This window comes from Hippoglossus stenolepis, chromosome 17, assembly GCF_022539355.2.
Source record: "Hippoglossus stenolepis isolate QCI-W04-F060 chromosome 17, HSTE1.2, whole genome shotgun sequence".
Taxonomy (NCBI): domain Eukaryota; kingdom Metazoa; phylum Chordata; class Actinopteri; order Pleuronectiformes; family Pleuronectidae; genus Hippoglossus; species Hippoglossus stenolepis.
The window spans coordinates 17,545,048-17,686,313 of record NC_061499.1 but is presented as its reverse complement, the minus strand read 5'-3'; the positions used below and the strand labels follow the sequence as shown (position 1 = coordinate 17,686,313).

Below are 141,266 nucleotides of genomic sequence, written 5' to 3'. Positions count from 1 at the left end.
AAATCTGAAGAGTCATTTTTTTTATGTCAGCACACTTGCAGCTTTAACCCTGAGCTGTTAGCAGTCATTTACCTGAGGCAGAAACCCTGCAAACGGATACTTCCACTGCCATCACCTCTGTTTACTTTAGCATCAATCAGACCATGCCAATTATTTTCTCTGTGCTGTCTCTCATTGTGAATACACTCAGCTGAGCTGACGTGGTGTTGACAGACCGGCTGAAATTAAAAAGACGCTCCAGCCAGTACGACAGGCTCTCAGTCTGCATAGACACACCCACTGTGTGAGCTGGGTGTGTCTGACTCTCCGTGGCCACATCCTAAATACTGTGCATTTCACATTTCAGTTAGTGCCTCTTCAGTTTGAGGAGCAGTGGATCTTACAAACACATGAATAAATACATTATTGATTATGTGTAAATAATTTGACACAATGTGAAAAACCCAGTGACAGACGAAGTTTTACTTCGGTAAAAGATCAAATAAATTAACAAAAATGTACTCAAGTGGAAGTAAAAGTACAACATCAACTTCCTACTTGAGTAAAAGTAAGTTTTTACTTGCTTCAAATAAACTTTAAGTATTAAAATTAAAAGCACTTGCTAAGTGTATCCTGTTCCATAATGAAACAGTCTATTACATCATTATGACTCAGTGGTGTTTCTTCACCAGTGATGCTGATGCTGCAGTCTAATACCTGTTTGCTCTGATTGGATCTGTGGACCAATTCTCCTCTCATTACTTTAAAGGGGACATTGTCTGCACAAACCGCCTTTGCTTTAAAAGGAGACATATGATGTCCAATGACATCCCAATTACCTAACTGGTCATAATGGACACCTAGCAGTGACTCTAACACACCCCTAACAAAGCCAGGTAGAGCAAGAGTGAAGGCCCACATTTCCCACACATGCTGGAAGTGGTTGACCATCACCTCATACTGGGCCAGCTCCGAGCAGACTGGGCTTTATCTGGAGGGTGGCCCGAAGCTAAAACCAAGAGTTTCAGACAGAGGCTGAAAAGAGGAGCTGCAGCAATGGCCAGTATATGAGGAGTGTGTGTTTGGAACATTAGATCAGGTAAACCTTTACGTAATAAGTAATAACACAAATTAAAAGTATGAACCTGAGAACGAGTATAATATGTCTCGTTAATGTGACAAAAATGTAGAAAACAATGTGAATACGTCACGCAATGCTTTGTCAAACTGTAGTGGAAGAGAGAGTACAGATATTTGCTGATATTTGTGGTGGAGTACAAGCGAAAAGTACCTGGAAATAAATTGTATACAAATAAGTACAGTAATAAAGAGAATAAACTGGTTACATCTCACCACATGGGAACATCAACTATGATTCTGGTTGAATGGTCACCAGCATATTAAACTGTAACTACATGAAGAACATAGATCCCAATCTATACGCGGGGAGTTGAAGCCTGTCACATAACAGTCAGATGAAATCCTGAACAAACACTCCCCCTGACGCTGTGAAATTGCACTGAAGCAGTCGTGGTTTTCCCAGATCGACGGTTTGGCGGAGCGCGGCGCAGCGCGGCGCACAGAGGAGCGCACAGTGGAGCGCAGCGCGCAGCTCCGGACGCACCTGAACAGTCAGCGCTGCGACCAGAAGTGAGCTGGAGACCGATCCGTCCACCTGCTACACACACACACACACACACCTCTGCAACATCTGCCACGTCGCCTCTGATGGAGAGAGGGAGAATGTGACGGAGTCTTCTCTGGACACGGAGGAAACATTTCCACCTCTTCTGCGTCTCCCCGTGGAGCGAGCGGTCGTGTCGGGGCGCGCCAGGCGACGAATGTCCGACTTCCCGATTGTCTCGCAACTCAACTGTGCGACACGTGAGTCGCTGCAATCGGAGGAAGTGGCTGTTGTTGTCGGCTACGACACAATGTCCCAGAACAACTGCGTGAGAAACTTGAAGGCATGGTGCGCGTTGAGCGCTGCGAACGTGCGCGCAAGCTGAGGCAGATGGACACGAGCGCGACAACTCGCAGGGTGAGTCCAGCAACAAGACATGGTCATTTTACAGGTTGGTTTTGCTTGAATAGGGACTCAAATACGGAACATATGGAAACATCAGGACAAAGGTGGATTCAACACTTTCGCCTTCTATTCTCTTTTTTCCTTTTTCATAAATGTGACAAACTTCTTCATTCTCACTGCTGCTTCTCCTACAGGGGGTAGTAATGGGGCAAACGGGGATAATGGTTCTCAATGAATGCTTTCATAATGTCCTCATGGTATTGTTTATTCATTACCATAACAATCTTGTAATGTTCCTGAGGGACTGAGTGCTGTCCTTAATGGTACCTAATGCTCCCTGCTCCATGCTATTACACTATTCTTATGATGGGCGTAGGGGGACTTCTACCGGCGGCCTCCTTTCAATCAGGGACGTTCCTCTGCTGTCATGTCATCACCTTTGGCTCTTGGCTTCCAGCAATGCTCTACTGTAAATTTAAGTGTGGCTCATCTTTTTTTTGCTCGACCCATGCGTTTCGGGAAGGTTCTTCGTGGGCAACCGGACCTGCCTGTCATTATTTCAGTAAAGGAGTTGGAGCTTAAGAAGCTGAGACACTTTAAAGCAAGCGATCATGCTGTTCAGAGGCACCCCCCCCAACACACACTCTTACTTCCCTGTATGGATTGGCCATATAAATGTCACTGCCTTCCTGTGCTGGATTCATTAACCTGTTGATGTTTGGAGATGGATGCTTCTGTTTCTTTTGTGCTGTAAATTCACATACCACACACACACGCCGGCAGTCCCTTGGAACCACAGACAAACAACCTAATGAGAACAGATTGGCAGAAACACGATGGTTCTCCTCCTGCCGTGGATCAGGCCGGCAGTGCTCATTTCACTCATTAGTCCTCCTCCTCCTCTGCAGCTTAAGGTGAGCGAATGGGAGGAAGGTGTCAGGAGCATGAGAAATCTGCACGCTCTCGGGCCACGCCGACACGGGACTTACAGCCACTTCTCTGCTTCTTCATTTTTCAAAGATATAGGAGAACATGAAATAGAGAGAAGAGAGAGGAGAGAGGAGATGTGCCACGTTCTTCATATGTTTGTGTGTAGGAAGCTGTTTTTTTGGGGGGATTCCGCTGTGATCTCTTAGCTCTGTCTCCGTCCTAATAACTGCACTTCCACACAGAGCATCAAATTCTCAGCTTTCAGGCTCACCATCAAATAGATCCTTTCCCCCTCAGCGATTTATTCGGCCCCATTATCTCCTTCGCTCTGCTTCACACTTTGTTAAATCCGGCCCTTTGAATCGGCTGATTGACACTGACTGTCAGGCTCGAAGCGCAGGTTTAATTTTCTATTAGAGATTGTCATGGTACTTATGAAACTTCTGAACAGCAGCGTGGATGTCTCCAGCAGCGACGCAGACAACTGTAGTTTTTTGGTCGGGCCTTTATAAACAGTGAGTGGGCCAGCTTTTCCCAGAAGAGAAAAAAGAAATCCCTGATGAAAACCTGATGGTGCATTCGCTGAATAGAAATTAACAAACAAAAGAAACAATTGCGCTGTGCAACATTTTGCATCTCAAAGGCAATAGACAACGGAATAACACTGCCTGTACTGTGTGTCCAAAAAGCTGTTAGGTGTCTTTTATAGTCCATCCAACCTCGATATTCTAAACCATTTACTTACAACAATAGCAGGCGAGATTGTTGTGGAGAATGCATTTGAAAAACTAAATTTGTGACTGAGGGCACATTCGCTTGACCAATAATGTAGATGTAGATGTACAAGCAGGCAAAATGGAACATCCTGGGAACACTCACACTTTTTTGAGGCACTAGCTGCTGCATGGCCCTGCTGAGGCCGAAAAACTTCTTCCACTGGGACAAATTTCTGCAAACTAAACAGGAATCTGCATCCTTCGTAGAAAAACTGTCCAAACTACTTTGATGACCCTGGCTTTCTACTTTTTTACTCTTCTTTCGAGCCTGGCTTTGAGCTGGCTCATTCTAGTTTCATTCAAAGACTGTATATAAAGATGGACGAGGCCTCTCCACTTCCTTTCACTATCCAGAAAATAAAGCAGAAAAAAAATCAGGATGTGCACGCTGCCGTCTCGTGGCGATGACGTGATGTGGAGCCAGAGTCTGAGCAGTAGTGATCGGGGGATGGAGCCGTGGTATAAATACACTCACTCAACCAATTGAGGGTCAGTCTCAGCCGTCATTCATGACGTTTTATCCCATTTTTAGCATCAAATAACTAATTAAAACCCAACTTATTTGGAAATGAGCAGTCGGACAAACATCATTTTGATAAGAACTAGTTGAAATGACAGGAACCATCTTTGAGAATTTTTTTACTTTGTAGTTTGGTCCACGTGCCATCTACTAACATGAGCTATACAGCAGCCAGCCACCAGGGGGCAATCAGATTTGGCTTCACTTCAGGGAGCTGTCATGTCTCTCATCTTTATACAATCTATGGATTAGCTCCAGAGGCTAAAATGTTCAAGTGAACTTTAAGAGGAAGATGTAGATGGTTGACATTAGCTTGGTTTTAGAGCAGAGAAAACAGAAGCTGATAATGTTATGTCAGCTGATGTTACATCAACATTTTCAATTAAAAGACAACACCAGCACAAAGAGTTATCAATAAATCTGGTTTATATAACAGTCTTTCTTCATTAGGTAATATGTTGTAACTTTCCATACAACTTGACTGCGTGGTTCACTGCTGCCCAGCGTATTCTGCAACAGCAAATCTAATTCCAAGTCTATTTTTCAAGCTTTTTATGGCTTTTCATTAAGTACATAATGGGACTTAGGGTAAAGAAAGAATAAGCTTCTCGGAGCAAACCATTTATCCCATTTATAATTCAGACTGCAGAAAACCAGACTGCTGTTTTGCTTATTTTTGATTACAGACTTTGTGAACTGAATCAGTAATAAACCATCTCTTTAGTGAGTCAAAGCCCGGCTGGTGAACAAAGTCATCAGCTCCTGTGACTCATGATCTGAAGGGTGCTCTGCAGCTCGGCCCTTCAGACTCCTGGTTATGTTGTGATAAGCGCTCTTTCCCCGGTCATTGCAGTTCAAGATAGACGTTTTGCATCATTCTAGATTATGGAATGGTTCTCTCTCCGCTGATTGCTGCGCTGCCTCGTCAGGCAAGAAGCTTAATTGTGCTCATGTCGTTGAGTACAGGCCGTCACTGACAGACAGTCGCTGTGAGGACATCAATCAGTCTCATTTAGGGGCCACTCAGGTGATAGTTCAGTGTCATTCAAGATCTGTGCGTCTCAAAATAGCATCTGCTCCAGGCCCCTTTACCGAGATGAAGACTGAGTGGCCGCAGGAAGGCGGATGTTCAGTGATGCATGGGTTGCAGATTTATGCAAAGAGTCATGTAAATGATATTTGCATGAGCAACTGGTGGTAAAAGAATAATGCAGGGGCTGATAGGTGATGCATCTTCTTTCAGGTGCTATCTCTGGCCAGAGAAAAGGAGCAAAGTGTGTCTCCAGACCACTTTTTGAGTATTTCTTAAAGAAAACCTTTTTGAACTGCAGGTTTGTAAAAGAAACGTTAGCTGAGCAAATGTTTCTTTGAATCACTATATTCTCACAGTGTCATATTCAGCATCTGAAGCACAAGTCCAGAGGGTCACTGAGGGTCTGTGGGAAAAGCAACTAGGCGCTGAAAAGTAACAGACATGACTTGATAAGCTGCACAAAGCTCGGCTATTAAAATCACATAGTAAGAGGTAAATTGTTTCATTACTGGCCTGTGTTATTTAATGAGAAAACTTGTTTTTGTGTGTCAAAGCCTTACTGGTAGTTGGGTATTTTGGGTTTAAATTGCTTTCATATGAAGGATGTGTAAATTCTGCTGCAGAAAAGTCTTTATTGACATCTTTGTCTGCATCTTCTATGTGTGTCGTACATTTTTTTCCGTTTTGTGTCCCTTGCATCATCAATGTGTTCCACTCGCTTGCTGGGGATTTTCTGCACATTTTCCTGCTCTATTTTCACATGGGCTCACTTGGACATTTTGTGGACATTTTCCTCGGGGGCTGGCAGGAAAAGTTCAGAAAAAGGTCACAAGCACATTACTCGGACATTTGCATTCTCACACAAATCCTCTCTTCAGGAAAATGTCCGGAGTTCAGTGCAACTCTGTTTGACCAAGAAATAGACCACTTGGCAAAGAGTTATTAATATGATTGTTATACTTAATTTAATCAGGAGTGAATAAACTTGTGTGTAAAATGTATTTGCACTTCACAACAAGCCTTCTCTGACTCCGCTGTGGTTAGAGCTCCTCCCGTGGAGCCTAAATCCTTTTTCTCTGTGTTCCTGAAGCCACCCCTGGGTGCAGTGTCATGCTCAATAAACCGCTCCTGTCAGAAGCACTTTGCTGAGTCGCTGTAGAGGTGCCGCTCTCTGACCCTCCTCCCTCGGAGAAAGCGGCCTGTTTCAAAATGACTGGCCTCACAATAGAAGAGGGAAGTCCGAGCGTAGCCGGAGGGGTCCTGCTCTGCATTTGTTGTGATGATGTGCCCAGCCTCCCCACATCAGCAGCACACCCCCCAGACCCCCTACACTCATCCTCAGCGAGTATACAGGATCATTGATGCTGTTGCTACAGCCTGATCTGTGTACCCAGATGTCCATGTTGAATTAAACAATGAATGTCTCAGCTTGTTAAGACCGAATCGCTTCAGAAATGTGTAATTGGATCTTAAAAGCTTGTATTTGAGGAAGGGAAAATAATGGATGCGCAGAGGCTGACACATTGTACTGTTTGATCATGGAACCGTGAAACTGCTCTGATTCAGACGTCACAGTTTTGTTGGATTCAAAACTCAAAACCTGTGAAATTAGAGGGCTTTTTGCTTCAACATCCCAAATACTTTCATTTATCTGGAGCTTTTAAAACTTCCTTTTTTTACAAAGTTCTATCAGTAACAAGTAGTGTTTGTAGAAGCGTTTTGTTATGCATGAATGAAATGACGAGCATGTACGGTACAGCGGGATTACTCATTCTATCACATCCCTTCTTTGATATGAGTTTAAAGTGCATCTAAAGGGGAAATCATTTTCATTCTCGTAAAGTTTTTCATTCCCTCTTTGATACTTTGCCAGTTTGTGCTACTCATTTTTTCTTTCCAGAAACTGTTGCGATTTAAATTGTCTTTTTATGAACAGTTAACAACAACAGCTAGTGTTTCAAATGTAAGAGATGTGTGTTTTATTAAGTAGTTGTGCTTTTATTTTGGAATTTGGTCTTGGAAAGGAAATTATTAAACTGTATTTCATGTTGACAAGTGCCTTTTGAGAGTACAATGATTGAGCAGCTGTTCGTTCATATGAAATGAAGAATGAATAAACCATTACCACACATATTCAATATTCAACATATGTTCAAGTCACATGTGCTTCCTTTATTTCATATTCGACTCAGTGTGTTGTAATTAGTCTGTTACTGAGTTTGTGATTTCCTACTGTTTGTTGAACAGCACTTTAAATTGTCTCATTCCACAGCCTGGTGATGCAGTAAATAGAAAAACATTATTAATTTCCCTGCATTGGGTTCAGACCGCAACTTGACTTTGAGTTGCTTTTCTTGGTGCTTCCGTTGCAATTAGACTGTAGACTCTCGCTGTTTTAGACATTTCTCTAGAAATACAAACTGTTTTGACATGTGGGTCTTATTCTCAGACTGTTTATTTACTGTGTTCTGCTTTCAGTCCGACAAGAGCAGTTATTCAAAAGACTACGATTCAGTGGATCACATGGAAGATGTTTTCCTTTGTCGGGACTACAGTTTGTACCGTGTGAATTTGACCATTAATAAAACCAAAATGGAATGTGAATTTAAAACCAGCCAACACAAAGGAAATATAAAGATGTCTAGGAATTAAGAAAAAAAAAAACATTCTCAAACTCTCTGGACTCTTTATGGCATTTATGGTGAATGCACCATAGATTGTATATAAATATGGATGACATGAGAGCTCCCCAAAAGTGAAGCAAAATCATCTTGATTGCCCCCTGGTGGCTGGCTGCAATATAGGTCATAAACCCTGGCTTCTCAATGTTAGCAGATGGGACAGGAGATTACCTAAAAAGTTAGATACGTTTTTCTCAAATATATACAGAAGTATGTGCAAATTTTTCTTATAAGTGTATTTTCGATTATTTATTCGATGCTATAAAAACGAGGTGAAATAGCTGAGATTGACTTCAGTCAGATTTTGTTGAGCTTATGTATCCACAGGACCTCGATACCATGGCTCCATCCCCAGAACCCTGCTGAGCTGACTCTGGCTCCAAATGTGGCAGCGTTCATATCTGGGTTAATTTGGCTTCATTTGTGTTCCAGTGGGGGGAAGTGGAAACACATCATCCATCTTTATAAACAGTCTATGGTACACGCTGATTTAAAATCATTGAATTGGTTCACCCCAATTCCAATAGCTAGAAGGTGTGGAGGGAGCTGGTTTAAGACATTGCTCACTCATCCAACACGACATTTGAGACACACTATAGCCTTAAGATGGACTTTGGAATGTTACCTTGAATAGAGATAGACACATTGATGTTTGATCAAAAATAGCGGCAGACACTAACATATTTCATCACCGATCTGTTTTTTCTATCCTGCAGAGACGTGCAGTGCTGCTGAATGGATGACAAGCTCCCAGTCACCTTGCCTACCCACTGAAGCCGCCCTCCCATCGCAACTTACAGGACAGGTTCCCCCATCAGAGTAGCAGGGATGTACCAGGAGGTGGCCTTCCTGGCAGGCAGCACTGAGCACCAGTTCACCAGCTTCAGCTTTAAACATGTAGAGAACCCACAGGAGGTCACCGCCAACAAGGGTGTGTTCTACAAGCGAGCCCAGCTCCTGCTCCACCCTCAGCCCCACCAACAGGGTGGAGATGATGGGGCAGCCATTATCAATGTAGGGGGTATCAAATACCGCATCCCCTGGTCAACGCTGGAAGAGTTTCCCTTATCACGGCTGGGAAAGCTGCGCAGCTGCAGCAACGAGGCCGAGATCATGGACGTGTGTGACGACTACGACTGTAGCCGCAATGAGTATTTCTTTGACCGAAGCCCGTCGGCCTTCCGCACCATCGTCAGTTTCTTGGCGGCAGGAAAGCTGCGGCTCCTGAGGGAGATGTGCGCCATGTCCTTCCAGGAGGAACTGCTGTACTGGGGGGTGGAGGAGAAAGACCTGGACTGGTGCTGTCTCAGGAAGCTGCGGCTCAGGCAGGAGGAGTTCAAGGAGCAGCAGAGGCTAGAGGAGGAGGACACCGAGCTCACATCGCCGCAGTCCTGTGAGGAGAGCCAGCAGCCTCCCGGAGCATGGCCTCAGGAAGAGACTCGTACGGGGGGCTGCATGCACAGACTGAGGGACATGGTGGAGAACCCCCAATCTGGCATCCCAGGGAAGATCTTCGCCTGTCTGTCAGTGATATTTGTAGCCATCACTGCTGTGACGCTTTGTGTCAGCACCATGCCTGACCTCAGGGAGGAGGAGGAGAGGGTGAGTTCTCTCTGGCACTCTTGTGACAGTTACAATGTATTTCTCGACCTTTCTCATTAGCAGAATTTCAACTATCAAAAATGTCCAGATTCATTTCTGGTTCCCCCATATTTAGTTTCTGGGATGTCTTTTGAATGACTGGATTTTCATTCAGCAATGGAAGAGGTAAATTCATTTAGAAACCATGATTGAACAAAAGGTGTGTAGAAGGAAGAATAAGACAGGATACAATTACAAAAAACAATTAAGCAGAGAGTTAGTGCAGTCATACTTCTAGTGCAGTAGAAGTATGACTCCCAAGAAATAGAATAATTAAAATACAAATCAAAGGCAATTCATACTGTAACTTTTTTCTTTAAGAAATACAACATTTCAGAAATAAAAAATCTCAGTGGTGTCCAACTGCAGAACAAAAGCTCAAACCATCAAGCTGTAAACAGATTTTCAGAAGGAACACCGCGGTTACACAAAACACATGATTATGAAGAGAAGGAGCCGAGGTCTTTCACAACAGCCCAAGGGATGTGTGTGCTTTACAGCTGCTACAGTGGATTCAGATTATGTTGATGCAGCAGCCCACATACTGAGTCTTCCTGCGCTGTGTTGTAAATCATTGTGACAGAGACGAAGGCTCGGGAACAACCAGGATTCCTCTCCGTTCACTTGAATGCCACATTATTGTGTAACTCCGCTCACTGTTGCAGCAGCACATTCCTTCTTAGCAAAATCAGATCATTATTCTCCCATGTATGTGATAATTGGCAGTGCACACACGACACAAAGATGGAAAAAAAAGGGATCACGCATTTACACACATTTAAATGAATGGTGTGTATTTGCAAAATCCCACAGATACTTTCCCCATGCAGTAATTTGTTTCTGTGACCTGCTTTGAAAAATTATGAAAAAAAGCCAAAATGAATATGAAATAAGCTCATCGTTGTTATGTAACATGATGATTATGCAAATGTCACCACGAAATCTTAATCTGTACAGTTAAAGGTTTGTTTACCCAAACCTGATCAAGACAAGCTGACCAGTAAACAAAAGTTGTTCAGGGATAGTTTTGCAGTGTTTTGTGTTGCCTTTGATGCTTAATTTAAACAAATGGATTTTAAATGCTGTGTATTTCATGGCTTTGATATTACAGTTCAAAGACTGTTTTTAACAAGGCAAAACCTCAGTAGGGAATGTGGGAAAACATTTAGGGAAATACACATCTCTGCTTTTATTCTGGAAGTTAGATGAAGAGATTAACATAAACTTCAACTTTCAACTTTATAAAGCTCTGAGTGGAGCTGGTACATGGTTAGCCTAGCTGAGTGTTGCAGGTGGATACAGCTAGCCCGAATGTGTCCAAAGTGAAAAACGGGAGGAAGCGGGAGCTGTCGCCACTTCACCAAGCTACGAGGAGCTCAATCGTAGGAGCCAAATGTAAAACCCCCCCAAAAAACACCTCCTAGCTGTATTTGCTTTTGATAAATATATCAGTATTAGGGTTTGTTTTATTGAAGACAGCTTCATTCAAAGTGAGTCTCATCATGAGCAAGAAGAGAAGGAGAGGCAGTCACAGAAAAAGGCCCAAAGTCATGTAAAATGTTGATAATCTCGCAGCCTATTCTACTAATGACGGATTATCCTCTGGGGGCAACAGCCAGTATTTTCGGGCTTGGTGCGGACAGCAGATATCAGGGCCAAGACTCCACCTTCTGTTCATTGTAAACATAGACCCGAGACATGCTGGGATTCGAACCAAGAACCTTTTTGCTGTGAGGCGATAATGCTAACCACTAAGAACAGAGACAGTGATGTCTTACATTCACATAAAACAGCAAAAAAAGCTAAGTAATACATTACATTATTGGGGAAAAATATAATATTAAATATCAATTATATTGGCTATGACCTTAAGTGTTTGTATGAAGTGTGTGAGCTTCAAATGGGTCATAAATAACAAAAGCAAAGTGACTAAAAGCATATTCAGGACCAGCTTAAAGATTAGTCTCATCTTATGTCATCTTCCATTTCACGCCTGTATGAATCTGTAACTTTAATTATCTGAATCAGAGCAGCAACAGGTTTGAATAAGGAGACACTATGACTCAAACTCTGGACAGCTGGAAGCAGTCATTGTGGCACCAATTAACCACCCAGAGACGGCTGAAACAGAGAGAGCATTAGGTGGGGGTGGTTCATTAGGAGTGAGAACCAGCTAGTCCGAAACAAGCATGGGAGGAAACCCCAAAACGCAAGGGTTTATGGGTATAATGAGGCGCCTGTGTCATCCTTGAAAAAAAACGTAGCGTAACAAAATGAAGGGAGGCAAACCGCAACCTGCCACTGGAGATGGTAAATTAAAACAAAGTGGCATCCCTAAATCCCAAAGTCCCTTAATGGACACTTTACGAAAACTTTGTCCTGGAAGTATTGTGACTGGACTTTTGTTTACATTGATGGTAATTGGGCCGTGGGCACATAAAAGAATCAAACACAGAAAAAGACAAAGTAAACTTTCTCACAATAGTTTAAAAGGAAAATGTCCAATGATTTCCTACTGTTATGTTCCCAGCAGTCATGCTGTGTACCGAGGTGTCAGACAGAGTTGGCTGTGGAGCATCTCCTCTCCTCGTTACCATGTTAGGAGAGGAGTTTGGCCTGGCCCTGCAAACTTATATATGGACACTACTTCCTGCACTGTCTTCATTTCTGCTAATGTCAAGGAAGGCATTGAAGTAGCTGTAGCTGTAGTAACTGAGAGAATCCAGCTCAACCTGGTGAATTGCATTTGCTAAGTACACCCACTCATCCTCCTCTATTACAAAGCATCCTAATATCCATTAGCTTTGATAGCCCTCCATTTACAACTGCACAGATCCTCCCTATACTAGTGAAATTAATGAAACGATCATTTCCTCAGGTGCCCATTTCCTGACTGTAATATATTGTGTACTTTTGTGAGACTTATGGCTCCAGCGTTGGCAGTACGAGAGAAGAGAAGCACACCATAATAGATGCTGCTTTATAATACTGACTTGCTAGCTATTATACTACATTTATACATTTACATTTACTACATATACAAACACTGACGGATTCATTTTAATTTGGCAGTTGCTTAAATTCAACAGATAAGCGTTGTTTTGGTCTCCACCAACTCTTAAAAAAATATAGATTTTTCATATCTAAATACTTTATATTTATGTGTCTGCGACCACCACAGTGAACGTGTGGCAAACAGTTGGCAACCTTGTTACTCATTTAGGGTCGTTCAGACGTAGTGCCTTTCCATTCATTCATCAGAGTTTCCCATAGAATTAATTAAATCTTTTGGGCAATGGGGTGCACGTTCCCAAACGTCATTCTCATGGGCAACGTATTCAGAGTGACTTAAGTTCTCACGTAAGAAAAACAAATGCATTGAATGCCACAACTGCAGCTGAAACCATGAGGTCTGCATGGAGCGGCTGTGGCTGAGGGGTAGAGTGGTCGTCCTCCAACCTGAAGGTCGGAAGTTCAATCCCCAGTCTTCCCCATCTGCATTCCCCATCTGCATTGGGCAAGATGCTGAACCCCGAATTGCCCCTCATAGAACAACAAAGTGCTGCTAATAGATGCACTGTGTGTGTGTGTGTGTGAATGGGTGAATGTAAAACTCTACTGTAAAGAGCTTTGAGTGGTCATCAAGACTAGAAAAGCACTATATAAATACAAAACAATTTTACAGTAAAAACATTATGGACCATAGTGCAATGCAAGCATGCGGGAAATAGTGCTGCACACACCAAGTTAGAGATCTTTATCTACGATCTGTGTGCATTTATTTGAGTTAATTTTGAAACTGTGGCAGGCCACATTAGAATATGGCTGACTGCCACAGTCTAGATAGTTAATGGGAAACATTGATTTGTTATTTCTAATGTTGATGCACTTATACTCCAACTGGAAGCCACATCGACCTTGTTCAAATCTATCTGTCTTGAGAGATCCGATACATAAGAGGACAGCGTTAAGTTCATGGGTTCACATCTTAGCATTAGAATGTGTCCTGAACGTGTCTCCTGAGACCACTTGTGATAGAGGATTTTTGGGCACATCTGTAACGCACAGAGATGGGAAAATATTAGCTTATGCTGTTCTTTATCCACTAGAAATAAGATTTGAACCTCCCATCATCCAGACAAAGCTCCTGGATCAGTTTGATGGAGATAATCCAGCGAGATGAGAGTAGGTTCTATTTTATTTTCCACAGACATGTTGGGCAGTAAAGCTGGAAATTCCATTCCGTCTTTGTTGTTAAGGTAAAGTTTTTTCAGTCAGTGAGACTTACTACTAATTGGACAAGTGGTTTTGGCTGCTTAATAACAGCAACAGTAGCCCAATCTCCCAAGTGTGTTGGATAAAAGGATGAAAGTGGCACTGCCAGTGTTTTCCAAGCATTTTTAGATGCTACATCTGAACTGCCCCATATACATACAATAAACAACAAAAAGAAACTTGAACTTTTTCTGCGTTGGTCTTTACCAACTCTCGAGGGAAACAGCCGAACTGATTAACTGTAAAATGCTAGAATACATTCACCAGCTCGACGTTGACCTTGTCTGCTGTGGGTGCTGGGTCGGTAGCACACACTAGATCTACATCCATACTGCTCTGTTTTTATTTGAAAACAGCGTTTTCAATATAAAACCATCTCTCTCCACATGAGCATTTGGGCTCAGTATCTGTTTAAATCCCTGTTCCTACTAACATGCCTAAAAGCATATCACGTGACCACCTACGTACACTGGGCATGCACGTGACAGTGTACACAGGAAGCATTTGGTTGATAGTTGCAAAGAGAGCTGGGCTACAAACGAGAAGCAGCAATGGCGGAAATTAAAATGCAGTGTTAAACAGCTGTCAGCAAAGACAACAGGATCAGCTACGCTTGTAATCGATTATCCATGTTGCGTTCATTTTTGGTAGCCAATTGTTTTCTATCAAAAGAGGGTCTTGTTATAGGAGCCTGACAAATCAGCAAAGGCTACGTTGTGACTGAAGAGACCCAATCAGCAAGCGGTTGTGAGTTTCTATGTCATGGTCTCTAAACATCTCAGTTTCTGCCCGTCCTGACCATAACGCATCACCAGAGTTTTCAAACAGAAAACTGGGCCAGCAGTATTTACAAACTTCTCTGTTTAAGCGCCTTACATGTAGAAGAGTTGATGCATTCTACCCGCTGTGCCTGAAAACTTAATCTTAGCGGTTGTAACAACCTGCCCAACTGGGATCACTTGACAAAGATTAGTCCCAGCCCAGAAGCATCTTAACATTTTTTATTTGCCTATAAATTAAGCCGTGATATGAAGCCGTCAGACATGTACCAGGAAGCATGAGGTCAACGCACTTTTAAATGCAGGAAGTGGCCACTTATTTGGTCACATGAGCCGGAGGAAAGTTCAGGCAGAAACCAGCAGTGTTCGCGGAGCTGCCTGCAATGAAGGCACTTAGTCCGCCTTTCTAATCTAATGTGGCTCTTAGAGAAGCACTCATTGGCCGAGAGACCTTTCTCTCCTGTTTTCTTTCTCTCACAGATAAGCAAAAAATAAAATGAAGCTGCTGCATATTGCATTTCACTTTTTATGGCCCCCCATTCGAACTCTCTGGATGAATAGGGGATTAAACATTTCAAGTGTTTTGTCGATGTCTTCCCTCAGGATTGCTTACTCTGTTCACATAAGCATCTTTGGAAACAGTGTTCTTGTCCCATTTATCTCCCGCTACAGCCCCGGCCATGGATCTAACCTTTCAGTGACTCTCCTCATGCCCCAAACAATCCATTCTGACGTAAATCCCGGCCACTTTAAAGTACACCGCTACCGTAGCCATATATCATCGCAGGGGAAGGGAGAGGATGTGGACAGACGGAAGACAAATGTGTGCAAATGCTGTGAGAAATGAGAGAGAATCTTGTCTTCATCTAGGCTGAAAATAGGAGGTGCACTCATCTCTCCTGATTGTGAGTTGACATACTGCTGTTCATGCTCAGAGAAACGTGCAATCCATCACTGTGGTGATAATTTGTGTTTCTCATCCAGTGTCTGGTGAATGATTCCCAGTGAGTCGTGGAGTGATTTCTCTCCTGTACAAACCGCAAAACCCCTGTGGGAATATTGTTTCATACTAGAACTCCAGCAAACCTTCTCTGCTGTCAGCTTCAAAATGTGATAGATGATGTACAGAGATGGAGTGATGAGTAAATGTGACACACTACAACATGGTTTAAGCTATTGCTAAAAATATTGGTATAGCATTCCACAAAAACAGGAAAAAGTGGACAAGCTAATACATGTCAATCAAAATAAACTAAAGGTTGCTTAACTACACAGTATCAGCAATATTTTCATATTTACTATTGAATAAAAAAAACACATTAGGTTACTGTACTGAGCTGTCCGATAGTACTTTGAGAACAACCGATCTAACATGGACGGTATTTCTGTGGGTGCTTTAAACCTGGATTTAGCCCAATCAATATGTGTTTGAATCAACACTGAATAATTTATTTCAATATAATGTGAATGGGATCCAAATAGTCATCCTAACTCCAGTACATGGTTGGCTTTTTTCTCTCTCCATTGTTTCTAGTGGTTACTCATAATTGATCACAATTATTCATTACCGTTTGCTGCGTATTGTGCATGAAAGTTAAATATTGTACATAAGTTACATATTGTTTGTTTAAATCCAATTCCAACGGCGGCGGCTAACTTGGAGCTTTTATTGCCTCCGTTCTCTCTCTTTCTTCCTTAAGATTTAACAGACGGATGTGTTGCAATTTGGATTCAAGTTTAATTAAGAAAACTACAAAAACTGAGACGAAAAGAGGGGAAATAATGTTTCTCTGCCGTCCTTTGGTTACTGCAAACAGAAAAGTGCTCCAGTTGTGCCTGCTCTAATTGCTCCTCCCTGCAGAGCTGCAAGCACACCCAGCTGAACGGCCTCTCGACACATGAAGAGGCATTGACTGAGATTCTCGAAAATGCTTCTCCTGTTCCCATCGAAGGGTTTGCATTAGTAAACATTTTCAGCTGGAGTAGTCCGCCATTAACTCAAACAATTTCCAGCAAAATTCAATATTTTGAAATATATTTTTCCCCAATGCAACCGCAAAGGAAGCACTTTGCTGTGTGGGAAAGATGAAGGATATTGAACGATGATTCTCCGGGGATGTGGGGGTACAGCTGTGCCAAAATCCAATCAAAAACATGTAAAGGAGTTTGCGCGCCGGGAGACTGAGCTTTCAACTGAAGTCCAAATGTTCTCGCTTTGGTGGGATATTATTCAAAATGTTCTTTTTTTACATGAATCATTCTCAGGCCAATTGAGATCCAGTGGCCTTGCTCATAAATGTTGATGGCTCTGTACTGTAACAGTGAGAGTTGTTTGGAACAAATCAGCTGCTTAATCACTTTGAAATAAAAACAGCCAGTACAGACTTATAAATATATAGTTATAGTTAAAACTTCCCAAACTGCATCCATGCTTTTAGTTTGAAAATACCTCCAATGGATAAGCCTGGTGTCCAAAGTACTCGGACGTTTTAGAGCCGCTAAAGACTGAGAAGTATGGAAACGCTGCTGGCCCCGTTTTGCTTTAAAAACTTTAGTCTGGACTGGCAGGAATTGAGCTGTTTGGGAACAATAGCGTAGACACAACTGTTTGCTGATTGGGACTTTTCTGTCACTACGTAACCTTTGCTGATTCGTCGGGCTCCTATCACATGACCCTCTTCAGGAAGAGAACAACCAGCATTAGCCTCGACTACCAATGTAGAACACAACATAAACAACAAAACAAAAAAAAAAATCTAGAAATGAGTACATAAAGCTTGAAGTACTCAAAAGGCACTTCTGGCAAGAATGAGTGTTATAATATGGGAAATATATTTAAGTGTATTTACAGATGTCAGTATTCATGATTGAAAATCAACAATGACTATTATTATTATTGTTATTGCAGTTTGTGAAGTGAATAACAAGCGTTGCTGATCCTGTTGTCTTTGCTAATAGCTGTTGTGCATTTAAATTCTGCATTTACAATAATACTACTGTTAACATGGGTAGGAGATGAGCTATTATTTGATCAATCTGTGTACACCAGCACGCGTATGCCCAATGTATGAGTGGTCACGTGATATGAAATTTCAGGCATGTTAGTACGGACGGGGATTAAAACTGATACGGAGCCAAAATGCTTGTGTGGTAAGAGATGGTTGTCGTTTGAAAACGCCACAAAAACCCAGTATGGATGTAGCTTAAATCACCTTGAAATAAAAACACCCTGTGCAAACTTATAAAGACATAAAGAACCAAAACTAGGTGTTGAAACCAGATTACCGTTACTTAATGGATGTGTTGACTTAATTTCCATTGCCTTTTACAGAGGTGAACCATGAGGGTGAGAGCACACACTACTCAGTCAACAGCCATCAATATTGATGGTACTTTAGATTAGGATAGATTCGATTGAACTTTAATGGCTCCCATGGGGGATTTGGGTTGTCACGGCAGCAGAGAACAGGATAAATAACCATGTTTGTGTTTACAGTGTAACAGACTCTGTTGTGTAGTTTGGAATGGATGACCTACCATTCAGCTATAACCATTATCAGGCATACACACAGAACAATGCATTACGTTTGTCCAGACGCGCAGATACACATCACAAGCTTTTAGCAGAGCACAAGTTACAGGTAACATTGGTGCATTAAGGAGCTAAATGTGTATTATTTTTCAGAGGGAACAGAATTCTGAAAGGTGCTAAAACTTGTGGAAAGAACATTTAACAGCTCAGAACAGAAAACAGTGGCTGTGAAGCTCTCCTGCCCCCCCCCCAATGCACTGTCTGTAATAAATACACATTGACAAGCAGCAAAACTGTTGGGTCGAGGCCAAAGCTCCAACAGTGATTTATAGCAGTGTTTCCTGACTATTGAAAAATAAATAAATTTACAAAATGATTAAATTGAATTTCAGCGGCTCTGGTGGAATAGACCTCTTATTATTGGCAAGTGCTAAGTTTATTAAAATCGTTAAAAAGTTCTAGACAAAGAAATCATGTTTATGTGATTATTAACCTGCTTATCTAATTAAGATTCAGCATCATGGTCATACAAGCAAAGACAAACTGAGATTACTATTGATGTTGTTTGTCAGAATTTGTGTAAAATTGCTTCTGTCTGGCCTCATTTCTCCCTCAGGCAGGTTTCTCTGAACTAACAGATGTGCTGCCTCCACATCCTCAGACACCCTGGTTACTTGTAATAATCTCAAACCCAACTGTCAGACTCACAGATTTTTGAATTTTTAAAGATGTGGGAGAAATTTTCCCATCATGCACTGGGTAAGTGGCAGGATATACCATTGGCAGGTCATCAGTCTGTCATAGGGTTGAAAATAGACAGTCAATCCTATTGGCGACTGTGCCCTGTCCCAATTCCTCTCTCTTGGCCCTTCCCCTAGATATGAAGAGCCCTTCGCTGGGAGGGTCCCATTCCAAACGGAGCCAAAAGGGAGTTATTCCCTAGGAATTGGGACACCACTCACTACGTCATCAGCAGCCAACCAACGTTATTGCAGTGACAAACAATAGCAACTAACATTATTATATTAATAACAACATTTTCAGCTGTGCACAATTATTGCAGGTAACTAGAATGGCGCCCTGAGAGGAAATACCTCCACCAAGGCTCAAAGTAGTGTTTTCCATCAATTATCTAGGTTTTTAGTGTAGCGAATTATTAGTATCGTACTAAGTTAGCTGAAGTAGCTATGTCCCAGCCGGCGAGTGGGACCAACGGTAGCAGCACATTATTAGCTATTAGATAATGTGGTCAAGCTGAAGGCACCTGTAATCTATTACTATAACTTACTTACTTATTACTACATAAAATATGATTTTCTTGTCATCAGATTCAGCTTCCGTTGTGCACATGTGCAGCATGCATGAATTACTCCTTTTTTACCACTAGTTTTGTAATGTGCCGTAGCTATGACGGAGTACAGGGCTATTTTAAAGAAACAAAAGTTCTTGAGATTTCGAGAATACGAATATTTGTTTTCTCTTTAAATGGCCCTAATTCTCGGTCACACACTAGCAAAGCAGAAAGCAAGCGTAGGTTTGTATGTGTTTGATGAGCAGAGTTGCAGCTGCAGGCGTGTGGCTGAGGGGTGGGTGGAGATGGAGGTGTCTGATTTGCATATTCATAGATCTGCGAATACTAAATGAGGCAAAGGTGTAGAGTTACATCTAAGCCATTTTAAGGCTGTGAAAGCGTTTTTATTCAGGGGGAAAAAAACACGTATAAATATGAAATTCAGGGTTTAGTCGATGCCAGGAGCAGAACTTCATTTTTTCAGTGCAGGACTCTCTCTCTCATGCAGCGGATGAGGAGAACTGAACCAGGACCAGCGTGTCTGCAGACGCTCCCACTGCCAGTGTGCTCCCTCAGAAGTGCTTGTCGGACAGTCAAATAGCTTCGGGGGCTGTTCCTGTTCATTTCTCGAATTTAACGAAACTGACAATCATTTGACATTTGCACTCATTTCACACCATGATTTACCAGCAGAGAGTCAGCGGGGCTTCAGCTCCTCTCTCAGGGTCTCCCGTTTTTTGTTCTCTACCCCTCTCTCTGTACTGGCCGGAGTTTTATGCTGCTCCCTGTGTGGCCACTCAGAGCAACAACAAACACAGTCAGATAACACAAAGTACTTCTCTTTAAGTGCCACTCAGCTGCCAGTTTGTGAAGTGTTATAAATTTCCATTTGACATATGGGTAATAAGCCTGTGCCAGACCATAAAGTATTCTGAAGCATCAGAGCCAATGAGTCAGATATCTATACATGAAAGAAGCAGGAATAGAATGACTTTACTTCAACGGTGACATCATCTGCTCTGTAATAGAGCCCATTCCATCCTTTATCCAACTGGTATCAGTCTATTTAAATATTTATGACTGAACACATCTTGCCCAGCAGCTTATCACTTCACATGCAAGAACCTCCAATCATAACAACAGCAAATGCATGTATTTTTAAAACAAGTGCAGCTCTTTCCTCGTCTTTGTATTAGCATGTATTTATAACATAAAAGTCACAACCAAGTGCTAAATCTTTGTTTTCATATTTTATCTTGTGAATGGAAATACTCTTTTCCAGGCTTGACCTTAAAATTTTTATTGTGCAGTCATCAGAGTTTTGTATTTTAAAAAGATGGTGTATGTTGAGCCGGGCGGCAGAACAAGTACACAGACCGCATGTACACACAGTAGAGCCCTGTGATGTGAACAAATGAGTGGTAAATAAATCTATTAAAAGCCTGGGCGTGTCGAAGGCCGCTCAAAATCAGACCCGGCGCTGTATCTGAAATCCGCCTGTATATTGAATTACTCCCACACCAACGTATCAGCAGGGATCAGAGGTGAGCTGTCGCTTCCTGCGCTGTTTGCTTTGCATGCTTGTCTTCAGCTGTGACAGGGTCAGAGTCCCCCTGATCGCTGAGACGGATAATTGCGTGCTTTTTAATTTGATCCTCCGTGGTTCTGTGCACATCAGAGGCTGTGCCGGGCGGAGAGGGAGCAGGGAGGGAGTGGAAAATGCACTCAGCCAGAAAGCCTCTGACAGAGAACAATAAAAATACGCTCAGATTCAAGGAAAGGGACGGTATCAGTTGCAAAATGTTTCACAAGCAGACAGACTCCCTCGTGGAGCAGAGTGACAGGAGACGTGTGACACATACTGGTCAGCATGTGGAAATTAGTGAGCTCCGTCAGGACTTGGACAGTAGCAAATGTATGTGTTTTGGCTTTCACATCTTCTTTCTGAGATGACAGCATGTGGTTAGAAGATTTCACCTCACATTCGGAGCGTCGTGCTGCAACAGCACAGGAAGCTTCAACAGCGCCATGAGCTGTGGTGCGAGAAGGAAAAAGGATAAGTGGAAAAATACTTCTGCACATCCCAAAAAGGTTGGCAACAGGAGAGTGATGATTCAGTGATCGACTGACACCACAGATCAAGAGCAATCTAGAGTCGCACAAAGTTGCAGTTGTATCACATCAGTTGGGCAAAAAAAGAGTAGGAAAACAGACAACATACTTCTATAGGTGATGTGACATCTACATTCCTTGGGATAATAAGTATATTGTATAAACTATAAATATATTTTTGGCATTCCTAGAAGAGAAAATATGAGCAGAACAAAATCTTTTTTTTTAAACTTCTGGTACAAATTGGCTGAAGGTTATCTCAAACTGAAGCTTTACAATCTGTAATCGTGTTACCTGCTTGTCAGAGGAGCGTTTTTTGACATTTTCATTGATTTCCCAGGGAATAATGAATAGCTCTTGATGAAAAAGGTTTGGTGCAGGTTGTTTCAATTGAAAGGGACTGTTGGGCCTTGTCAAAGGTTTGCGCTCTACTGAGTGCCATTGTAGTTACTGAATTATTTCACATGCCAAAATAAGAGTATGGGCCCAAAGTTAAGGCTTAGTTACGTAGGTTAGCAACTGGCCAGGGGCCTGTGGAGTTCCCTATTACTTATGTAAATGAATCTGTGTGATTCAGTAAATCACATCTTTATCATCATATCATGGTATTTTAGCCAAAATATAAGGGCAAGAAAATGACACAGTTTAGGAATGTACATAACATAACAACTAGTGAAAATGTTGTACAACATAGGTGGGGTTGGGTGTGGTCAGAGAACTACACTGTAATGTTCAGCCTGGTGTTAAGTCACAATGTGTTTATAAAGAAAGTTTTTCGGTTGCTTTTCAGCCCAGTCATCCGTCTCACTGGATCACAACTTATATAAATGTAAATGATTTTCACCTTTTATTTCCATGGGTTACCCGTGTGTGTAACTACAGTGATTGTGTGTTGAGTTCTGTGCATTTCCAAATGCAGGTGCACGTATAAATTCATGAAAGGTATTGTGCAATTTATGACTAAAGCATGAAACTTCGATTGTTCCTATAAACCATGAGATCTAGATGTGGAGGCATTTCAAATTTGGCCCCTGGGACAAGGCCAGGCTGTCAATTTTCTTTTCTTTGCTTTTTCGCAGGTAGAACAGCAGCAAACAGCACATCAGTTATATTTTATTTTCTACTTTCTTATTACACATTGATTGCTTGGAACTGCTATAAACTTTAATAAAGTAAAACGCAGTATTGTGAGGCTGCTGAGAGCGTCAGCTCTGTGAGGCTTCTGGAGGGCTGGTCCACGGTGGCAGCTTTGCTCCAGACATTGGTATGACAGGTTTAATATCAATTCAGTAAAGGTATCCATCAGTGTATTGGGTTTGCACATTGTGACAACGTTAGAAGCAGACATGAAGTATGCAGAGGGATGTTTTTTTTAAATAAATGTATATGCACCAATCATATTCCAACATGTTTAGTTTGAGAAATGCTATTAAACAGGAGTTGAAGGTTTAAAAAAAATAATACAAAAAAGCTATTGTGCCACTGATTAGCATTTTCACATCATGTTCAAATCTCAATCGGAAGCTTGCCAAATGTTATGACTGTAATTCTGTCTTTGATAATCAGGTGGTCTGAATAGTAGCACTTACTTGATTTTACAAATTAGGTTAAACAAACGACAAGTCATGTAATTCTATATCAGCATACAGCACTTTACACCTGGAAATAAACTTGGTGGACAGAACTTTTTGCTGATTGTTGAAAACCAAATTTAAACATTTTTTATTCTCGAGAGGCCAAATCCTCCCGGGTGAGCCCCATATGGACACATACAGTGTAGGTGGAGCACTGCAGTGCTGACCAACTCTTACAAAGACATTTCTAATGATAAAGTTAGAAAAAGATCGTAATCTAAACTTTTTGCACTTTACACTTTCAATTGTGTCCAATTGTGTTTTTATGGGTAGTCAACTTTTTTACCTTCTATTCTCCAAAAACACAGTTAATGGACTTTGCTGTTATATACTAGCCCAAAGCAACAGTCCAACAAATCCACAAGCCCCTGCTCCATTGAATCAATTTTACTTTCCGTCACAGCTAGAGACAAAGGTCAGTGTTGGGTCATTAAGCACTGTTGCCCTGCAGGTCTCTGGCTAACTGCTGCTAGTAGTCTCTGGACATGTCTGCTGCTCAAGACTCCACTTTAAATTTTGTTTGCTTTAGATTTTTATGAAATTGTTATGTGCAAAAATATTGGGCCCCACAAGTTTGAAGGTTTATAAGCTAAAAAGTAAGGCTGCTCTGAGGTGACGATACAGCACTTTGACATCCAGCGTCAGAACACACTTCAAAGTTTTGAAGTCATGTTTACTGAAGGCTGGGTATGAAAGGAATACCAAAATCTGTCAGAGCTTGTGATTTTCAACCCATACGTCTGTTCTTTCACTGTCAGATAAAATGAGTAATGGTGGCATTACACCGTACAAAAAGTGATTGGCAGATTGAAGTCCCTTTACTGAATATTATTACCAATTTCTATCATTTTAGTTGCGAGCTTACAGTTTGTATCCGCAGCCGCGTGAAAGACTGCAACTCCAGCTTTGCCGATCAGTGATTTTCATGGTCCCTAATGGGTTTAGCAAGTTTGATGTCTCAAGGGCAAAAACTGTGCAATGTGCAAAGCTAAGTGAGTGTATACCCTTAAAAATGCATGAGACTGACTCCAAGAGGATTTCTTTCCTGTGCAGGCAGCCTGTTGGAATGATGTCTCTGGGGATCAGAGCCGTTGACTGAGCAAATAACTAAGGGGAATGGTTTGCTTAAATATTCACGGTTGTGCACTTTCACACCTGCAGAGAAGCTTTACAACCATGGTGCTTTGAGAGGTAATCCCCATCTCTCTAACACCATCATGTTGTTCTATAACCTCAGGATTTGTTGCATGAGAGCCACGTAATGCAGCAGGGAACTAAGTCTGAAAGTATTCTGGCTGTGGCTGAGGGGTTAGAGTGGTTGTCCTCCAACCAGAAGGTCGGCGGTTTAATCCTCAGTCTTCTCCATCTGCATGCCGAAGTGTCCTTGGGCAAGATACTGAACCCCTAAATGGCCCCTCATAGATGTTGAATACACTGATTGTAAGTCGCTTTGGATAAAAGTGTCTGTACATGTAATGTAATGTATTGAGGTGGTTAAGTAATAGATATTTCACATGACATTCCAATAAGGAAAGATGTAAATGTTTCCAGTTTGTCCGTCCTTCAAATTTTTGTGAATAAGAAACCTCAAGAATACCTTGAGGGAATTTCTTCAAATTTAGTGCAAACGTTCACTTGGACTCAAGGTTGAACTGATACGATTATGGTGTTCAAAGGTCAAGAGCACTGTGACCTCAAAAATATTTTTTTTGCCTTGTGAATGTGTTATTGTAACAAAGCCGACAAAGAATCCTTACAAATTTGGCAAAAATGACATTCAAAAATGTTCACATAGACTCACGGATTACATGATTAGATTTGGGTGGTCAAATGTCAATGGTGGCCTAACAAAACATATTTTTGGCCTCTATGACATGAATTTCTTAAAATTATGACCAGTTGTCACTTGGACTTGGAAAGTGATTTGATTGGTCAAAGGTGAAAGGTCATGGTGACCTCATATGAGTCTGAAGAAAAAGTATGTAGCCTGAATATCTACTGTTTGAAGGCATACAAGGCATACAACCACAGAGGGCTTTCACAATTTCCCCATTTTTTTTATAAATCTACACCTAATTATCCTGCAAATAAACGAGAGACAATTCTTTGGTCATGTATGTTTGTATGTATCATTACAGTCGTCTTTGGTGGCAATAAGCCCAATTTGCAACGGAGGAGGTGATCATTGTCAATAAAATGGCTAATTCCCTGCAAAAGAAAAGGCCACAAAAGACACTAAAAGACTTTTACAGATTAAGAATCATTCATTTGGTGATTGTGCCCCAGGAGATAAAACCACAGGTAATTCGGTAGCGGCATGTTGCTCTTGCAGTAATTTAACAACCCAATATCACAGAATCTGCACATGCTGTTGTTTCCCGTAGTGAAGGGGAGTTCGACGACGGTAACCTGCTGATGGAGGAAGACGAGGAGAATTCCATGTTAATTACGCGGCCAGTGGCAGACTAGTCATTAATTACCCTGAAGTAGATGCAGAGAAAAAGAAAAAGAAATTCTTATACTTTTTTTCTCCTCCAGGGGAGACTTTTTCTTAATAACCATGTAATCTCTTATAATCATATTTTCAAATATTTATGAATCCTATTACAGCAGTCTTAATAAAAGAAACATCATAATTAAAAGAGTAAAGGAGAGAATATTTCCGCTGTGGCTTTAAGAATCCACAGTACAGCTCATGTTGGGCTCACACGGCGTTCACCTCTTGATCGCTCCGGTTTGATGTGTGAGACGTTTACTAGATGAGATAATCAAAGCCTTTGCTTTATGCTCCGTGAACCTTCAGCACCTTCTCTGTTGTGTTTTGTTCTGTGAGAGAATAAACTCACCTTTTTTCGCTTTGAGATCAAACGCACCAAACCTGTGCTGTCAATGCCGAGCCCACCAATCAAATAAAAACTTTGAATTTGAAACAGACTCTTAATTACTGACTTCACTCTGCATCTCTGTGTCCTATTTATCTGAAGTGCTTTCGGAGTTGTCATCGCTGCAGCATAATGTAATACAGCCCCAATGATGTATGTCTTGATGCGCTTCTTTTTTCTCTCCGCAGGGTGAGTGCTCCCAGAGGTGCTATAACATCTTCGTGCTGGAGACGGTTTGCGTGGCCTGGTTCTCCCTGGAGTTCCTGCTGAGATTCATTCAGGCGCCGAGCAAGTGTGGGTTCCTGCGCACGCCTCTAAATGTCATCGACGTGGTGGCCATCCTCCCCTACTACGTCACCCTCATCGTGGACTCTCTGTCGGTGGGAGGCAAACCTGTGGGGTCAGGGAACAACTACCTGGAGAAGGTGGGCCTCGTCCTCAGAGTCCTGCGAGCTCTGCGGATCTTTTACGTGATGAGGTTGGCCCGACACTCCTTGGGTTTGCAGACCCTTGGTCTGACAGTGAGGAGGTGTACACGCGAGTTTGGCCTGTTACTGCTGTTCCTGTGCGTGGCCATGGCCCTTTTCTCCCCACTGGTGTTCCTAGCCGAAAGCGAATTGGGCGCCAAGCAGGAGTTCACCAGCATCCCTGGGAGCTACTGGTGGGCCGTCATCTCCATGACCACGGTGGGCTACGGAGACATGGTGCCCAGAAGCATCCCTGGCCAGGTGGTAGCACTCAGCAGCATCCTGAGTGGCATTCTCCTCATGGCCTTCCCCGTCACGTCCATCTTTCACACCTTTTCTCGCTCCTACGTGGAGCTGAAGGAGGAGCAGAGCCGGGCATCGAGGCAGAAGCCAGACTCGCAGGACAGCACCAAGTCCCAGAACAGCGAGGACTCTCAGGAGACGGACAGCTACCACGGCATCGCGGAGGCCACCGCCTCATCCATGCAGCGGAGAAAGTCCTTGGCTGCTCACAGGGCTGCTGAGATTAGAGCGCCTGTGAAAACTTAGCTTCTCTGACTGTCTGCCTATATGTTCAAGCAGCAGCCTGGGAGGATGTGACACCCTGCGCTGGGACTTCAAAGATGACAGCAGCAGGATTTTTTCCCTCTGGAGCTTCAGGTCTCTGCTTTGATCAGTGTATCTGAGTTTCCTGAATTTTACAGAGCTGCAGAGGTCTGACTTTAAAAGATGGAAGATGATACAATATTCATGATTAAACAACTCAATTCTTATGATATTGACAAACTGATAGAGACAGTTTCTGACTGCGATTCAGGCCAAGTCTGGGCAAAAGGGAAAACTAATACCAAAACATCACTTTCAGATGTTATTCACACCTCAGACGAATAGTTTATGTTTCTCATGTAGCTGCATTTGAGAGGATTGACTTAAATAAAGGTGTTTGCTGTGATTTCAGACAGGCAGGTATTTATCATCTCCACTCCCTCTGTATTGTATTTGGTAAAAGACTCATAACTCATACAAGTGTGACATGTACACAAGGATGTCAGCATATTTATTTGCAATTAAGCAGAACAAATGAACCAAATGAACCAATAACACAAAACTAATGTATCTGCCCAAGGGCTCTGCAGTGTGCTGGGAAGTTCTGTTGATTTTGGATGGTTGATACCACTCTCATCTCTACATGAAAGCTCACATGCTGATGCTTTAAAATAATTGTTTGTTATTCTACTTGTTGCAAAGAATGAAGCTACTGCTAAGATTAGCTTAGCTTATCTTAACATAGTTTTGGCGCATGGTGAGGTCAGGTGCTCAGGAAGTTGCTTACACCAAGAAATAATCTAACAAATAAAACCACACATAGTCAATTTTACAATTACAGATTTCTGTACAGGTTTAACTAATATATACTGTAACTGGATAAAACGTACCTTTAGAAATGTTTAGCTGGAGTGAGCCAAGCTAACTTTTGCTTTGGGGTTTCATGCTAAACTAAAAGCAGCAGCTGTTGCAACAAATTTAAATGAAAGAACCCTTGAGAACGGTTTTGAATTTTCTAACTAAGAAAAAAATATCCTATTTCACAAAATGTGAGCCTACAACATATGACATATGGCCATATACAACTAGCATTATTCACAGTGTGACGTTAATGTGTTCAGGTTTTGGTTTTGAGTGACAGTTATACTCAAAACATTCAACCATACCTCACAGTCTTCAACAGCTAATGTACTTTACTCAGTTGTCTTTGATGTGGCTTAGCTGTGACTTAATTTAATATTTCTCCAAAGAGGAAACCTAGAATAGTATTTGACATTGCAACTGCAGGGAATTCTGATGAAAGCCATGAGATGCAGATTAGATTTCCAGAAAAAACCATTGAGTCAACCTTGACTTGAGATTTCTTTGTCAACAGACTAGGGTTTGGTTATTACCTTGCTAAAGATACAATCCCTGTTGGGAAATCTGGTATTGTTATTGATATATAATTGGGTATGTTGGAATCTATAGAAGATGAATGGTAAGGATTCTGGTTACCCCTCACATTTCTACAGTGTATCCATCCATTCATTATTGGTCTTTGTGGGCCACGTACACCACAAAGGCCGAACCAAAATTAGACAGTCTGATCTACTTTTCGTGATTGTCGTCACCAGCTCGTCTGTCCCTTATTGCTGTTGAAGTTACGTACCGTTAGCTGTTTGATGAAGTGTGATACCTAAGCACTGGAAATCTCTTGCCAGCGCCATTACCTCTGAAAAATTATATGTCACCAAAGCGCAATGAATCCTAGGATAGGGTCGAGAATGATCCACCTGTGGATGAGAGGATGCATTTGTTGGCAGCATTTGAAGGAGCCTTTGAACTGGGACAGCCTAGTCGGGCCACTGTTCAGAATCGGTCTTCAAATGCTACCTCCAAAGCATGTAGCCCTTGAATTGAGATGCAAATTATACCGCTTATCCTTTAAGGGTCGTGGGGAGGTCAAAGTCAATCCCAGCTGGCATTGTGTGAGAGGGGAGGAACACCGTGGACAGGTCACCAGTGTATCGCAGGGCCAACATACAGAGACAAACAACCATTCACACTCACATTCGCACCTATAGTTTACAACTATATGATATTATCAGTTGTAAAAAAGTTAGCATTTTCTAAATTTCGGGATATGAAATCCCAAAAATCAATCAATGTGAGAATTGGAGATGACAGTATGTTGGTGCCTCTCCTTTTGTTGCATTATGGCTAAATTCAGAGTAGCCTATTTCTTTATTTTGTATTTAACAAGTCAGAGAAATTAACACTTACCAAAAGGTTGATTATCTTCAAAGAGGCTGACTGGTTGGAAATATTATACATGCTCCCTAGGGCAATAAAAATAACAGACATGAAAGGCTAAAGTCTAAACCCATTTCAGGTGTTGCAAATAACTTTTACATTATTTCCTCATACAATTGCAAATACAGCACTTCATTTTCCTTGACTTGAGGGCTCTGCACTTAGAAGTGACACATTAAAAAGCCATTTCCTTAAATTGTTGTCAAGTTGGAACCAATCAAAAGACGTGCGAGTGCCGGAGAGTGCAAATTAGGTTCAGTTATTTTTAATATGCCACACAGATTGTGAGGACCTGTATTTCGTGCCAACTCTGAATCGCAGTCACTGGATTAACTGAATGATTTAAAAGCATGAAAATATTGGAACACTCCACTATCTAACTATTATATTTAGGTTTTAATGAATTATTGTTTTGATGAGGAGTGGATGGTGCGGAGAGACATAATTTGAATAGAAATCCAATTGAAATGGATTTGTGCTTTGCGTCATGAGTCCGTAGCCTGAGGAAGGGCTTCTTTTGAAAAATGTAATAAAGATTATAATGAACACAGTCCCATGTGGAGATGCTTTGATTTAACAATTTAATACACACAAGGACACTTGCAAATTTGCAAGATAGTGCATGCTGTACCTCTGCACTTAGAATATCTTAAACTGTTTTTTCTGAGGCTTCGTTCATGCTTTCCCCCCCCGTAATGAATAATAAATTAGTGATGTTGTCTCAGTGCACTTAATGAAGTGTTGAACTTAGACTAATTCTGTTCAGAGGGTCCTCCTCTTCACCCTCAGGCTCTGTGAGGTGAAGCTTAAGATCGGACTAAGGAAGAAAATACCCTGAACTGAATTTGCCTCATTGTTGTGATCTTCAGACTCAGTTTGTTTCCGAGGCCACAACCATGAATAACAAGTCACTGAGAGAATATTTAAGACATTGCATTCGGTCAGAGTGACAGTCCAAGGACTGTCACTCATGTATATATATATATATAAATCAAATATATATATATATTGTTAGCATTGTACTAGCTAACAGTTATCATTGAAGTAGACACAGAACAATGTTAGTTTGTAGTCATATATCTTGCCACCTCATGGATGAAATGTCAATATTTATTCTTGTTTTATCTCTGTTTGTCTGAAAAAAAACATTTGGCTCTTTAACTTGTAAATGCTGCACAATGTTCACCAGCTCGTTGCTGACTGAGTTCACTTTTGCTTTGGACTTCAAGTGGTGTTCATGGCCAGGCGTACACTTTTTAGTACAGGGGAGCCATCAGATGCTCCCGACCGCACTCCAGGCTCTCACACAGTTGAACCAGAGTGACAAGTTTCTGCATTATTTCTTGAGAAATCCACAAAGATGTTGAAAAATGAACACAATGTTAAAGAAAGTGATAACAATATTCTGGATCCACCCTCTTAAATGAATCCACCACAAAAGTCAATGGCCCGATCGTCCAGTCGGACAAACAGACAGCAATCAAAAGATAACCTCCTTGGTGGAGGAAATAAACCTGCAACTTGCAATGTTGTGTAGCATCACTCCTCTGTGAATAAGCCTACAACTAATATCAGAGTTTTGTCCTCTCATTATTGGATTGGGGAACTAAAACAGTAGAAGTTATGGCTTTAAGCCCCATAAAGCTGAGCGCAGCTGCAAATTCCCTGTGGATTCACTATTAAATGACCCCACTTTCACATTATACTGCCATTTAACCAATAATATACAAAAGATATAAATGAGCTATTTTAAGAGGCGCAGCTCTCTAGGTAGCAGTATACGAGATACTGAGTTTAAAAAGAGTTCCTGCCGTTACATCTGGTGTGATGCAGCGATGCACTTTTGAAGAGAGCAAGTACGTACTCAGCACAAGGCACTGGAGGATTTTCAAAAGATAGTACCAGACAGTATTTATCACACAGGGAAGCTCTTTCCCACCCACACACAGTCCTGAGGCATCGAGCACAACTCAGACTCTTGCATTGTGATGCTGACTTTACGTTAGAGATTAAAGTTTCAACACACTTCTGTCAGCGAGGGCCCATGAGAATCATGTACAGCAAATGTATGTATTATAGATAAGACATTTATAGGATTTTCTTTGTGTCATGATTTTTTTGCTGAGCTGATTAAAACGGTAAAAGCGACTTACGTCAACAAAAAAGAAAAACAATGCACAAAGGTTCTTCAAGTCTAATCCATAAGAGGCAGACGCGTCTTGCTTAATGGCACATTGAAGAACTCTCGAAAAAGATTCATGAATCTGTATCAGCAGTTAGAAAATGGCTTTTCATATCCATCTTTTTGCCCCCGTCTGGCTGGGACATCTATTATCAGCGGAGAGCCCAGCACATTACAATTTATGTGCTTCAGACGGCATATGCCCAAAGCAGGGCCTCGGCTGGTGGTCTTATTCTTCTTTTGACAATTGATGTCTGCCAGAGCTGCACCGCTGACTGGAGCAACGGTGCTTGTCTGCACACGACAAACAACACAAACATTTTTCATAACACGACGCATGAGTCTCTCCTCGTCCTCTTTAATAGGCTGACAATGCCAGGTTAGATTCCAGACAATACATAGTGTTTAAACAGCCTGAAGTGTTGGTAGATGTTGTTACTGACAGGTGGGCTGCTGCTGGCATTTTAATAGGAAACTGAAATACATACAAACAGATGTAACATAGTAAAAACTGCATATATGAAATATATTTGAGAACATGAACAAACTAAGTGTGGGGTTCACAGGTATAGGACAATATGCAAACCTTGGTGGTTCCTATGGGAAAACACATTAAACAAATTATACAAAGCAGGTAACAAATAAAAGTAAACTCATGTACATAGAATGAAACTGTGAAATTTCGATCACAACAACAACATACCAGCTATCTCACATTTTCCATAAAACAGTCACCCTGACCGCATTCTGAATAAAGAACATGAGAACCATCCCTTATATTGACATTTTAAGATTATAAAAAAAAGTAATGAAAAAGAAATGGGCTGGCAAAATAGGGTAAAAGCAAACACTGCACCTCCACTACTAACATACCAAGGAGTCATCCATCATGTCCTTTTTTTAACTATTCATAGAAAACTCCTGTGTTGTCCCAGTGGAACAAAAAGGGAAGTTTTCTTTTCTTGAGGCTTTGAAGACGAGGGCAGAATCGGATCTGCTCTGGTCCTCAGTTCACTGAAGGACTGACGGATGTACATCTCCTGGTTTGGCATTTCCTCCACAACCCAGACAAACATTACAAAGCAACAACAACAGCATCAAAAATCTTCACTGCAGTTGCGTCTGAACAGGAAATTAATATCTCATGACAAAATGTTGATGAGAACACCCTGCCAAAGAAGCACAGAAGCTCAGTCATGAGGATGGGCCTCAGGGGATGTTATTGAATTTGCAATATAAATTATAATAAAATGGACAGTCTGTGTTATCCATTGGCAATATGACGATGTAAAAGATAGGGGCATAGTCAAGTATTAGTCTGTAAAGGGAACCTCTCCTAGACTGGAGTTCAAAATGGACAAAATTGCAAAAATAATTCCATTTCTTCCTCATATTGTTCAGACTTTAAATCAGAGTAAATGGGGTCAAAATGTGTCCCTTCAGTCACCTAGTTGTAATTCGGCACAAGCTACGACATCTCCCACTCCCACTTGGCAGAAAGAACTACACTAGCAGTTACTTCCAAACTTAATCATACATACGATTCAACTCATAGTTGATAAAAAGGAGTTTCAGTTTTTCTGCATCTGATTTTACATTAGTTAACCAGCCACTACAAATCTGCATCACATAGGCTTTATATAAAGATCGATCAATCAATCAATCTAATTTAAATGTATAGCCCATATTCACAAATCACAATAGGGCTTTGACACATCTTCATGTCCTACCACTGTCCATAATTGAGGACAAAATATCCGCTATGATGCCATTTAGAGGTACCACCCTCATGAGCACTCGACCAATGGCGAGTCGGTCTAAGCTGTCAATCATGACGCTTCACCCTGTTTTTATAGCATCAAGTTTAAAACACAACTGATCAGTTGGAAACACAGTGCTAAGAACTACCTAAAATTACAGAATCAATGTGTATTTGGACTTTTTAGTTTGGTCCATGTCCAATCTACTAACATGGAGAATACAGCCAGTCACCAGGGGGCAATTAAGATACTTTGGCTTCACTTTTGGGGAGCTGTCACATCATCCATATTTACATACAGTCTATGGTGCAACAGCAAAATAGTCTATAAACTAAAGAGCGTGACTGCTGAATGCAGCACACGACCAAAGTTGAGTTATTTTTTAAAGAGGTTAGAACTTAATCAAGATCAATTCTATGATGATCCTCTGGTGGAAATGCTGTTTTCATTCTAAAGGGAGAGTAAGAGAAAGAGTTCAGACTGAATGAGGAGCTACTGGGTTATTTGAGCACCAGAGTGCTTCTGCAGACCCCCTTGATTCGCCTCAGAGACCTTAAGAAATTGACAGTAGAGTCAGACATCTGTTGGAAGAAGCCAGCAGCCGACAGTGAGTGTCTCTGTGTTGTTTGTGTGACAGCTGTCATCTCAGAACTCAGCAGGAACTCCAGTTTTCCTTGTTTGTCACTCCAGTGTCTCCCATTCTCTTTCTATTCTTCATCTACCTGTATGGCATAGATTCATAAAAACAAAGTTTGGATTCAGTCGGCTTAAATGAACACATTTTCAACTTGTGACGACTCGTCCTTGTCCCAGACTACATTTGCATTTCCATGCTTCAAAAGACAGTGTGTGCTGCTGAGCTTTGTTTAAAGTTTACTTTAGTGTTCAGTCTGGATGTGCTTTAAAAACTCCGGGATCCAGGAACTAAACGGATTCCTTTGTTTTGTATTTTTAAAGATTCATGGTGTGAGAATGATGAAAATGATAAACAAAAAACAACTTCAGTACAAAAACGTCGGCATCAGCTCCTGAAAAACCCATGCAGGTCAAAAACTGGTCGATGGGGTTTCATCCCGTTTCCTTCATCTCGACACCTTTGCTTCAGGCAGAAGACTGATCTGACGTTGTTTACATCTCTCTGTCAGTCTGAAGGCCACTGATGTTCAAGACTACTTGTCTTAGAAGCCAGTGCATTGCATCTCCAAACCCGTGGGGGTTTTCTTCTTTTGGAAAAAATTGATTGCCTCTTGTTTCGTCCCACATAGGTATGTATTTCATAGGTGGTAGTCTGAGCAGCATTTCTCCACCGTGCTGAGGAAAACCACTAAATAACAAAGTACTTTTTGCACATTCCGTAATCATGATTTGTTTTAATTTATTCAAACCAAAGACTGTATAAAATATGGACAGCGCCTCTCCTCTTCATCCTAGTATACTGAAATGATGCCCAAATATCCCAGGTACTAATGCAGCCATCTTGCACATTTTGAGCCAGAGTCTGAGCAGCAGCGATGGAGCCGTGGTAAGACGGTCTCACTTATACACGCGCTTGACCAATCGTGAGTCAGTCACAGCAGGTAATCATGATGTTCTACCACGTTTCAATATCATCAAATAATAACTTTAATTAAAAAAAAAATTTTTTTAAAAATAACTTCCTGGAAAATTGTGCTCCTAAACAAACAAACAAAAGAAGAAAAAAATCATTTGACATATACTTTGACTTTTTAGTTTGGTCCATGTCCTATCCACAAACATAGAGGTCGCAGGATGTATGAACGATACCACCGGCAGCCACCAGAGTGACATTGAAACGCTTTGGCTTCACATTTTGGGAGCAGTCATGTGGTCCGTCTTCATATACAGTCTAAAGATTCATACATTTATATTGCTGGTAATGCAGCAAGCCATGTTTGAATGTGTGTGTGTGTGTGTTTTAAGGCAGAGGGTCCATGCAACAATCATCAGTGTATAGGGACAAAAAAATAAGCTGGTCCGCCTTTTCCTTGAGCCTGATATTTCAGTGCATACATCTGCAGTTCGTATATACTCTATATTCATGTGCATAATATTTTCCACATGCACAGATTGATTCAAGGATATATTCTTTGAGATGTCTGCATTCCAAGACACAAGCATACCATCCCATTGAGAGGAAGTCAGCAAGATAATGAATAAAACAAAAAGGTCAAGTTTGGGTGTAACATGTCCTTCAGGTCTCACTGCAGACACCACCACCACCAGGTGTCTGTGTATCTTCATGACTTATTTATGGGTGTGTTTGTGTCTTAATGTATACTCAGAGGGGACAGTGAGCAGCCCACATCATCTCAAGGTGCTTTGGTACTCATGTATGTTTATACATGTCCACAGTTCCTCAGCAAGGCCTTCTCACTGCTGTTTTGAAGTGACCTCGGAGGGCTTGCAGGGGGGGGGGGGCTCTCAGAGGGCTTTGGCACTGGTGGTGTGGGAGACGGTGTGGGAGACAGGTTTCTGTGGGTAGCGGCTGTAGTAGTAAACCTGGAACAGAATTGCTATGTCGACCATGACCTGCAGCAGGCCGCATGTCCAGAACTGCACGGGAGCCTGGGTGATCAGGAAGTAGCCCGTTTTAAAGGTGTCGCCACTGGTCCACATCAGCACCATCTTGATACTAGGGAGAAAGAATAAAGGAGACTCATTAAAAACAGGAATTAATAAAAATCAATAGCAAATAACATGTCATCATTCCAATCTTCATGGTTACTAGTGTTTATTTTTGGAGGAATATATACGTTTAATTCCAAAATGCGCATCTTTATGTCTGTTTTTATGTTGAAATATGGCATTGTCCTGAATTATTAGTTTCAATGACGTCACTTTTTATTTCACTATAGCTGTTTTCAGACATGAACTCCGGAGAATGTCTGCACAATCCTGACATTCTCCGGAGTTTGTCTTTCACACATGAACAATGGAGCAGGAGATTCTCCGTTCAGACGCGTTCAAAACAGCACAGAAATCTCCGGAGTGTTGCAGTGGGGGGGGGCTGCAGCAGGCAGAGGCAGGACGCAACGTATAAATTCATATTTATTTTATATTTTACAGGACTTTGTTATTATTAATGTCAAAATTACTTATTTACTTATTTCATATACATTTTTCATGGGCCATAGCATCTTCTTCTGTTACTTTATCTTGCTTCAACAGACCTTTACTGCATCTTGGAATCATTTCCTCTTGATTTATATTAACTCTATATAAATTGAATTTGTCACCAAGTGTGGATGTTAATGACAGTAAGAAATTGGGTCAGGGAATTGCAATATCAGTCCAGGCAAGTAGGGAATAGGAAATTTGCCACAATAACAACCATGGGAAATTGAAATAATGAATCTTCTCAGGGAGCAGACTTCTCATCAAATCGACATCCTGTGGCACATTTCCAACTGCAAAACTCATGAGTGTTTCTGACACATACTGAGTCGGATGTTCGTAGGGTTCGTGGATCATGAGAAACATCCAGAGGACGAGTTTTACAATAACCTAAAAGTTATTATTTTAGCCCATATGATTTTAAAAGGCAAAGCACTTTATAGGCATAATCTTTGTCCCCTCGATGGCACTGAGAAGCATGTGAACCCAACTAATGAGATGGAAAAGGAAGTCTAATGAGAGAAGAAGACACAGGAAAGGAACTAAGCCCTGGGGTCCAAACACAAAACTTTATATACACGTAATACCTTCCTAAAATAGAAAAATACACAGTATACCACTGCACGCAAGAAATATGGGGACATCACCTCTAAACATCCTGTAAAGTTCCATTAAAAGTGTTCCCGCTTGAGGTCATGATTATTTTCGTTACCAGCGTCTCACAGCAGCAACACATCTATTTTCTTTTTCTTCCCATAAAACTTTTATGTTTTGCTTGAGATAGAGGATACAATGTGGGCAATGTTGACAATGAAAGGACTGAGCCAGCGCTGTGTCTACAATGCACCACTGTGCACACAAACACACACAGGACTCTTTTCTAAAGCAACCTGCCTACAACAATATGAACACATGCTGAGACATTTGAAATCCTTTCGCTCAAGCGTGTCTGTTTGGTTGGTCAGCACTATTTGGTTAAGCTTTGCAGGAGATTCTTTGTCCCTGAGCTGAGTGCTACACTGAATTTGAAGGTTTACACTGTGTTATCTTAGCATGCAAGGTGGCTCTGGTTGTATTTATCCAGGTGTTTGTGGTACCTGTCTGAGATTTCAACATCCAACCCAATACAGGGTTTCTCCCTTTCCTCCCCTCACTTGAGTGTGTTACTGCGACAACATGGCAAACTGACGTCACCAGCCTAGCTGCAGAATATGTGTGGATAATGTAGCGACTGAGGCATTGATTTTCTAGTGACTACTTTCGTATGTTGAAAAGGGAATATGAAATACTGTTGATTTTAACTAAGCCTTTATCCAAGAAAATATACAGCTAAAAAAAGATTGTGACAATATTGAACCATCATCAAGGTACACGAGCGGTTATTACTGCTTTAACCATATAGAAAAATGATTAATCACTTTTCATAGTGTTCCTGATATCATTATCAACAACATGCTACCAAACAACAATAATAATAATCAGCGTTTCCCCTTTATTAGTACAGCTACATTTTTCTCCAGGGGGAATGCTCGTGGACACCCATAGCTGCCTACCCTTTTTCCACTGGCTTGCTATTCTATATCCTTGTCGAAATCCCTGAAAAATATGCACCTAATAATGCAACTACACACCTACAGTCAATTTATACCTGTGTTACACCGAAAATTAGCGGATATACATGAATTTTTATAAACACAGATAAACCCACTCAAAAAGGCGATTGTCTCCTTTCACATTGCCAGAAGAGGAGCGTCACGACTGTTGGTATGTTATAACAGTCCGGGGCCAGTAGAGGGCTCTAGCACTATTTGCATAGTGGGTATTTAAAGAATCGTTTAGTCCTGCATCTTTCAAAATGCGAAGATGTGAAGAGTTCCGCCGTGCACATGTTTCACAAGATGTAAAAACAGTACAGAAACTTTCATGACTGTTAACACACATATGCCTAGAAGTTCAATGCACGTTGTAACGCCATGAAGAAAAAGTGCAGCGTCAGATCCTAGACTGCCAAAATAAAGAGTATGAATAAATTAGTGCGTTTACCCAGGTGTCATGTTTCCATCCAATAAAAACCCTGGTATACTGCAATCTGAATGTCTTTGGACTGTGGTGAGAAGAACATGCAAACTCTGCATATCATGAAGTTTTTCTCCAAACCAAGGAAGATAAAGTGAATCACGCGCAACCTGTTCATGATAGGCCATTTTTGCAAAAAGGTCATTGGTTATGCAGCCTTTAACTGTTTTAAATGAAAGTGAAGCTTTTTGCTTCTAATGCATAGTGATAAAACATCCTTGGAGAAACGGTGTTAATTATAATAATAATGAAATCTATTCGGATCCCTCTCGCTTTTTACTTTTCATACATTTTATTGTACTGTAGAATTCATTTCAAAGGGATAAAATTCAAATTTTTTCAATCTACACTCAATAAACCATATTGACAAGTGAAAATGTGCTTCTATAAAGTTTTTAAAAACTGAAATATCTCATTTCATCTCAATTCAATACTTTGTACAGTTACTGTTGAGTCTTCTTGCACAGCTCTGCCTTTCTGTGACCTTAAGTGTAAATCTTTATAGTTGTGTGAAAAGGTAATTGAGAAACTCATCTAGTCTGTCTCACTCCCTTTATTCTCCACATCCCGTGCTCAACATTTGACCTCAGGTTGATGTTCACGATATATTCCACTGCTTTCAATTTAATTTCCCTCTGATGTAAGACAGATCAATCAGAGCGGTAATCTCATAATAGGGTCATAACCATTAATCCACAGCGGGGTCAACTATTACCCATAAATTCACAACTGAATATTGTCACAGGTTCCGATCCCTGTGGAGCCTCTGATGTAACCTACAGAAATAAACGTGTCACAGAGTGAAACATGGTGGTGTGTCAATGAGTCTTGGTGGATTTTTTTCAGATTCCCTGCCTTTCTGTAAGCCGCTTAACAGATGTAAAGAATGGATGAGAGGTAATCTAGTGCCGGCCCCCCACCTCACCCCGTTGGGTTTAGTGTAACCCCAACTGCCTGTCTGTATTTTAGCCTCTTCGGGGCAAAGCTTTACAGCCAAATATCCTTTTGCAATATTCATGCTTCCAGTTTCAGCTCAGGCTTTTTCATTTGTACAGCCAATTTGTGCAAAACCTGCTATTTTCCCTTCTTTTTTTAAATACATTTTTCGTTTTTTCCCATTTTCACTTCTTACTTTCCCCGCAGCCTCTCCGAATGTTCCCTCTGGCTTCCATTTTCACACACTTTCTTTTTCATAAGCCCACACTCCACTACACTGCTCCTTCCTCCCCATTCATTCATCTTCTCACCACCACCTTCCAGCGTCTCCTCGTCTCTACACCTCCTTGCTTTCGCCTCCCCCCTGCCTGCCGTCCTCACACTCCTCTCTCTGTCTCTCAGTTAAGAACTTGTTAGGTCTGTGCGAAGTAAAGGCAAAACTTTTAAGATAAGATTAATTTATTGGTAAAGAGCTATAGTCATTTGGGACTGCTTCAAGGGGAAAATTTATTTTGAAAGTATAAAATTGACAAGGGAGATGAAGTGGAGCTGTAGTGGGTCGTACATTTTTACAGTGCAAGTTCTTTACATGACTGGGTTGTAGTGGCTGTAAATCCATCACTAGAGCTGCTTTCAGACACGCACTGAGCTCCGGAGAATCTCCTGACATTCTCCGGAGTATGTGAGAAGGTGAGAACGCAAATGTCTGAGTGAGAGGCTGAGAGTGAGAGATTCTCCTCCCTGCCCCCTATAGTGAAAACTCCAGAGGCAAACTCAAGAGAAAGTCCAGACACAGTTGTGTGGATATTCTCAGGGGAAAAGTACATACATTGAAAAAAAAGATAAATTCTATTTGATTCAGTTGTGCCGCATTACTGGACCATAGAACATCTAGCTGGTGTGCACATTCAAACACAAGGATCCAAGAGCCATTTAACCATTTATTAGTGGTGAAGTTGATGAAGGGATGGAGGAAGCGGAGGAAAGATGGTGTAATGGATGATTTATATTAATGCATCCTCTAGGTTAAGCAGTTATACTTCAGGCCTTCCTTTGGTCAGGTTCTCTTTTATGGTTCTGTCTGCTTGGTAATGGTGTGGCAGCATGGTCTCAAACGAAAGGATTTGAAGAGGACACACCCAGCCCTTATATAGCCGCCCCTTCTCTAGTCTCCTCCCCTGTGACAGGTAATTCTCTCCGCCCACTCCCAGTCTCATAGAATAGACATTTGGGCTTGAGATTCTTGAACATAAATTTTTTTAAATAGCTAGTTTCAGATTTGTGACTTCATAAACTGTGTTGCACCAGACATTCTAGCTAATTAAAACAGTTTGCTACCATGAGCTATCGCAACAGTTTCAAGATGTATTTAACAATAAAATAAACTTAACTGCCTTTGTAAATATGGGTGTTAGTTTATTTTGCTTAGAATAAATGTGTTCTTTTAAAGTTAGTTAACCTAGGAAAAATCTTTTGCCTATGTAGTCTAAAATTATTGGCTTGTGTTGAGATATGTTGTTTTTCTAAAATGTAAGATACATTGTTTCCAGTTTACAGCATGAAACATATCACGAGTTTAATGTTCAAGTAATCTAATATTTGTTGTTAGTTGGCTCTAGCATTTATTGGCTGTAATAGTAATGTAATGTAATAGTGCATTCATGTGTGGTGCTGGAATAATCAGAATAAGTTGGCGAGTTATTGACGTAATATACAAATTACTGTTCGGTACGTACCTCTGTATTGAGGTCACGGTTCGGTACGCATGTCTGCTGCTATAAAAACACACGTCGCTCATTATTGCTTTGACACGGTCTGAATTATTTGCCGCAGGGAGCTGGGTTTACATTGAACTCGTTTTTTCCTTGTCCCACTAATGTAAGTGTTATTCCCAATGTTAGTACGTATCACTCCAATAGCCACTGCGCAATGTCTGCTTGTGTACGATCCACTCGTATTTGTCCTTCGTCTTTATAGTGACTTCGACCCTGAAGTTTTCCCACATAGACTTAACACTTAAACTGTTTATCTGTGGTCGCTATGACCACAAGCCTACAACACATCCGGTCCTTTGCTAAGGTTGTCCCTCGGGAATTTGAGACACACACAAATAAGTTCCGCACGTGGACTCGTGAAGGCCCGTACCAGAAATCTTCGGTTCGGATACGTGTACATTGTTTTGCCAACATTTATTTTATAAATATCTGTATGTGTATGTGCATTAAGTTAGTTACATATAACTAATATATGGGTCACCTCGTTGAATGCTGAACATTTGCAGAGGTCTGAAACTCTCACTTTGCCTTTGCTGAAACTCATCACTTAACTTTTAAATACAGTGTCTGAGCTGGAAGTGCATTGTTATTTAGTGGATGAGGCACTTAACTAAGTTGCACTTACTTTTAGAATTATAAAGAAACCCAGTTGTTCTGCACAAACTGTTCTGAAAGAGGCTGTGCCACTTTCTGAAAATGTATATTGCAGTTCTTTTTAGGTCCTTACCGTCTGTTGGCTTTTCAATATGTTTAATTTGTTCTATGGGGGAAATACAAAGCACACACAAAGCAAAGACATTCCCTCACAAAATAACACTTCCCTTCCATCCCTAAACGGCAACAAAATGTTCACCCTGGAGAAACAGAAACCGACAGATTCATTTCCATCTATTGCAAGGAAGAGAAAGCGTGCCCCTGGTGACGTTGGCAGATGGCGGGTGGATGGGTTGGACAGATGGTCTGAAGGTTCTCCAGCTGCAGTGATCCACTGCAGGGAGCTGCGGCTGTTCAGTTCTACCGCCCAGCTACACACAGCAGCACCATGCACCCAGCCACAGGGGTGATGGCCCAGTACCATGACATGTCAATACACATCTATACCAGCACTTGGCTCTGTGAGAGTGTGTGTGTGTGCAACTGTGTGTGCATGTGACAGCAGCCTACAGGCTAAATAAGGTTCTGGCACTCTTATCTAGCATACTGGGACACAGCTCTGGGCCACAAGCCTTATAAGGCTGTAGTTGGCTGTCTGGATGTCCCATCTCCCGGTTTTTGTTTGTCTGTGTGTGTGTGCACGTGTGTGTTTTCTGTCTGTGTTGTTGTATTTTATTTGTTTTATGGCAGGCTGGTCAGTATCAGTATGTACCTCTGGCTCTGAAGGCCTAGGACAATCTAATAATAGTAGCAGCCTGAAAACTATTACCACAAAACCTTCAACACACTCTCATCCCCCTCGCACTGTACAAACACAAACACATGCCTCTTATCCAGCCTAATGTCCCCCATACAGTATCTGTGTTCACGTGTTTCTACAGTAGCTAGAGCTGGTTTCTCTTGGTTACAAATCCAGTTTCAATTAGTTCAGGGATTCAAGAAAATGCTTTCAGTTTATTAATTATGTCAAATTAAACTGAAACAAAACGTAAAAACAAAAAATTGTAGGAATGATAAATTAAGCCATTATTACACGCATTTGTTTTGTTTCGCTTTTTTCTTTAAATGATGGAGGACTTGCTAAATGAATGTCTGTGGCAACAAATTAAAGTAAGTAAACAAGCCTATTGCCAACAACACTGGCAGCCTCTCTGTGCTGCATTTTATATCATTACATAGCTTAGGTTTGATATCTCTGTTTTCAGTTCACTGAGTCATGGCTGCTATCCTTATTATTCTGTTCTCTAGGGGGGATGAGGTGTAAAATGACAGGCCTGTGCTTTCACTGACTGTATATGAGCTGTATGGGCTTGATACATCAGAAAGGGTGGAGCCTGATTAAGGCCTCAAGGACACTGCAAACCCAACTACACCTGCGACCTGCACCCTTTAGACAGTACCCAGTGTCAATCACACGGTATCCATGCTCAGATGCGTACTATACTTTATTGTCCATTTCCCTCTTAATGAGAGCATGATTTACAAAATGAAAAACATGCTGTATTGAAGAAAACTTGAAACTTGCGATTGAAACCATTAACTCCTCAGGAAAATGTTTATCGTCATTTTCTCATAGACTTCTACAGAAATTGACTTCTTTTATACTTTCAAACTGGTCAAATCGAGAGAATATAGCTTTCAGGCACTTTCGCTTTGGCTTCACTTTCCAGATCTGCAGTCTCTCCGATTGGTCCAAAGTAAGACCCTGCATGTTAACACAACTCGTGGAGCTAATGTAATTAGCTGGCTAACTGTAGGTAGCTAAAGCAGATGAAAGTAGTAGTAAAATTGTTGTTATTTCATTATTAAAACTGCTGCTGCCTTGTCTGACAGTGTGTTCTGTTGTGCAAACACACTGAGGACATCCAAGATGATTCATTCTACTGGCTACTTTTAATCTGCTCTGACTCCATCTCCCACGTTTATAAGGTGCTGAAGCTTTGTACTTCCAGCCTGAATATGCTAATGCTGGGAAGGTAGTCTAACACTTAATATGTGACTATTTGGAGTGAGGACCACACTGGCTGGGTCATTAAGTTGGAGGAAATCAGTGTGATGCTTTTCTCCATAGATGTTGGTGCATGAGATCTGATGGCTCTTACAGGAAAGGGCACTCTGCTTTTCCCCTCCTGTCTGTTTGTTTTTGTCTCTGCAAAATGCATGTGCGTGCTTATTGCACTAACACTGACACTCGCACATTCATTCTTTCACCCTTATATCTCACTTCTGCAGAACTCAAAATAACCTCAGCTCAAAAACGACCCGATCACAACCCTGCAGCCGAGCTCTAACCTTGAAAAATACACTTTAAAAGCAAAATAACCCTCCCTTTATAGGATTCAGCTTCCTATCCCTGCACAGATGCATACACACACGCACCCACACACACACACACACACACACACACACACACACACACACACACACACACAAACAGATACCTTGAATGAAGTGCTGAGGTAATGTAACCTAGCAACAGCTTGCCAGACTCAACAGGTTGTACACAGAAGGACGACACACAAACAATCAACAACCTTCTATAGCAGCGTTTATCTGCAGGCTAAGAGAGACAAAGCTTCCTGTCTCATACTGACTGGGTATTACAGTATATTTTACACTTTGAACTACAGTAATTCCTATTTTAATAAAAGGTAAAATGATGATTGTGACTGTACTTCACTGCATGCTCAGCACCAGAACCATGGATAAAAAAATTTTTTTTAACAAACACAGGAATGCTAGAAACAGAGTATAGCAATAAACCACAACTGTAATAGACACTCCGTATATTTCAGTATATTTCAAAGTGAAAGAAGTTTCCTTTCTTTTTCACATTTTATGGCAACATATTAGAACAAAATGGCAGTGATGATGAAGTTGTTTGCAAATGCTCCTCACTGAGGTGACGTTGATGAACTCAGACAAAATCCCTGCAAGCACATAAATGGTCTGTACGCTCGGTAACAATGAACTGATATGAACCTGCATTCTGAGAACACACGATTCAGTGTTTTGCACGTGCATGGAGCCAGATCTTGTGTTTGAACTTCATGGTTTGTATTTCAAGGGAGAATCTTTTTCATTAAATCAGTTTCTGATCATCTGCATTTGATCTGTTGTATCCATTACAGCCATTACCACTGTGAATTAAATCTCTTGTTTCTGCTGTATCACATTCAACATCATGATCTTGCTGGGAAACAGGGTAAGCATCATGGAGGCCAGAGACTTACATCAGTTACTTCCTTTATATTTTTGACTTCAGTCTATTCAAATTCAACACTGACTGAACGATGGTGGAGCACCGCTGGAACAGAGAAATTTGTGGCTGAGATGGCACAGAGTCAAAGAAGTTACTGAGGGAGGCATCTGAGTGATGCACGTCATAGCACTGCTGCCATTACAGGGGTTAAGAAATAACTTGTCCACCTGCCGATCGGAGCTGGAGGTGATAAGTACCCATGACTACTGCAGAGGCATTTGATTGTACCCTTTCCCACTGAAGACAAAATCCAGTTGTTAGTGGGCGTTAGTGGTTTTTTTGTCCACTGTGAAAGAGGCTTTACTGAAATAATGTGTCTTTGTTCGTCACTTCTATATCAATTACATCGTTTAGACATGCATCTTATTTCTATGGGTTTTATTGTGGGTGGGTAGGAGATGAAATAAATACCGCCCTCCCCCAAATTATTAGATTAATAATAAATTCCAAAATAAATGGGACAGATAGGGTAGGGGAAGGCCCAGTGCGGGAGCTGTCAAGGCCGGTTAGGTGGACAGACAGCCATGCTGGAGCCGTTATCTGTCTGCTGCAGTAACCAACAGAGAGAGAGAGAGAAGGGGGGCAGTGCTCTGAGGCAGCACACACACGGCGAGGAAGCTTTTTCATCAGTCTGTGTGTTCTCTGGACAATCTCAACCTCACACATCTTTGAATAAATACATTGTCACTTCAATATCTTCCCTTACATTTCTCTTAATCACATTTCCTTCATGCTGTATCTTATTTGAATCTTATTAATGTGTTGTCGGGTTCTATTTGAAATCTAATTTACGTCTCATTGTTTTTCATTGACAGTAGTACTATACAAGTAGTTGTGTACGCTATTTGGAAAAGCTACCATCATAGATTCTGAAACTGTGCATGCTTTCAAAAATCTATTTTACATTAAAGCCTCTAATTACAGCCTGACACTAGATGCAAATCAACAATCAGCCAAAATGATACATTAGCAATAGATACTGCACAGAGACACTTCAGAGGGCCAGTTGTCATGTTAGCATAATAAATGGTTGTCAGGAGCTCCGTCCTTACTTCCTGCTCGGCAGGTGCCAGAAATACTTAATAACCACATGTCAGTGTTAATGATCAGAGGTGAGACAATATAATCTGGAGCTATTATTCACAAGTGTGTGCTACAGTACAACACGCCCCCAGAGCTGCCTCTGATGGAAGCTGCGCTCATAAATAATACAGCACTCATCAGGATAAAGGCGTTACGATAAATCCCAGATAAAACAGGCTTGGCTTTGATTTTTCTGATTTCTCTTGGTAAAAAATCCTTAAGTCCCAAATAGTTGAGAAAACTAGGGACAGAAGATAAAAAAACGCATTAGCCTCGGCTACCAGTGTAGAACGCAACATGGATCATCAATTACATAAGCGTTACTGACCCTGTTGTCTTTGCTAACAGTTGTGCAGATTAAATTCTGCTAAATAATTTTTGCATGCAGACGGGTGTCTGCATTCAAAGTGTGTTTACACTGAGATTTTCAGGCTGTCGGAGACTTGGAAAGAAAACAGATTCCCACACACTGTCCATCACTTGTACTTTAAGTACAGTCACTAACAAACTTTTTGGAAATTGTGACCTGACTGTGAGAAAAATAAGTCGTGAGAGAAATGTGGTAATAATATCTGCTTGTCAATCCAAAATGTAGGTCCTGGATTTCACTGGGGCACATGTCTGCTGATGGCTGATTTAGAAAGAGGAGGGGGTCTTTGCAGCACATATTACCTCTGAAATATATATATTTTTTAAGTGAAACGGTTTAGAGATTTCTGAATGCGTATATGTCTGCAAGTATACTACACGCACTTGAAAAAGAAATCGAAATATTACCTCTGCACTGTTTGAGCAGATGACGAAAACTAAAAGCAAAAGGGAATATATTTCAATGACTTGTAACTTGTTAAAGGCCCCATATTTGACACCTTTCTGGGATTTAATTTGAGGTATTGGTACCCCTAAGATGATATATTAGTGGTTTAAAGTCGAAAAAACTGCTGCAATGTGTATTTCCATGTCCTCTCTCTGGAGCTGCAGACAAAACAGCCTTCCTCTTGAGGCCCTCCTCTGATTGCCTGACTGCACTTTGAGTGACATGCGACCAGGCCTATCACCGGTCTCATTCTGGCGGTTTTGACGATCTCTCTGGTAAACACAGCTGAAAGTCACATTTTGTTTGGATACCGCTATAGAAGACCAGCCACATATTTACAGTCGGTAATAACAGGATGTTTCTGAACGGTAAGTTACACGGTCCTCATGTTTGTTAAAGTTTTAGCAGGACAGTCGGCCAATGTAGGAGTATCGTCCCAAGTTACAGTTCCGAGTTTCACAACGGAGTTTCAATACGGAGTAACGTAGACTTTATTCCGTACTGAGCACAGCGACACGGCACGTCAGAAGAAATTAAGAGTAACCCCTGGTCTCGAACAGTAACGTTCTCAGGAGGAAAGTGCACGGACACACTCTCTTCCTTGCATCCCTCCACGCTGCAGTGTTTCTTCAGTGTTGTTTGTTGTGGTTAGCCTGTGGTAGCTAACAAGCTGCTAGCTCAGCAACAAGTCTCTGGGGCTGAGAGACGAGTGCGAACCCATATGACTCATACAGGGGAGGAAGTACGAAATGAGGCATTTCTATAACATATTTCTTAGAATGGACTGAGTGAAAAAGTCCGTGGAGTGACTGTTTTCATACTTTGAGGGTCCCTACTGACCCCCTTCAAGTCGTTACGGATAGTAAAAGCCCAGAAAATGTATTTTACACCATATGGGCCCTTTAATATTTGATGTCTGAAATACAACAAACGCTATCGGACATATTTCTCACAAGAGGATTCATTCTTACATTGACTCAAGAAAGTTTTTTTTAAACACATTTCTTGCGGACAATGCAGTGTGCGTGATGTCACCGCTTCAAAAGCCTTACACCAGGGGTGTCCAAACTACGGCCCGCGGGCCAACTGCGGCCCGCCATCCATTTTTAATTGGCCCGTATCAAAGTCTAAAAATATAATGGACTATGGCCCACTGTATTGCACTTCATAGTTTAAACACTAGGTGGCGCTATTGTCTTGAACAAGGCAGCGCCACAAAGCAAGCAATCGAAAAAATTTGCTCAGGTCACCAGAAATGCGGAACCGAAGAGACGCAAGATTGCAGCGAGTGCAGAAAATGTCGACTCGGTGGAAAAATGAATATTGTGTGTTTGTTTGATTTGCAATGAGAGTGTTGCCGTGATGAAAGAGTACAATGTACGACGGCATTATGAAACGAAACATCAGACCTTCACGTCCTACACTGGCGCCGAGGAAAGAGAAGGTAAAGCAAATGGCAGCTAGCCTGCTAACGCAGCAACAGTTTTCCGTCTAACAAAGCTCAAGAAAATGCAACAATAGCCAGTTATGAAGTATATCCGCAAGGGTTCGAAGGTCCGTCTCTTGAGTCACAACTGCGCAACTTCAATGTAGCGCACTTCCCACACTGACCAATCAAATGCGCATTTCCAAATGCCAAGCTCTCTGCAAAAATGGGAGAAGAACAGAATAGCTCTCTGAAATGACACAGGCTCATATGATCCCATGAAGGTCAGATATACAGTTTAGCTGTGATCACATCTCTCATGACAGAATTCAGTCAGCGTTTCCAAGATTTTCTGTCATTGAGAAGGAAATCACACTGTTTGCGGCCGTTTCAATGGATGCAGAAGAAGTGGAGGAGAGTCTGCAATTAGAACTGATCGAAGTTCAGTGTGATGATTCTCTGAAGAATCAGCATCAGCTTCTCCCTACCTGACTTCTACCGAGCTTGAAAAGGCCAAGTTTCCTCTGATGAGATGCCACGCAAACGAATGATGAGTCTGTTGGGCTCAACATACATCTGTGAGCAGACACTCTCTGTTAACGCTGAACAAAAGCAGACTGAGAACCAGAACGACCGACAGCCATCTCCGTGACGTCCGCATCTCAACCACCAAACTTACTCCTGACCTGCCAGCTATCCTTCAGACCAAAGCGCAGCATCACTGCTCCCACTGAGCGCAACATTCTTCCCATTACAGGTGAGTTAAAAATATACACAGTTTCATTTGTTAATAAGCCCAATTACTTAATAAATTCAGTCAATTAAAGTTGATGACAATCTTTTAACAAACGTTAGTTGATGTTTAACAAGCCCAATCATTTATTTGTGTAATAAGCTTGAAATATCCACATCCCCTATTTCTCTTCTTGTCTCTCCCTTCATACAGGACAATGAAGGGGGATCAGCACCCTAAGAACCAATCTGAGGCTGTCACTGAGAGAATGACCTGCCAACCTTTTTGTAAAAAATAAAATTTAAATCTACTAATGGAGAGCTTTGATGGATGTTCAATTATCAAATGTAATTTACCTGCATTTGATTGATTTTGCCAATATTAGTGCATGAGAGGTGAGGCAGTATACCTCACGTCTAGTGAGTGGCCCAGTCCTTAGTATATTTTTCTGTATGTGGCCCTCGGGAAAAAAAGTTTGGACACCCCTGCCTTACACAGACACCAGTTTTAAATCCCAAAATAGGGAAAAGGCTGAATATTTCAAAAAAGTATGAAGAATTGGAAAAAGAAAACTGGAAACAACGATGTCCTGAGTTTATACCATGCAACTGCAAAATGCAACTGCAAAATGAATATCACTCATATGACAATATGACAAACAGCCCTTATACATCTATTTTATGTTTCTGTTGTGGCTCATAAAGGCTATAGTTCATAATGAAGGAAATTCTATGAGAATATGAAGGTAACCAGCCATTGCAGTTTAGTATTAAATCCATACCTCATGCCCTCAGTGGACTTGTTCTGATAATTGCAGTAGAGCTGCGGCGTGCCCAGCATTGCTTCGGCGAACACGGCCAGGAAGCCCAGAGACTCCACGAACAGCGTCGAGTCCAGGAGGACGTAGGTGATGTAGGCCGCCATGAGCGTGAAGGCCAGCACGCACTGCACATAGTCCACGAAGCGGCTCCACGACCAGAAGTAGCTCCAGTCAAAGTCTAAATGGTGCAAAACACAAGGGAACCAGAGATGAGTATATTGTGTTTTTTTACAAATAGCCACTCAAGAAGTTTACAGACAAGATTTCTGTTGAATCTCTGAATGATGACGCTTATTGTTTAAAGTAGAATTTGTGGCTTATAAGCAGGACAAAACTCTAAATGAGTTTTATACTTACAGAAACTCCTACTTTCATAACATGTAATACATGGTGGTTGCGATTTCAGGTCACCTTGTCCTTAACTGTGAGACATGTCTTTATTATTCATATGTCCCTTTGTACTTGCATGAAATCAAATTCCCTCCTTCTCCTCAGTTCTCATTTTCTAGCACAGGAGGAAATAATTATCTTCTAATCCCGACAGTATCTAGTTAATAAAAGGAAGCATAAAGTCTATTGCTGTGAACATTTCTAACTTCACACATGAGTTGCGAATTTTCACACAACTCCCACAATCTCCATCTTGTATTCAGGAAAGAAAAAAAATATATGTCACAGCTACAAATAGGCCGTTCAAACTGTGCACGACTTGGACCTGTTCTCATTCAGATTCTTGCAGAAGAAGGAGCAGCTTGTAAATCCAGGGTCTCGAGGGAGAAGGCTTGAGTTAAGGTAGTGAAAACCCCTAAGAGGCAGGGGGGGGGGACAGTCAGATTAAGTTACAGTATTTTCCACACAGTATTAATGGGCTGGATGGGAATCTGGACACTGATGAATGATTTGGAGCCCATTTAATGCCTTAACACCTCATGTGCCCTTTTCTCTAAGGAAATGATCAGATAAAGATACCAAGCACAACATCAACTGCTTCCTGTAATAAGCAATAGAGCCAGTACTAATCACATTGTGATAATACTGTATCTCCGCGCTTCAAAGCATTGACTGCCTCAGGTACTACCCTACTGTAGGGACTAGACACAATGAGCAACAGTAAAAAATCTGAACATATCTTTATGGTACGGGTGCTGTGAAAACAGTTTACTTGTAGCTGCTGGTTTAATGTGAGAGCAGAGGAGATTGAAAAAGTTAATCATGGAAATCTAATCATGAGAGAAAGATGTTGCTGCCTGTCTCTTAAATAGGGTTTCTACAAGCCTCAAATGCAATAAAGCCGATTCAGTTATGTTTAAATGAGGATCTGATTATCTGAGAGGCACATGTAGGCATTGAGGCCGACTGAGGCCTGTCTAGGCCTCCTGGAAAGGGCCTGACAGAGATTAAAGCAAAAAGAAAAGACAAATCATTGTTTAACAGTATTAATAAAGACATTAAATTGGCTAAATTAAACTAAATGGTTGCTTTCCAAAGCTTCATTAAGTTGGGAGTGAAATAAAAGCATTTATGACATTTCAGTTTATGATTGAAGGAAGTATTGTTGAGAAAATTAACAGTGAGTGATTTTGACATTTGGATGGCATTTCTAAACGAATACGCATGGGTGTATGCGTGCAAAGTAACCTGGCAGTGCAATATTCAGCCAATCCAATTGTTGAATGTAACCGAGTAAATCTTAAAGAGCAGTTGAAACCAGGTCACAGCCGTCTGTCAAACTGTAAATGCACCGTGATTTACCATGGCAAAATCTTACAGTCATGTGGGATGGCGACACAATGCAGCATGCTAAACAAAAGGCGAGCAAACCGTTCAGAGTACAATCAACACTAAGACTATCCTTTGAGAGCGGTTATGTGTGCTGCTGTATAGCAGTGTTTACTCTGTAGGTATTTTGGCTGTAGATGCCTGGTGTAGCTGTGGCACCTTGCTGGCAACAGAGCCAGCGGACTGTGGATCTGGGCCAGCTCGCACCAGGCTGGCGCTGTGTGATAACAGCCAAACACTGGGGGAAGCAATCAAGGGCAACAAAGCAGATTTCAGCGCCAACTTGGCTGCTGAAAGCATGAGGAGCTTCGCACTGAACATATGATACATGTAATGCATGGCTCCGAGTGATGATACAACCTTAGGCTGGGACTTCACGCAGTAGTAAAACCTGGCAGCAGCATTAACCTTTACATTGTGTTGTTTCGCTAATCTGCTGGCTAGGTAGCTAGTTTACAGTATGTTCCACCAAACTAAGCTGATCTTTGGAGTAGAGACCATGAGCTTTAACATAATTAGTATGTATTGCACAAAACAGAGCACTGTAAAGAAAAATGCTAATGCTACTCTGTGCCTGCACTGTAAATAAGCCTCTGTTAGCAAACCCCTTTGTAATCTCCCCAAACAGTTTCTACATGCGAATCAGCAGAATCTGTAGGCGAGGGGCAAGAATTTGGGTCCAGAAGTCTTCTTGTTTCCGTACCTACTTCGACTGATCACATTTGAGTGTTTTTGTGGAGAAACGTTCGACTTGTGTGAAGAAACTAGTCAGGCTATTGACAGTGTACATCGAATGGAAGACCTGGATCTTGGCCTGGATACCTGTTGTCTACACCTGAACCCCCATTCGCAATAGCAAGTCCACTGTATGTCTGTTAGCTTGTTTCTAGATTTCTTGTTTCTTCTGCCCCCGACTGGCTTAATGAAACTAACTATTCAGATAATAGTATAAGCTGTAACTGTAAAATGCAGCTACACTTTTAACGGTACTCCAATATTGACTTGTTCATACAAAAATGCTGCGGATATTTTAGCTTCATGTCTGAATGGGAGGAGGTGGAGAAGCAGAATAATAAATCATTTATTTACAGCAAATGGTAAACAGTGGTAATCCTACAATATTTTACCTTGAATTTCTAATGGTAAGGCTAAGGTATGAGTTTTGTCTCCCCACAGTCACCAAAGTGCTTGCTCACTGTGGTAACTGTTGGGTTTCTCTGCGATGTTTACGGTCTCGACCTTAATATGGAAAGTGCCTTGAGGTAATGTTTATTGAGATTTGTTGCTATACAAATAAAATTGAATTGAATGGTTTGGGTTGTAGACCTAACGACCTAATCTCATTGATTCGGGACATAATTGGAAAGACAAAATATGCACGAGCACAGCTTTTCTTTCCCATGATTTCTTTTTCCGTTCTTCAAATAAAAAGGAAAAAGTCTTTCTTAACTTTTGCCATTTCCAGGACTGGAATTGGGGTTGAAGGACAGTTAATACATGAAATTGCGACTTAATGTGGAGGGCAGGGACTCTGCAAAACAGGACACGTTTCCTCAAAAAAAGCTAGATTGTAATTATGACATCCTGTACAAGTCCTTGTCTCAGCCTCATGTTTTAGTAATTGCATTCCTTCATGTCACAATGTTCTGTCACTATATCTCAATCTTTAATGTGCAGACTTTCAGGATAAATCCGCCTCTAATTCTGAGCAGTTATTTGTGCATGGAAACAGCATCTTGTGGGCAGAGCTACATGTGACCTCATTCCACATTGACCGAAATGGGATGTTTATCACTGCACTGCACCGCAGATATATCCTGCCACACGCCATCTCTTGCTGAGCCACTTGTGTACCCTGGAGCATTTTCCTCTTCCCCTTTCATCCCTGCACGGTGTAGCTGCAGCGGTGGCTCTGTGTGGGCACAAACTGGAGCTGCACACAACAGACTCCCTGTGGTGGCTAAACATCTTGCACGCAGCTCGGTATGAAGTCCCACAGAGTCGTGGTACGTGTGTAGGAAGACTCAGGTCAGAGAGTTGGAGATTTCAATTGCTTGTTTACCTAGAGTTCCCAGTCAGCTTCGGTTAGGCCCCGGAAAGTCTACGGGGGCAAAGTGAAATTATGGCTTGCCGTCACTCAAAAGCACCCGTGGGAGAAGCAAGAAAATTATTATGAAAGACAGTTATAACTGCACTGCACGGAAAATTGAACTCAGAATTCAACAAGCTTCATTTTCAGACATTTGGACAGGGAACTTTGTCACAATGACTAATGGCCTTTCACGGCAAAAATCAAAGTACTGCAAAGTTTCTGCACTGCCACCTGACTTAATGCCATGTCTTTTCTTTAAAATGGACTCAGGCTAAACGTTAGGACTCTAAGGGAGGGAATAACTGCACCCACAGGATAAAGTGATTTATTCAAACGTGCCACTCTCAATGAAGGTACAGGCCGAAACCCCTGAGGGACAAAAATGAGAAATGAGTCATTACCAGACAGAAGGACGTGTACTGCCATGTAGCTGAGTAACATCATTACACCAACTTGTCTGTGGTACAGGACAGGCATTGTGACAATCTACATAACTGAGGTTATGAATTTCTACCTGATTCGTTTTTGGGCAAGTCATTGACAGTGCTCTACACTTTTTGTAAGTTAGGTAACGAAATGTGTTATTTTTCAATTTAAAACTTATAAATTCCGTTGTTTAAATCTGTTTTTTTATAACTTCAGGGTGGAACAAATGATTCAGATGTACTGAGATAGAGAAATCACAATTTGGTGTTTTACCACAAATGTGTTAATGCGATGTTCTGTAGGTTGTTTCATTTTACACTCAACTTTCCTGGATGCAAGACCATTTTGGAAACAACCATAGAGCAGAAACATCTATAAGAGCGGTTCAGTTTTACCATTAGGTAATATTCTCAATGTAATTTGTACATAAATTTGGTGCAAATGTTCCAATGTTATCATTTCCTAGTGACCACATGAGTTTTGTGTTCGCTTTATCATCGTAAGCACCATGTTTAATGAAAAGTATGATGCTAATATCCGAGTCGAAAGAGAAATGCCATGCAGATGGATCTGCAGATGATCTGCCAAAAGACAAATTGAGCTCAATCTACTACGTTTCACATTGATCGGTTCTCTCAAGATGGATATTAATACCAGGTTTGAACAGAGCCTGACTGGGATAAATGTTGAGAATGACAGTGAATGAGGATGTGTTGTTAAAAGCTTCTGCTCTTTGGAACAAACAGGGGAGCTACTCCACCGCCTGAAACCAGAGGCCCTTTTGCCTTTTGCATAGAGAAAATTGAATCTTTAAGCAGAACCTTATTTGAAGGTTTGCTTGCTGAAGTAAATTCATTTTTCTGCTGCTGGAGATTTTGAAAAATCCAATCAGTGTTTCTGATATAACTACAAGTAAAGTTTGACTCAAAGTCTCGACTGTTTCCTCACTGTCACTGCCAAGACTTTATATTTCTTACTTTTTCCCCTTCCTTCCAAACCTGTTTACCTGCACCTGAGCGATCACCAGCATTTCTGATTCTGACACAGCCAAATGATCTGATCTTTTAATCTCCTTAAAGGCTTGCAGCAGGCATTCATCCATATAAATCACACTGAGCTGCTATTACACCAGGACAATTCCCCCGTCTGACATCTAAAACTAGACATGCTATAAGAAAAGACGTACTGTACAGTGCAGATGTGGCCATTAGTGTGACTGTAGCTACAGAGCCACAGGCCTTCTCTGAGCCTTTGACGACTTTCAGTCACAGCTTTCAAATTATGAGGCACAATGGCTCAGTGCTCACAGCTAGTAGTACCTATTAAGAATCCATCCTTATTCAGGCATGCTATAAAGTTCTATTAAAAGTCAGCAGCATTGTGTTTTTCTATCTGGGGTACAAATGCCCAGCTGTTTGATGGAGGTGCAGGGTGTTATAATGATTCTGCGCTGCTGTGAGAACAAATATGTGCTACCTAAAGCATACATAAAGGGAGCAAACTGAGCAATCAGAGAAATGCACAGGTTGAGATTTTCTCCTGCTGACTAAACAACACTCTGGTGAGTCACTGCAGAGAGCTACAACGTGAAGCTGCCCCCCCTGACAGCTGCACACTCATACCGGTTTGATGATTTGCTGTACTGCGAGGACCCTGAACCTGACCAGAGGTTCTGCAGGCCTCGGAGTGAAGATCTGTGTCTCACAAACTCTCATCCTTTTCTTCACCATTTATTCCTCCTGATGAGTGTTTTAACTCGCTCTATAAATAGTGGTGTACAACATGCTCACCCTTCCTCTGATATTACCACTAGTGGATCAATGAGCAGGTGCACACCAGCAAAGCTGCGACACAGGAACATGGCTTTCTGTTAATTCTAATGATGCTTGGCAGAGCTCACTGATCGATGAGCGTTCAGAAGAAGAAGCTTGAGCTGCTGGGGCCAGATTCAACATGCAGGGAAATTGAGGCGGCCGCCGGCCGGCAGCACCTTACCTGGGCACCGAAGAGGAGCAGATATCCTGCTGCTCCTCCTCTGATGCCAGAAACTGACAAAGAGGCAGAGGCACTGAACGCCACAAGACAAGGGGGAACTGTTCTGGCTTTTCAGATTCTGTTGCTCTTAAAAAGGATTGGAAGTCATAAAAGAATCATAAAACCCTGAGCCAAGTCCACTCTGTCCAAATATTGTTTCCTACTGCCATCTAGTGTCTTTTCCAGGAACAACAGCCTTCTCTCCATTGATCCTGATTCGATAATACATACTCAGTGTGTCCAGTGTACACTACAGTATCAAGCTTTGGCTAGACAGGCAGTTCAATCAGACGGGTTAAGAGTGCACAGATTATTGATTAGTTGATCATTTCAACAAGCTCAAACAAAACTTGCTTTATAGCAGATCCCAAACCACAGATTTCTTGACATACCTACTATAAAAGTGACATGATCTGTAAAACCAAGTGTAGTTCAAAGAATGTTTTAAAAAGCCAGTTAGAAGAAAACACAGATTAAGAAGTCATTCGCAATTAAAAAAAAAATCAACCATGAGAAAAGATTTTCATTCACAGTTCAGGGCAGGATAAAATGCAGACACACAGGTTTAGGTGTCATCAAACACACAAAAACACACTCAGTTTGAGAGGAAACAATTCATGCATCTCAAACCACAACTACTAAGCGTAACAGTAAGTGGTGAGTGGATAGCGACTGTATTATATCAACAGGTTAGTCTACTGTTAATCAATGATTACTAATGAATTGATGATTTCAGTCTGAACTGTCATTTCACATAAATAACAGGTTTAAAGCCAGAAGTAATACATGCAAAAAAATCTCATCCACACAGGTTTGTCACTGCAGATCAATCCGTCATTAGTACTGAGGGTGTGAAGGGCAACATGCATCGCAAGCATCACAGCAGTGGCAACAATGGAAGCATTCATCAATGAATGCAGCAAACATGTCGTTGATGGCGTTAGTGATCGTCGGTTAGTGTCGGGCGGCAGCCACACTGGGTCATCATGCATGAAGACAGGGAAATGGAGAGGGGACAAGCGAATGAACTACAGCTGATGTTTCATGGCAGACACAGTAAGTTCTGTACATACCCAGAAAGAGCCTCTTAGGGATTCTGACCTCCTCGTCCTTAATGTCTGTTGCTACAGACAAAAACAAAAAATAAGAAGGAAAAAAAACAGGGAAAGAAAAAAAAAAAAAGAGCTTGGTTTTCTTTGTTTCTTTCTGCAAATCCAGAGCTGACCCCTGATCTTCCAGGTTAATGAACATGGGCATTGCTCTGTAATACTCAGACATTTCAACTGATCGTAAGTGGTGACACTGAAAGAATACTGATCGTCTGATTCCCTGATCAGTCATATCATTGTAGGGAAAATAGTACAAAGGTCTATGGAAGAGCAGCATTGTTTTGCAAGAAACATTGGTACCTTTGCACCATTAAAGGCCCTGAAAATATATTTTCTCAATTAGCTACATGGGACAATGTGCATAAAATATATGAATAAAAATAACACATTTAATTTTAGCACTTATACAGCACTTTTCAAGCTGTCCAAATCAAGAAATTAAGTTGCAATATAAATAAATAAAAATTCTAATGTTAGTTTAAACAGTTTTGGTTATATGACAGGAACAACTTGAGTAGAAAAAACAGAATTTAGACTGCTTATGTTTTTGGGTCACTGTCAATCAAACCACACCAACACGTACCTCGTTGATGAATCGAGTTAAAAAGAGACAAAATAAACAAATAATAAATAAAGTTCCAGGCATGTTTACCTGATAGCATTGTTTTTTTTATATAGATACTACTGTTGTGAATTTTTTATTGTGACAGCCCAACTTCACAGTGACTTCAAGAAGTTTATCTGGAAGCCGTCTGGGAAAAAAATTGTTTTAATGCTGCGCTTGTTTCCTGACTCTGGTTGTCTAAATGACGCTGCACGTTTTCCTCTCTGAATGGAGATGACCACAGTTTTGTGCTTTGTGCTAGTTTCTCTGTGATTTCTGAGTATTTTGAAATCACACAACTCATTTCTACTACATGTCCCTATGTTCAGACTGCCACAGGAAGCACAGACATCCAGTCCTGGATGTACAGTGTGTGTAGATGAGGGAAACGCGAGCTCTACATACAACATATCCTGCAGCCTTTGAGCACATGACTGAACAACTGTGGGCTGTTCCCTGTGTACACAGGCATGTAAATGCACCACAAAGAATGTAGTTTTTCTACATGCAGGTTACTGAATAACTTTATGAGACAAGCTAAATGCTAGTTGATTTACAAGTTATGTATTGTATTTGTTGTTTGTGCTTTGCATTGAGGTGCTAAATGAAACATGGTCAATCTGCCTTCTCTTTTTCAATAGAGGGGAAGTGGAATTCTAAAACCACAAACATTAGAGACTCAGGAAGCTTTGCAGTATTTAAAACTCAAGCTCTGGCTAAAATCAACACAAAATTGTCATCAATGACAGCCTTGTATTTTTATGTATTGTGGTGCGTTATGACATGTAAAGCTCAAATTGATGGCCTCTATGTATTGTGTATGCGTTACAGTGCTGTTGTTATCATTATTATTCTCCTGTTTCACCTACACAGGGATGAGAGATGCTATCGAGCTGCAAGCTAACTGCTTCTTTTTTTTCAAACCCATCCTGAACACCATAGGTGCATTCAGATGTGCACGGAAAATTCTCCAGAGGGGCTGTATGCGAGAATGCTACTCTCCAAGTGAGAGGCTCTGGAATTTCTGCAGAGTTTCTCTGGCCAGGCCCCAGGTAAAAACTCCAATGTGAGAACACAGCAGGAGATCCTCCTTTTAAATGATAAAAACAAAAATAATACAAATATCTCAGGATCATAATTCACATAGTAGACAGTGACAAGAATGTTAAGAGAACGTTTAAGGGGCCAACGCTGGCGTCTATGTGGTGTTAACAAAAACATGTGATCTCCACAGTGGAGTTAACCTGGGATTGATGTGAACGCCTGTACTGGAGAATCTCCTGCTGCGTTCTTCACATGTGAAAGACAAACTCCAGAGAAAGCTCTGACCCTACCGGTAGAAATTCTTTAGGATTTATGTCTGAAACAGCTTTCAAGACTGACCCTGTGGACATTTACACTGGGGAGGAAGGGTAAGGTTATCTATTAACACCATGCAGGCACACACACCCTTTCTCAAGAACCATCAATGCACCTGCCTACACACTCACCCTCAGGCACATTCATACACAAACAGACCTCTAACACACATTCTCTCTCCGTCACTCCCACACACTCCCACACACTCCCACACACAGCCACTCTTTTCATGCAGAAACACTTGAAAGGACACACTCACTCGTTCACTCACACAGCGCTGATGTCACTAAGCTTTATCTGCACTGTGAAGAGGCCCTGTATTGGATTTCTGACCTAAGAAGGAGCGTCTCTTGGTGTTGAGTTCGGTGGCCATGCGGACGCTGGTGCACAGATTGAGCATGATGAGCATGGTGGCGATCATGATGATGCTCTGCCACAGCAGCAGCGTCTCGAAGTAGCGGCCAAATCTGAAGAAGAAAAACAGAAGAATGTTTGGACAATATTTCCCTTGGCAAATTTTTGCCACCTGGAATACTGCACTTAATATTCCAGTTTTCTAAGTGCAATTGTGCTGAAGTCAACCTGAATGATTGTATTCAGCTGCAGCATGTGCTAGTTTTTGTATACCTTGAGGTAATATAATAGAAAAATCTCATTTTGTTTACCCCCACCACACAGGGATTACACAGGGATAAACATTGTTTTTATAAATTTTACAGATCTTTAACATTTAACAGAGCATCAAAAGGTGGGGACATTGCTATATGTTCCAACCTTTACCATCAAAAGAGCCATTTTGCCCCCTCTTCTACCAAATACAATTTGTCTGGAGCCGCAAAACATATTTGATAGCACAGCTTATAAAGTTGTATTTATAGTTTTACTCAGTGTTGTGCCAGTTCACACTTAAAATGTACTAGTTGAAAGTTCAGTTCATGCAGATGAAAATACACTAGTTCACGTTCACAGTTCAATTTTAAAATGCTTAACTAAGTTCACGGTTCCAGAAATGAACTAGTTCACGTTCATTTGTTCCAGTTGTACTGGTTGTGTTTAAATTCAGCCTCATAGACTTTGGAGCGATTCAAACAAACACTACGTTACTTCATGTACTGATCAGGTCCTGATAACTAGTGATGAGTGTGTATTAGTTCAAGTGAGAACAGGTCAGAGCGGAGGAGGACACAGAAACTCCAGCTCGGTACAAACCACCTGCAGCTTCTGCTCTGATCACGGAGCAGCTGAGACCAGAGAAACTCGTTTTTTTCACTGTTCTTCAACAAAGCCACTTCACGGCTGCTTCACATGAACAAGCTCTGATCTTACTGCGTGTGTCGCTCTGAGCGAGTGAGAGGGGGCGGAGCCTCTGGGCCTGTGTGCGTACACGCTGTCTGGGAGCACCCACACACACATTTTCTATCGCTCCTGGTATTTCACATGATGGTCTCATACGATGATGATTTAAAAAATGTACGTGAGTGACGTTCACTTTCGCTGGAGTGGACGTCACTCACGTTCACCATATGAAAACTGATTCGTTCAGTTCATTGTTCATGAAAAATATAATTGTTCATTCATAACACTGTACTGGGAGCCACTGGGAGCCACTGCAGTGGCCGCATGCGGCTCCAGAGCCGGGGGTTGCCGACCCCTGCTATAGCCACATACACATACATCTTCTGAATGGCTGATCATAAACTACTTGAAGCTTCTTCAGTTTTGCTTGACTAGTTGCACCACAGGTGTACTGTGAAAAGTGGAGAACAGTAGGCTATTCAAAATATTTTCATTGAGGTGAAATATCTGTGTCCCCTCTTAAAGGTTCAGTGTGTGAGATTTAGGTGAAAGGGATCTATTGGCAGCAATTGAACATAAAATAATCCTCACTATGATGTATTGTAGCAGCCCTTCATCATCACATAAATAGATGGATCAGTTATATGCTGAGCTGAACTTCAGGTAATACTTACAATTCTCAAAAACATAAACTGTTGCTCCAGAGGACATTTAGGCTAAAAGCTTAGGGACACTTGGATGACACCACAGGAGCAGTATGGAGGTCTCTTTTTCTGTTTTTTGTTTTTGTTTGAAGAAGTGGTCAATAGTTACTTTAATTGTATTGGATTTGGCCGCAGCACTGTTTACCCCTGAAACTCCAAAAGTGTTCTGTGGACTCAAACACTTCACCCACCCCTCCACCGGCATAGTGGTGAGTAGATAATGAGTGAATTTCTATTTTAGGGTGAACTATCCCTTTGAATATTCTGTAGATTATATTCAATGAATAATATGCAAGTGAGCATCAAATTGGCAGATTTTAGACTGAGGTTTGGTCAGGGTACAACCTGATCTAGTGAAGGAGAACACACGGGGCGTGAGTGATTACCTGAAGAGTATTCTCAGGATGTTGGCCACCAGGAGCACCAGGCACACGTAGGTGGAGAAGCCCTCTGCGTTCTGTGTCCGGCGGATGTCCCTGTACTGCGGGATGTAGGGCACCAGACCGCCGAACACCATGGCCCCGGCGGCGACCCACGACACCAGCGAGTTGAACACGTACACGATCTGGTCGAAGAGCTCCTCGTCCTCCATGTTTCAGCTGCTGCTCACAACGCCTGGGGGTGTGAAGTGAGATCAACTGCCTGTCTCTGGCTCTGCGGAGACTGTCCTTAGGTGTCTGTCCTCCTCTGGCTCTGTGAGGTGTCTGTCCTACTCTGGCTGTGCGGAGACTGTCCTTAGGTGTCTGTCCTCCTCTGGCTCTGTGAGGTGTCTGTCCTACTCTGGCTGTGTGGAGACTGTCCTCAGGTGTCTGTCCTCATCTGGGTCTGTCCTCCTCTGGCTGTGTGGAGACAGTCCTCAGGTGTCTGTCCTCATCTGGGTCTGTCCTCCTCTGGCTGGGTTGAGACTGTCCTCAGGTGTCTGTCCTCCTCTGAGTCTGTGAGGTGTCTGTCCTCCTCTGGGTCTGTGAGGTGTCTGTCCTCCTCTGGGTCTGTGGTGTCTGTCCTCCTCTGGGTCTGTGGAGACTGTCCTCAGGTGTCTGTCCTCCTCTGGGTCTCTGAGGTGCCTGTCCTCTGGCTGTGTGGAGACAGTCCTCAGGTGTCTGTCCTCCTCTGGGTCTGTGAGGTGTCCGTCCTCTGGCTCTGTGGAGACTGTCCTCCTCTGGCTGTGTGGAGACTGTCCTCGGCTGTCTGTCCTCCTGTGGCTCTGTGTAAAGGCTTTTTGAAGGTAAAGAGAGGAACATCCGTGTTTGTCGAGCATACCCCCCTCGCCCCCTCCTCACACGGACAAAGCAGCAGCTACTGCCACGCCATCATAGGGACGAGTGAGGCGACGACCCCGGGAGGAACCTGGGTGACAGCAGACAACAAGCAGAGGGAGACACCATGAGGGAGAAACTAGGCTAACTAGTGTCAGCAGTAACTTGGAGCCCGGTCGCTAAATTCAACTCTTGATGCTAGCTAGCGTTGTTTAAAAAGGCTGCACTCAACTCAAGAGGAGAAACCTCCCCTCGCTTCCTGACGCTGTACAAACAGCCCTTGGTTGAAATCACCGGTAAACACGGAGTAACACTTGTAATCTGGTTTCTGCGCAGCTCCCCCTCGGTAACGTTACTCACAGTTTATTCTCTGACCGGTTTACTGCTGTTTAATCTCCGGTTTCTCCCAACACTTCCTGAAACGTCACGCCTTCCACACAAAGGGTCATCAACCGAGTCAAGATAGTTCCCGGCAACGTCTATCTGAATCGCTTTTGAACGACGTCAACACACATGACAAAACATGTAATAAATAAACATATCAATCCAATTTGTAAAACATGTCTTTTCTACAATCTGCAGATATGCGGATATTGATCCTTCTCGTTTGTTTTGTGGACATGCTGATGAAACTTCTATCCTTTTATTTTTCTGTGTAAAATAATAGAATTCTGGTCTGATTTATAAGTGGAGCATTTTAAAGTGGAAACGTCTCCCTGCTGGAGAAACTCCATAAAGTGACACCTTTGCTCAATCTAGTCTGGAGTTTATTGGTGCTTATCTGCACAGTTTGTGCACCAGTGAATATATCAGCTACTATCAGCCGAACAGCTGTAGAAGATATGTATCACCAGTGTTATCATCATGCTTGAGCAGGAAAACCACCATAATGACGGTTGTTGGTATCAGTTCCAGACTTACTTTGTTTAAACAGGAGGATTCACTGAAGCATTTTTAACTTGTGTTCAGAAACTTGAGTTACATCTCCACAGAAGTGGTTTCTCATCAAAAGATAGATGTGCACTCTGGATCTGGACAGAGTAAAACCCATGTTTTCAATAGCACAAATGTGTTTTCTGCTCCAAAAATGTAATTTAATATTAGGCTATGGCAACACCAGTAACATGTCTCTAAACTATATGTTTTTTTGTACTTTATTTCATTTAGACGTTTTCAAGTGCACAGCCCTCGTTGCCCCTTTTTGATTGAATTTAACTCTTTTAAAGATTTTTATTCAGTTTTTTGTTATTTTTTCTTTAAATATTTAGAATATTTAGAATATTATTGCAATAAAGTTGCAAGCAGCATTGAAGGGCCCTCACACCGTTGTGCACGTGGGGGGCTGGTACAGATGCTGTGCCTTTACTGCAGAAACACATGATTCAAAACCTTTATGACCTTTAAATTCTGCAGAAAGGAGCCGACTGTTCTGTTGTGTGAATGGATCATGCACATGACTTTTACTTTCTAAAGCAGCAATGCTTCATGAATGGAGAACAAGATGCTGTGAAACATTTCAGAGTGACAACTGAAGGAGAAGAAGTTACCAACAATATCAGAAATCATGTGGTGCTGAATGATACATTGTCTTTATGCACATATGAACTTAGAGGAAGTTTCAGGAGGATGTCAAAGTGGTAAAGCAGTCGTTTCCTGTTGCCACCAGTTGGAAATGTGACTGAGAGGAAATATTTCCATGTTGATGTGGACTTTATATAAAGATGGACAACATGATGGCTCCCAGAATTAAAGCCAAAGTGTCTTGATCGCCACCTTGTGGATGGCTGCAGTACAGGTCATTGATCCTGCCTCCTTCGTGTTAATGGATGGGACATCGGCCCAATTAAAAAGTCAATGAACATGTGAAATACATTTTCTCTCAAAGAAAGTTTCTGTCATTTTAAGGTAGTTCTTATCACACTGATGTTTGTTCATATGCTCATTTTTTCAGGTTAGTTTAATTTGAATTAGTTGACAGCTCAGACTGACTCGTGATTAGTTTAGTGCACGTATTGGTGGGTATTCAAAAAATGTTAAACCCTAAAAAATGCATAGAGATGAAAAATTAAGGAAACAAAATTTGAATTCTTATAATAATAGTGCTTAGTAATAACAACAACAACAATAATAATAACAAACTGACTGATATCCAGCAAATGTGTGGCAGGTATTACAATATAGAACTACTGGCTGGTTTCTGTGACTGAGAGAGATGTGTGAGGGGAGCTCAGTTGAGGCCCAATACTGTCGACAATAAATATTGCATAGAGGAGAAACTTCCATTACAAGAGGATGTTTTCTGCGCTGACTGTGGAGCCACATCTGCCTAAAAATGTCATGCAACCTGGTTTATTTAAAGTCACGACTGGGGAACACACACCACATCCTTTTAAAGGTGACTCCAAAGGCCTCTCCAACATCACACACAGTAGCTATGAGTTAAACACATTCAGAGGGAGTGAACAGGGACTGACTCTGACACAAGATCCACATTATGAAGATTATAATGGCTTAATGGAAGTTATATAATCCCCGTGGCAGACAGTCAGTCATCTGTCACTATGATCCAGGATAATCTCTTGTATAAAAACCAAAGCCTCAGTGTGGAGAGAGGAAACATTCCTACTCATCTGCAGGAAACAGAACACACAGTTGTCTGTCTGTCAGGCTGAACCAGTTCACATAGAGTTAACTAAAAAATGTTCTTCCTGTTTGGAACTATGCATACAAATCACCACAGATATCCATCAAGGCAGCCAAAGTAAGCTCACGTTCAACCGGAAATGTGGCAGCATTTACCTTCACAATAAAAGCACTACACTTGTGGAAAGGGACTTTTTTGGGATGCCAGTGTATGATAAAACATTTTTAATTTATGAATTTTTGTATTTATTGCATTGCAGATAAGATGAAATTAAGAAGCAAATGCTGATCCCGATTAAAAAAATGATGGGTATTTAATCAGTAACTGCGTTTCTATCATAGGGATTACAATCATTATCCTTTGGAAAAAACTGTTATGTATCCATATATTCTGGGATATTTGACATTGGCTTTTTTCTGTGCCTGTTTTGAATGTCAAAGATCCAATTCAAGCTTGATTGTAGCACGTTCGATATGAATAAAGTTCATTTGTATGAACCACTGTATATAGAGATGCTGTAAGCACATAGCATTTTCTGCCAGACTTTTAACCAATATATCAGGTTGGAACACAAGGTTTTAGCCTCTTTACACTGGCTTTCAGTTAGTTTAGAAATTAAAAGGTTCTTTTAATTACTTAAAAGGCACTTTCTGTAGTATATTGCAGATATTTTTTCCCCACACTACCCTGCTCACACTTTGAGATCCTCTGGCAGGGGCCTTTTAATTGCTCCAGGTTCTCGGCTGGAGACAAAGGGGGGCAGAGCTTTTAATACACACTGCCTGAGAAAATACAGCAGGCTGAGTCAGTACAGTCCTTTTGATCAAAGCTCAAAATGTACTTTTATTGTATACCGCATTCCCTGATTTGACCGTATTCTAGTTTTGTTTGGTGTTATGTGTGGTGATGATTAAATGTCTGCCGTACATTTAGCGTTTATATTCTTTTATTTATTATTTTATGACTTTGTTTTTTGTTTGCTGTTTGTTTGTTTGTTTTTATGTTATTCTGTAATGTGTTTCCACTTGCGTGTTTTTGATCTGTTAAGCACTTTTTAACTTTGTAACTTGCGAAGTGCTGTATAAATAAACATATATTATCATTACTCGGACACGAGACTACAGTGAAGAGGAAGAAAAACGGAAAAGTAATACCTTCCTGAAATGACTTTTATTGTGAAATGACGGGCACTGGAAGCGGAAATGGTACAGTTTTCAGTCTATGCACTCATGTCACCGGCTGACGTCACTGAATGAGAGCGGTGACAGTTCCTCAGTTTAACCAAACTAATAAATGACTGGGACAGAAGATAAACTCCAGCAAAGATCAGCGATGTCGAAGACAGAGAGTAAAGACATGACAGAGGCGGTGAGTGAGTGTGTGTGAGTGTGTGTTTGAGTGTGTTTGACCTGAGCTGGTTGTGTTGTTGTTTTTTTTACACCTTCTTTTTAACCCCAACACTTTGTGTCGTGTTTGTTCAGATGGAGGAAACGATGCAGAGACTTAAGGGAAGGTTCCAGGGCATCTCCGAACAGCTGGAGTCCAGACATATCCTTTGTTTCCGCATTAAGTCTTTACATCCGGAACACAAACTCTACACTGTTCCACACTTTCTGTTTCAGGAATGACGCCGGAAGCAGTTTTGGTTCAGGCAGCTGTGAGGTCTGTTAGTTTACACACACACACGTGTCAGAACATGGCCATTGAGGGGCATTCACATTTAGTCTAAAGGGGAAAATGTTTGCTAATTCTGAATGTTAGATTTACATTTGTCAAATTCAAATTACATTAGAATGAGCGAAACAAAAAGAGTTTTGAAAAAAAGTGAGAATTGGTTTATGGGTAGAACTTTATATAAAAAACACGTTCCATTCACTACAGTCATTGGAGGAGCAGATGTTACACATCACATTTCCAGTTTTATTATTTACACTTGTGACATATGGAGAATCACATGCATCATGTGAATGGTAAAAAAGCATTTCATGAAATAATAACAGATTCTATGATATTAATACATTTGTGTGCAAATGATTTTATTAAAACGTAAAATGACAAAGTAGTAAATATGTAGTTGTTATGTTATGGGGCAACGAAAAGAGTAATTATGAAGAATGATTTACAAATAAAATATTATAAATAACTGTAAAATTACATTATTGAATTCATGTATAGATAATGGAATATAGAAAGCGAAAACAGTAACTGGATGATTTGAAATGAGAACACAGATTTTAATCAGGCATTTTAAAAGACAATTTCCCTACTGCCTTTCCTATTGCCCATTTTTGATTTTACATCATGAATTATTTACACATTTATTTTGTCTATTCATTTATAGATTAATAAATTAATTTGTAAACAATTCTTAATTCCCATTTCTACCATACAATTGTTAATTAATGCAATTATTAGTGTTTCCATGACAATTATGGTCCTCTATTGCCTTGTCTTCATTTAAAGGTCCAAATGTCAAACAAATAAATAATGTAGTTTTTACATATACTGTATTTGCAGTTCAACAGCACATTTTAATTATGATCTCAATAATAAACATAATTTACACAATAATCTTATAAATGAAATAATTATGAAATGTCTCAGTCCCATTCACTTAAATGTTGTTTACAGTGAACTAGTGGGACTCTTGTAAAAGAAACTCTCGAGCAGGGACAACTTCTTTAGATGTTGTGTTATGCACGTCGCTGTCAACCATTAACAGAGTATACCATTTTACCTTTGAGAATGTACTTACAATTGATGATTGTGCTGTACTGTGTTGTTGTTGTTGTTGCTGTTGTACTGTGTTGTACTGTGTTGTTCTGTGTTGTTGGTGTTGTTCTGTGTTGTTGTGTTGTTGTTCTGTGTCGTTGCTGTTTTACTGTGTTGTTCTTCTGTGTTGTTGTTTTATGTTGTTGCTGTTGTTCTGTGTTGTTCTTCTGTGTTGTTGTTTTATGTTGTTGCTGTTGTTCTGTGTTGTTGTTCTGTGTGGTTTCTGTCTGTTTGATGTGCAGATTTTTCCTTCATTTTCACACTAAATCAAATGGGAACCCGCATCAATGACCTTGAGAAAAACGTCTCCGACCTGATGACACAGGCTGGTATGGAGGAGCAGGCAGTTTCAAAGTGACGGCAGGCCCACAGTTCATCTGACACACAGCTCTTTAAATGAAACCTTCAACAACTGTGGGTTCACTGTGGCTCTGCTGGCAGTGACTTCACTTTGCCTCTGAAGTTTCACTTTCATCAAACATCCTGAGGTCTTTGAGTTGGCATTAGTTTACCTCTACAGATGATATCACTTTAAGGGTTTGGCCTAATGTCAGTGTTTTCCAAGGTGCTACAATACTCCTAACAAATGTGTATCTCTCAGTAGCAACACTAATCACAGGCTAAAGAGCCTCCTATCACCATGTTGGCAGAGCATTTATTTTGTAGTAACACTCGTAATTGTTTTTCAAAGCATGTACAATCCAATCGTCAGGCATTACCTCCTGTGGTGTGGCCAAAAGAAGGAAGAGCCAAGAAATAGCATGGGTGAGAATAGAGTTTAATTCACGATTTATTGTTTACAGTCTATTTTCTTACTAAAAAATCTTCCTCATATCCTCAAAGTCTAACTAACAGATTTCAATGCATTTACTACCTCATATATAATATTTTCAAAATGTTTTAATATCTTTAATGCAGCATTGTTTACACATTGTGGTCTTCCTCTCCCTGTTAGTGCCACCAACCTGTATGTGCATGTACGCACATTATGGGCATGTGTTGTTACAGCAAGAAATATAGTGCAGGACATTGTAGCTCAACAGTGCCTCTATTGGTCAAACACTCAACAAGCTTAAACACCTGGAAGAAGGATCCTCACTTACAGAAAACACTACAGAAGATGTATTCAGTGTATTACAAGCAGTAGATTAACTGTTACCAGTTGAACTACTTACTTCAGTTGTTCCTCAACATTACTCTGAAACCAATGTTAGTCTGTGCGCTGCTTTGGTCACAGTAGTAATGTAGTAATCACAGTCTGAAACACTTTTTGTAACTATGCACACTGTTCATCTAAAACTATGAATGATGGGGGGAAAAAAGTCAAGTTTTGGGAAATATCTCAAAGCTAAGATCCAATATTTTCACGGAATAGACCATTATCTCTCTTCTTGAGAAAGAACTGCACAGTTCAGACCACCACAGGTCCTGTTTAAAACAGCTGCTGATTGGTTAATCAATGATTAGTCCTTTTTTATTTCCACATAACCACTTAAACATTGCAATACAAAGTGACCAGTCGCCGTAAAAACTCCATATGTTGTTTTTTGGATGGCACTGCTACAGACTGATGTATTGTTTAATTGAGGCCTGTAGTTTATCTTGATTTCTGAGAGATCACACTCTTGATCACATCTATGCAGTTTATTCCTGAGTACAACACACAGAACTAGGTAACATACAACTTGTGCTATATTTCACATCTTCCTTTTTCCTCTGACATGTTTAATGCACATTATGTTGCACTCAGATTAACCATCAGATAAACCGAAGTATATTCTGTGTTTTTCACTGTGCACCAAAGTTAATCAAATGGCCAAATAAAGACTTTTGTGAACATTTTCGTTTACTGCTTCTTGGAATCACTTAATTATGTTTTACCTCACAGTAGTTTTTCCAAAGAGCACCAATCATACAATTATTCCTTTACTGTTTATGTATGTATTCATATATATATATATATATATATATGTATATCAATTAACAAAATTAAATTCCTACAATCTTTAGGAACAAAGTTTTAGAATCTGTCTGCGATAATTGAAGACCAGAGAACAGTTTACCTGCCTTGTCAAATTCCCAGGTTGGTGCAAATATTTTAGATTTTCTATTGGCTTTTTTTCACCTTATTTTCAAATTTTAAGAAATCTTAAAGTTGGTTATTTATTTATATGAAATGTACACTGAAATCTATTTTGCTCTGTATTTTGCAACTTTAACTTGTTTAATTGACATTTTTCAAACTATACCAATGTCTTCATACTACTTGCTACATGCTAACTCTTAGTTTTCTACGACAAAGAAGAAACGGTTAGATCCATAAGACAAGACGATGTGATATATGTTTCTTATTTAGAATTTAAAACCTGCACATGTGACTGCAGTGTCACTAGATTCACCAATTGGTTCTAATAAAAAGTAATTCACAAAAGACAAATCCACTGAAGACGTTATAGTGATGTAAACGCTGCTAATATGAAACTATAGTCCCCTCTAGTGGTCACACGTGGTCATTACAGTGAGTGGATGTGTCGCTGACCATGGTGCTGAAATTGAATTTGCTCAGCTTGTTGTTCAGCTCAAAGCTGTTTAGCTGTTTAGCTGCTTATGTTACTGGTACATCTGTACAACCCAGTGCAATCCAAATCTACCTTTTATGATGAGACAAACAATCAGAAACACCTTTCAATATACTGTAGCTCAGTTTAGCACAACATTTTAACTATAGTCTTAGTAATAAACATATCATTTACAAATTATGATTTAAGGCCTGTAAGTGACCAAAAGAATTTGGGCTGCCCTCACATTTATGTATATTTTGATCCGTTTGCCCCCTTGGCTCAAATTAAGAGTTGTAGTTACTACAGTATATAAAGTGATTAGTTACAACATTAACGTCAGTTACCTGCTTTATATGTTGTAACTGATCAGTGTTATTTTAGACAATACTGTGCCTCTAACTGTGTGGTTTTAATATGGTTATGACGTAAAGACATGAAGGTACATGAAGAAATGCTTTTCCCAGTTTGATGTAGAAGAAATAGAGTGACCTGCACACAACCCTGATCTCGACTCCATCCGACACAGTTGAGCCTGTGAGCCAGGCCTTAATATTTGTTTATATCACTAATGCTTAATGGGAGTAAATCCCTGCAGCCACATTCCATAATCTTGTGGAAAGCCTGAAACGAGACACTGCCTGTTGCTTAGGAACAAGATGTCCAATAATCACACATGGGTCACTGTTCAGGTGACCATATATAAAATACATACATGATGTGGTGGTGGATGCACTTCCAGTGTTTGTGCTGTAGATGGCAGCTTACTGCCAAGGACTCTGCTCTAAGACTGTATAAATGTGAATGTATGTGCATGTGTGTACTTCAAATACTAATAAGCCTCACTGTCATGCTCAACACAGCCAAAGAGCAACAACACTGCTGACTGTGTTGCCATGGCAACTTGCACAGGAGCAGACACTTGTCTGCTTGAGTAAGTGTAATTATGTGTGTGTGATTGTGTGTTTATGTGTGTACACGTGTGTTTACCCATGTGTGGGGATATGTCTACTACTATGTGTACTGGAAGACAGCCAAGACAGGGGGAGAGAGGAGAGGGGCTTTACAGTGTTTTAGGCTGATGCATTGAGTATCTTTGCAGAGCGTGAGCAACAGAGACACTTTTAGCTTTTTTGCACGACACAACTTTAGCAGTTGGGGCAGTGAGCAAGTTCACACAATCTTCTGTTGGCGGTGGAGTGGTGTGTGGGTGTGTGGAGAGCTGGGCTGGCAGTGAGGGGAGGCTAAGTGGTTCAGCCCTGTGGCCCACGCCGGGTACTCTCCACTGGGATGGTGGTAGGTGGAGCTCTAATGGCCGTCTGCATGGTTAGCACTCTGCACTGGATAGGGGCAAGCACTCCAGAGAAAGAGAGAGAGAGTGTGTGTGTGTGTGTGTGTGTGTGAGATTGCATGTGGCTGCGTACACTCGTCTGCCATGTTTCTCCCTCTCCCTAATGCCACTGTTGTACACTTCACTTACGGGGTGAAACACAAAGTAAATGTCAATTGCCTCAAGTGGCTTCCTCTCTTCTTTCTATCTATCTATCTATCTATCTATCTATCTATCTATCTATCTATCTATCTGTGATTAGTAATTTTGTTTTACTATCACTACAGAAGATTCATAAAACAAACATTAGCTTTTTAAACCCATTGCTCTGTTTGGTGTTGTTTCCACCAAGCTGAGAGAGAAAACGTAATTTCTTTTAGCACCTGATTCATTCAAAGGCATTACACTACAAACAATTGGTTACGTCAGTCACACATATTTGCACCCGGAGCACCATCAGTGGTACAGGTGACTCTTGTGCAAAGCAGAATGCTGCACATGGTAAAACGTTCGTCACATGTTGTACCTTCTGTCGACGTCTACAAGGTCAACCCCCACACACACACACACACACAGCAGCTCTGCAGGGGCACTCTCTTCATCTTTGACAATACTTCCACACTGAAAGTCCTGAATCGCTCAGACAAACCACAGAGAACAAGAACCCACAGAGGTGTTGGCAGAGATAAGAGTTAAAAATAGATGGTCTCTCTCTCTCTCTCTCTCTTCTACAACACACAAGCATGCACACATGCGTGCACCCAAACACACACACACACACACACAGACACACACACACACACACACACACACACCCACGCGTTCGGGGGACACCTGTGTGTTCCCAACCACCTGAGGCTCTTTGATTCCTGGTGTGCTTTAATCTGCGCTGTGCTCTCGTCTGCTTTTGAAGTGAAAATCCCTGCTCTCAACACACACACACACACACACACACACACACACACACACACACACACACACACACACACACACACACACACACACACACACACACACACACACACACACACACACACACACACACACACACAAAACAAACCACAGATGACCACCACCTGTTATCTTTGTCATAGTAAATACAGACTCACGGCTCATCCGGGAGCCCAGCTCCCAATCATATATTCTCTTCTATTCTATTCTGTTCTGCTGGATGGGCGAAGAGCCGTGCCTAAAATTACCCCAGCAGTTATTTCAGGGCCTTTGTAACATACATCACCTTCTGTCTGCTGTAATACATTTATATCTACAAGAATAGAAACTGATTTCCAGCTTGGCTCTACCACAGATGTCCTTTCGCGGCTGCTGGAATAGGGATAGAGGTTTTGGTGAAGAGCAGGAGGGACCAGGTCTGCAGGAGAGGAGGGGAAAAATGACATGATGTTTTTATAAACATAGAAATGTTCTTTTTTAACAACACGTTTACCACCTCTCATCATTTACACACAGCATGGAATGTTATCCAAATGGATGTAATTTGTCATAAAACATAAAAATAAAAATACATTTTGGGAAATACGTTTATTTTTGCGAGTTAGATGAGAACAAAGAAATGATCACGCACATACCTTCCTGTTGGATGATACAGACCCAAGGAAGATTTGATTGTTGGCTTGTATGTTTTTTTGAAAACAAGATTACAGACAAACAACAGAATGGGTTTCAACAAAATTCATAATTCATGGATCTTGATGACAAAAAAATCAGGCATGTTTAGGGAAACAAATCTGGATCTAGTGAGTTTAAATGTGGTTTCATAAGTGGACTGTTTGGCCTTGGCAGGGTTATGCACTCTGAATTCCATTCTGGTCTTTATTGTTTCCTCAAAGCAATCATGATTGCTTGTCTCACCAAAATTGCATAGGAATGCTAACTGTCACAATATATATGTACAAAACCTTATTATATATTGTCAATTTACATAATATCCATTTTCAAAAATAAGTTGTTCTTTTTAACAACATTTAGAATCAAGTCCATACAGTAACATGGTTGTATATCATACTGTGTAACGTCTCCATATATAACCAATATTTTCTATAAGAATGCACTGCATCTCCATCTTAAAAACATCCAGTCACCTCACATTTGAATTCGCATCCATCCCCTAGATTGGTGCTTCCCAACCCTTCCATAGGGTGACAACATCATTTCACAGAACATGAATAAAAATGAAAACCTATTTGTGCTACACCAATTTGAATATTTTCCATATTGTTTTTAAAGATATTTTCTTGTCTCAAGTAAAACAATCTCAGAACATAAAATCTCTCTCCAGTGGTGGAACTACTCACAACTCAGTGACACACTGTATGCAATGTATAACATGGGGTCATAAACATAGACAAACCTCCCAGACCCCAACCCCTGAAACAACAGGGCCAGACCCTCATTATCCCTGGAGGTGGTTGAAGTTCACACAAAAGGATGATTGATTTGATTCGAGCTAAAAGTCACCTGCGTGCACATGTCACGATGTCTCCTGTGGCGCTCTGAAAGAACCTCCTACATCTGATACCGCTAATCGGTCAGGATCACATCAGGTGTCATTTGGGGACAAAAACAAATCAGACAGCTCCTGACATTCTTTGATTTTGATTGTTTTATTTTAAATTCAACTGTAGTTTTCATCTTTTGTAAAGATTGTGACTAGTTTATACATTTTCTAATTTATCGGATTTCTGAAAAACATCTTGCGGTCGCCTAAGGGGTCCAGCTGCTGTTCTGGGTAAGTATAAGATTTGCACAAAAACTTAAATAGCTCAAAAGATTCAAAGCTCCTGATGCCTGAAATAGTGGCAGGCAGACTTCCAGCATATTCATCCATAGGTATGTTATGGTATAGGATAGAGTGACAGAATAAACCTAATTACTTCCATTTTTTACTTGAATGTACTTTCATGAAACTGTATATTTAAAAAATATCTCCACATTAACTGTTTTATTTCAAACCCTTCTCTATTTCCTCACTCCACCCAACTTCTTCTTCCTCTCTTTTTTTTCAAACTGCTTTCCTATTCACTCCTATTCATTCTCCCTCGTCTCTCTCTTCATCCCTCACTACTCATCATCCCTCCATCTGCCTCTCTTTCATCACTCGGTTCCTCTGTCTGCATCTTTCTTTCTATTTCACTCCTCATCTCTCCATCCCTCTCTCGATGTGGATACGTGAAACGTGGGTGTGTCCGATGGATCGGCAGCCAGCGACCAACCCCGTCTCTGTCGCCATGGAAACTGGGTCAGCTTCATGGTAGCCATGGCCGTGAAAAGTGCTCTCTTGCGACAGGTGTGTGTGTGTATCTGCGGGTTGTGTGTGCATGTGCTTGATTCTGAGAGGAAATATACAGGTCAGGGAGATAAAAAGGAAGTGTTTGAACAGTTGTGCAGCTGTGTGCACATGTTTGTGGTCATTTGTAGAGCTGTGTGAGAGCATAGGTACATATTGCCTTTGAATGTATTAATATCTGAGGGTATTAACATCATGTGGATATCCCACTAATGAAACCCACAAATAATAGATAAAAATAATAATAATATTTCTATTTGTATAGCAACACATTACAGTAAGAAATCCAACAGTTCCCACAACCAGCAGACACTTGCCGGCTGTGGAGAGCATAGCAGCTGAGCAGATTAGGTCAGATTCTCGCACTCGGTTGAGACGTATACTTCTGTTCTGAAATAATTTTTCATGTTTTGTCAAATAAAAACTTTATTCAAAAGATGCTGCACAGTTAATGAACGCATTAAGGTGCTGATTATCGTCCCTCCCTCACCTCGCCCCTCGTTTCTTCCTCCCGCTCTCCTCTGCTACTCATTACCACTGCTAATTAAAAATCTGTCACACTACCTTCTCCTCCTTTCCCCCTTTTTTTTTCGTATCATTTCTCTCACTCCTCTTCTCTCTCTATGTGAGGTCACCGGAGTGGAATCAATGTCCGATTCAAAGGTGGTCGTCATGGTCGCCTCGGCCCCCCTCCCCTCCCCACTTTCCCCCCTTTTATGTCTCCCTGTCCGTTCCCATTTTGTCCCCACATGATTAAGCGGTTCAGTGCCCAAGGTGGTTCATCCATTGCTGTGCTTAAAGACAGGGTCATTAACACCAGCGAACTGAGACACTAGAGTCGTTAGCTGTCTGGGAAAAAAAAGGATATGAATGACTAGTGAAAGAAGCCAAATGTAATATTGGATTTTTAAAGCCGATGATGATGTAATATCCAAGGTTTTATATCACACCTTTAGAGTGACGAATCGAGGAGGTGTTGAAGTTGCGGCAAATTAAATGAAACACATTGTATGTAAATAAAAGACACAACAATGTATCAGGTAACAACAAGAGCTGACAGTAGGTTAGATGCTGATGATGCTGATGATGCTGATGATGATGATGATGATGATGATGATGATGATGATGATGATGATGATGATGATCAGATACAGCCCAGAGGACATAGAAAGCAGGGTTCTCAGCACTTCATTCTGATCAACAGGAGAAATGTAAACTATACACTGTACATGAGTAGTCATCAGTGCCCCGTGTGGAACTTTTCATGTTTTCATTTATTTTAAGGCCATACAAGACCAGCCATGTGTTTAACAAGGGGTCAGTTCACAAAAATTATATTTTTCCATTGAATTCCTGAAGCTGCCTGTTTGTTTGGTTTCTGAACTAAACCGCAGTCGGCCACAAGGGGATGATCAAGAGGATTTGGCTTCACTTTTGGGGAGCTGTCATGTCGTCAGTCTTTATATACGGTCCATGGTTCAAATTCACATGGAGCCAGTCAGCGTGGTAAACACAGCAGGCAAAAAGTGATGCAAGCTTTACTAACCGTTCCAAAGAAAGTATTGCAACTGAAATGGTGAGAGATGAGACAATATACACAAAGGGGGGATAATTAGCCGATGAGCCAAAGGTGACAGAAATCGGGTGGGAAATAAACCACAAAGGCAGGAAGTCAAACAGCCATGAACACATATAAGCTGTGTCTTAATTCAGGGGCAGCAACCTTCGTAGGCTGCATTTGAAGACTAATTGCGTCACAGTGAAGCAACTAGGCTCTCCCATTTCGAAAGGTCGGCACATGTTTCCTCCCTGAGAAACGAAGACTCCAATGGTGGATCCAGCTGTAGCTCTAGGCAACAACAATTAGGGGGCTGGTGACGCAGATCACGGAAAGCCTCTGTAGACCAGACCGTCTTATTTCGGTTCTGCCGTCGTAGTCTACGAGGCCCGAGAAGGAGGCGTTCTCGTGGGCCAGGTAGAAATGAGACACAGCTGTTGTAGGTGATTTCAAACTTAAACAGGAAACAACTTCAAAGAGTCCAAACAAGATGTCCTAGGTAACATATGTTCTAAATTCAGTGCAGGTTTTTAAAAATATGAGGGACAGTTAGTTGTATATACATAAATCGTGTAAAATTTAAATAAGGGTGGTAGGGTGGTGCAGCACGAAGGTTTCCGGTTCAAATCCAGGAACTCCAGCTTCCTACCACAGTCCAAAGACTGAAGACCGGGGTTCGGTCAGTTGGAGAATTTAAATTGACCTAAGGTTCGAGTGTGATTTCGAATGGTTGTTTGTCTCTATATGTTGACCCTGTGATAAGATAGCGACCTGTCCCAGTTGTACCCTGCCTCTCACCAAATGACACCTGGGATTGGCTCCAGTACTTCCCCTCGCAAACCTCAAAGTACAAGCGGTACTTATGGAAAATTAAGGCTATATCAGTGTGTACCTTGCACTGCAACGCAAGTTGAGAAGATAACATTTTTATAATTCTACGAATTCCTTGACGCAGGTTTTACAGCAGATTTTAAAGCTCGACAAATTTAGGCAGCCTGTCTCTCAGTTTCAATCTGCACCGTGAAACAAAATGGCAGATGTTGCAACAGAGGGGTCATCACTAGACATTTTTCCTGATCTCATTACATTGCCATGAAACATGAAAGGGGACAAAAAGTAGAAAGAATTGATGGAGAGGAGAGAAAAGAAGGATCATTAGAACAGAGATGAGAGGAATGTTACTGCTCATTTTTGAAAGGTCACCAGTCTCTGTTTCCGACAACGGCAAGTTCGATACCCGAAAAGGTGATAGTGACAGTTGGAGTACACTACAGGCCTATAGGTAACATAGGTAAGTGAGCCTTGACACTCTTTTGCAAAATCACTTGACAATCACTGAGCAGACACAGTGTTCACGCTCTGTGTGTGTAATCATCAGTGGACAGCTAGGACACACTTCTGTCTACAAGAAACTCACTCACCATCTCTCTCTCTCCAACACACACTCGCTTCACACTGCTCACCCTTGACAGCCAGTGAGAATATGAATTAAGTGTGAGGAGGAGAAGGAAGAACAGAGAAGATAAGTGAATGATAAAGGACAAGACTTTCTCTCCTCTATGTTTACCGTTGTAGTCGCGGTTGTAATACAATTTTCTGCATCACTGCCTCCTGGTGGACTGTAGGTGAAGCCATATGTTGTTCATATGTCAGCAGGCTGATTTGCCTAATCTCTGCCTGTTCTTCAGACTGTGGAGGAAATGCAGGCGAACAACGGTCTGCAGAAACCTTCTAGTTATTTGAGAATAGTTCCTGGGACTAAAACTTCCAGGTACTTTTGGTCAAAACGGGGGTTACATGTATTAAAGTTATGGTTGGTAAGTTATTTCTAAAACAGTAACTCCCATTTGTTGAAATCCTCTTCACGTCCCGATAGAAATCAATAAAGTTGTCAGAAAGAAAAACTGAAAGACTGTAATTTAAACCCCTATTCATGTCGTGATTCGGTCTGAATGCCATGATTGGCTGGCGTACCTGTCTGTCACTAACCGACCTGCCTGCCTGTACCCACCCCGCCTGTGTTCTCCCTGGGCATGACTGGAGTCTTCAGCCGTGGACACATAAACCGTTGAAGCAGAAAAGTCATCTTCTAGCAGTTTTCAGGCAGCGTGCATGTTTTGGGATCGTGGCTTTGACGAGAGGGCCGATGGGAGAGGGTGGGATGTATCACTTGCATATTGTAGCAAACTCTTGAAAGCTTTTCCAGGATTACCAACCCTGGATTTTATCCTGATAAAAGACACAAGAGGTGACGATTGTAATAAAGCTTGTAGAAATACTGTGGTCATCGTGGAAACTAACAGCACTGCACACTGGATGCAAACAACAATTTGCAGTGCCAAGGTCAGATGCTTTGTTAAAAAAGATAATATGACCATTGCTCGAGCCTACACCAGAACCTATTTAGTGGAAAAACGAAATTTTGAAATTTCAAATCAAATTAAAGATATCAGGGATTTTGTGTGTGATGACAAAAGATCGATAAAAAGGGATAAAAATGGGGAGGAGAAGCCAGAGGACAGTGACGAGCTGAAGTGTCTGGGGAGAATCGAAAAGGAGGATGGAGGACAGAGGAGAAAGAGGGAATAACAGGGGGAAGGAGACGGGTGGAGGAGCCGTCCTTTGTGGAGTGTGGAAAGGTCAATTAGACAGTTTACTAGCCGCCATGGAACAGAATTACATACCACACACACACACACGCACACACACACACACGCACATGCACACAACCCCAGCCAGACGCTCACTGAGTAGAGGTTTGGATTTCATTATCAGGCTGCCGGCTTGCCCATCAATTAGCACGGATAAGATTGTATCACCTTTCGCTGAGGGAATAGATCTGCAATCACACACACTGTCTCTCCGAGTCTGCCCTTGTTATAATACATTCACATTGTTTCAACAAATATTAAATCTTTTTTTTTCCCACTGGACCAAATATTATCATCTTAAATATTGAGGTACGGAGCAACATAAAAACCTTGCAGGGTCAATGGATTAAGTGGGCAATAGAGGACTTGAGGAAAGTACAACAGTGAACAGGGTCCAAGTGAGGAGATTAATGGTAGAATGGTGGCACAGGACAGGAGAGATGAAAGAGAGAAGAGAGGGATGAGAGGATGAGATGGGTTGGCTCCCATGGCAACCCTGTGTTGCCGAGGGACACACGCACGCACGTAGTCATGAATATTCATAGCAGTAAAATGGAAAGAGGCTCATACTATATTCGTGCCATTTTCAATAGAGCCTATTTCAATTAGAGGCCGGGAAATTCATTTCATATCAATTAATTTGATTTCAATAATACATATATGAAATTAGAGGAAGCAGAGGCAGAAAGAAAAACTGGAGAATGGAGATTTTGCGATAACACCAACAGGAATAGTTGGACATTTTGTGGAATATTTTGTTTTCATGTGGGAATTAAATGTGATAGGACAAGAGAAAATAACGTCACATTAATTCTGCAAAAAGATATCAAAGGAAAAAGGTTGTTAAATCTTTTTTTTAATCTTATTTTTTATGGATTAAGGAAACAACATGAAACCTTTTAATTAGTTTTGAAGAAATTAGCTCCAACTAGCTTCACATCTCTGTGAAGGAATTAAAACTGTTGTTGTTGTAATGCTCCTCTAAAGTGAGATAGCATTACGCTGGACTCACATGAATGTGTTGTGCTTGACGCTGGGCGCTCCCTACGCTTGGTGCCGGTGTGATTGGGGTTAGCCTAACCCTAACCCTAGGGACAACAACCACGGTTAATGCTTAGGACATACATGGGCGGCTTTAAGCTAACGTGCCATGCCATAGTTATCAATGCAATGCTAAATAGAAGTACACAGGAAATAAAATCCACAACCAGAGGAACACACACCAGGTTCACCAGCTTCCTCTGCGACCACTCTGCTTCTGTTGACATATGCAGTGCGAGCAACGCAACGCAATGGAACCCCGATGCAGTTTGGCAACTCATTACGTCATCCCAATTCAAGTGGATGAGTTCAGGTTGACACATCCAACGCATGCACGTTAGTCAAGTGCCACATCTTCCCATAGGCCGACAGATGTGTACTTCTATAAGTCCAAACTGAAACTAGTTGTTTTAGCTGGTTATCTCTCTTTCAGAAGGATTGAAGGACACACACACACACACACACACACACACACACACACACACACACACACACACACACACACACACACACACACACACACACACACACACACACACGTAACATACAAAAAGTGTGTGTTGCATTGGTTGCTCAGGGGGATGGACGTTTACCTTGTGCTAAAGGTTATATAAATCCCAGCAAGGGGGAGAGAGGTGCCTCAGATGACCTCGATGATCACACTGTAACACACTGTAACCAAAATTCACACCTGCAACACTCCCTTACAGTAAGGTAAACACACACACACACACACACATTTGTTGTGTTCTGTCTGATTAAAAAGTGTGAGCATGTGTGTTTTTTGTCACTTACTACACCATATAAGAACAATAGTAAAACTATCTTTGTTAACAAGCTGTTGAGTAAATGGAGACAAAACACCAAAATAATGCGAAAATCGTCAATAAACATGCTCCCCCCCACTGACCCTTTTACACACTTTGATATTCACATGCTGTTCTAACAGTGAAATTATATCCATCTAAGATTTGTAAGTTTTCTAAAGCACATCACAGAGCAAATGTGAGCATAAGTTAATATAGCAGTGTTAACTGTTAATCTGCCACATGTTGTTGTGTATGTAGCTCATGTACGTTTAGTTCAAGTCAAATCGGCTTTATTGTAATATGTACAGCTTATATAAACCCCAGATAGATGAAAATGGTCACAGTCAATGAACTCTCCTAACTACAACAACAGTGTAAAACTATGTCACTGTAGCAGAATCAATACAGGACCTACAGTAGAAACCATTATATAACCATTCAGGATATTATGTTGCTGATAATAAATCCAATCAATGCGTATACTATTGTTTATTTGTGCATCCAACTCATGCGTGCATCTTTTACAAGTCCTTGCTTGATAATGCAGATAATCGGAATAATCCAACATACTTTAATCCAACACTGTTTGTGAATCTGCATCACTGAATAAAAGAAAATCAACTTATTTTACAACAAAATCTGCCATGATGTTGGATTCAAGAGAGACTTAGCTTCTCGGGTTCAACCAGGACAGAGTCACGACCTGGCTCACAGGTGTGTCCAACTCATCATCTCCCTTCTTTTCCTGTTCAGGTGTAAAGGGTCATTCTGTCTATTTAATTTTTTCCTTACTGCTACAATGTTATGATGAAGGAATAACTGAGTGATCATGTAATTAATGTAGGAATAACTACTGAGTACTGAGTACTCATGTAATGATGTAGAAATAACTACTGACTACTGAGTACTCATGTAATTAATACAGGAATGTCTACTCTACTAATTTCATAATGTCACAATACTGAATACTGAATACTGATACAACAATGTAGTAATTACTACTGAGTACTGATACAATATAGTGGTATATGACTTGTGAGTAGGCCACGCGTGTAATGTAGTAATGACTACTTAGTACTTAAACCATGGTGTAGTAATGATTACTGCATATTTATACAATAATGAAGTAATGACTACTCAGTACTTATACAATATTGTAGTAATGACTAATGAGTACTGGTACAATAATGTAGAAAAGACAACTCAGTACTCATGTAATTAAGCAATGACTACTTAGTACTTATACAATAATGTAGTAATGACTTGTGAGTAAGCCACGCGTGTGATGTAGTGATAACTGCTTAGTACTTAAATCATAGTGTAGTAATGACTGCTGCATACTTATACAGTAATGTAGTTTATCTCTCTTCTTCTCCCTCTCTTTCTTTCTCCCTTTCTCCCTCCCTCTTTCCCTCTATCTTTCTAATTCCCGCTCTGTCTCTCTCTCTCTCTCTCTCTCTCTCTCTCTCTCTCTCTATCTCTCTCTCTCTCCCTCTCCTTCCTCTCTCCCTCCTTCTCTCCCTCTCTCCCTCTCTCCCTCCTTTTCTCCCTCTTTGTCTCTCCCTCCCTTCCCCTCTCTCTCTCACTCTCTCTCTCTCTGTCTCTCCCTCCTTCTCTCCTTCTCTCACTCTCACTCTCACTCTCACTCTCACTCTCACTCTCTCTCTCTCTATCCATCTATCTATCTTTCCCTCCCTCCTTCTCTCTCTCTCTCATTATCTTTTCCTCTCTTTCTATCTACCCTCCTTCTCTCCTTCTCTCTCTCTCTCTCTCCTTCATCTACCCTTCTCTCTCTCTCTCTCTCTCTCTCTCTCTCTCTCTCTCTCTCTCTCTCTCTCTCTCTCGCTCTGTAAGAGCGTTTTCTTTTTGTTTTGATTGACAGGCGACATTGTCGAATCAGCTGGTCGGCATCCACCTTTGAGCAGCAGCCCGTCCAATGGGCCCTCGGGGGCGGGGCCTCCATGCTAATGTGTTGGCAGGGGAGACGCAGCGGTTCATTCATCTTCTTCCTCAGAGGTGAGTTAACGCGAAGGTTATTTTACACGAGGGAGGAAACTGATTCTGGAGCCAAACGTCACGTTGACAGGAGCTGGGAGGAAAAGAAGAGGTTTTATTTTGTAGCCTAACAGGAGCTCATTCTCTTCCAAACATTACAAGGTAAGTGGAGGACATTGTTTATTTATTTGGAAACCAGCGTCATGTTAATGTGTGTAAGTGTTGGCAAACATTTGTCTAAAATAGCTTTACTTGCTCAAGTGATGAGACCGGAAGTCATGGGTTTTATTTTTATTGTGATGGGCTGAAATCCAAGGTGTTTTTTTCTGGAAGAGAACAGTGTCAGTGTTTAACATTTATTTATTCCTAGAAATGAGTAAAGTCGAGGTTTCACTTAGACTCTGCAGAGGAGTTAGTGGCTTCACTGACTTGCTCAAGGACACTCAGGGCTGCAGAGGCAATTGAACCTGGGATCATTGTTTCCTGTTGATATTAAAAGAGGCACATTGGTGAGCATATGGTGACAGGAAACACTTCCCCTACCACTACCAGTTTATTGTGCTGGTATGTGTCAAAGTATAATATGCTCTATATACTGTATGTCCGATGGATGATTAAACCGTTCAGAGTTAATGTCCTTTATTCTGTGGGAGAATAAGGGAACGTGCGTGTCGCACCGCCTCAACTGGACTCACATGCAGATAAATAAGCATGAATGAATGGATGGAAAATTGCCTGTTAATTGAAGCAGATGTTTGCTTCTGCATATTAATGAGAATGCAGTTGCAGGATCTGTGCATCTCCATCAAAAGTGTATTTTGCAGATTAAATTCTAAACTGTTTTGCCCCCAAAGTCTTGACTTGTTGAGCTGTGTGAGTAAAGCGGTTTCATTTTTATCAGTACTACCCAGTCCTCTGTGGATGACACCAGGACCTGCACAATCAATAGCACCAGCTTCCAGCGAGGGCTATGTGTGAACGAGTTGTCAGTACTGATGGCCCGTCATGTGGCTGTGCATCAAAGGGTCATATCAGATGTGTTACTGCATCATAGTAACTGACCGTGTGTGTGTGCGTGTGTGTCTGCATATTTGTATGCCTCACTGGGTCTGTATGTAATGTGGTGTTAATTGATTGTGTTCCTATACAGAACAAAGTCAGCAAAGCAGAGATGAATGGAAACTAAGACACACACACACACACCCCCATGACAGACAGCTGGTGACAGTGACGGCTCAGTTTGGTTCTGTAGCCCTTTGGCTGTCGGCCTTTAACTGAACCAGAGCAGGTCTTCAGTGCATGATGGGTAATAGAGCTGAAGGATATCACATTTTAGAGCTCAGTTGTTGTTTTTAAAGGTAAATATATGTCGTATATAAAAGTAGTAGAATACGGATCTGTCGATGCTGTATACAGCAATATGACTGATTGTAACCTGGGGTTTTAATTTTGCCCGAATATGGCTGGACAGTATGGACAAAAAATATATCAGGATAAAATAAGTGATATAAATCAATATTGATAATTATCACAATAATCATATTATAATTATAAATGATCATAAATGTCACATTATTATTTCTGTTTAGTGTAAAGACAGATTTTGAACTCTTCTTTATGAGCAGAGAATCACAAACGCTTGACAAACATTTTACATATCTGTTTGTAAGGATCTACAATTTCAGACCATTATATAGATATGTGTTACCCTCATGGTTAAATGCAATTTTATTGTTGTATTGCTCAGTCCTATGCCCAAAGCACTGACTTTAACTTTTAGCACAACCCACTCTTACACTCATAAGAGATTGTTTATAGTCAGGCAAGTCAAGAGTCAGGCTGTCTCAAGTGGTGCTGAGGCTTCAGTGAGGGAGCTATTGCAGTGGTTTGATTAGGACCTCTTTCCATACTAATCCTCTCCTTCAAAATGTACCAGAATATCCCCTCAAACCCATCACATAATTAATAGAATAGAATAGAATGTAGGTCTTTCTGTGTCGAGTATGTCATGCCCTGCGATACAATGGCGAGCTGCACAGGGTGTAACACATGTCAGCTTGGATTGGCTAATGTATTATAATATAATATAATATAATATAATATAATGTAATATGCCTGTAAATGCTTAACCAAACATTAGTTTCACCATATAAACTACAGGATTCTTCACATACTGTACAAAAGGTATTTGAGATTGAATTTTCATGAGATAGAAATATGCCTTCTGTTTATTTCCCTCAATTCTCAGTGTCACATACTGAAATAACTTTGATTTAATTGTTGTTAAGCAGTAGCTCATGTTTGTGTTTTGAAATTTGTATTAAAGCTATTGTTAGTTTATACTTGGCTCTCAGATTGTGCGTCTAATGTTGAGATCATAAATTGCAACGTCATGCCTCCATTCCAGCCTGGCTCCAACTCTTAAGTAGCCTCGGCAGAGTGATAACTCAAGAGCTACAATAAAATGTTTAAGTGTTCTCTTATTGATCCACACTTTAAGACTTTACATTAAAACAGGCTCCCATTTGTCTTTTCTTTTGTCATTATAAACCTGTACATTGTTACTGTGTATAATAATAACCCTCAGTAGCATTTACAAAATGGCTACTCAGCGCTATATATTGTTTAGCTTTAGTGCTGTGACAGCAATCCACCACAGACACGTGGGCACCGTTGGTTTCATCACATAGGATCAGACACAGGCCATTTCCTACAGATGCAGTAAGTTGATTACTTGGTCTTTGCAGTGATCTTAGACATAGACAGTCGCTCCTGGTTATTTACAGTAGAGAGAAGCTGCAGTTACACACAAAAGCTGAGTAACAAATCACTGAATGGGAAAACACATGACTGTAGGTTTGTAGGATCGTAGATGTAGATACGTACTTCCTCTACTCTGGAAATACCTATTGATTCCCATTCAGCTCCGAGCGACATGTTACGCTACAATTTCCTGTGTGTGAGTGTGTGTTGTTTGTTTTTCCAGCCCTAATCTTTAGTCCACTTTTCTGATGGCGGTAGATGAATGATCCTATGACACTCACAACCATCCTGCTCTCCTCTTCCTCTCTCTGCCTTTGTATCACTTACATTTTGTTGTTAGCCTGTGGGCAGGTGTACGAGGCATCTGTCTCATGCTTCACTGGCTCATTGTGCGCATCTGCTGTGCATGTGTGTTGCTGCATGTGTGTCTTTTGACTGATTGATTCATCCATTTCTGTCACATACTTTATAACCCTGGGATATTGATGTTGTAATACTATATATATATATATATATATATATATATATATATGTATGTGAGTGTGTGTCTGTGTGTGTGACACACTCTCTTGCTCCTGCTGATAATGGCTGTGCAACAATAAAGGAGTTTGGCGTAACTGGCGGATAAAGTCACAGTTATCCATATAGTACAATGGAAATGCAACACAACAGAAACATGATAATAAATATGCCAGTTCCTTTTTAAGATCATGTTTTTATCAGAGACATGTATAAGAGGGAGTATTCTGGTCACTTCTGGATTTCGAGAATCAAGACGTAACAAGGAAAAAGTGGTAAATTTACAAGAATCCAGTCATAATGTTATGAGAAAACGTAATAAATATATGAGAATAAAGCTGTAATATTACAGGAAAAAGATTTATTTACAATAAGGTCGTAATATTACAGGTCATTGTTTGACAAAAAATATCTGAATATTGCAAATATAAAGAAAAGAAAACTTTTTTTTAGAAAATAAGCAGCAAGAGGAACTTGACTCCCTCTCGATAAAATGTTTTTGAGCCAATCTCACTGTTTTTTGAGAAACTATGAGATCCCTTTGAATATCACACGGATGTAACCATGTGATGGCCTCACAGTCCTCGACCACTTCTAAATATTATGACTTTCATCTCAAATTCTCTGATGTTGTTTTCCCTTGCATGTGTCCTTGAAGGTGAAGGTGTATAACCATCTGTAGCTGAACTGTGCGGCACATGTTTTGTTATATAACATCCCTGAGTGGTTCAGTGGGAATGTGTGAATAGTCTCCCGCAGGTGTGCCTCAAAATGGTCCATAGGTATGAACCTGAGTGTGAACATGATGGTCTTTCTTTATATATATCCCCCGGTGAGGTGATAGATTGACAACCCGTTAAGGTATACCCCCGCCTCTGGCCCAGTGCATGCTGGGACAGGCTTCAGCCTCTTATGACCCTGAACAAGATAAGTGGGTAAAATAATACAGTCTACAACAGATAAACTAAAGCGTAGGCAAAAAATTACCAAGTCAAATCAGTGGTGTGTTTTCAGGCTCATCTGTTTGCTGTAGCTTTGTATATGTGCATATTTTGCTCTCTGTTCACTTTTTCTTATTTGAAATTTGAACACACACACACACTGACATGCATCCGATTGATTTTCACCTCATCAATCACAACATACCCTTCTGTACATGGTAGGCTAATAGATAATTGTGTAGTTGCCATACTATGCTTATTGCATAAGCTGAGAAGTTTGCCAGGAATGACCCCATTCGTGCCAGTGGATACGGAGAAGTGAAAAACAAGTCAGCGCCAAAGTTAGGTTGAAATCAAGGAGTGCTGCCAAAACAAAAACAAGACAAATACCTGGGGACGAAAAAGCAGAGCCATATACATAAAGAAGACTCAGACGAGGATGTCAGGAGAGTTCGTGATGATAACAGAGCAAACGCTGGCGGAATGAATACGTTACGTCATCAACCACCAGATCTTTCTTCTTTTTTTTCTATGATATTCCATGTTTACGGTATATTTAGAATTATGTTTTGTGATGGGTTGTTGCACCAATGTATCATGTGTTCTAAACCAAAGTTTTTCCTAGTTTTCCCGCATTTTTGCCTGAAAAACAATTGCCTTTTTCCTACTGATATTGATGATAGTCTGCTGCACCACCCCTCACCTGAATCCTCCAGAAGAGTCGTTGCTGTTGTGAATGCGTCTGAGCTGAGAATCTCCTGCTGCGTTGCTCGTGTGTGAAAGGAAACCTCTGGAGAAAGTCCGGACCCAATTCTCCGGAGTTTCCCCAGAGGTCTGAAAACAGCTTTACACTACTGTCAACATGCCTACACTACTCAACTGTCTGTGTGCCTGTGTGAGTGTAGGCTTATGGGAAATGGGCGTGTTTGTTCTCAAAAGTGTTTTCGTCTAATGCTGAAAAACACCTGAGCCTTGCATCCAAACAACTGTCCACCTTGGGTTTGTGTGTATGCGTGTGTGCTTCTGCCCGGGTTCAGAGATGTCGCTGGAATATTATTAGCAACATTTTACAAGGTTGTACAGGTCTGACAGTCTGCAGACAGAAACAGTAGTGGACATTAAGTGCAGCACTCAGACATGAGGCACCCAGATTTTAGTACGTGTAACAATCGTGGCGATAAATACAACACTGAGGTGAAGAAATGGGGGTTTTGGAGATATGGGAGGTAAAGTTTTGCAGAGAGGCAGACTCATAAGTTCACACGCACACAGCCGGTTTGTCCCCTGTGTTTCTCCCCAGGCTCGACATGCTGCCTGGTCTTAAATTAGAGTGAGTGCTGCACTGAGTTGAGCTGCGTTTCTATAGCGATGGATCCTGCGTGCTCCGGTCTCCAGAGGGATCTATGTCGATTAAAAAGATATGTAGATCACACTGATACGAGGCAACACCTCAGCTCCAACACCTTTCGCATGTCTGTAAGCACTTACATGCTCATGCAAATCCTATTCACTTTATGCTCACATGACTGTAACTGTTGGAGTCATGGATACCAACAGCATAAGGACATTTTGGATTCAAGTGTTGATTGCTGATAATTTTTGTTTACATTTTGCCAAAAAATCTAATCCAAGTCCTCCATTTCCTGTTCCTCCGACGACTGCCACCACTACTTTTAACTAAGTATGTTTTCACACCTGACCACACCTGACCACACCTGACCAGGTCTCAGCTGGACCAAGGTCTCAGCTAAACTTCATGTCTTTGTTGTTTACATTTGATCAGGTTAGTGTTGGTTTCACATTGCATTTTGTATGACATAAGTACGTCTTGTCATCATAGACTACGTGGGCTGTGTCTATCGATAGTTGACATTAATTGGTCTGTTGACGGGCATGAATCGGTTTTCTGCGTGTTGTCAATTTGATGGACTGAACTATCCAAAAGATGTTCCCAACTGCAAACGAAAACAAATCTGGATTCAGTTTGAAATCTCCGAAGGTGGGAATTAAAAAGGTAGGTGTGAAAGCGCCTTAACACTACTGCTACTGAGCCCCTACCACTAAAGTAGATCTCCTCCCTCTCGTCCTCCTGTTCTGACTACTACCTACTTCCACAAGTTAGGGCTGGACAACATGTTTGAAATCAATATTATCACCTTATGGAATAAATGAATGGTGATGATAAGATTTTTTTTTCTGTTGAATGGTGCACATTGTAGTAGTGTACATTTTATGAACATTCAATGGAAAATCTAATCGCCCAAATAACCAAATGGGATGATACTGGTTCATTTCAAGGTGTTTGACAGGTCTTGAATATATATATTTTTTGAATTTGACCAGGTCAAATGATATATTGAATCAATGTAACAATAAATATCTAGTCAAACATGGGGCATCATGTGGGATGAGGAAGCCTGCCCAACCCACGGCACACTGATGTATCAGCAAGCCAAACGGTCTGGTCCAGTTGGCAGATGGACGGTTTCGATTCGCCAAAAGCATCATCCTTTGCCGGATGGCTGTTTGGCAGTGAGCCAGGGCAATTGTTGTCAAGACAACGTATTGTTCCATTTTACTTTTGTTGGTTGGGTGAGTTGCAATGACGACCTGTCAGAGTGCAGTTTATCACTCGCATATCAATATGTCTGCTGTCCGCTTCTCCACAGATGTGTCCATCTTTCTACTGTATAGTGTAATCTTACTCTCTGTAACACACTCACACACACACACACACGCACACACACACACACACACACACACACACACACACACACACACACACACACACACACACAAACGTCACAGTGTAGTTCATGGTGCCGGCTGGTATTGGACTGGTTTCCTATTGATTGTTCCCCGCATTGTACATTTCCATTCTCACAACGGTTATTGCCACTGCAAACACACAACACACATCAATGCGCACATGCACCCACACAGGAAATGGATACTGAGGCCTAGCCTCCCGTTTTTGCTCTCTTTCCAACTCAATTACAGCTTTTGCCAGCTAATCATTTTTATTCACGGGGACACCGGCACATTTCCCCCTCCGGGCTACGTTCAGTTAAAGCCTGAGTGCATCATGACTGTGGAAGCCCACTGCTTTCCAACCCAGTTTTCTTCCTTGTGTACACTTGTGCTGTGAGGGCCCAGAAAGAGGGAACAATGTTTTTAAGAGAAGTGATAAAGTATAACTGGTGTGATCTGAGGTCAGATCATATCCTGTTTCCACAACTAAATTGGTGCGACAAAGAATTATACCAAGATAAGAATTTTCTGTTGATATAGATAATTATCAAGATCAATGTCACCTTCTTATTTCTTTTAAGTTTAAAACTTTTTTTTCCCCTGAGTGAAGGTTGAGGTTTTAAACTATTCTTTATGGGCAGAGACACCTGCTGAACAGCAACACATTTTGATAAAATATTTCTATTACTATTAATGAAAAATATTGCGATTGATGAAAATTATATTGCGATAATTGATATTGTTGTATTGCCCAGTCGCACCCACAAAGAGCAACCACTCCTTTAATGGGGAAGAAACCTCGAGCAGGACTGGACTCGGTGTGGGTGGTCGTCTGCAGCTACCATTCGGGGTGAGAGGTAAGAAATGGGGAAGAAAAGAGGTGAGGGAAAGGGAAGGGAGAGTGGAGAGTATAGTATTAATATTATATAGTTTACAGTAGTCAGACTGAATGAAGCTAATTCTTAATAGTTGCATTAAAACTAATAATTTAGCACAAAAGGTGGTACTGCACCTAAGGGGGGTCAGTATTTTTCTGTTTATTATCCACTAAAGTGCTTCATTAAATAACTGTAGAAAGTTACAACCTAATTATCTTTATATTATTGTGCTAACGACCCCTCCTTTACTTGTGGCCAACATGTCCTCTACGTTAAACAACGAAACGTGTTGTCCGTCCACGACCTCTACATTGACACAGTGAAGTGTTTTCAGCAGGATGACGTCATCTGCCTGTGCCTTTCAAAGCTGTTACAAATCTTAGTTACCTTCAGCAAGGTGGTGATGTTTTCATTGCTGTGTGGTGGCCTGTGTCCGTCTCTCTCTGAGCACCCCTCTATTTACAAATAAGGCTCGGCTATAGTTTGGTCAGGTTTCGGCACAAAAACATCTAGATAAGGGAACAATTAACAGTTTGGGTTGAAAAATTTGCTTCAAAAACGTTTGGCATCCTGGTGACAGTAAATCTAAATGTTGAGTAAATGTGAATCTAACACATATAACAGAAACTTTTTCAGACACACTTATTGTTTCACTAGCCACTCGATCCAAGGACTCACAACTACAAACCTGATCCTCTTAAATATTCAAATGAAGGGTTGGGTATAGTTAGTTTTTTTTTCGATACTGGTGCTAAATTGAAAATGGTACCAGTGCCTGAATGGTGCCAGAACCAATGCACATTTCTTAAAAACAATCACAAAACAGTCAATGATAAGAAGGGCTTTGTTATTTCAGTACTCAACCCTATTGCGATGACATAAATGAAAGTTTAACTGGGAAGAAGACACCTGAACTGTGAAGTAACGCAAGCCTCTGGAGAGACAAAATCATTCTCTTGGATTTGTTGGATCAACTATTACACTATTCTCTACAGTGGTATAACAGAGCTGTTGCTTAGTTCCAGAACTGTCACCTAACCAGATCGTTTTTCAGATTCACACTGATTTTCATTCATATATGTAGCAGAAGCTCTGTATTAGCATCCCCTGACTTCTTCCTTTGCTCCCTTCCTAATGACTATGGCCATAGGGAGCTGTCTCACTTGAACATACACGTTGTTGCTGTCTTTCTTCTTGGGAGGACACTCTCCAACAGCTAATACATTTAAGTGATTTGAACTCACTCAGAAGAACCACTGCTGCTGAATTACAGCACTTGTGTTATCCAACAGTGGGAAGGTCCTTGAGTTTGAGAAAACAGTCGTGAAAATGTAAGCTTTAATAATACTGACTCTGGCACGCAAACATGTTGGCGTGTCCAATCAGCTAGATCACCATCAAACTGGACTGGAACACACATACACACAGTGACACGCCGCACTCACAGTCTCCCACGCGTTTACAACTCAGATTAGACTTCGTGTTTCCTATCAGTCTGACAGCTGGAATGAACATGCGTTAAGGCCCCTTCAGACTCGGTGAGATACGCGTCTTTCTCTATTGAACGCCTGCTGGGACAATTTTCTACAAGCCCTGCTTATCTGCCTGCTGCCTCCCATTTCTCTCCGTCCTTCCATCTTCATTTCCTTTTCACTCCGAGTCTAGTATCTCCCTGTCTATTTGTCTTCTCCCTCAGAGGTGTGAATCCAGATTGAGTCATCCTTCCCTCTCGTATTTTTTTTCCACTCAGAGCATCTCTCATCTTTCCTCGCTGTGTCTTTTCCCCTCCTTTAAACGTTGTCGTGCCACTTCATGATTGTTTTGATATGTGCAGGAATGTACGAGACAACCCGTGTGTGATGGAACTAATATGTCCTTGATGTCCCATGTGGAAACTGGCATGTTTGTGTGTCTATGTTATGTTGTGTCTGCTTTGTGTTGTCGTGAACAGATTGTTAATGATGTCAGTGTGCACAGTGACAGCCTGTTGCCGGGCCAATTGATCCCCTTTGGTGGGATTTGCAGAGCAGGCGTTTGAGGGCTGTATGTTTTAGGCAAATTGCAGCATTTAAGATTAAGATTTAAGATTTATGTTCGCCCCAGAGGGCTTGGAATGAGCAGTGTGACTTTGACTGTGTGTCATTGTTAGTAGTGAGCATAAAGGGCTCCCTCCTGGGATTTGTTCCTTTCACAGGTTCTTATGGGCTTAGGACGCTAAGACTTAAATTGGCATTTTTGAGTTAAAGATAGCGAACATCCAGTATTCAAAATGATCGCAGACCCATTGACAACTTGGGAGCAGTGAAACAATCTATAAACAAAACACTAACATCATTATCATATAAAGTTGATAATATATATGCTGTCTAGCGCAAGTAGCGTGCTATGTGATCCAGCAGAGGGGGTGTTCACTATCAGCTTGACCTATTGCATGCTTCTTGGCCCATCAGTAAACTAAGTCAGTAATGTTACGTTGTTTTGCTTCGAAAACGGAGGGCGGTAGCAAGCAAAGGCATCCTGAGCCGACAATCACGACGTCACAATTATCTGAGAAGCAGTGTGTGGAAGTGTTGTAATCGCAAAGTAATGACCAAAGATAAGGCTGTTTGTCGACTTTGTGCAAAGCAGCTTGCAGACTCTTATAGGACAACAAATCTGTCAGCTCACTTGATAGCTTTCCTCCCAAGTGAGGCAGCGGAGGAGGCACAATAGACAATTGGACCAACAACAACCATATCTGACAGTGCAATCCAAATCCATTCAAATATATTGTAAAGTTAAATCCATTCAATATAATCTTTTTGGAGAAGTGACAGCCCTTAAATTATCCCAACTATCTTTTTCTGCATGTTCTGTAACATATACAGCAATACCTATTTATCTGTGAGAGGCTAAAGGCTTCCAATACACGCATAGCCTAATTTGACATACATGTCCATCCACATATATGTGCACGTGCACTCAGATAAGCATCACCTTCACCGAAGCAGCCATAATAAGACAATGTCATAGCTCTTTGACTCCCCAGAGATTTGATTTATTTGCTCTGAAAGGCAGCATAATCCCAGACTGAGAAACAGCCAGCGTTACCTCCAGATTACCTCCAACACCTGAACACTCTCCCACAGCAGATTTCTGCCTCAGTAAAATGAGCCGGCAGAGATGTGCGCACCTGACGTGAAGACACGGTGTGACCTGGGGACAATTAGAATGAACCCACAGGTTCCCTGACTTGTCAGTGTGAACTGTGTCTCTTTTGATTCTCTCAGATGGGATAAGTTTCCAATGTGTTTGCTCGCATGGCTGGTCGCGCCTCTTGCTATCTTCAACAGGAAACTCTATTATCTGCTACATTTACTTCTCTAATAGAGGGATACGATCTCATCTGCCTCAGTCAGTGGCAAGAAACAAAGTTAGAAGTGTGTGTGTGTGTGTGTGTGTGTGTGTGTGTGTGTGTGTGTGTGTGTGTGTGTGTGTGTGTGTGTGTGTGTGTGTGTGTGTGTGTGTGTGGTGGAGCTCAGGAGGGTTTCAGCCAAAATAAGCTCACAGTTTGGTGCACATGAGGTGTGTGTGCCTCTCTTGATGCAATGAATGATTTATAGAGCGACCTGAGTGAATGTCGTCAGTGATTTGGAGATATGGTTAAATATTCATTCCAAGTGTCTGCTGCTTAAGGCAGAATCAAACACATTTAAGGTTCTACACAATAAATTGTGTTATTATTATTGTTACAACATATAGAAACCGTAATATATAAAGAAATACTTTGTCTTTCTTGATGGTATTGAAATGGGCACGATTTCTGTTTTAAATACCAAAGCATAAGCCAATATGGGCTTATTACTGCCCAACCCTCTGCTTTTATGAATGACTCATGCTGGTTTGTATTAGAAAAACATGGTAAAAGTCAAAGCTTTTCTCCTGCAGCTACTGAAAAAAGACAAAGTTGTTTGAATTGCACAGTTCCAACAGGACTGCAGTGAACTCCCAGCTGAGTCATTCACTTTCTTAAAGCAGTGACCGTTTCATTGCACCTTTATTATGTGCCATCTATTTTACAGGCACATTTTCTCTTCATTTTCCTCTTTAACTGTGTTATTTCTCTCCTCCTATTTAAAACTGAGATGAGGGAATCATTCATTTTAGTGCTGCAGCTTCATAAAATCACAGGTAACCTTTTCTCCCACAGTGCCTCCCACATGTCACGGAAAGTCCAAAATATTTTGTGCGACTCTCCGTGACTTGGGTTTTTCGCTGCCTCTTTCCACATGACTCGCTTCGCCATAAAGCAGGACAGGGTGTTATTTCAGCCACTGCCCCGCACACGGCACGCTCATTCCTCAATTCAGAGGAGGATTTGTAGACGCTTAGCTCGGCTGCATCGGCTGTGTCCCGGTGTCAAAGTGCGAACGCTGTCAGGCAGGGCTGTGAGTCAGCGGTGGCGTCATGAAGGCACTGCAGTGCTCCCCAGCTGTGTGTGTGTGGTGAGGAGTCAGTTTATGGCCAATATAGCAGCAAATCACAGGCTCGCATTCACACAAGGTGATTAAAGAGGTAGAATATTATGAGTTGCTATGGAAATCGAAAGACCTTTGGTATCATATGTCGGCAAATCATGTGCACCTCTGAAACAATCCATTTCAACCAATCATTTTAACAGATGATTCCGTGGATGAACTTTACCCTTATAGAGTGATGCGGGCACTTTTCCATTTTTAAAAGTTTTGACACACATAGCCATATCAAGACTAGAATGGCACTCAGTAAAGTGCGTACCTCCACTACCAGTCCTCTTGATTTCCCAATCAAGCTGCACTAAATCGCATACTCATAGATATCAGTTCCCTAAACATGGCTGCTCTTTTCATCAATAGCCTTGCATTATTCCCTAGGAAATCTATGACAATATCAAAACACGTCCTTATTATAAGTATCAGGATTATGTAAGAAAGAATTCTGAAGAAATGTCCTCTTGTGTATGGGTGAATTGTTCGATAGTGGTTGACTGTGAGGATATTGTTGGCTATATCTGTGTGATATTCAAAGGAGTTTCATATTTTCTCAAGAAGCAATGAGATTTGTTCAAGATTTTGGATCCAGGAGTAAAACTCTGGTGAGCACTGGTTCTCCATGGTGGTTATTTGCTAGATGGTGGTTACTTGTGTCGGGAAGAATCCAGGTTTTACTCTGCGTGTATGTCCTGTGCTGACACAACCGCACAGGGGAATTAGAGCTGCGGCTGTTGTTTTGTCTCTCACCTGCTCATCTTCACGCTCACCCTGTCTCTCTCTCTCTCCCTCTCTCTCTCTGCCCCCCTCCCCAGAGAGGTGAATTCGTCATGGGTAAACACAACAGTAAGCTGGCTCCGGAGGTCCTGGACGACCTGACCAAGAGCACGGAATTCAACGAGGTAGAGCTCAAGCAGTGGTACAAAGGCTTCCTCAAGGACTGTCCCTCTGGCATCCTCAACCTGGAGGAGTTTCAGCAGCTCTATGTGAAGGTGAGGCTGAGGTGGAGGGCAGGAAATCATGGCAGGAAATCATGGCAGTTTATGACTTAGTTATTCAGTTTCTTTACAACTGGATAATACTGTTTTTCATTCCCTGCTCTACCTACGTGCTCTGTTTTTTTCCTGTAGTTATTGTGAAATGAAACAAAATGACTCATAACATTGTCTGGTTAGATAGAAAGCTGATGTTACTGTTGCTCTGGGGCATTCAGAGGAGCTAGAGCCTACAACACTGGCAGCTGTTGTTCTATGAAACTCTGACATTAATATTCTGGAGATTTTACGGTGGACAGATTTTTCATGGATGCACAATGGTTAAAGATGTTTTTAAATGAGTTATGAATATGGTCTCTCATTCATAGCTAAAGGGCTCAGAAGACATCTGTTTTTTCTGCTCTGACAATGGTGATATTAAGTTAGTGTAATACATTTTCCATAAACACACTTACAACGTACTTCAGAGTAAATAAATTATAAATGAATGAAAACTGTCTTCCATCAGTTAGTTTGCACTGACATGATCTCAAGCAACTGACACTACAGCGCCCCACCTCTCCAAAATGATTGCCGCTATACTTCAGGATTGTGGTGGACGCACATTGCAGGTTCACTTTACAGGTTAGCAATAAACACAGTTTATGAAACAAGTATTTAAACACGTTAAAAAAAAAGTCCAACATTTCGCGCATACGCAGTAAAACACCAGACAAGACGTGAGGCGCACAGAACATATCAGATGTGTCAATGTGACACTCTAATCTGTTAACACGGACGCTGAGATGTTGTATTTTTCTTAAAAGTTCAATAAATGCATGATTCCAAAGTCACTATATTACAATATTACTATATACAATTATGATTTTTGCCATAATTGAGCAGCCATAATACATAACATATTTTTATTCAAATGATACATTGTGAAATAGAATAATAATACACTGAAGGGCGATTGAAGCATGCGTACCACTTACGTCTTATTTCACCATGTTAAGGAAAGTGACAAAGAATTCCTGGCTCCTCCTTTCTATTCTGATCCACTCCAAAATAAAATGTGTTCTTTGTTGGTCCATGCTCCACTCCTCCACCGTGTGTGTGTGTGTGTGTGTGTGTGTGTGTGTGTGTGTGTGTGTGTGTGTGTTATATATAAAACAGCACAAGCATACTAGGACTTTCAATAAATTTGTACTGCCCTTTTCAAGCATGGTATAATAGCACATCACACTGCTGCAAATGTTATATTAAGATTAATTAAATGATGTCTATAATAAGATTATGTGAAGTCTGTGATGAATAGCGTTTTCCCTTTTCACCAACATTTAGGAGGAGCTGCACAATTCAACAGACACGCCATTTATGTTGCCTTGTTTTTGTCATTTTCCACACTCCAGTTTTTCCCATACGGCGACGCCTCCAAGTTCGCCCAGCATGCGTTTCGGACGTTTGACAAGAACGGTGATGGGACCATTGACTTCAGGGAGTTCATTTGTGCCCTGTCCATCACCTCCAGAGGCAGCTTCGAGCAGAAACTCAACTGGGCCTTCAACATGTATGATCTGGACGGGGATGGAAAGATCACACGCATGGAGATGCTTGAGATCATAGAGGTGTGTTTGTGCCTTATTTAGGAAGGAATCCTCTCTGATAGTTAAAGATGTTCAGACAAAGCCCATCAGTTTTGTTTTCCCTTTCCCTACCTCTGCAGGCCATCTACAAGATGGTGGGCACGGTGATCATGATGCGCATGAACGAGGACGGGCTGACTCCTCAGCAGCGCGTCGACAAAATCTTCTCCAAGATGGACAAAGACCACAATGATGAGATCAGCCTGGAAGAGTTCAAAGAGGCCGCCAAGTCTGACCCCTCCATCGTCCTACTGCTGCAGTGTGACATGCAGAAGTAGAGAGGGATGGGTGGAGATGCAGAGGGAGGGAAGGGACGGGGAAAGGGTTGAACTGAAACAGGGATATGAGAACAGAGAGGTAGGAGAAGAAAAGGGGGATGCAGCTGAGGTAGGAGGAGGAGGAGGAGGAGGAGGAGAGAGGTAGGGAAGATTTTTTTTGTGAGGCAGCGATGACAAGGAATGAGCCATATTTGGAACATAATGAACTGCTGATTGATGCCATTCTTTTCTTCCAACCCATCCCACTGTGCAGTACACTCCTGCAGGAGAGATTTACAGAGGAAATATATAGAGGTGCCACTTTCCCACTGTCAGGCCCCCTGCTCCGCATGTGAGATTACAAGGCTGTGAGGTGGCTCGAGTGCAAATGTCAGCTATCTAACAGTTACTACTACACAATACTCTTAATTTTTTAATTCGTCTTCTTTTTACTTGGGAAATAACACAAGGTGTGCTGCCCTTTCCAGGATCTCTTCATTATGAGACTTCATGAAATGCCTTATTTCAGTTGTCATGAGTCTGCACCTGTTGCCTGGCAACCTCACAGTGATAAATGACGACGATTTAAGAAAACCATTGCTCCTGGCAAAGAAATAACAACTGGTAAAAGTGCAGCTTCTTGATTTGTCCGATTCTTTTTACACCTTTGGACTGAACCAGGCTAGCAGCACCGATGACAACATTAGGGTGGTGATATACGTATAATGTTATTAGCAACCAAAAAAGAATATTTCCCTAAAATGTCATTGAATGTAAGTTCTGCCAACCAGAATGCCAATTTCTAATCACACATGTGCTGCGGGATATTCTGAAAAAAAGAATAGCATCAAATCAACAAAGAGCCTGTTTGGTCCTTATAGAGCGACAAGAGAGAAACAAATGTGTTGATACACAGAAAATTATTTAAATGAACAATCACATTAGATGTGTGTGGGTTAGTCTGTCGTGAGCTGTGTCTCAATTCAGGGGCCACATCCTTCAGAGGCTGCACAGAGTGAAGAGTGAAGAGTGAAGAGTGAAGAGTGAAGAGTGAAGAGTGCATCACAGTGGCACGACTAGGCTAAAACCCCCCAAAGGAGGAGCTCTTCAGAGGCCGGGTAGCCCTTGAATTTAAACACAATTATAGTGTCTATAACACCATGAATGTGTGCATGTATGAATGTGAGAATATGTTACAATCAAAATACACTTGCCCACAGATCAAAGTCAGATCACACTGCCCCACTCCCCGTGTGTGTTTTTGTGTGTGCAGTCGCATTTCTTATTACCTCAACGGCAAAATCCACCACCAGTTACATGACACTTTCAGAGAGCGTTTCTGATGGATTACAAAGCAGCGTCCAGATGCTTTACACTCCACGTACGAGGCAGGTGATGAATGTGTCAGACGACTGCCTCCAGCCGAACGGTTACGCATGCTGATGTGTTGGTCAGGGGCTTCTAGCTGCGTCTACAGCTTTTTCCACATATGCTAACAAAATCAATATCTTATCGAAATGATTACGCATTTCATTCAAGGGACATGTAATTAGGTTAGAATAAAGCCCTGTACCTGACATAATGTAATCTGGATGGTCCATGCTCCCTGCATGGCTCTCCTTATGGTTTTGTTAGGTAACGTTTGTACTATAGTTTCTTTCGCATTCTTCAAATGATATATGTACTGTTTGCAGAATAATGCAGTTTTGCCAGTGCCTATTCTATTTATTTTAAGGTCAGAATTTTTCTAATTACTGGCTCACTAAAGATGCACATGCACTGAACTCCTTAGATCCTCCATATTTTCTCCCTGGAGGAGTTGCATGTGTAAACACAAATGTTTCACATACAAATGTTTGGCCCCCTAGTCTTAAATCAGGAGAAAATCCTGAGAATCCAGCAGGGAATCCCCTGGTGGATTCACCACAAGCGAGTACGGGGGGTTTGATGACGAGTCTAACACGCGACTGACGCAATAATGAAAAAAGCTAAACGAAAACAAATACCTCCCTGTGAAAAAGCGGTGACACACACACAGAAGACAGTGATGAAGATGTCAAAGAGAGTTTGTGGTGATAAGAGCTGACAACGGCGCCGGGCTGCTGTAGACATGATCACTTGATCTCCGCAGTGGAATGAATACGTCACTTCCTGCCCCTGCCTGCTGCAACCGGCTGCTCCACCACCAATGGCTGAAGCTACAATCCATGATTAAGGTTGGAAAGTAGCTTCCTTAGATATCTATACATTTATCAAAAGTTTAGTATTTAGCAAAATCTAAGCTAAAGGATGTGTTGTCCTTTTAAAGTAAGTTTGAATTGCAGACCTGAACTAACTAGAGATTGTGTCGGCAGTAGAACCAGATATAGGTAAAACACACAGAGTAAAATGAGATGTGGTTTTGCCTCAATAAGACCAGCAATTACAGCAACTAAAACCGTGTGGAGAGGGGCGATAATCGGGACTGTAATTACTGGCCCTATGACAGAAACAGTATTTCTCAGAAAGGCCAAAGCTGCCTCCATAAAAAACTAAAATAACCGTCTCTTCCTCTCCCACAGTCCTGCTCTTCCCCCTTTTGTCTTCCTCCTCTTTAAATGTCAGAGAGGAAGCGCTTTGATAATAGGTGAAGGGAGAGGAACTTTGCTGAACTCAGCTCAGATCTAAAATCAATTCGAAAAAGAGCAAAAGGTTGAAGAGGAAGCTTGTTGTGTGTGTGTGTGTGTGTGTGTGTGTGTGTGTGGTCACCTGTTTGTGCCTGTGAAGGAAAGATGACAACTTAAGTACCTTGACCTCAAATGTCATAAATTCCCAGCCTGTAGATTATAATTACAACCTCTATGTAGTCAAGTGGATCAGCCTAAGAAATGCAGGGGAACAAATTGACACAAGATTTGACTTAATGCATAAAATATTGTCCAATATAATTTAAAAACAAGTGACTGGTCCTATTTAACGTCCCTTGTTTATGTTAACCCAAATCCAGAAGTGGCGGAATGATCACTCTGATTATAAAATTAAGCGCTGGACAATCTTTAGTCTAATCTGAGTTCTGTGTTGTGCCCTCTACTGGAACTCTCCAGTAACACCGGTAGGTCCATGACGCAGCCGGTTGCCCCAGTGTACGTGTGGTTGAACAGAAGCCCTTACTGGCCACAGACCATTGTGGGGTTCTTTTGTGGGTGCGTTAGCTGTCTCATCAAGCATTTGACTTCTCTCCTGTCAGTGAATCAGATTTATCTCCTCCTCCTCACTCAGCCAATGAGAGCCCTCGCTTCCTAAAGCTACAGAAGGAGGCCCCATTTGTTTGATAATGTAACGATAAAACTACATGTACATTGTAATACAACTGTAATCGTATTTATGAATATAAACTAATATAAGATGTAAATGTACCACTAGCTTAGACCTAATTTCATATGACGACTACTGTGTGCGTGTGTGTGTGTGCGTGCGCACTTGAGAGAGAGTGACAGAGTGAGTCTGACTAACTGTGAGTGCTTGTGAAAGCTCAGTGTGTGTGTGTGTGTGTGTGAGACACTTTTGTGAGTGCTCACATGTGTTTTGTATTTGTATCATTTGTGTGACAAGAGATGCCTCAGTCTGGTTGAACTTTGTAAAGATTTGGGTGGAAACCCTCACACTGAAGTATTATTACTCACACCTACACTTGCTTTTGTGGTCCGCTGGTACACATGTGGCTCTTGTTGCTTTGTTTGCTGTAGCAGTTTTAACAAGTAACCGTCACAGGCAGACGTCAGAGTTGACAGGTCAATAGGCAGCGGGGGGAATAGAATGTCATTTGAACTATTATACAGCCGTCCTTTGTTTACATGTGATGAACACGTCTGAAGATCAAGACTAGCAACATGATATGATATGAACCACTTAACCCTTGTGCATCCTTTTGGACATTTCTTTCTTTTCACTTTTTCTTTATCATGTTTGCTTTGTTAATACATTTGTGTCTATGTGGACACAAGACAGTCACCCTCAGGAAAATGATCCAATCAAATTTGTTGATCCTTCTGCCAATTATAGAATCGAATTTACTGGTGTCCACTCGGGTTATTGATGCTCTATTATTTTGTATCACTCTAGGCCAAAAGGAAATATGTATTTGCTACTAACAGATGTTTCTAATTCGGTGTGTTTACCTCTTCCGCAAAAAACGTTCCCTTTTAAAGGTTATTGTAACTAAGTAATAGAACAGCACGAGTATGAATACAGTGAGGATGTAAAGATGGAGTCGTACGCAGGTTTTCTTCTCTCCAACAAACTCCATGTGTTTCTGATCCCATGTCTATATGAGCTGAGAGCAAGTGGATCTGATGACACTACTTAAGATGATTTGACAAAATATTTGCCGTTAGCATTTAGCATATGGGAGCTGAATCATAAAAACTGGGATTTGAGTGTAAGTTTGGTAAAAGGATGCACAAGGGTTATACAGGCTGTATGCAACCTCACCATCTTAGCTTTCTCGTAACAAATTCAAAAAGTGGAAAATGTTTTCTACTACACATCAAGTTTTCCTCTATCACTAATTCCCATCCTTTAGCACTTGGCTAATAAGTGTAAATGTGGCACAAATGCAGATCTTCGTAACTGAGACAAATGAGTCAAGAAGCTAAACTTAACCCGAAATGAAATTGCTTTTATGGAAAATGTGTAAAGCTGAAATTATAAAGTGAAGAGATAAAAAACAAAAGAGACAACTGTTTTATACAGCATTTAGAACTATTGGAATGAACTGCAAAAATGAATCTTTCTTTTAAAAGTTCAGAGTTTAAATTTACTGACTTAGGTCAGTGATTAGCCAGTGAAAATAGTAGAGCTACAAGGATGCAGAAAGAAAGACATATTGGACATATTTTTGTCCCCCATGTGTTTTGCTGTCTCTTCACTACCATGTATAATGGTCATTGTCTTGTTCAGGCTTCAGCCGACGTCGGGCGATGTGCTGCAAAACAGCTTTGATTAGAACAGATTGGTTCACAAAGTGGCTTCACAATGTTTTGATCTCCCTTCTCCTCCGCTCATTAGCTTTCTGTCCATCTTCATCAGCTTTGACTTTCCTATCCAAGTCACAAAAGTGTTTTTGTTTTGATTGTTTTCACATCTGTTGGGTTTTTTTCATGTAGAATCCAACTCAACAACATTGACTCTGCAGATGTAATGTGCCAAAGATGGGGTTGTGTTGCGTTAGAAAAGCTGAAGTGTGTTGTTGCTTTGGTTGTATCAGGTGCAGTTAGACATGTTGTGTGTCTGCATTGATCACATATGATGCAGCTCATCAGTCCTCAGAGAGATCGGGACAGACGCTCTGAGCTGTTTGACGTTAACATGAACACGGATATTGTACCTTTTTTTTGACAGGGGACCATTTGTGCTCAGTTGTGCAATAGAATTTCATCATTCAACATTTCTCTATGACGTTGATGTAAATGTCTTTTGGTCGGATGATTTTGCGTTGGTTTTCTTTTCATTTTCAATATTGTCACTGTAGGCGTCTAGAACAAAGACAATGTAATTATTTTTGTTACATAGAATAAAACACATAAATGTCAAGAGAAAGTGTATTGTGTGTCCTCCGGTATTTTCACACACACGCGCGCACGCACCCACACACACACACACACACTGTTAGCTAAGAGCATGAGTCACTATCCAGCAATGACGTCACACTGCTGCAGTGACGTCACCGCTCATGCTGTTCTCATGGTAACCACCCCGAGGCTACAAGACAGGGAGGACATAAACACACACTATACGCTTGCACACCTACGTTATGACACATTTTCATACACGCACACACTTCACAGTAAAATTTAATGACTGCGGAAATTAATTTTCCCTCTGGTATCTGCGGACACACACTCACTCAGCTGGACAGAGAAATTGTTCAACACAATGACTCATGCAGCCTTGACTACAGGAATCATAACAAACATTTACTTTGAGCCATTTTCTTCGCATGAAAAATGCAAAATGCTGCATCTACATTTGGTGTGGAACCATACAGCCTGGGGCCTTGTTCAGTACCAGACCTCTGGATCATCTGGCGTCGTCAGGGTTACCTCTGCCTCCAGCTCACTTTCAGAGAACAACTTGCCCCACTCCTCGGCTACCAGACTGGGCGCTGAGGACCGTAAGTGGCCTGAGATCAGCATGGACCTCGGGGAGGTGGGTGAAGGGGACAGATTGGACACTGCTATAGGACAGTAAGAGTGGAACACTGCACGTGTGAGATGTGCTTTGTTTCAGCAGCAGCTACGGACACAAAGCCATGAAGCAGTTTATCCTTTTTCTCTGGATTCCATCTCTTACCTGCAAATGAACAAGTTTACAGTCACCACACATGCAGCCATAATAATAGCTGTTCCTCAGCAAAAAGTGAAACAGAAAACAGGACACTTAAACAGTAAGACAAACGTGATCCAATAATCAGTAGAAGAAAAGTGAAAAGATTGATGGAGAGGCTTGAACAATACTCACATGGTAAATGAATTGTACTTATTTGGAGCTTGTCCAGTCATATAGACAATTCAAAGTGCTTTACAGCACAGGTCGCATTCCCCCATTCACACACAGAATCATATGCAGCACTTATAGGAGTGCACCACTTACACACTCAGCACAACTATCAGGGGAAACTTTGGGTTCAGTATCTTGCCCAAGGACTGGAGGAACCAGGAATCGAACCACCTGCCTCCTGAGCCCTCCCTGACTAAGATTTCAGGTAAACATCTGCAGAAACCAAACCCTGCATGGTTGCATGGTGTTGTATGGCCAAGGGCGGTGACTGTTTCCCAGTGACATCACAAAGTTAACACAAGTCCTGGCAGATCATGTTAAGACTCAGTGTCTGGATACATGGATTGAACGGTTTGATTCTTTTATTCTATTTCTATAACACTCAGACCTGCTTTATAATAAAAAAAAAAAACATGGAATCTTGACTTTATACAATATGGCACCGTTGACTAAACCTGCTTTTTTTATTTTTCCATTGCCCACCCCTCTAGCCGCTCATCATGGATCAATATGAATCTATTCTGAGCCTGCGTGTATCAGGCTTCAACTCAGTGGAAAACCAAACAATCACAAATGCACACGCTGAGCAGCAGAGAAACACTGAATCACACTGCAGCAATAGAGGTCACGGTGAGGAGGTGCAGTTTGCAGAGCGGCCACAGGATGGGGCTGCAAGCTCAGGTACACACACTACTGATACAAATGCCCCGTTTTCCTCACAACATTCTACATTGTGTGTAAAAACAAAATGCAGCACAAAGAAAAGCTCTAATTATGTTCTGGTGAAAAGATGCTGACATTTGGATATTCACCACCTCCTGTTACTACTAGTGCTACTATCACCACGGTTACCACCACAGATACTACTACTACCACTAACATTACACTAATACTACTACGTAATGTGTTTTTTGAAATATTTGATGCAACAAATAAATTTAATTGTGGAGACATTAATGTTTGTCCCTCTCCTATTTATTCACTTGTAATAAGCATCCCCTTATGCCGCAAACTTATTATATAATGTTTGATTTTGAAGAAAGGTTGATCTAACATGTCAGTTTAACACCAGCCGTGTCGATGGCACTACAACAGTAAGTGCAACTACTATAATACAGTTTTATTACTTTACTAATCACACACTGTAACTACAAACACCAACATTGATTTCAATGATAACCACATTTGAAGGAGCCTTCGAAATGGGACGGTCAAGTTGCCCCGCTATGACGCAATCGCTCTTTAGAAGCGGCATTTGATTTATCATTTGATTTGTTTATTTCCTGTCGTCAACAAGGCCATACTGGTGCTCCATAGATCAGTGGTGTCGTTGGGCAATAAAAACCAGCACATTGAGAACAACGTGTTCATTAAACCTCAACCACATGAGGCAGTGAGGTGAAGTGAACATGGAGGATCGGCGCCATGTTCTCTCTTCCTTCGCTCTGTCCTCACATTAGCCTTGCAGCTATAAAGCATGTGTGATTTTTTTGCTCTTGTTAAAACATGTGAAGTCACTAATGGCCCTGTGCTTAACACGCTGTACAACCTTGGTTTGAAATGAAGGTTACATCCATTATCTGAGACCTTTAGGCCAATTTAACTCCCCTCCTCTCCGCACCGCCTGCCTCGCTCAATCCCACTCACTCTTAGCTTTAACAGCCTCACAGTTTTAAACTTAATGATTCATGTTACTTTTGCTGATACTGTGTTATAGAAGACAAATGACTTGTTGTCGCATATCCCAGATATTTTTATTTAGAGGTAAAATAAAGACAAATTCTGCCACTTTGAGTTGAAATATTCATAATTTATCATCATTTTTATTTCTAAATTATGTTTTTTATTTAGGTGTTATAACAGTACCTAGTTAGTGCCTCTAAATTAAATGGCTGATCATGTTGGCTATTTGTTGTTAAGTGTGTGACTGGTTGTCCCATGAGCCTCTTCGGCAAATTGCACCGTCAACAGAGGACAGCGGGGGGGGTGGGGGCAGGGTCACGCTGAATAAGGAAGCAGGGCTGTGATTGGTCAGAGGCAGGAGGGGGATTGGACGAAGCTGAGCGAGTTATTGAATGGGGACCAAGAGGAATGGAGGGAGGGAGGGAGAGAAAGAGAGAGCGAGAGAGCGAGAGAGAGAGAGAGAGAGACAGAGATAGCAGCAGATGGATTGCTGCAGACTGACGAAGGGTGGACTGTATGTGTGACAGTGTGAGTGTGTGGATAACAGAGAAGTGTGTGTGTGTGTGTATAGGATCATGGCTGTGAATGAGTGAGTGTCTTTCATGTGCTCTGGTACTGGATGCAGAGTATCCTCCTGAGGAAAAAGGACACAGAGTGAACAGGAGGCTGAACACGCTCCACACTTCAGCTGCTTTCAGTGCAGGTGCAAGCTCAGCAAACTGTAGTGAGACTAGAAGGAGTTTCTCCATAGATGCTGGAGACTGTAGCAGGACACCTTGGTCCCATCTTGTTTTTACTTTTGCCTGAGAGGACAAGTTTGTCTTCATCAGCAGCCAGGACTGTTTGCGGTTTGCACCTTTGGGAGCACGAGAAGACGCCATAGAGAAGATTCTCTATGATGAAGATGAGTCTGGACCCGGTGCAGGTGATCAGCGGACAGGTCAAGGAGCTCAGAGTTGCCCCCTCGTCCAACGGGGACAGCAGAGGATCATGGGAGGAGAAGGAAGCGTTTGAACAGGATAACTTGGGCCTCAGCACCAAGCCAAAACCAGTGAGTGTCACTGACTGTTTTCTGTGTCCATATGTCATAGTTAGTGTGAACGTTCCACCTCATCCGGGAGCGAGGGCCTCTTGTTGAAACAATTACCTGACGACAAGTTTCTCCCTCTCTCCTCTGGCCCTGCTCATCCTCCTCATTCAGTTGTTTACATTGTCCACGTGCAGATTTAAGCGTAGCTTATAACTAGGGGGCCAGTGGGAGGGAGGGTTGGGGTCAGGCAAGGTGAGACGGTGTCTGAGTCGTCCGGTTTGGAGTCGCACTTCTGCGATACCCCTCTCTGCGATTAAGAAATGGATTGAAGCAATAGTGTTAAAGTTTGAGAGCAGAGCAGATAAATGTGAATTCACGATCCTAAGTATTCTATTTTCACTGGAGTTTGGTTTAATGATTACACACTAGTTTGTTCTTAATACAATTCAGTTCAGTGGTTTTATTAGGGACAACTAATGACTAATAAAATGAATAAATGTATAAATAAATATAAAAATGTTAAATATATAAAAAATGTGTTGATAAATAGATGTATGTATTCTTTAAACAGACTAGGTGTTGTTCTATGAAGTGAACATTTTGATCATTCAAACTTCTGTGAAGCCACTTTCCTGCTGAGAAACTCAACTCCAGCCTGTGAAAGGTTATCGTGCATCTGATCTGATGATTAAAGAGAGAACCAGACTCACTGACTGGCAGAGTTCGCTGCTGTTTATAGCACCGCAGGATGTCAACATACTGCACAGGGCACAGGGCATTTTCCAGGGTGTTGGGGTGGGGGGGGGGGAGGCTGCTAAGCCTGACAGAGATCTATGACAGAGAACATTTTAAACTTAATGCACAAGAGAAAAGAGGGAGATATAAGAGGAAAAGAGCAAAGAGTAAAGAGTAAGGAGAAGACTGGTGAGGAGGGCAAACTGAGAGCAAGGTCTGAGAGCTAAATGTGGATAAAAGCAGAGTAATCTCTGCTGCTGGAGGATTAGTGTGACCACGCTGGTGTATTTTCAGACTGTAAATATCCATGATACCATGTCGCAGTCATACCCCTGATCTACTGCTTTACAATATTATAATAGAGATATGAGTCTAATGGAGAGCACAGATACATCTCTGGGTTAAAGTTGCTTTATTTAAAGACACATAACGGCATTAGGGTGGAGCACGTGATTATTCATCAGAGGTAATGGACCTGACAGATTACAGGGATTTTATTCTAATGAGATGGTTATATGACGGTTATAACTGAGCAGGATCCAGCTGTGGCCCTCATGACATCATAATTCTTTATTTTTCTTAGTGTGACGTATACACATATGATTCCTGGTTGTAAACATAAAACAGGCTGAAAATGTATACAGTATTAAGAGCGCTCTTATATTTATCTTTATTTCATCGTAGAATATTTGATTGACCCTTTGCTTTCTCAAAAAAAACCAAGAGACCGCATTCACCTCCTTTTATGTAATCATACATTTCCATGGATGAATGCCCTGTCATGAAAAACTGCCTCCCCCCCAAGAGGATGAATGTGAAAGATCAATAAGGAACAAAGGAAGGGAAGAAGGGGGAGGATTGGCAGAGGGGAGGCTGAGGATGTGAGCTGGCCGACGGGGATGCAGGTGATCCTGGAAATGAGGAGAACTGGTGTAAGGCAGGCCGACCATGAACTGAAGAGTGAATCATTGTTAACCTAAGTATGGCTAACATTCTAGTGCTGATACAATCTACCAACCATAGGTGTCTTTTCAGTACAATGGAGTATTAGGGCCAGTTTAAGGGAAACAAATCTGACATTTTGAGAATAAAAATGTAATATGTTGAGAAAAAGGTAATATATTTACAAGGATAAAGTCATAAATGTTTCACTTAATTGTCATTTCAGTACAATGGAGTATTATGGCCACTTCATAGTTAAGATTTCGAGAATAAAGTCGCAATATTATGAGAATAAAGTCGTAATTTTAAGAGAATAAGGTCGTAACTTAGGCTACGTGGAGAAATATCATAAGATCAGTCTGTCACCTGCATTAAAATGACGAATGAGCATTAAGTTAAGTTTCACTATAGTTTTCACTCCTAATATTAGTTTTTTGTTGTTAAATTAAAACTTTTTATTCTTTTAATAGTCTGACCTTTTCTGATTAAATTACGACTTTATTCTCCAAATATGACAACTTTCTTCTATATTACAACTTTATTCTTATATTATTACAAAGTTATTCTTGAAATCTCTTATTATATTTTTCTCCATATGGCCCATTTTATTTCAGTGGAAAGACAAACTGAATATATATATAGATATATATAATAAAACTAAATTAACTGAGCAATCATTTAGATGTGCTTTGTGTATTTGTGCGTGAAAATATATATATTTTCAGTATAGGCTCATAGTAGATGGATTCCAGGGAAACCGGGACATTAACATTGTTGTTACTGGCAGCGAGTTCCTTCACACTCCTGTGTTGCCATATCTGCTGAAGCCTCAACCTTTTACTCATCTATAAATATCAGTCCCACCACCTGCGCTCCCAGTGGAGACGAGGCTCATTGAGAGAGGACAGACAGTTAACACTACCAGTATCAGATCACAGCAGAGAAGTATGGATCAAGCCCAAAGTGTGTGAGGTGTTATTCATGGACTAAACTGACTCGAATGGATAAGCAGTCTGTATTTTCTGCTGTAAACGGAGCCCTTTAAAAAGTATATTTGACCAGACTGTGTCGCACCTCTACAGCTTTTAATAGCTTCTAAAGAATGTGTTGACATCTATGTGTCAGACGTTGCAAAGACAATAACAGGCCACAAATAATCCCGTAGGGGAAATGTAAAGATGTGGGGAATTCTTTCTGATGAATAAAAAAAACAACTGTCATTCTGCTAAGGTGACAGGGAGACGAGCCCGGAAGGTGGAGGGAGGCGTGTTCTTCGTAAGTATGCCCCATCATCACGTGTGGTCACTGGTTGTGTCCGTGTCGGCTGAACGACCATCACCGCCGCCCTTTCACCTTTGCTTAACCTCCCCCACCGTGCCTGCATGGTCACAGACCCACCCACTCTACTAACCCGCAGCCTGACCTGATGCTCCATCACATGTGCCGTCATGTTGATTTTTTCGCCCAATGGGCAGTCACTGAGCTGATGAATCAACTCCCTGCGTCCCAATCACCACTTCGCTCTTTGATCTCATGCTGCTGCCATTTTGGGGTTTTGAGACTGACTGCATGCGCTGCCACAGGGTGAAAGTAAATTTGTCTTATTGTGTGTCTGAGCCTAAATCCAAAACATAAATACATACTACAATGATATTTAAGTATTTTTTAAATTTCTAAAACCTGTTCTTGGACACATTTGTGGAAGAAAGGCTGAGGCTTTAAATTGGTGGGCGTTCCCCATGCAGCTGATTGGCATTTGAGGTCCGGCCTTGGAGACATGCTCCATAGTCATAGCTCTATTTATTCTATACAAACATTGATTCAAGATGTGTTTTTCTGTCTGTCCCTTTATAACAATATTTTTAAAGAACCATTGTGTCATGTTAGGTCAACTAGCTTCCACTCTAGTGATGCTAGAAATGTATTGTCCACCAAAGTGGAAAGATTGTCTTTGGCTCACCAATAAATGAGCAACAACATGAAGACAGATAATCATAAAAGCATGCAAAAAGATGTCTACCTACTGACGCCACCAACTTCTGTCTGTATATGGAATGCATGTCTTGCGAACCTCTCATCTAATTGGCTTCATATTTGACTTGTGGGTTGTTAATTGCCCGAGGATGTGCAGTGCCGAGTTTGGTGTGACATGTAATACGTTAGTAACAGACAGTCAGGATTCGGTAGCAGTCAGTGGGGGCAGGGCAGTGTGCCAACAGTCTGCAGACTGAGTTGAAAATGTCTTCTCCGATGTCCTGGGATAAACTATAGCAGCGGTCGACAGCTGGGTCAAACCGCCGCCAGATCATTTTGATAATATGATTATTTTTATTATCACCATATCAGAGATTCAGACACAGACACAAAGCACAGGTGCTGGTCTCTGTCATGGCAACAACATCCACAGAATCACTTCCTGTTTGGCAATTTGTCTTTGCAGTAAAAGCACTTTGTTTGTTTTGTTAGTGCAATGCTTTATATTGAACCGAATTACAGAGCTTTTATTTAGAAAAGTTGTGGACTTGAAAGTCTGACGATGGTGTTGATTGCTGAACAGACCTCTGAAATAGCTGACATGCAATGTATGAAAAAATAACTCTTATAATATATATAAACCACACATATGAACAATAAATAAAATTTAGTTTAATTTAATGAAAAACATTGACTATAAAATCTTCACTGCAGGTAAACCAGGCAAGATGAACACAAAGTTTTCTAACTTCACTGCGCACCATGTTGATAAGAAGCTCTGAACACAACGTCCATCACACAAACAATAAAAAGAGTCAGTAGCTCCAGAGCATTAACACAGGACAAGAGAACAGCCTATTACAAACAGGTTCAGAACGGGCATAATACTATTATAATAGTATAATATGATTTTCATATATACTTATATGCATGTATATACAGCAAAAATGCATTTGAATTTCAGTTAAACTAAAAATAGATATAATTAGTAAATATTGTCATGAAATGAGCAATAGATCTCAAGTTATTCTTCTCCCATTAGTGTTACACATTCCTGTTTGCATGAGTTGATTTAGTTCTGTCCTGAAGAGGACAACCTTTACTTGCAGCCTGGGGAGAAACTCTTTCTCTCTGGTGACAAAGTAAAGCTACATGCTTCTGTGTGTGTGTGGTAACCTTTACACACACACACACACACACACATGGTTATATGCACCATCAGTTTATTAGGTACAATAGCTAAACCTAATGCAGTCAGGTTTCAGATTTGATGGAACTGTGTCAGACAGTTGTTGATTAGTCGGATCAGTTCTGGAGGATGTAGGTTGTAGGGCTGATGAACTGTATTGCATTATGGTGCATTATTATGTTCACCTCATTCAAATCAATGAGGGTAGGCTTATTAATAGGTGGACCTCTTTGTATAACGAATTTCAGTGTAAAAATCTGTTCAGTTGAATTATTTTTCCATCTGATGTGGGTCAGGATTAATCCTGACAAGGCAACCTGTGTGTGCATGTGTGTGTGTGTGTGTAACAGGTAAGTAGGGGACATGTCAGCATGCAGCATAGTTGTGATGGAACTGGGCTAAATACAGAGACAATGGCTCAGTGAGCCCGTCGGCCTGTGGCCCAATTACCAGCACACAGCCGTCGAGGCAAAGACACAACATTCATGTGTCTTAATACACAAATCTCTGCCCCAAATGGGAACAAACACAAATTGCGTGTATGTGTGTGTGTGTATTATTTTGTGCATTTGTTCTCTTGCACTACAGGTTATCCATTGAAATAATGCAATCACATTTCAAGTAATAAAAAGTATTAATAATGATGATTAATAATGATCAATACAATCTCTATTATTAGATTTATTAGAGTGCAGAACGAAAGATAAGTTCACCAATATTACACGCATGCATTCACACACGTGGGCAAAGTTATGTGAACTTGTACAACCATCAAACACACACACACACACACACACTTTCACGTACACATTTCTCTGCTTTAAAGGGGACATAGCATGCCCATTTTACCACAAGTTGATATGGTTCCTTGGGGTCTTAATGAAATGTCTGTGACATACTTTGGTCAAAATACCACAAGGATCATATAAAACAGCTCCTTTTTACCCTGTATAAAACAGCCCTCCACAGAGCGACCTGTTTTGACTGCCTGTTCCTTTAAATGCTAATGAGCCAGCTCCCCCCTCCCCCCTCTCCCCCCATGATTTTAAACGATATAAATTACATATTTTATATGATATAAATTATCAAATATGCATCCCATACTTTGTATTCCCCTTGTTGTCCTGGAGTTTTAATTTTCCCAATCACATAATTAAATGTCCCCCTCTGCCCATCCACTACAAGCACACAAGCAGACAGACAGAGAGAGAAAGACAGGGGTGGGGGGCTATGAAGACCATCATTTACCCCCGAACCCCGACATTCAACGGGTACAACAACAAGCGGAGAAAGCAGAATCGCGGGCTGACCTTATATGTACAGTCTATGGGGCTGACCAGCGGAGAAATGCTCGTCCCGTGTGAACAGCCAGGCGGCTGCGTGCTGGAGAACGGCGCTGCGCTGCCTCGCAGCGGCACTTCCGCGTCCGGTGTACCCCGGCGGAACTACTGTAACCCGGCGGAACTACTGTAACCCGGCATACAGTAGAGCTGAACACTGCGGAAGTCTTCCACACAGCTGGCAGTGTGGAAGACCGCTGCGAGCAGCGCAGCGCCGCTCTCAGCGCGCAGCCGCCTGGCTGTTCCAAGGGACGAGCATTTCTCCGCTGGTCAGCCCCATAGACTGTATATATAAGGTCAGCCCGCGATTCTGCTTTCTCCGCTTGTTGTTGTACCCGTTGAATGTGGGGTCGGGGTTACAGTAGCGCTGAACACTGCGGAAGTCCTCCACACTGTTGGCTGTGTGGCGCTGACACAAATTCCAGCTCACGCACGGGAGAGCGAGCGGTCGCTCCCGAGCAGCTGCTGCAGCCTCCCAGTCCCAACGATCCACACAAATGCCACATGTGAGTGAATCGCGGGCTGACCAGCGGAGAAATGCTCGTCCCGTGTGAACAGCCCGGCTGCGTGCTTGGGAACGGCGGCGCTGCTCTCGCAGCCTCCGGTGTAAACCCGAAGTAACGAGTGTGGGGGGACGGGGACGGACGGGACGGGGTGGGCCAAGACCATGTAGGAGACTTCAGTGTATTGTTACGACACAATACCCAGGAAGCGCAATCGAGTCGCTCAAGCATGACGTTTCTGACTTAGAGGAACTATAACAAAACGCTGAGTGTTTTTCCCCAGAGTTTTTGGGTTGGTAGACATGCCAGATACCCACATTAACCTGTAGAAGCACTAACAAAGTGGAATTTGCATGCTATGTCCCCTTTAAATGAGTTGAAGCCCATCAGCTGAGTTCCGTTGCCCGCTGTGGGCACCAGTGTCGGGTGCCCCCGTAGGAATGCTGCCCTCCCCCCTCCAGACCCAACCACTGAAGCGTAAACACACACACTTCAGGAAACATGAGCACAACAATGGCACCATCACCAACTGTTCACAGAGGGTGTGTGGAGAAATAATCTCATAAATGAGGAGGGCATTGTCCTCTCACGCTTTTTTGTTTAGAGTTTAAATAAGTCCTTGTATGATCAGTACAGCAAACACAATTTCAATCCCCTGGTTACTTGGACACACGTTACTGTCAATTCTTCTATAACTGCTTATAACTTTTTTACCCATAGCTTTGTTTACATGTCTAAATGTACACGTAAAGCAAAGTGTATGTATAAAATAAGACTGTATGGTAGTGCCTGCTGTTTCATACACCAACAGAGGCTGAAATATTTGGGATATGAGATGCATCAGTTGTTTATTTGATTTATATTGTGCATGTAAGTAAGTAGCAGACATTGTATGAAAAAAATAATTTTAATTTAAGGTTTAAATAGAGTACTTAAATTAGGACAAATCATCTTCAATTATTTTCTGTTCTTTATCTATTCCTTTTTTTATATTTTTCAAAATTGTCTATGTGTAATTATGATTCTTTTATTTATTATTGTATTAATATTATTGTTATTATTATTATTTCAGTAATCTTTTAAGTAATTTAACATCTCAATACTATCATGTTATTCTAAAATATTGGTGGGAGGTTATAGTATTTTTACCTATAAGTAAATGGGATGGTTCAATAATAATAATAATAATTAATAAAAGCAGTTCTGAAGCATGGTCAAGTCATCAACAAGCCTTCCTCCTCGCAAATAATTTTCATACAGTCCCTCCGAGAGTTTAAAAGAAGCTATTAATAAAGTGTCTTCAGTTGTAGTGAATGAAACTGCTCACATTGCTGAATAGTTTTATTATCTAATACTTATAGATAACACCATTCTACTAATGATAGATCACTTGTACACAGTGATAGTGGAATGACATTACTAAACATAACAGGCATGACAAGGAGCAACATGTGTCAGGTTTCTGCATGTAGCCCAGCATGTATTGTGATGAGTTCTAATAAATCCTTTAACTGCATCTAAATAAAGTTTTAATGATGTTTCCCATGAGGTCTTTAAAAAAATAACAAGTGTCACAACAGCTCTTGCATGCAGTTGTAAAAAGGACATGTTTAAAGTATTTATAGCAGGGTTTCCTTTGAGGGTCACCAGAGGTTAAATAAAGAGTCATCATCTTTTACTAGTCGTCCCCCACATGTTTCCCAGTCATCGTTTCAGCGGCTCGTTCATCTTGCCTTATTTTCTGTCCTCAACATACTCTATCCTGTCTGTTTTTCCCCCGCAGCCGAAGCCAGAGAACGCAGTGACTATTGCTGTCTCCTCTCGCGTCATGTTTCGGACTGAGCGCGAGCAGAAGGTGTTTGAGCAGAAAGGAGTGGAGGAGTATCTGAGATACCAGATCGAGCACGAGAACGAGCCCTTCGCCCCTGGGCCTGCTCTCCCATTTGTCAAAGTAAAAGTCACACCAACACACCAATGCACTTAACAGACACAAACACGAACAGTGCAGACCATGACGGAGTCTGTACTGACTGGTGGTTTTCGACTTTTGTCTTCCGACAGGCTCTGGAGACAGTCAACGCTCGTCTGCGGGAGCTTTACCCACAAAGTGAAGAACTGTTCGACATTGTTTTGGTGACATACAACCACGCGCACGTAGGAATTCGACTCATCAACACAATCAACCATCACAGTAAGCCTGAGCCTCGGTTTCCCAGTGCAAAGAAAAGGTGCTTTGTTCCAACAATCTCTTTCAGAGTTAGACAACATGGCAATAAGACATCAGCCACAATATGAAGAACTGTAAAGTTTATGGCTTTGGCGACAGCCAGGGGCCTCGTCATGAGATACTATGTGGCAGACAGTAAAAGGGCCTTTAAATAACTTTCTGTCATGGAGAAATGACCATTGATTGGTTCATAACATATCAACTTTCAAGCTCCAACACACATAGTACGCATGAGCCTGACAAGCTCATTATCGCTCCATCAGACAAACTAGGCACAAAATCACTTCACAATCACAACAATAATTCCATTCATCAATCAATCATCATCACCATTTTACAAGTGCAGTGCATGTTCTACACATGCCAGACAGACATATATGGAGTTATTAAACAGATCAAATGCTCTGAACGATCTGTTTTATCTCTCCTTTCCATAAAGTGAATAATAGAATGTCTATTATCATTTTTAGAATAAGTCTACGTCAGAATTAGTCCTTGTCATTAGTGAGTCCTCCTCAAACAGTTCTACAATATACAGACACTTTTAATTGTTTGTGTGCTGGATGTTGTGTGCAGAGCTTTTTATAAACATTCTATGGTGCAGAGTGAAGTTAGAAAAATGTGTGTTCATCCTACCTGGTTTATCTGCAGTGAAGATTTTACATTCAGTGTTTTTCATAAAGTGAAACTGAATTTGCTTAATTACTGTTTGCGTGTGTGGCTTACCTGTAAAGTTTGAATGATTTACTTAACTTTTTCACACATTACATGTTGGCTATTTCAGACATCTGTTAAGCAATTGACACAATCTTTAGACCCAAGTCTCAACTTTTCAAAATAAAAGCTGTGTAATTCAGCTCAATATAATACCTGGTGATACAGGCACAGAGTAAGGAGACATTATCAAAAATCGATGAATCGCTTGGTACTGCAGCTTTGTTATTTTATGTTATCCAAGCTTACTTAAAGTTGACTTCTTTCTTTTTTTTTTAAATGAAGGTTCTTATGGAACAGTTATGTCGCACGAGCACACATAACACTGCTGGTTTAAGTGTTTATGATCATATTCTCCCATCCAGTTTGTTTTCATAGATCCCAAACTTTGCATGAGAAGCGGTACACCAGCTTTCAGACACAGTTTTGTGCCTACACAGCGGTTATAAGACCCCAGTTCTGTATCTGGATAAATTATAATCCAGAGTCTGACTTCGGTCATGGGAACCGAAATGTTATGTAATTATACTTTCAGTGAGTACAAGGTTTCCCACTGATGTTCCAGCCCAAACCATGAAATTAATTATGTCTGGCTTTTACTAAATGTCGCCGCGTCCATTTTTGTGTGTTTTTATTGAACCCTTTCCTGATGAAACATTAAGGAGAGAAAACAATATCCAGCACTAAAAGACTGATGCAATGAGATAATCCACGTCGGTCAGGATCCTGAAGCAGACGTGAGCTCAGCTGAGGGACAAACAAACAAGTGTATCAACAGCTGACTATAGGATCCTTCCCAGGGAAATCTTTAGACCCTGTGCTGTGGCGACATCTTCCTTCGCAGACCGCTTCCTGTTCCTCAGAGCTGCGGGCCGGGGTGAGCTCAGAGAGTACGTCCTCCGGGAGGCAGGAATAATCCAAGGGGCCCCAAACAAAAACAGGTCCGAGCGGGGCCGACAAAACAACGCACGGCCTTCCAGATGCTTCGTCGTTAGATCTCACTGGTGGCTCTCTGCATGAGGGGCCCCGACGCATTCAAACAGTCCCCTGACCTCTGCTTCTTTGCTGCAGAGCTGAAGGAAAACATGGTTCCTCTCATGTCACGGAGATTAGAGCTTGATGAGCATCATTCAGTCCTTGGTCTTCGCTGGTGACATAACTATAAGAAGTGATTGAGACTGAAATATCGACATGCTCCTTTGGCTTTTCACATTCAAAAGTGCAATGTGAAATACACGTCGAAATATTTAGCATCTACTCTTACTGGCTATTTATAACAGCAGCAGGATGGAGTGTAAAGTTTCCCTCCTTGCATTTGGATGACTCGGTACAACCCTGCTGTTCGCACATAGCCGTGAATGACAAACATAGGTGACCGCCAGAAATTCGATACATCTCTTTAGCATGTATATGATCATAGGACCCGAGGGCGGAGATGACTGACAGCTCCTGTAATGTTCGCCGTGTGAGGTAAATTGAGACTTCATGTTATGACATTATCGTTCTCGGTGGAAATCAGAAGTGCAGCCACGACATGACCTCAAATAAGCATCAGTATTCATAACATCTGACACCTGGCTGCCGGCAGAGGAAAGTATTAAACTGAACGATGAAAGCTTCACGTATGTGGACGAGACAGCGGCGGCGTCACAGTCCTGCTGAGTTCCTGCTCCCTGCCTCAGATCTTCAGAGCAAGCAAATAAATCATGCAAACATAACTGATATGAAAACATTTTTGCAGAGGAAGAAGAAAAAAGAAGACACAAAGACATCAAGGGTGAGGACATTTTCCGTCGGGTGACTCCCACGCTCCAGCACCCATGTTAGAGGCAGAGGACGCAGGGGGGGGGGGTACAGTACAGAGCCATGTAGGGGTTAAAACCCTACGAGGGCTTCACTACAAAGCTAAATAAACTGTTTGGGAAATCAAATGGTTCTTTGAATGATGGAGGGATAACCTAGGGGACGTAAAGCAACAGTGTCCCTCTGTTTGTTTTGCTTTCTGTCCGCCTCCAGCCTGTTTATGAGTCATATCAAACAGTATCTGTTTCTGCTTCAGCCTGCATCGTAGTTTTCACTCGAGTTCAGCACCACAGAAATCATCTGTCCGCACATATCACTGGCTCACGCTCATTTGGACACAGTTGAAACTTTGGTTAGCCACACATGCGTCTCAAGATCAGATCTCACCTCGTCGCTCTATATTCAAATAAACACGTACGTCGTTTCCGCTCGCAAAGATGCAGTGCATGATGGGAAGCAACAAAAAGAGGAAGAAATCACAATTACACAGACTGCGTGTTCAACAGGTATGACGGAAGGTCAAATGAAAAGACACTTCTGGTTGCATCATGGGAAGTGTAGGATTCATCTGTTTTGAGGAGTAAAAGTCAGGATATCTCGGCTTCGATTTTCATCATTCTTTATGATGACTTCCCTCATCTGCTGGTAAATTCAATGTCAACTTGTTCTTTTTTAGTATGAATTAAATCTTAGACAGGTTTCTTATCTACATTTTTGATTAAATGTTAAAGTTTGAAACTTGAATGTTCAAAAATTCAAAGGTAACTTTGAATAAATGCCATGGCCTTGTAGTTTCTTTTAGTTAATGATGAGAAAATAAATGTCCCAACCACTGACCTTCTCTTTCACTATATTACATATAATAAACTATATACTTCTGTCCCCTTTATAACAGCCCCTCGTTCTCTCTGTTCCCCTCATATATAACAGCTCGTTTAAAGAGAACTGAAATGATCTACATGATCTGTTGACCTAATGGTCCCCCTCTCTCGTCATGTCGCGTCTCTCTGCTTCGGACAGAATTAAGAGACGGAGCCTGCCCTCTGCCAAAATGCAAACAGACACTTTCCCACCAGTCTTAATTCCTCCTGGCCCTCATTTGTACAGCCCTGCCCCTCCCCTTCCCCCCTCTGGTCCACTTTATCCGTGCTTGTAAGTTTATCCTGTCACCCTGTCTGTACCCCTTCACCCCTCCACTTCAGCTCCCGAGACTCCTGAACCTACGTATCACGAATTCCAACAGCTTCAAAGCCTCAGTCTCCAGTAGAAATGAGGATCTTAACATCAGCCTAATAAACACTGTAATGGATCTGTGACGCAGAGAAAATTCTGACATTTAAAACTGAGTGATGTACCTGCTGCTGTTTGTTTCTCTGTCCTCAGACCTGTTCATCGAGAGGTTTTGTATGACGGGGGGAAGCAGTCCTATCGGCTACCTGAAGGCCTGGCAGACCAACCTCTACCTGTCCGCTGACGCCGACAAGGTCAGGGAGGCACTGGCTGAAGGTGAGCACGCACGCACACACGCTTCGGAATGAAAGATGGCAACTTACAGTATAGTCACTGTTAGAAATGTCATCTCTTATTCTGGTTTTAACCATGATATGATGGCTGTGTGGGACATGAGAAAATGATCATTGATGTTCCTATAAAAAGATGTTTTAAATGTGGTTTCACAAAGGGACAGTATGTGAGGTGTTTGCTCTCTGAGTGCTGTTCTATTTATCAAATGTAGATGAATTACTCTTAAGGATTAGCTAAGATAAGTAAAAAGTAAAAGTACAACAGACTCACTTTTATCAATTAAAGGGCCCATATTGTGTAACATACATTTTCTGGGCTTTTACTATCCGTAACGACTTGAAGGGGGTCAGTAGGGAACCTCAAAGTATGAAGACAGTCACTCCACGGACTGTTTCACTCAGTCCATTCTAAGAAATATGTTATAGAAACGCCTCATTTCGTACTTCCTCCCCCGTATGAGTCATATGGGGTCGCACTCGTCTCTCCAGCCTCCTGACCCACCACCCCCGCTCCCCACCACCACCCCTCCACACTGAACATGACACCAAGCAGACTTGTTGCTGAGCTAGCAGCTTGTTAGCTACCACAGGCTAACTACAACAAACAACACCGAAGAAACACTGCAGCGTGGAGGGATGCAAGGAAGAGAATGTGTCCGTGCACATTCCTCCTAAGAACGTTACTGTTCGAGACCAGCGGTTACGCTTTATTTCTTCTGACGTGCCGTGTCGCTGTGCTCAGTACGGAATAACGCAGACATGCTAAAATTTGAACAAACATGAGGACGTTGTAACCGACTGTAAATATGTGGCTGGTCTTCTGTAGCGGTATCCAAACATAGCGTGACTTTCAGCCAGAGATCGTCAAATCCGCCAGAATGAGACCGGTGATAGGCCTGGTTGCGTGTCCCTCAAAGTGCAGTCAGCCAATCAGAGGATGGGGCTCAAGAGGCAGGTGAAAACAGCCTGTTCTGTCTGCAGCTCCAGAGAGAGGCAGGAGAGAGGACATGGAAATACACATTGCAGCAGTTTGTTCGACTATAAACCACTGATATATCATCTTCGGGGAACCAATACCTCAAATTAAATCCCAGAAAGGTGTCAAATATGGGGCCTTTAAGAATGGCTTTCAAGTGACGGCTGTGACATTAGTTATGTCAGGATTTGCTCATATGCAGGGCAATACGTCCTCTCAATTATGATCTTCTTCAAAAGCTCAAGTGTTTAAGCTAAATGTTCCCCTGTTTGTTTAATACATGCAAAAATTCGACACGCAACACATTATTTCTGTACCAGCTGGGTTGGTTTCAAATATGATTGTCCCTCAGAATCTGCACATCAAATGAACTGAGGGGAGCTCTTTTAATGCAAATGTGGAGACATACATTTGCTTTACATACTGTACATGCTCTAATCCATCCAGCATGTCTAGTTTTACTGTTGTCCTTGTTATTTGGTCATTGTGTGCAGAATAATTTAAAATGCAAGCTGTGAGCTGGTCATCAGATTTCTGATGAATAGAATAAAATAAAAAGTCTGGATGTCCCTTTAAACGTCAATTTAAATGGACATAAGTATAAAGATAAAATTCTTGCACGCACTCTGACTCACATTAAGTGTGTCTCAACGTGCAGGGGGTATAGGTTGTGAATTATCCCTCTCCTGTTTGCATAATAAGTACCAGTGACTGACATCTTCTCCAATGCTATCGTGACATTACCATAAATCAGCATATTTATTTTCCCTTCTTTGTATTTGCTTGATGGATTCCTGCGTGCTACACAGGATATCAAGTCCTACACTCAGAGGGAGAGCAGGAGGCAGAACGATCCCATTTGCTCAGACTGAGGCTCTGAATATGTAGGATTATTTGAAGACACATGGATATGCTTCAGAAGGTTTTATATTTGTACAGTGCAGCACATTTCATGCTGCCTTCTTGTTGCTTTCAAAAAGGAATAGGAAAGAGTGAGATACGGAGACGGACAAAGCTGAAAAAAAGCATGTAAACAAAAAAGGATGAAACCAGTTACAGACTGATGATGCAAACTGAACAACAGTGTTGTGCAGCATTTTACACTGCAGGCCAATAGGTGTGAGACACCATATCTCATGGCATGTCTGTTTTAACATTCCTGAAAAAGTGCAGTACCAGGTTTTGTGCAATTGGTCATACGATACGTTAAATATAAATAAACTTTATTCAACACACGATCAGCACACTGTAGGGCGGTGGGTCAGTGTGCTATCAGCCTTTGGGCCGAGTTAAACATGTCTTCTTCTCCGTACTCTGATAAACGTCAGCAGCCGTCTGTAGCTGGGACAAACCGCAGGTCAAAATCCCCCCGAGATCATTTTATAATTTCGTTTTTTTAAATTCACCATCAGACTTGCACAGACATTCATGGGAGTCACGGAAGCTGATTTCCATCATAATTACTTCCTCTTTCCCTTCCTCTTTCTCCAGAGTAAATTCACATCATTCTTTTGTTGCTGCAAAGCTTTAAATCAATTTGAATTACAGAGCTTTTACTTTGTAAAGTTGTGAACTTAAAAAAATAACACCAGTTCTGTAAATCACTCAAACTCAGAACAGTAATAAAGCAAATTCAGTTTCATTTTATTTTAACATCGAAAATAGAATTTTCACTGCAGATAAACCAGGTAGGATGAACACAAAGTTCTCTAACTTCACTCTGCACCACAGACTACAGAGCATTAACACAGGGCAAGTTAACAGCCCATTCCAAACAGGTTTAGAATGGACACTGCACTAGTATGTTCAAATGTTCCATGAATAGCAATTTAGTTTTTGAACAGCAATGTTAAGGCATTGACAATTATATTTATATTTATTATACGTATATATTATATTGTTTGTTCTTTGTTGGTGTTTTTATTGTGTTATATGGTCAAATAAATGTAATGTCCTCATATGAGGAAATACTGTAATGCCAAAAATGACCTGTTCAAACACAAAGCTTTTTATTCGAGTTTTTATACTTTTATACTATTAATCACAGATACGTAGAAGAAATAAAAAATGCATGCTGAAACAAAAGCTCTGTTTCAGTGGGTCAAAATAGGATTGGACTTGGTCTGCTGACCCATATTCAATATGTTCTAGATTTTCACTGTCTAGCAACATGTATAGAACACAAAATACAAAATACATCTGCTAATCTGTGCAGTGGCCTGAGGGGAAACAAACTGCGCCTCTAACTAATCACAGCGTGACCACAAACCTCTCAAGGTGACTTCAAGGACACTCTTCATGTGACTTACAAGCTTAATGTCACTAATGCAGAGAGGCGCACGCACGCACGCACGCACGCACACACACACAAAGTGAAGTACCCTTGACATTTTATTTGAAAGGTCTATCTAATTAGTTATAAAGCCATGAGTCAATACTTTGTGTACGCTGCTGAAGGCCTCCACAAGTGTTTCTTTTTTTAAGAGCACTGCAGCTGTAACGACGTCAGTGAAAACCTTCCCCTGATTTGTTCCAGTTACTGTAAGGAAGTGAAGAGAAAGGGCAGGCTGCTTTCACTGCACATGAGCGAGTATAATGCTTCTCTCCCCTCGTCTCTGATCCAACCAGCTTGTAAAGTACAGTCTCATCTTCACCTCGGCAAGGGAGGTCGTGTTTTTCGCCCCTGGTTGTTGTTTTTTTTTTTGCCAGGGTTCAACAAATACAACAAGACAGGTGTCCATGAAACTTCTGAGGATGCAACATGGGGCGAGAATTACAGTTTGAAGTGGTTTTTACTTTCCTTTACATTTTTATATGCACTTTTTTTTACATTTACACAGATTTCCCAAGGAATCATTTATGTATATTAATATAAAAGATCAGGCATATTAAGAGGACAGACTTCCATGAGTGTGTGCAGCTTGATTGAATTTAGGTGGTCTGCTGGGCTTTGGCAGAGGTATGTACTCACTGAGGGACATTCTAGTTGTAAAATAAATACTTGATGCTTCAATGTAATTATTATCTGATCAGTGCTGCTCTGCTGGTCTCTATTTTTCCTTCAGGGCCAAGTATCCAGCTGCTGCAGTGCAGGGTGAACAGGAAGGAGGTCTAACTTTCAGATATAGTCAGAGATATGGTTATGGTTACGGTTGGGTTGATTGGACACTCCTTTGCTGCTATGACTGCTGCAAATAAGAATAGCTGTAGTTTGAAAGGTGTGTGAGGCTCTTCTGAACAGAGCATAACTGAGAGAATATCAAGAACACCCTCTGCTGGACCAGAAGGCAAACTACTTCAAACCAAATTTTGAATTCACATAAGTTATTACAGTTAGAATAAAGAAAATAAAAAAATATTTTCCACACATCAGAACTATAACTATATTAATTTAAATCAAAAACTGTCAACCCTATTTGATTTAGTCAAGAGAAATGAAGCAAAGTAACGTGCAATGTACATGTGAATGTCTGCAGGTATTCAAGTATCTATGGCTTTAGTTTAAAGTGAACCAAATTAGGTGGAGGTAGAGTAAATTAAAGGGAAGTAATGTGAAAGTAAAACAAGAAGCCAAAGTCAAAGTTTCTTGTAACCCATTGTTACCTCTGTGTGTGTGTGTCTGTGTTCAGGCATCGCAGCAGCCACCATGTTCATGCCAGGGAAGCTGACGGAGGTATCGGAGTCCCAGCTGAGGGTGGCGTTTGACGGGGACGCCGTCCTCTTCTCTGATGAGTCAGAGCGCATCTTCAAGGCCCACGGGCTGGACAAGTTCTTCGAACACGAGAGGGAGAATGAGGACACGCTGTTGGATCATGTGTGTAGTTTTAACTGGACATTTTTCCCTTGAATAGTAGCTTATGTGCTGTGACAATGGATTTATTATACCAGCTCAGACTAAATAATCATAGTGCAGTTTGCATTTCACTCTGAAGTTTGTTTTAAACCCGAATCTTCTTTGCAGCCTTAAACTGCCATGCAGCTTTAATCACCTGCAAAGGATTATCCAGATGTTGATGATATAAAATCCATTTCATTTTCTGATTATTCGATGAATAAATTATGCAGATTAATGTGATAATAGTTTCAAAAGTGACTGGGAGCCAGACTGTTAGTGTGTCATTCTGTCAGACAACCTGCAATTTTTCAAATTGGCTGCGACCTGTGCAGTCTTCACACTGTGCTCCATTAAACTAAAAATGATGATATAAAACATAAAAAATACACAAAACGCAAGACACTCAAACACTAGAGAACACACAATCTCACCAGTGCTCATCGTAAACTGTTCCTCTCTGGCAGGGTCCCCTGAAGGGCTTTCTGGAGGCACTGGGGAAGCTCCAAAAAAAGTTTTACGCCAAAGGCCAACGCATGTCCTGCCCCATCCGGACCTACCTGGTGACGGCTCGCAGCGCGGCCAGCTCTGGGATTCGGGCGCTGAAGACGCTCCGGGCGTGGGGCCTGGAGATCGACGAGGCCCTGTTTCTGGCGGGAGCGCCGAAGGGCCCGATGCTGGAGAAGATCAGGCCTCACATCTACTTCGACGATCAGATGTTTCACGTGGAGGGAGCGGCAGAGATGGGCACCGTCGCTGCCCACGTGCCCTACGGCATTGCACAGAAACACAACGCCAAACAGAAACCCGGTGTGGGGAAGTAGACAGCAGGACTTCAGGATTCAGCTGGAAACGGAACAAGAGAAGAAGGATTGAGTGGAGGACGTCTGGAGAGGTCGGAAAGATGAACTTTTACTGTAATATTGTATGTGGAAATGTATCATTTCCACATTGTAGGAATTGTATTTTAAGTGTCTTTTATCACTGTGGAAACTGTTTTAGCGTATAATCTTAGTCCAGGTAGAGGTCTGGTACCTGATGTGACATTTTTAAGTGTTTTGTGTGAACTTGATTCATATGCAGGGGTGCATATAACTTTTTTGGTCGGGTTCACGAGAGATCAGCAGAGAGATGTTGCTTGGTGCCGACATTTTAAAGTGGAACTATGACCCTACAAGCTCCTGACTGCTGTGTTCATGTGATGACCAGAAACTCAAAATCTGATTCAGCTGGGATCACACCAAACAATGGAAGTAAAATTAAACCTATCAAAAGGTGCTTAACCCCCAAGGGAATACTTGGAAAATAGATAAATGGCTGAAAAGCTAGTCTAAAGGTGGAATAAAGACAAACTGGCAACAGGCCTTCTGCTGTCTCCCTGATTATGGTCAAACATTTTCTACAAGTGGCAAAAAGGTGAGAGTCCGACAGGCAGGATCTGCACTTGTAACTTTGTGTCTTGGACTACAAACAGACTTCCTGAATGTTGGAGGAACAATCTGAATTTGCTGGTTTTCACTATGTTGGCCAAGTCCTACACAGAAGAGGCTGCAAAACGTTTCCTGATTCCTGATTTAAACGCATCCAGTCACTGACAGTGGAGTCTCTGTCAGCAGAAAAGCTGGCCTCGGGTTCCTGAAGGATGAAATGTTGAGTTGCTAAAATCTGTGGAGGTCTAGCCTTTTACTTTTGAGGGATAAAAATAAAAAATGTATCAGATTAATTAATGCATTTAATTTGCATAGCCTTATTCACAAATCACAAGTTTTTCTCATAGGGCTTAACAAGGTGGAACATCCTCTGCCTTCAACCCTAGGGTGAGGAAAAACTACCGCAAAAAACGTTTTGACAGGGAAAAAAAAAAGAGGGAGTTACAAGTGAGGGATCCCTTTCTCCGAATGGACAGAAGTGCAACAGATGTCATGTGTAACAGAGCACTTCAACAAAAACAACCATATTTACAACACTCGTTGGGAAAAAAAATTGTTGAGCATAATTAGAGAGGTATCAATGTAAAAAGTATTTATACAAAGGAAAAGTCTGACAGCTGAAAGGAGCAGCACTGACAAGTGTAATGATAGAGGTACTGTCAGTAATGGTAGTACATGTCAGTAGTCATATTGTATATCTAAGCAATCTAGCTAGTAATCATAATCCATGATCAGATGACAGACCTGCAACGTTGAAGCACAAGGACTCCGGGGAAGAAGTCAAGTCAATAATGAAAGGATTCATATCTAATTTTAAGCTCATGAATTGGTCCTCTCAGTTGACCAGCCTTGTCCCTGTCAGCTGCATTGTTTTTCCTGTACTTGTGTCATCCAGTGGGAACCATCAGCTCATCTTTGCTGGGAGCAGAAGAGGGAGACCATATTAAATCTTTCCCAGTTCCACAAAGGCATGTTCTGTTAATGCTCCAGTTATGTGCCCCCCTGAATATGTCTTCACAGGATTTTCAAAGGTGCTTGATTGCCATGGCAACCTGAACGTCTTTCTCTCACTACCGCATGCATTCATGAAGAAGAAGCCCCTTCAGCTGGAGGATACAGAGTGAATGGATTCGCTTTTTAGGTAAAGCACAGACCCGACTCTGTCAGTGAATGGGCCATAAGCACAACACAGAGACACCATAAGGTGTGATGTGCATGAGAGTAACTCACAGTTTATGTGTAATTCATTTCAGATTGACTTCATGAGAATGTGACATGGTTTGCTACTATGCAAAATGTATTTTAACGTATATTACCGCAGATAGAGATATGATTTACCATTGTGTTTGTCCAAAACAAACACAGGAAGCCATACATTTCAGTTGGGGCCTTAGTTTCAAGTGAGACACGAGATTTGAACCAGACCTGGTCGGTGCAGCACTTGAACTGTGGGATGCACCAAAACTCAGCGCAGAAATTAATGGTCACCACAATGAAACCTCCAAAATCCATGATTGATTTCCATCACCATTAAGGTTAGTTTCCTCAAAGGCCACCGGAGCCTGTACACCAGAGGTCAATACAGGACACAGCAGCCTGATCAAGGTGGAGTGAATTCTGATAATTCTGTTCTGAAATGGAATGAAATGTTTGATAAGAACCGGCTCAGGCCAAAATGGAAGGTGACAACCCCAGTATCAAATGTATGGAGTAGACTGTGTATATACAGTAGGGGGGGGGGAACAGGGTAAGATGAGCCACTTTTTGCATTTGGTGATTTTACTGCAAAACAGAAGTGTATTTGTTTCAAACAACAGTTACTATGAATACCTCAGGTTGTTGTGTACCCATGGGAATTAAAACAAGTTATCTAATTATTACGGTTTCAGAACAATGAACCATCAACCTTTGGCACAACTAGCTCCAAGGTGGGGGTAAAATGATCATAGCGATGGGGTAAACTGAGCCCTCTATGGGTAAATGGTGCCACTATTAAAAAATGACACAAAATCAAACAATTTTGAGATCATTTTCAACTTTGATATTGCCATCAATTTAACAAAGGGAAAAATGTTTACTTAAAGTTAAACCATATATTTGTTTACTGTTGTTCAACGTGTTGCTCAAACATTTGAGCGACGGATTAAACTTAGATCTTTGTGTGTAAGAAAGAATGTATGTGTACATGTACTTTTGTGTATGTGCAGCATGTTTGTACATGAACATTGTAACACTTGTAACAGTGATCGAACATCAACATGAACTTGTAAAAGTGACACAGAAAGAGTTAGTGTACGTATATGTATGCATGTCTATGTGTCTATGTGTCTATGTGTGTGTGTGTGTGTGTGTGTATGAACGCAGTGAACAATGACTGACCATTGGTTCAATTTACCCCCACATCACTGGCTCGTTTTACCCCACAACCACCAATTTAACAAAACTGTTTCACACAGCAGCCCAGATCAACAGTTATGTTAACTTAATATCCTTGTTTTGTATCTTACATTGACTAAATGTCATATACATCTATATAAATGTATATACAAGACTGATAACATGATGATGTCACTTTGCATGACAAAAATCTGTTTTTTGCACTGGTTTGTCTACCACTCTCTCCATGTGCTTGACTCAAAGATGGACTACACTTCCTTCATTTGTGGTCACATGATTACTTTTTTCATGGTGACCTAGATACAGGGGGTGGCTCATCTTACCCACTGGCTCGTCTTCTCCCCTACTTTTACAGCCAATCGGTGGGGCAACCTGGGAGTTCAGGGCCTTGCCCAAAGACACTTCGGCATACGGACTGGAAGAGCTGGGGTTTCGAACCTCCGACCCTCTGGTGGACAACCCGCTGTATCTCCTGAGCCACAGTTGCCCCTTACTGTCCAGGGGCCTTTAGCATGGTTTGCCTTGTATGAAAATCAACTAAGAAGGGAATTAAAGCCTGTGTGAAAGGAGTTATGATCCATTAAATGTGCATGAAGCATCGATCGTTAAAGACTTAATGATTCTACTGCCCCCTCCTGTTTGCTGAGGCTAGTACAAACTCTGCTTAGGTGCTGATCAATGGTGTGAAAAACCACTTTAACTCCATCTGGCAATCAATACCCAATCGGTAATCAATAACTCATTCCGGTCACAGTGTGACTTATGTTGGACTGGAAAATACAAATTTGTTGTCCTTTGACAATAATGGCCTTTTGTAAATGTCAATCCAGTTGAAGTTGCTCTGTCACCGCTGGCAAGTCGCTGCGGATCTTCCACCTGGTTTGTCATTATTAAACATGATTACATCCCATCAGGCTGCAGAGGAACCCGGAGCTCAGGAAAATGACAAGGTTTCATTTCACATCCAAAACATGGACACAAAAACAGATTTGTCTTTTGGCCTAAAATTTTGTTGAGCTGAGTTATCGGAGGATGAAAGTTCAGCGGGATGAACTAATCAGTCAGGACAGTTTGGACAATCAGGAGCAGATTAACACAGGAGAAGCAGTGTTTACACATTTTAAGTGCAGGTTTAAGACGACTACAGATCCTTAAACAAAGGCATTGCAATGAGAAAATGTAAATGAACAATGTGATCAATAAATAAAGACAATAACTATCATACTCAGCCACAGACTGAAAGACTTCTATAGCCAAGGCCCAACGGTCACCTTATGAAACCACAGATCTGGCATTTTATTTTGGATCTGCACCGAATCACGCAGACTCATAAATATCAGTCCCCCAAACATGCCAGATTTTTCATGATCAAAGAATCAGTCTCTGAAAAAATCAATGAAAATGTTTGTCCCTGACCTATGACACATCCTTGCATCATCATCAGGGTAATCCACCCGGAATGAATTAGTGTAATACATATGAAAGAGGTAAATGATCTGCATTTATATATCCAGTTTTGATGACCAGTACGGTTTTTGCCATTCACCCATTCACAAACACAATCATGCAGTGCATCTATGTGCAGGACGTTCTCTATCACAGACAGCACAGCACACTTGGGCAATTTGGACAGTATCTTGCCCAAGGACACTTCAGCAAGCAGAATGGTACGACTGGGATCAAACCGCACACTTTATGTTTAGTGGACGACCCGCTCTTCTTCCTGAGCCCCAGCCGCAAAACAAACAAACAGACAAACAAAAGAAACCATTAAAAAAACATGCAAATTTAACACATTACTCCGGCATGGAGACTCAGTGCCATGCACTTCTTCACTCCACCATGGGGTAGCAGCACTAGATTGAGAAATGTCCTGCTGCTGCTGCCGCTCCTCTGTCAGTGTTTGTTGATTTGATTTAATTAAGATGAAAAATGTGAAGAAAATCATCATTAATCCAAGAGCTGCATGTTTACTGCCGTTACCTTTAATAATGATCAATTATATCTGGATAGGTTTCTTTCCCTCCATCCTAATTTCGTATTACTCCTTCCTTTTGTCACATCTCTTTCCACATCGTTTCCCCTGTTCACTCTCTTCCCAGCGAGCAGAATCATATTACTACCCACACTTTCCTTCCCACTTTCACATCTCTCTGACAAATGAGTTCATATTCCCAATCATTCCCGGCTGAATTGAATCTTCCCAGCAGAGTCTGTGTGATAAAAGCCAGAAAGCGGCAACATCCAGCGCTGGTCTAACTGGCGCCATTATGCTAACAACACCGCAGGGATGGGCCCTGCTGGTAAACGCTGATTGATTGACAATTCATGAGGATTTTCTAAGCTGCAAAAATAAACAAAAGAAACAGCAAGGAGATGATAGTCACAAGCTGAAGGGGCAGATAGATAAAAATAGAGCCAGGTGGCCAACTCTGCCAAGCCCATGCACAGTTCATAATGACAAGATATGCGCAGGCGGCCAGCTGTACCCATAAACAGACAGTAACCATCAGCAGGAATGGAGGAGAGGGAAAGAGGATACCAGATTGAGAGATGGCGCCTCGAGACAGAAAAGATCATAACAAGCCACAATCCTGCGTCCTGCAGATACAGCAGGTAAATGGTAAAAGGTGAAGCAGCAGGAGACAGTTTGTGGATCTCTTTTCTTCTTTTCTTCTTCAAGACAGAGGTCAGACAGCTGGTTTTTGTGATGCGAGGACAATCAGGCCAGAACAGAAGTGCAACAGATCCAAGAGGGGGAGATGCGTTCCATCTACTGCAATTGATGACCAACCGTGGGACATTATGTAACAGCCCATAAGCTCAAACATAAGCTGTCTTACTGCCAGATGTGACCTAGAGAGGGGAGGCTGAGTAAGGGGGTTGGTTGGATAACAACACGAAGAAAGACAGGGGAGAGGAGTACTTGCCCCAAAGACACAGATATGCAGAGTGTTGTTTTCCTTCTGCTCAGTTACAGAGCAGCGTGGCTCCTGTGGAGGGAGAAGATGGGTGACTCATCTGCCTCTGCAGAGAAGCTGGTCAGACTCAGAGTGGCTCTGCAGTGGGAGAGCAGCCCGCAAAATCTTTTCCATCTGTTTCAGCACACTTATTATTTTTTTCTCTGTCGAGCGTTTTGCTTTTACACTTTTCTCTGACATCCCTTTTCTTTAATTAGCAGCGGGGTGAGCGCACCTTTCAGGAGGGCTCCTCCCTCATCAACGTGTCACTTCTCAAAATGAAAAAGAAGACAGCGGAGTTAGTGACCCAGCTTCTGGATGTTGAGTCAACATGTTGAACTTTCCGTCAGATAAGTAACGTGCAGTATATGCTGCTTCGAGAAGGGAGTGGGTGTGTGTGTGTGTGTGTGTGTGTGTGAGAGAGAGAGAGAAGCAGCAATTCTACAGACAAGGTGTATTAGGTATTAACAACGCAAACGGTTTTGTGTGTATATATAAGTGTGTGTGTGTGTGTGTGTGTGTGTGTGTGTGTGTGTGTGTGTGTGTGTGTGTGTGTGTGTGTGTGTGTGTGTGTGTGTGTGTGTGTGTGTGTGTGTGTGTGTGTGTGTGTGTTGGGATCTATAACTTTACTGCTGGATGGTGAAATAACTCATATCAAGAAACCATATAACACTGCTGCTGTTGACTAAGGGATAGGTCTGGTGTGTTTTTCATGTTATTTTTCAAAGTTTTCCTCATTCTGCTCGGTTTTCTTTCAGCTCCAGCCCCTCAGCCGAGCCTGATAGTGGACGAGTTGCGTGTTCTTTTCCTTATTTTTTTCAATTAAGTGCCATGACAAGCACTCAGTGCCACGGAGCTCTATTGTTGTCCAAAAACTAAAAGCACATCAGTGAGCAACGTTCTTGCACTGGGTGTCATGTTCCTTCATTATAACGAACAATTGCACTGTAATTTATCTCGAGTCGATCTTAAATGAATTATACTGCTGCAGTACATTTCCACTAAATGTGAAATGATCAATAGGTTAGAAGGCCCCGAAAATTCTTCATTTCTCCCTGCTAGAGAAATGTTTGCTAAAAACTACATCGTGCAGCTGGTTTAGCAAAATATTATATTGTCCTATATATTCATGACTCGTTTAATATTTGTTACTGTTTTTACAGTTTCAGTTTCATAATACATAACACATTACTAATATAATCTTCAATAATCAAAGACCTGCAAATACACTGGGAATAAAATACACGGATTGATTGAACTTTAATTGCAAATTGATTCATTATAATCAAATTGCAATTGTTTTCATTAGTCATTTGTGGATGAAAAGAAATTGCACTGATATAATAACGTGACAAAACCAGATGTAGGACCAATTATTTTTATAAAAACAATGAGCCATTAATATAAAAAGCTCCACATACATATAATTTGAAGGTGTTTTCAGAACAAACTGTTTGTACTGACTTAGCTGCCAACCTATTTCAGGCATTTTAATCAAATCCTGACTGTGAGAGAACACTTTGTTCAATGGGCTAATCACGCAGATCCCCATTCTAAGTCACATTCAAAGAAATCACAGTAAACCTCGGAGTGTGAAACAACTCATACCTCCAAATGTAATACTTGACTGTAAATGTGTACTTAGCTTTGACTGTGGAAAAGCTGCTGTTTAAAATGGTAGATGATGATGTTTAGAGCAGCAGGGTGGGATGGATGGTTGAACATATGACGTCACGGAGCAGACCGGGGGAATGTAATGTTAACAATGACAGGAAAAAACGTTTGTCCGAAATCACTCACTAATCACTTTATAGTGAGTTCACCATTTTGTGATGCTGTTCTGATGTTAAGTGAATCTTTTTCTACCCTGTATAGTGGGCTTAATGTTTCCCAGAGTGCATTGTGGAAAGGGGTGTACAACTGATGATCAAAGCAATAAAGCAAAGCAATATATACCATCATGCATTGCGCTTGCGGCACTGACTGGAAGAAAAATCTTCGAGAGACGAGAGGATAGAGGACCTCACTTCTAAGCCATTTCTCTCTGTCAATTCTACTCCTTGTTATTCCATTATTCCATTGTTTTAGACTATTTTTGTGAGGATGAAGACAAACAGGTTTATATTTGCAATTTAAAACAGTCTGTTTTAGTTTTAGTGTACATCCCTGATACTCCCAATGTCATAGTTCTAGTTTTATTTTGACTGACACGACACAAATCTGTGAGCTGTAGCGGTAAAACATGACAAACATATGATAATAAGAGCAGAGAAACGCATCACAGCACAAACTGCAGCAAGCAGGTCTATTTCTACATTCAAACAACATTTCAACGACGTTCTCCTTAAAAAACACCTCCTCTTTCATGCAGATCTTTTTGAAGTGCTTAAAAGTTTCTTACAGAAGGATTCATCGCCCTCCCAATGTTGGTATCCATAGCAACAGATTAAGGCCATCCCTCAGGAGAGATAAGAGGAGAGATGGGAAAGTTGTAGTGTGTGTGTGTGTGTGTGTGTGTGTGTGTGTGTGTGTGTGTGTGCGTGTGAGTGTGTGTGCTGCAGGTAAGTAGTAATCCATGGTTCGGCCTTTACAAAATCTATTTTGTCACCAACACACTTGGACAGTTTCCATGGCTACAGTACCTTACCCAATGTTCAGGAGGGGGGAGATGAAATTGGAGACCAGGTGGATCTATGCACAGAGAAAAAAAAGAGGTTGAAAGAAGACAAAGGTGAAACAGTTTGAAAAAAAAAAAATATAGACAATAAAATGATAATATAAAGGCAGACAGGAAGTAGAAAGTATAAATTAGTAGAAGGCATAAATTGACGGTATATTAAATGGAAGTGTATAAAGAATAGCTGATTGACATTTACATATGTTACACGTAGAAAAGGTGTTTAAGAATTTCCGGGGACTGCCTGCAGACACCTGAGGCAAACACACAACACGGTGCAACACGAGTGTCGCATGAAGTGTGTGCACCTGTAGCCGGTCGGGATCACTTCACTGACAGCATGGTGAGGCATGTTGCTAAGCACTGACAAATCCACAGAGATAGAGGGGATGAAAGTGTGGGGAGCGGAGGGATGAAGGAGGGAGAAGTGGTTGGAGAGGGAGATAGCGAGCGCAGGTCTGGCAGAGACGTTTTACTTGACAGAGCTCCATCAGATAGATTGATTTTTCCTCACACAACATATGAGCAGGGGCTTATGGCCAAGACTGATTCAACCATATCCAACTGCAGCCCCGTCTGAGGTGGACCGAATAAACGGCCCGACTTCACATTCAAGTCCCCCAGAAATCGATTTAAATATTTCATGAAAGTGAATCTAATTCAATCTAAATGAGACTAATCTAATCCTCTAAATCGTTAGATGAGAAGATTAATATGGCCCCAGTATTTGAGTGTTAACTCTGGAGCCTGTGCTGGGAGCTGATTAGTTTAGAATAATGGTGAGACTGGAGACAGAGGGACACATCGAAGGTGGTTCTGTTCAAAGCTTCAAAATGTACCTCGTAAGACCTAATATTTATACACCCTTCCTCTGTGTTTCAGTCTCTCGTCCACACTCAAATGGCATTTGAAGTTATTAAATAGCTAATGAAAAGTGCAGATTTTGGTTCCAGTTTCCAGAAATGCTAATATCACAGCTTATTGTGCACATGCTCACTTTGCTTTGTCTAATGAAATGCACCAGAAACAACAACAATGGCGTCTATACACCGGTTTCTCTACATTTAGTAAGCAGGGGTCTAAGTTTGCAGCTAAATTTAGCATCACTGCGCCACAATCCACAGACCTGCCTCTCCCAGTATTGCTAGTGATCTTCTCTGGTACTTGACAGATCTTTGATGCTGACTTTACTTCCACCTACTGGCCTGGCATGCTTGTTTGTGCATTTTTACTAGTTTGCAGTAGTGTAGACAAGGATTTAACATGTTGTGCCTTGTTACTTCTGTGAGCCTGGCAACGACACAATGACAACAAGATTCCCAGATGTCACCATCGCATGCCAACACAAAGTTCCAGCCAGTAACCGCCTGCAAAACTAAATCGAGTCATGAACCCTGCCTACTCCTTTAAAGCAGATGGGACATGGACAAAAAAAAAGAAAAAGTAAACGTTATATAAAACTTTCTCATAAAACGGTTCCTGTCATTTTAGGTTGTTCTTATCTCAGTGATGTTTGTTCAAGTGTTAATTTTCCAGTAGGTTTGGTTTTAAGTAGCGATTTAATGAAATGGAAACGGAGCTGAACAGCTGAGACTCAGACAACATCTGTATCCAAGATATGTTAGCTTCATTGTTTTTGCAGTGGGATGAAATGGAAACACATCGTCCATCTTTCTCTACAGTGTACATACAGCATGTGATAAAGGGATGTGAGTGGTTGTTCTGATCTAAGCATTAACTTTATTTATACAAATATGTGTCAGAGCTCCTACAGTAGCTAGGATCATTTTAAAGTCCGCGGATGACTCGGTGATTGTGAGTCTGCTTCAGGCACATGAGAACAGCCATGGACCGGTTGTTGAGCACTTTGTTAAGTGGTGCGAGGAGTCATTCCTCCAACTCAACATGTACTCAAAAACCAAGGATACGGCCATTGATTTTAGAAAACTTGCCCACACACACTTTGAGGACACTTTGATCAAAGGTCAAACTGTCCGCAATCTTATAAATACCTTGGGACTATTGTTGACTCCAAACCATAGACTGTAAATAAAGAATACAAGCTGAACTTTGAAGCAAACAGTGAAGCTGAGTGCAAAAAGGGGCACCAGCGTTTGAACTGTTCAAGTGAAATGTCTTATTTTCATATTGACAAAACCACGCTGACACTATTTTATCATGCTTTTGTTTTATCATTTTCTTTGGTGCCATGGTTTGGTAACCTGTCCTTAAAGGATAAAAAACAAACTGAGTCCAGGTTGTGAAATGGTCCAGTCGGCTGATTGGTGAGCCTCAGATGAGCCTCGAGTCCCTGTCCACCAGGCAGTTACAGAGGATGGCCTGCTCCATTACAAATGATGACTCGCATCCTCTGCATGGGGAATTTCAGCTTCCACCATCTGGTCGAAGGTTTACAGTCCCAAGGGGTAAAACCAACAGCGTAGAAATAGTTTTGTTCCAGCTGCAATTGTTCACTTGAACGGGTTATAGCCATATTTGCACATTTGTCCTAATCCAATTTTTATATTATATTATAACGATTTTAGCTCTTTTTGTCGTGGTTTTTGTGGTCTTGTCTTCTGTCAGTGTATTATAATTCTGAACTGTGTTTTGGATGGAGGCCTTCTCCTTGCTACAAAACAAATCTAACTACAGGTACAAATAAAGCAACCTAACCTAACTTAATAGCAACACAAAGGCCAGTTTTAATTATCAAAGCAGTTCTCATGAAAGCAGATCACGTCAGTCTCATTGATTGAGCCTTTTTTGTATTATTCCTCTTTGTAACACAGACTACAAATTAAACATGACCACCTGGGCAGGAAATTAGTATAATTTGTATTCGGGTTCAAATGATTGTTTTACTTTCCAACTGGGCATCAATTATGCAAAGCAGACTTTAGTAAGAGTGTCCTCTAATTAATGTGTGCCGCCTGCGTACAGCTGATTCATAGAGGTGCTGGCAAAAGCAGGAAAAAAGTGAATTCAAAAGAAATGAGCAGCGAGCCACATGTACAGTGTCACAACTCTAATTTCTTCTGCTATATTTTGTTTCTCAGTCTTCTACAGTTCTGCAGAGACACATGCGTGAGGATGAAAACAGTGTGAGCTAAATATGTTGTTTTCCTCAATGTCATTGAAAAATAAAATATGTCAATAAATGACAGTGTGAAGCACACTGGCTGGGAAGCTGCCACTTGCTTGATTACTATATTCAAGGCGTTTTATTGTGTTAAGATGACATGATTTGTAGCTTTGTTGGTACAATTTAACTCAAGTGACACTTTGAAAGTTTGAGTGACTTGTGAGATGTGATAATAGCCACATGCATCACATCTTCTTTTCATAGTCTCTGAATGGTGCATTTCTGCAGCATGGCTTTACAGAATTGTGCATTTTATTTGAAATACACCTCACACATATAACACACATCTACCTATTAATTCCATAAGCATCTGTCTGTCTGTGTGCATGTTGAACGCATATCTCGGGATCCGTTCATCTAATCAGCTTCACACTTGGCATGTGTATTGTAAATTGCAGAGAATGTGCAGTGCTGAGTTTGGTGATTTAGACTCGCAATACGTTCAATATTAAAACAATTTCAATAAACATGCAACCAACGCTCTGTGGTCAGTGGTGATCTGTGTTCAGTCTGTGGACTGAGTTGCACATGTCTATGTGCTAGAATAAACTCCAGTAGCTTAATATCGAGTTAAAGAGCTTTTATTTAGAAAAGTTGTGAACTAAGGTCTTAAGATTTGGTCAGTTGCCTAATGCACCTCTGAAATAGCTGACGTGCAAAACATTGACTACAAAATCTTCATTGCAGATAAAGCAGGTAGGATGAACACAACGTTTTCCAACTTCACTCCGCACCATAGACAGTGTATAAAAAAAGTTCTGCACACAACAATAGCATTCTCTATGGCACATCATCCAAAATACTTAATAAACTGCAGCACATCCAGAACTCTGCTGCCCGCCTGCTCACCCACTCCCGTGACCACATCACCCCTGTTCTTCAGAATCTCCACTGGCTCCCTGTCCCACAACGCATCCAATACAAAGTCTTTCTCCTCACCCACAAAGCCCTTCAGGCCCCCTCCTACCTCACCGACCTCCTCCATCACCACACTCCATCTCAAAACTCACCTTTTTAGAAGTGCTTTTAATGTGAATGTTTGATATGTGCTCTATGTTTTTATTGTGCTACTTGTTATGCTAAACTTTTAATGTTGTAAAGTGTCTTTGAGTATCATGAAAAGCGCTCGATAAATAAAATGTGTTATTATTATTATTATTATTATTATTATTATATATTATTATTATTATTATTATGTGAAATGAAAACTTACAGTCAAACACAACATTATCTTTTGTGTCCTTTGGTTTTCTCCATCTGAGCCTTCACACTTGAGGACTTTCTTATGAGGAGATAATCCTTTAGAAGTGCATCATTCTTCAACCCTCAGCTGTTTGTTGTTTGCTCTCATGAGGTGCAGCATTTCCCTCAGTCAGGATTTGAAAAGGACAACACTAATGCAAAACTGTAAAGCAGATGTTTTGTTCACATTTCCAGTACGTCAGTACAAAGTATTGTAATCTGTATTTGATTTTTTCATGCCAAGGTGATAAAGCGTCTAATGTGACATTAGGCCATAGACAGAAAACGCTTTTGTGTTGCCAATAGTTCACCGCTGTCAGCGGGGACGGCTTCAGCCTTTTATCTCTTTAGAGACTGACTTAAAGTTGAAATTTCACCCTTTCATGTGAAAGCGCAAAGGAGTCGAATATAACATGAATAAATATTCAAATCAATGTGAAATGACTTGAGATTTCTTAGAAATAAACATTTAGGTTTGTGGTTTTTTTTCCTACTTTCAATCAAGAGTGTGATCTTTCAGTTTGCCAGCTTTTACTCAAACCCCTGAGCTCGCGCCTGAATAGATTTGCTCTTCTTGTGCTCCAACTGCACTCAGATATTCTGTTGCTTGGAAATTGTTCCTATTATCCACCTTCAGTGTGCCAGTGTGCACAGGAAATATCTGCTCAGATATTTCTCCTTTGCGAATGGATTTTTGTGCAACAAGTCTGTCATTCCTCCCCAAACAATAGAATGCCAAGTATAATGTTGACAAATTACATTTTCCATGCACCCACTTGCCCCTTGCACTGCCTGTATCTCAACAGACGGAATATACTGTTCATATATTTAGGTTCATGTTGGGTTAACTTTAGGCTCGGTTTAGTTTAAAGGTTGAGTGTGTAGGATTTAGTGATATCTAGTGGTAAGGTTCCATGTTGGAGCTGAACCCCACTAACCTCTCCCTCCCCTTCCAAACATGAAAGAGAACCTGTGGTAGCCTTCAGTTGTCATAAAAACTCATGGCAGCCTCCGTAGAGAGGACCAGCTCCCTATGTATATGTATAGTATTTAAATATAAAGGGCCTATTTTAGGGTAAAGAAAACAACAGTTTGTACAATTTAGAGGAAACATCCTAGTGAAAACATCACTGGGATTATTTCATATTCATTTTCTGACAATAGATCCCTGTCACCTAAATCGTACACACTGGACATTTAAGTTCAAATCAGGTAAAGTTTAGGTTTAGGTTCAGATTAGGTTATGTTTAATATCAGGCTCTGTTAAATTTAGGTTTAGGCTAGGTTAAGTGTGAGTTCAGGCTAGGTTAAGTACAGGTTATAATTTATACTCAGGTTAGGTTAAAGTGAAACAGACATCGCCTGGGTTCTGCAGATATAATCTCTACCTTTCTCTGTGCATTGATGTGCACTGTGGCGCATTAAGAGCAACTGCTCAAGTATTCATTGCATGAACCTTGGGCAAAATACTACACCTCTATGTATTATTATGAAATGTTATTTCATCATTCTTACATCAATATTAATAGTTTTGTTTAATTATGGATTTAATTTCAAATCATAATGACATTTTTCATGATAGTGGAGAAGTCTTCAGTTTGTGGCCCTCACCGCACATCCAATTACATGTCCCCTGCCTCCTGTAACAGTGTGTTTACACAGAATCCATAAAGACTGATATTAAGATATGAAAAATGTGTAAACAAAACAGCAGTTACAAACCTCATTGGTACATTATTTAAATGTGAAGCAACTGTTGTTGGGTTTAATATCTGCTGCTCCACT

General features: G+C 41.3%; 5 protein-coding genes and 1 long non-coding RNA gene across 7 annotated transcripts; 5 read left to right on the top strand and 1 right to left on the bottom strand.

Moving 5' to 3' along the window:
• The first annotated feature begins 1,514 nt into the window (after nt 1-1,514).
• Nucleotides 1,515-29,953, top strand: kcng2 (potassium voltage-gated channel, subfamily G, member 2). Its single transcript, XM_035181976.2, has 3 exons — nt 1,515-2,020; nt 8,665-9,550; nt 26,283-29,953. The coding sequence occupies exons 2-3, from the start codon at nt 8,777-8,779 to the stop codon at nt 27,108-27,110; spliced, it is 1,602 nt and encodes a 533-aa protein (XP_035037867.1). The 5' UTR covers nt 1,515-2,020; nt 8,665-8,776; the 3' UTR covers nt 27,111-29,953.
• A 1,973-nt stretch (nt 29,954-31,926) lies between these two features.
• LOC118124931 (solute carrier family 66 member 2) lies at nt 31,927-62,066 on the bottom strand. 2 transcript variants are annotated; one of them, XM_035183151.2, is made up of 5 exons: nt 61,851-62,066; nt 59,798-59,931; nt 57,466-57,516; nt 50,023-50,239; nt 31,927-35,997 (listed from the first exon to the last, which is right to left on the bottom strand). In XM_035183151.2, exons 1-5 carry the CDS (start codon nt 62,054-62,056, stop codon nt 35,787-35,789), a joined length of 819 nt encoding a protein of 272 aa, XP_035039042.1. In that variant the 5' UTR covers nt 62,057-62,066; the 3' UTR covers nt 31,927-35,786. The 2 variants fall into 2 exon arrangements, with proteins under 2 accessions (XP_035039042.1, XP_035039043.1); XM_035183152.2 differs by lacking the exon at nt 57,466-57,516.
• On the top strand, nt 49,171-49,559 carry LOC124855019. The gene is made up of 2 exons (XR_007034954.1): nt 49,171-49,265; nt 49,455-49,559. It is a non-coding gene; the product is annotated as an uncharacterized LOC124855019 (long non-coding RNA).
• A 4,502-nt stretch (nt 62,067-66,568) lies between the features above and the next one.
• On the top strand, nt 66,569-69,975 carry LOC118124956 (heat shock factor-binding protein 1). The gene is made up of 3 exons (XM_035183193.2): nt 66,569-66,732; nt 66,846-66,912; nt 68,400-69,975. Exons 1-3 carry the CDS (start codon nt 66,658-66,660, stop codon nt 68,492-68,494), a joined length of 237 nt encoding a protein of 78 aa, XP_035039084.1. The 5' UTR covers nt 66,569-66,657; the 3' UTR covers nt 68,495-69,975.
• Nucleotides 69,976-83,347: 13,372 nt separating this feature from the next.
• LOC118124955 (visinin-like protein 1) lies at nt 83,348-104,142 on the top strand. The gene is made up of 4 exons (XM_035183191.2): nt 83,348-83,544; nt 96,558-96,734; nt 98,132-98,347; nt 98,446-104,142. The coding sequence occupies exons 2-4, from the start codon at nt 96,573-96,575 to the stop codon at nt 98,641-98,643; spliced, it is 576 nt and encodes a 191-aa protein (XP_035039082.1). The 5' UTR covers nt 83,348-83,544; nt 96,558-96,572; the 3' UTR covers nt 98,644-104,142.
• Nucleotides 104,143-107,268: 3,126 nt separating this feature from the next.
• Nucleotides 107,269-130,057, top strand: nt5c1aa (5'-nucleotidase, cytosolic IAa). The gene is made up of 7 exons (XM_035183189.2): nt 107,269-107,893; nt 110,780-110,824; nt 116,339-116,506; nt 116,617-116,746; nt 120,683-120,805; nt 125,428-125,612; nt 126,098-130,057. Exons 1-7 carry the CDS (start codon nt 107,738-107,740, stop codon nt 126,452-126,454), a joined length of 1,164 nt encoding a protein of 387 aa, XP_035039080.1. The 5' UTR covers nt 107,269-107,737; the 3' UTR covers nt 126,455-130,057.
• The last annotated feature ends 11,209 nt before the right edge of the window (nt 130,058-141,266 follow it).

Coding starts and splice junctions, on each gene's coding strand:
- nt5c1aa (XM_035183189.2), top strand. CDS start 107,738: ATGATGAAGATGAGTCTGGACCCGGTGCAGGTGATCAGCGGACAGGTC. Junction 110,825..116,338: donor TGGAGGGAGGCGTGTTCTTC/GTAAGTATGCCC, acceptor TTTCCCCCGCAG/CCGAAGCCAGAGAACGCAGT. Junction 116,747..120,682: donor CAACACAATCAACCATCACA/GTAAGCCTGAGC, acceptor CTCTGTCCTCAG/ACCTGTTCATCGAGAGGTTT.
- kcng2 (XM_035181976.2), top strand. CDS start 8,777: ATGTACCAGGAGGTGGCCTTCCTGGCAGGCAGCACTGAGCACCAGTTC. Junction 9,551..26,282: donor TCAGGGAGGAGGAGGAGAGG/GTGAGTTCTCTC, acceptor TTCTCTCCGCAG/GGTGAGTGCTCCCAGAGGTG.
- LOC118124955 (XM_035183191.2), top strand. CDS start 96,573: ATGGGTAAACACAACAGTAAGCTGGCTCCGGAGGTCCTGGACGACCTG. Junction 96,735..98,131: donor TTCAGCAGCTCTATGTGAAG/GTGAGGCTGAGG, acceptor TCCACACTCCAG/TTTTTCCCATACGGCGACGC. Junction 98,348..98,445: donor AGATGCTTGAGATCATAGAG/GTGTGTTTGTGC, acceptor CTACCTCTGCAG/GCCATCTACAAGATGGTGGG.
- LOC118124956 (XM_035183193.2), top strand. CDS start 66,658: ATGACTGGGACAGAAGATAAACTCCAGCAAAGATCAGCGATGTCGAAG. Junction 66,733..66,845: donor GTAAAGACATGACAGAGGCG/GTGAGTGAGTGT, acceptor GTGTTTGTTCAG/ATGGAGGAAACGATGCAGAG. Junction 66,913..68,399: donor CGAACAGCTGGAGTCCAGAC/ATATCCTTTGTT, acceptor TCATTTTCACAC/TAAATCAAATGGGAACCCGC.
- LOC118124931 (XM_035183151.2), bottom strand. CDS start 62,056: ATGGAGGACGAGGAGCTCTTCGACCAGATCGTGTACGTGTTCAACTCG. Junction 59,932..61,850: donor ATCCTGAGAATACTCTTCAG/GTAATCACTCAC, acceptor TTTCTTCTTCAG/ATTTGGCCGCTACTTCGAGA. Junction 57,517..59,797: donor CAAGAGACGCTCCTTCTTAG/GTCAGAAATCCA, acceptor TTTTGTCTGTAG/CAACAGACATTAAGGACGAG.